This window comes from Notolepis coatsorum, assembly GCF_963971535.1.
Source record: "Notolepis coatsorum genome assembly, chromosome: 17".
In the NCBI taxonomy this organism is placed as follows: Eukaryota; Metazoa; Chordata; class Actinopteri; order Aulopiformes; family Paralepididae; genus Notolepis; species Notolepis coatsorum.
This window is the reverse complement of record NC_140181.1, coordinates 64,393,073-64,527,004: the sequence shown is the minus strand read 5'-3', so window position 1 is coordinate 64,527,004 and position 133,932 is coordinate 64,393,073. Positions and strand designations below refer to the sequence as shown.

Sequence of the window (133,932 nt, the reverse complement as noted above, 5' to 3'; positions counted from 1 at the left end):
TTCGGACATTTACAGGGGCCAGTTTCGAGTTGCAGTCTCCCTTAGGTGTTTTTTGAGAGTGTTTTTGAAAGTGGGTAGTGATTCACATTCCTTTACAGCTTTGGGTAGGGCGTTCCACATTGATGTGGCATAATTGCGAAACGTGTTTAGTCCCTTGTTTGAGCCGAATCTGGGTTTAACATGATTTGTGGAGCTCCCTCTGGTGTTGTGATCGTGGTATTCACTGACCTTTGGGAAGTATTTAGTCATGTACATGGGTACCTTGGTCGTGTAGTGTATCTTGTAGACCAGGCCCATTGCAAGTTGCTGTACTCTGTCGTCTACTCTAAGCCATCCTAGGTTGTCAAAGTGGGCAGGGGTGAGGTGGGTTCTAGGAGTAAGGTCAAGCAGTAGTCTGACCAGTTTGTTTTGAGATGTTTGTAATTTTGTTTTTAGCGCCTTTGAGGTGCTTTGGTACCATGAGGTGCAAGCATAGTCGTAGTACCCTTGAATGAGTGCTCCTGCTAGAGTCTTCAGGGTATTCTTGTTTACCAGTGAGGAGATCCGGTACAAGAAACGAGTTCGTTGGTTGACTTTTTTTATTACATTGGATGCCATTTTGTCACAGGAAAGATTTGCCTCTAGGATGGAACCCAGGTAGGTAATATCTTCTTTCCTTGTGACAATATTGTCACCCACTGTAACTGAGAAGCCGTCGGTCTTGCTGAGTTTGTTATTTGAACCGAAGAGAATGGACTCTGTTTTGCCCATGTGTAATGATAGTTTGTTATCAGCGAGCCATATGCAGATTTTGCTTAGTTCTGAGCTGAGGGTTTTTTCAACCTGTAATTTGTTCTTGTCAGAGACCAGCAGGGCTGAGTCGTCCGCAAACAGGAACAAGTTGCAGTCACAAGCTGACGACATGTCATTTGCATAAATTAGGAACAGTAGCGGACCTAGTATGCTTCCTTGTGGAACACCACAGTTTACTGTGAGGGGGGGGGATAGGGTACCGTTTACCTCCACCATCTGCTCTCTCCCCTCCAGGTAGGATTGCATCCAGCTCACTGATAGACTATCAAAACCAATTGCTTTTAGCTTGTCAATCAGAATGGTGTGATTGACAGTGTCGAAGGCCTTTTGTAGGTCCAGCATGACCATGCCGCAGTATTTGCCCGCGTCCACCTCTTGTTTGATGTGGTCGTTTAAATAGAGAAGGCATGTGTCAGTGGAGTGGGATGTTCTGAAGCCAGATTGGAATTCGTAGATTAGATTTTTTTCCGCAAGGTATTTTTCGACCTGTTCGTATACAATTTTTTCCATGACTTTCGAGATGGAGGTAAGGATAGAAACAGGGCGGTAGTTGCCTGGGTCTAATTTACTGCCTTTTTTGTGCAGAGGGGTCACTCTCGCAATTTTGAAGTCCTTGGGGGCAGTCTAATTGCAGAGAGAACATAATATTAACTAGAGTCCACTACCCGAGACACCTCCTTCATTTGTACCGCAATTTGGGACCCAAATTGGAGCTATGAGCTTAAAAGCTTTTCGTGCTTATTTGAGAAGGTCCAGCTGCAGAGCCGGAGAGACAGACAGCAGAGAGACAGACAGACAGACAGATAGACACTGTTCCACAGTGTGTGTGTGTGACCACTAGTCTCCTAGTAGAGACCCCCCCCCTCTGGACCACCTCCCAGTAGAGACCCCCCCCCCTCTGGACCACCTCCTAGTAGAGACAAGTTTTCTGAAATGTATGTTTATATATGCAAATGAGGCACTTCCCCATTAAATATGTGGACATTTATGGATGCAATAAGGCAAAATGAAGTAAAATGAACAACTAAATGTGTGTTATTGACGTTTTATTGTCACTAGTTTCATAGAAGACATGTTTAGGAAGCAAAATATAACAAAATCTCAAAATCAACAAAAGTGGGGGGGGGGGGGGGTGTTGGGTAGGAGTGGGGGGGGGGGGTTGGGTAGGAGGGGTGGGGGACACTGTATAACTGTACAAACAACACTGTACATTGGATTATGGGACTGTACATTGGACTGTACATTGGAGGTGGTTGGGTGGGTGGGGGGGGGGGGGTGGGTAGGAGGGGTGGGTGGGGGACACTGTACAACTGTACAAACAACACTGTACATTGGATTATTGACAAGACCATACTTGGTAAATTACTGTACATTGGCGGGGGTTGTGTTCGGACATTTACAGGGGCCAGTTTCGAGTTGCAGTCTCCCTTAGGTGTTTTTTGAGAGTGTTTTTGAAAGTGGGTAGTGATTCACATTCCTTTACAGCTTTGGGTAGGGCGTTCCACATTGATGTGGCATAATTGCGAAACGTGTTTAGTCCCTTGTTTGAGCCGAATCTGGGTTTAACATGATTTGTGGAGCTCCCTCTGGTGTTGTGATCGTGGTATTCACTGACCTTTGGGAAGTATTTAGTCATGTACATGGGTACCTTGGTCGTGTAGTGTATCTTGTAGACCAGGCCCATTGCAAGTTGCTGTACTCTGTCGTCTACTCTAAGCCATCCTAGGTTGTCAAAGTGGGCAGGGGTGAGGTGGGTTCTAGGAGTAAGGTCAAGCAGTAGTCTGACCAGTTTGTTTTGAGATGTTTGTAATTTTGTTTTTAGCGCCTTTGAGGTGCTTTGGTACCATGAGGTGCAAGCATAGTCGTAGTACCCTTGAATGAGTGCTCCTGCTAGAGTCTTCAGGGTATTCTTGTTTACCAGTGAGGAGATCCGGTACAAGAAACGAGTTCGTTGGTTGACTTTTTTTATTACATTGGATGCCATTTTGTCACAGGAAAGATTTGCCTCTAGGATGGAACCCAGGTAGGTAATATCTTCTTTCCTTGTGACAATATTGTCACCCACTGTAACTGAGAAGCCGTCGGTCTTGCTGAGTTTGTTATTTGAACCGAAGAGAATGGACTCTGTTTTGCCCATGTGTAATGATAGTTTGTTATCAGCGAGCCATATGCAGATTTTGCTTAGTTCTGAGCTGAGGGTTTTTTCAACCTGTAATTTGTTCTTGTCAGAGACCAGCAGGGCTGAGTCGTCCGCAAACAGGAACAAGTTGCAGTCACAAGCTGACGACATGTCATTTGCATAAATTAGGAACAGTAGCGGACCTAGTATGCTTCCTTGTGGAACACCACAGTTTACTGTGAGGGGGGGGGATAGGGTACCGTTTACCTCCACCATCTGCTCTCTCCCCTCCAGGTAGGATTGCATCCAGCTCACTGATAGACTATCAAAACCAATTGCTTTTAGCTTGTCAATCAGAATGGTGTGATTGACAGTGTCGAAGGCCTTTTGTAGGTCCAGCATGACCATGCCGCAGTATTTGCCCGCGTCCACCTCTTGTTTGATGTGGTCGTTTAAATAGAGAAGGCATGTGTCAGTGGAGTGGGATGTTCTGAAGCCAGATTGGAATTCGTAGATTAGATTTTTTTCCGCAAGGTATTTTTCGACCTGTTCGTATACAATTTTTTCCATGACTTTCGAGATGGAGGTAAGGATAGAAACAGGGCGGTAGTTGCCTGGGTCTAATTTACTGCCTTTTTTGTGCAGAGGGGTCACTCTCGCAATTTTGAAGTCCTTGGGGGCAGTCTAATTGCAGAGAGAACATAATATTAACTAGAGTCCACTACCCGAGACACCTCCTTCATTTGTACCGCAATTTGGGACCCAAATTGGAGCTATGAGCTTAAAAGCTTTTCGTGCTTATTTGAGAAGGTCCAGCTGCAGAGCCGGAGAGACAGACAGCAGAGAGACAGACAGACAGACAGATAGACACTGTTCCACAGTGTGTGTGTGTGACCACTAGTCTCCTAGTAGAGACCCCCCCCCTCTGGACCACCTCCCAGTAGAGACCCCCCCCCCTCTGGACCACCTCCTAGTAGAGACAAGTTTTCTGAAATGTATGTTTATATATGCAAATGAGGCACTTCCCCATTAAATATGTGGACATTTATGGATGCAATAAGGCAAAATGAAGTAAAATGAACAACTAAATGTGTGTTATTGACGTTTTATTGTCACTAGTTTCATAGAAGACATGTTTAGGAAGCAAAATATAACAAAATCTCAAAATCAACAAAAAAAGTATATTTGCCTATTCACCTGCAGTGTCTCGCCTTAATCCTCATCTTCGTCTTCTTCCTAGAGAAGTCTCTACTAGGAGGTGGTCCAGAGGGGGGGGGGGGGGGGGGGCTGAGTCTCTACTATTAGACTAGTAGTCACACACACGCACGCACGCATGCACGCACACACACACACACACACACACACACACACACACACACACACACACACACACACACACACACACACACACACACACACACACACACACACACACACACACACACACACACACTGTGGAACAGTGTCTGTCTGTCTGTCTGTCTCTCTGCTGTCTGTCTCTCTGCTGTCTCTCTCAAAATAGTATAAGTGCTATCTTGGCCCTGAGAGTTGCTCTAGACTCCGGCTCTGCAGCTGGACCCTTCTCCAATCAGCACGAAAAAAGCTATAAGCGTATAAAACGATTTAATATGCTAAACTTCGTTTTAAATTCCTTAATTCACTTTTGTTTATTTCATAAAGATTTTCCCGACATAATGCTACCTGCCCCGACCAGATCCGTGACTCTGTTGCGATACAGATGAATTATCTACTCAGAAAGCGTATAAAACGATTTAATATGCTAAACTTTGTTTTTAAATTCTTTAATTCACTTTTGTTTATTTCATAAGGATTTTCCCGACATAATGCTACCTGCCCCGACCAGATCCGTGACTCTGTTGCGATACAGATGAATTATCTACTCAGAATAGTATTATAAAGTGGCTATCTTTTATGCTGTAGATCACTGCTGGTATGTGCGTGCAGAACCTTTATTTCAGCGGGGACTGTAGTATTTATTTGACGTTACTGTACAATATATGTGTATTAAAATACGGAGCTGTCTTTTATTGTATTATAATAATTATTAATATTAAAAATAAATTAAGAAAGGCATTCTTATTCCAGCATGCATTAATGACACTACTCGGCTTAGTCCACTTTTCCACATTTCATGGGGGTGGTCCATTACCGTATATGGTTAATCAGGGCGGTTCTGGTATGCAAATACGTGAAAGTGTGCACGAGCCTCGGCGCAGGGCCAAGGTGATATTTATCATGACAGGTGTGCGTAGAACCTGCGTACGCACGTGTGGTAAATCCCGTTTATTTTGTGCGTGCACACATTCTAAATTCTGTGCTTACGTGTGGAAATAGAACATTTTCCACGTCACGTTGATGAATGAGGGCCCTGGACTTGTCAGAGGTCAGAATGAGATCAATGGTAGTTTGTGTTGAATCACACACTCTTGTGGGTTGGGTGATTAGCTGGCTGAAACTGCGCAGATCACAAAACCTACTGAAGGACTTGAAGACGGGTGCTTCTTTACGTTGCATATCCGTGTTCCAGTCCCCAACTACAGACAAAACACAAAACAACCAAATAGCTCCTACAGGTACGTTAAATCAAACGTAACGTTGTCCGCGGAGTAGGTAATTGACAGTTTCCGTTTGATGAATGGCAGTTGAAACTTTCCACAACATTCTAAAGCCAGCGCAGTGTTATATTCAGGTGATTTAACCGTGAGTGTATCATGAATATACTCACGGCTTAGAACGCTCTCGACCAATCACAAATGACAATGCGTGGTCGGACCTACCTGTTGTATAAATAAAGTTATTATTATTATAATTACATTTGTAATATTTGTAAATACAGGGGCAAAATGGAATTGTATATTGAGTTTTTTTTATGGCCTACCTTAAAGGAACACGCCAACATTATGGAAAATGTGCTTAATGTTTTCCCCAGTGTGGGAGCTATTCCGTATTTTCACATTTATTTAATATATTTATTTGTTATGTGGTTTTGTAGAGTTAATTTGTTTACAGCCATATTATTTAAGTTGTTATGAGTTGCAGCTAAATGCTTTTATTTTGAAGGGGTTTGGGCAATTGGGGAACACAGCTGGGTGTATTTCATCATTTAGGTGATTAGAGGACAACAGCAATCAGTGGGCACCAGGGAAGGTATATGGTTTTTTACCAGCGTCGGGGAGAGACAAGAACACATAATTTCAAACATCTTTTTGCTGTATATTCTTTAATCGCAATAAATGCCACAAAACCGTCAATGCCTGTTTGGACAATGGACTTCCTGATCTGCGTAAGATTCGCTGCCTGGTGCTTCAGTGGCTTTTTAGTTTTTATTGTTTGTTGTTGACAAATAGCCACTACACCCAGATTGAGACCAGAAAATAGATATCAGTTTCTTCTCTGTGCATTCAGTAGAAGGCTACTGGGCTGCACGCTAGCTTAGCACAATGAATGGAAGCGGACCAGACAGTACTGTTAGCCTAGCTTAAACTCCGGGAGAGGTGTTAGTTGGCCAGCGCTTGGCTAACCGGTACTGTCCACTTCCATTCGTTGTGCTAAGCTATAGGCTAACGTGCAGTCGGATAGTTTTCTGCTGAACATACAGAGAGGAAACTCGTATCTATCCTTTTCTCTCACTCTGAAGACGTTTTTATTTCCCATAATGTTGGCATGTTCCTTTAACAGCCTATCCTTCAAGAATCCAAAATTCTAAAAAAAACATTCCAAAAACGTTACACCTGAAAGGGCCGACAGGCCCGACAATAAATCAAATCTGAAGAATCAAAGCCAAAAACACTGAAATACTATTTTATAAAATACTTCATATTCTAGCAACCCACCTGAGCTTGATTTAGATTGTCACTTCATGTTGATAGCTGGGCACATTTGCCCAGTTATACAATAGCTTAAAAATAGTATTATGTGATTATTATTATTAGTAGTAGTATGTGATGTATTATTAATCCGCTGTGAGCGTTTGAACGTTATTTTCGTGATTATATCTCACGGGTCGAACAAACCTGAATGTTATTGCCATAAAATATAATATATATATTGTTTCTTTACCTTTCTGTGAACGTCTAGGGGGGAAAAACCAATACCAATAACATGCAAATGGACCTTGTAGAAGTGGAGCAATCTTCCATTTACTTGGGTATGTACCTTTAGGTGAATTTTCTGAAAATATGGCTAGGGCTTATGAGGGTAAGTATACAGTTATTAACTGGGCCCACCAACAGTGTGTTCTTCCTCTCTGTACATTATGAGGTGTTGTGGTGGAGTGGCCCCAAGCCACTAAGCATCCATTTTTAGAGCACACCACCCCAGGAACATTACAGTATATTAAATATAGCACTGGAGATAAGAATCAATGGAATAAGTGTCATGGGACAAACAAGCCAAGACAAACATAATATTGCTTCACGGCTCTGCGGTAATGTTTATTCCTTTCCTCAATACCCTAGTCCCCCCCCCTGATAATATTAGGCTATCTCCTTCCACACATAGGAGGGGCAACTCCCGAAATTCCATAGAGATCAACGCGCAAAACTACAGTCAATTGTCTTTGAGTTATCCTGTCATTTTGTAAACAAAGGCTTTTATGTAATCCACCCCTCAGGTGGATGATGGGTAATAAACGTCAGACTCTCGTGTCTCCTTATCCTTTCCTAGATAACGTGATAAAAAAAAACTACTTCACACGTCCTGAGGGCTGTTAGAACTCTTCCCTCTACAGTAAGGGCTTTGTTCAGAAAGAGGACCAAATAAATCATATTATCTAGAGTAGCTACACAACATACAGTTATTATAAAACTGTTCAAAGATCTTGGAGCTTTCTTTTTTGGTTTTCACTGCTAAATCAGCAACATAGAAAATAATGAACATTACTAAGCAATAAACCCTGATACCATCTGATCCCATGTCCAAAGGGCATTTAGAACTCAGCGGTGTGGAGCCACACTGGTGAACTCTCACTGACACAGGTGACAATACAACCAAACACAATAATGACAGAAGACAAGGAATGTAGAAAACCTGTGGAGAGGAGAGGGGTGAGTTAAAATGACAATATGATTACCAGTAGTATTTATCTTATACAGCATTTACCTAGAGTTTTGTCAATGTGTGAGCTAGCTTACAGTTAGTATAATGATGGATGATACTAGCAAACCATATTATACTAAAAGATTACACTGTATGTGTTTGATGTCTCCTGGCAGAGGCTAACTACTGTCCTGGCTTTGGCAATACTCGTATCTACATTTGGTTCATCCTTCCAGTATGGGTACAATGTGGCAGTGGTCAACTCTCCATCACCGGTAAACCAAACTTGATCTCAGAAGTGTTCAGTAAATATTGTCACAGTTATGCTATCCATCCAGTGCAGGCTATAGCACAATAGTAAAGGGTCATGTATCATGACTACACTGTCCACAGCACACACCATACTGGATGTTTATTCAGCTATATCATGTGGGCTCCGCATTTTGCTTCGCCTATTGGACTGCTCTGTGCGCCAATAGTGCGCCAGCTGAAAGAATTTTACAAATGCACCTATCACAGACCAGGGCTATACCCCCTCAGATAGTATATAAGCAGGGGCTGTAGTGTACATTCTCAATTCCGTTCATTTTAGCTAAGGAATATTCTTTGCATGCAAGGCGAGTATTACTGCTAAAAACCTGCCAATTAGCGGTCATTCTTGTGTCTCAGGTTCCTGGTCCATCGACTCTTACATCGCCAAGGCAGGGCCCTGTTTCTTGTACCTGGTTCAACTAAGTCGATCAAGATGTCATTATCCAGCTTCAGTTAACCCGATGTTTGAAGCCGGGATTTTCCTGTTCCTCGAAGGTGGATTCAGTCTCGTTAACTCAAGCCAGACTTGCGACCCAGGCTAAATGCGCGCGGCCGCTTCAGTTGAAAAGCCAGCACGTATCGATAGCAGAGAATCTGATTCTCTAGCGGCATTGATTGATTAATTGATTTAGAACTTTATTAACATATTGCAGTACGGCTCAATCGCCTCGCCGACAAGTTAAATGCGTTATCTATAGGCTAATTTCAAGTCCCTCATTACCTCAATCAATCAGATTATATTTCTTTAAACTTGCCTGCTGGATTGAATAATCAAATGAGATCTTGCTAGCGAAAATAATTAGTAAAACTGTCATACAGAATAACGATACGGCTCCCTTACCCATTGATTGATGTATGGTCGATCTTTTATTTATCTTCTCTGTGGTCTAACGGGTTGTTCTTCTGACTTTCACGCAGACGACTGCATGGGGTTCGAGACCCAGTCGTCTCCTTCTTTTTGCAATATAGGAATAATTCAATTTGGTGCACGTTGAGAGCTATATAAAGAATGACATCCTCAATGCATGTAGATTTATAATATTTTAACTTAAAACTATGCTACCTTTGCGTATAATCATTAATATTATATTCCAAAAATTTATATTGGAAAGATGGGGATTCGAACCCCAGTCGCCAGGTTGCCAGGATTGAGCACTACCGCTGAGCCACTGTGCCAGATGGGATAAATTCATTGTTTATACATTAATGAACGAGAGACCCGTGTTTAGAATATTCTTTGTTTTGAAGGAAGTTTTATCTCTTTATCCTCATTCATTAATGTGACGTCAACGGCTCATTCAATTTCTCAAATCCGTCAAACAGCGCATCTCATCAGACATCTTAATCCCAGTTACAATTAAAATAACCACATAATGTGTACATCGCACGAGCGAGCGCCACGGTATATATAACGTGCATTATTTAGGACAAAGTGAATTTAGTATCAGCATTTTGGGTATATTTTACATTTCAAAAGCCCCCTCTGGAAGAATGGAGCACAAAAACGTAATTCAGAATGGTATAATGCAGATCGTAGACTGTGGGAATAATTTCAGGAAACGGGCTGTCACTTCTTTGCGGGGGCGTGGCGATGGTTCAGGCTAACTTGAACTTAAACTCTGCTTTCGACCAGGCTCAAACTTTTGGATCTGTTGTCATGGTGATTTGGAAAATCCAGGTACGGGGAACCGGAAAGTCCGGCTAACTCAGTTATCCAGTTAAAGTTATCCGGCTAACTCAGTTATCCAGGTACGGGGAACGGGGCCCAGGTCAGGATCCTTTTGTCATCAAGGCTCCTGTCAGCACCTATCATACAATGTCTCAGACCACCCTCTCTGAGCCCCAGAAAGCCTGCCTCCTTCTCAGAAAATTTTCAGAATGCTCACAGTGAACATTCGTCTTACACAGTGAACACAGTGCTAGGCTAATGCTATCTTTCCACCCTCACAGGAAATTCCTTTGTGTCCCCTTCTAGGGGATGGTGTACAAATATCAGAGGATCCCATTCGGATACTCTCTGGCACCCCGCACTTTCTCGAAGTGTGTGGAGACAGCACTCAAACCTCTGCTCCGGTTTTATTCTACCTGGATGATATTCTGTTTTTTAGTCAGACAGAGGAGACAGCAAAGCATCATGCCATAATTCTGGTGCAGCATTTTTCCCTGTTGAGTTTTGCCATCAACTGGAAAAAGAGCACTCCTTTACCCTGCCAACAGATGGCATACTTGGGCATTGTACTGGCCTCTCTCTCTCCTCAACTTCAAGAGGACATTCTGTCATCCTACAGTCACCGCTCTGCCAGTGATGCACCTTCTCGGCAGGATGTCTCCAGCCTTCACTTCACTCCAAACTACAGAGGTGGTTTGCTCGGCTCAGAGTCGTGTGCCAGAAAGGGAGACTGATTACCATCCCCCCATCTGTCAAGTGTGACCTGGACCACTGGAGGAGCCGCCAAATCTTGCCATCCCATCCCATGTGAGAACCACCTCCATGATAGGCTGGGGGGGGGGGGGGGGGGGGGGGGGCGTGTCAGTCACAGCTCTCCACATCAATGTGCCGGAGCCCAGAGCAGTTCTACTAGTGCTCAAACACTTTCACAGCCTTATGAGGGGTCTTCATGTCTTGGTTAGGATAGCTGAACCTCAGTAGGTGAGTACGCTCCCCCCTGTGGGTATGGGCCTCAGTCCACCTACGCCAGGGGTGGGCAACTTTGTATATGGTGAGGGCCACAAAATGTCCACAATCAATCTGGGGGGCCGCATTGTTTATCGGCAGTCCCGCCAGTAGTACCCCATCACTCAAATAGCCCTAATAGTCACAAGGTATATTTAAGCATTACATCACGCGCAGGAGTGGTTTGTGACCAATAAACCATGCCTAGGGGTGGTCGTTAGACCCCCCTAGGCATGGTTTATTGGTCACAAATCACGACTGCAAGTGATGTAAAGCTTTTATACAACTGCTAGATTCATCCAACCTTATTTCTATACAATAAACACACATTAATCGAAGATTTATTGAAAAAACCATCCGCCAGAAAAAGTAGTTCCCACAACTACAAAAAAGACAAGTTGCCTCCATGTGGAAGCAGCTTGAAGTGCATCCAACCAAACTAACACATCCAACTGTGTATTATTGGAATGATTGAGAGAAGTTGCCTCATGTGGAAGCAGCTTGAAGTGCATCCAACCAACTAACACATCCAACTGTGTATTATTGGAATGATTGATTGAAAATTTTATTACCAGATGCAGAATGGGTACAATACAGTACGGCTCAATACACACAATTGTTAAGGGAATGCAGACCTACTTTCCATAGAACTTCATTCTTAGATGCTTCTATATAAAGTAGGTAAAACAAATTAAAAAGTCTTCTTTGCCCTATAGGAAAAAAACGTTTTCTTCGCCCTATTCTTTTATTTATTTTTTTAAACCTACTGTAGAGGGCCTAAACTTAACCAGTTGGAAACCAAACGTACAGTAATAAAATTAGCAATCAATCAATCAATCAACTCAATAGGCCATGCTCACTTAGAACAGCGCAGCACCCAGCTCTCTGACTATCCCCCGCGTTGCAGGCAGAGTGTGTGTGTGTGTGTGCGTGCGCGTGCGTGTGTGTGTGTGTGTGTATGTGTGTGGGGGGGGTGTGTGGCGGTGGGTGGAGACTAGAGCGAGCGCTGACAGTCGAAAGGAAAAAAAATTGAAAAAAAAATCGCAAATTAATCCATCAATCAATCCGCGATTTTTCTTTTGTTACAGAATGATTCAAGACCCATCAATTACATCATCCAACATTGTTTAAACGACTAAGACATTCGCTGTGACAGAATCGCTTGATATTTAGTCGTTTAGTCGCCATTAACATATCCATTTGTAAAGATTATTGGCCACCTTCTTGTGATCCGGCGGAGTGATGTGATGTGGGTCGGTTGTGGGCGGGTCCTGGGCCAGCAGCGTGGATTGTTGCCAATAAAGACGTGTAAAATGACTGTTTCAGCCAATCAGAATCGAGAAATTTGCATGCCGTTGTATAAAAACAATTATAATTTGTTGTAACTTTGTTTTTATTCCATTTCAAATGCATTTAGTAATGCAATTTCAACTTTATGAATTTATAAACAGCTGAATTTAAAAGTATTGCTGTGTAACCCCAAATATATACAAAAATGATCAATTATAATTAAGGCTTCTAATAAAATAAATGTATGAACTTAAAGCCCACTGCTCAACAAACACAAAGCAGCATTCCTGCTGCATTTCACTACAACAGTAAATCAAAAGTGCAATAATAAATGATTTTGTTAAATGTATAAACTTTTATCCTGCTACTAAACAAAACATTATAACACTGAAATGCATGTTATGGATATGAAGCACTCAGGAATGTTTTGTTTAGTAGCAGGATAAAAGTGTATACATTTAACAAAATCATTTATTATTGCACTTTTGATTTACTGTTGTAGTGAAATGCAGCAGGAATGCTGCTTTGTGTTTGTGTTATTAGTGTTATCTGAACACTACAAAAGTAAACAAGTAAAGTGCAAGTAAAGTAAAGTGCAATACTACATGCCTCCCATTGACCCTTTATCAAACTGGCATGACATTCACCCTCGCCCCACAGTGGGTCAATAATGGTTATAATAATAATAATAATAATAATAATAATAATAATAATAATAATGGTCCCCTCTCTACACCTCTCCATCATCTCCCCCCTCTCTACACCTCTTCATCATCTCTTCCCCCCTCTCTACACCTCTTCATCATCTCCTTCCCCCCCCCCCCTCTCTACACCTCTTCATCATCTCTTCCCCCCTCTCTACACCTCTTCATCATCTCCTTCCCCCCCCCCCTCTACATCTCTTCATCATCTCCTCCCCCCCTGTCTTTAATGAGACACTTGTGGTCTCTCTTGTTGGCGCACAATAGCAGGAATGTCAACTTCAATGTTTGTGCATGCAATCTGCATCAGATGAAATAATGTTTCATCCGACAGCCTGTTTCTCTCCTTTGACTTGATGTGCTTCATGTTTGAGAAATTGCTCTCACATATGTATGTGCTCCCAAACATACTGGCCATAGAGAGGGCAAAGTCCCTGAGGAGTGGGAAGCGGGGCTCAGGTAGCAGTTTCCAAAACGAAATTCCCCTCTCATTTCTCTTTGCTTGAAAAAAAGGATCTGACTGTAGCTCGCACAGTTCAAGCTGCAACGGTGGGGGCTGCTCTGACACCGTAGCGGTGAGGGGGGCGGCAAACAGCGCTATCCGTGACTGCATGCCGTTGAAATCTTCAAACCGATCATTGAATTGCATTTGCAGTGTTTCAATGTCGCTCCTGTACTTTCCGACGGCTCAGCCATCGGATTTCTGTGTGTAGCTGCAAGTCGCCATAATCAGTGTCCATCTCTTCCAAAAAGGAGACAAACTTTCTATGGTTTAGTGACCTGTTGCCTCCACGAATTAGATTGGTAACCTTGGTAACCAAATCCATAACATGGCTGTAGTCAAGCTTCTTGGCACAGAGAGCCTCCTATATCAGATAAAAAAAAAAGAAAAACGATTTAACGACTCTCGCATATAATTTTACTACACTTGACTCGCATTGGTCATTATTAGTGACCCACAATAGATGGAAATTATGTTAGCGAACTTACCTGATGTATAATGCAGTGCAGCATTGGACACTCAACGCCACTCTGCCTTAGAAGCCCGGCGAATCCTGTGCGTTTTCCTTTCATTGCCGGTGCTCCATCGGTAACAACAGCCGACAGTTTATCAAAACCCCCATATTGCTGCACGGCACTTTCAACGGCGTTTCATAATGTCCACACTAGGGCTGACCCCTATTAGTCAAATAGTCGACTAATCGATCGAAAAGAGCCATAGTCGACTGCCAACTCTTCTTAGTCGAATACAATAAAAAAAAATAAAAAATAAAAAAAATAAAAAAAAATAAAAAATAAAAATATTATATATATTTTTTTTTTTTATATTGGCCTGGGGCCGCATGGAACGTCGGTGAGGGCCGCATGCGGCCCGCGGGCCGCCAGTTGCCCCTCCCTGACCTACGCAGTCGCAGAGCTCTCCACATTGTGGGAGCAGACCTGATGTCCAGACCTGATGATACTCCCCTCGAGATGAGCGGTGCTTACATCTCCACATTGTCAGACAGATCTGGAACCGGTTCAGGGAAGCAGAAGTGGACCTTTTTGCTTCCAAAGAGAACACTTCCTGTCCCCTGTGGTTCAGGAAGAGAGACAACCTAACACTGGGAGTGACACTAGAGCACAGGTGACAGGACGCTCATCTTGATAGCACTAGATTGTTGATCAGCATGCTGGTTCCCCCCAACCTACAGCTGGCAGCTCCTCCATGGCCCATCCCATGTTCCCAGGAAGCCCTGTCCCAGGTGTACAGCCTAGAGCAGTGGTTTACTTTCCACCCGGTTGTCCTCGGACAGCGATTGATGGCTTTGTTTCTGAAAAGCTATCCTTTTAGTTTTTGGCAGGGGCACAGGTTTTGACTCTTCTATTCAGCCATTCTCTTCTGTCTTATCGACAGTTTTGATATATGGACCCCAGACCTTCTGCCGGGTCTTCAGGTTTTTTCTCTTAACTCCTTGCCCTTGCCTATCATTTTAAGTGTTTTCCCCAATTAATATAACTAGAGTTATACTTCATAACTATCGTTTTATCCTGCTGTGTACAGTTCATGCAGCAGTTCTATAACTCCACCTATCTGGAACGTTATGGCCAACCAATGGAGGAGAACTTCCTGACTCTGCTGTGGTCTCTGTCTGTGTCCATGTACCCTCTGGGAGGTTTCTTTGGTTCTCTGATGGTGGCCCCGCTCGTCAACAAACTGGGGAGGTAGCAATATCCTGCATCATGTCACATTTTGTACATACTAAGTGTTTTATTCTATTTTATTCTATTCTTATTCTTAGGCAATTTGATTTGTTTTGTTATTCTTATTCGTGACCTGTTCTGTCTAAATGTTTAATGTTGAGCGATTTGCAGTGTCAAATTTCCCTCGGGATAATAAAAGTATTTCTATTCTATTCTATTCTATCTATTCTACAGGACATCCATTCGTTACCATTCACCAGTGATGATATTCAGTTATAGACCTGTGAAATGGCATTTGCAAATACTTCTAAGCACTTGTTTTAACCTGTTTGGAGTACCAGACGAGTGGGGATTGCCACATAGAAAAACTGTATTGCACACAAGGATTCAGTGTCCTCTGATCACAGGAGGAGATATCCAAACTCATTAACTCTCAATAACTGTCACACTATAACTGTCAAACTGCAAAACTGTTTATAGCCTTGGGATATGTGTGAGATTACGTGCAGAATAAATCAGCGTTGTTTCTTGGTGAAGTGCCCCTTTAAGTACATTGCAATAAGTTGTGTATCTTTGTCACGTGGTAGGAAGGGCACCCTCCTCTTCAACAACATCTTCTCCATTGTTCCTGCTGTGATGATGGGAGTGAGTGAGATTGCCAAATCCTATGAGATCATCATTGTGGCCAGGATCATAGTGGGTGTCTGTGCAGGTCAGCAGAACTTTGTCAAAGCTGGGTTAAGGTTTAACAATAAAAGCAAAGAAGAGCAGGAACCAGAAACAATCAGCTAGAGTTTGTCTTTAACCCTTTCACTCCCACCCTACAGAAAGTGAACCTTTTGCTACCACACTACAGACGGTTAACCTTATGTAGTGTGGTAGTGAAAGCGTTAACGTAAGGTTATGTATATAACCAAGTTCTATGAATACTGGTGACGCTCAGCATCATCTGCACTAACCTCACTTTGTGCACAGCACTGAATAAAAATTCACAATGTACCTTTACATACCAGCATCCGTCTGGCCACACCCCTATCCGCTTACCTTCATAAGCAGGTGTGTGGTCACCTACTCGCCTCCTTCCCAAACTTTCACCACAAGGCGAGGTCAAGGGCCGCTGAGCGTCACCAGTATTCATAGAACTTGGTTATATACATAACCTTACGTTCTATATCATACTGGCTCCGCTCAGCGTCATCTGCACTACAGGAGCTGAGCGGGAGCCAGAAGCTCGACAAATGTACCCCACTGAGGCCCCCCACAACCATCAGACCGGAGAGGAGCTAATGGAGGATACCCTCCCTATTGGAGGACGGGAGGGAGACGGATCCGACTGTGCGAAGAGAAACTCGAGCAACTCAAAGCACAGGGTGAGCAGACCGTGGCTTGACCCCACAACTACGCACACGCACAACCCACATGCCACCAGGGAACGAACGGAAGGAACAACCCTCGTTACTGCCCCCAAAATCACGGGGGCAAGAGCAAACTCAACCCCGTGGCAAGGCCGTAGCAGCGGAGCGCGAAGGAAGACCCAGACCCACTGAAGGGACTGGATCCCCTGGAAAAAGGGGGCCCGGAGAGGTCAATGACGCCAAAGCATCAAGACCTCACCAGGCGGTCACTTAGTGACACCGCCCCCCACATCGCCAGCGTATTCGGACAGGGCCCCTCCAAGAGCGGGCCCTTCCCCCCACTAGTACGCCGCCTGGCACACTGACCCTGCAACACAGGCAGTCAGCATGGCCGTAACTTGAAGCACTCAAAAGGCTAAACTATAGCGGAAGCAGGCAGCGCACCGGGGAGACGACCCCAGAGGGGTCGATCCCTTAAACCAGGCAGCAGGCTTTAGACCCGAGCCTGGAGCACTGCGGACGAGACAGGCGCCAAAGGGGTCAACTGAAAACAGCACCCCGGCGGAAGGGGCGTATGCTGGCATTGTTGCGCACCATGACAAAGCCTCCACCAAAAAAAACCCACCCAGAGGGGTCGAGGCAGAGAAGGCTGACACGATTGGCAGACGTCATGAACGTGCAGGGGCACACTCAACCGGGTAACCCGGGAGTTGACTCTGCTCCAACACACCAGGGAATCAACCACCCTCTTGGTACCACATGCGGTGGTTGTTCCTATAACCCCTCAAGAAAAAACTCCAAAACACACCTGCGGGTATACACTGGCTATACCACAGTACAAGTGTTTCCGTTTTCAAAAAGGGTTATTCCAGGCCTACGGGTCAACGAAACATTACTTCGGACCGGGCCCGGCGGCTCGGGAAGCACACAGGGTCACCAGAGGAGGTCCAGAAGACCACCCCAACAGCCCCCTCTTCGCCATGCGTGAGAGAGGAGCGAAAAGAAAGGAGAACCAGCCCTTTCATGATAGTGCCAGGTACAACCTGTACCCAACAAAGGGTCTCCATAACGCCCAACCCTGTGACACCCGGGCCGACCCGGCATTTTTTCCCCCGAAAAAAGCACAAGTCCCTCAGGGTACCAGAACAGCAGATCTGCGTCCCCGGCGGACAACGGGTTAACTGACCTGGACCAGCGTGACCAGAACCAGTCCTGTGCCCTAACCACGCCGACATCCCCACTCCAGGAGAGGGGGTAGGTATGCGTGTCGATCTAAAACATGAAAAGAGGGCGCCACCCAGACGGTCCCATTCGTACTGCGCTCAGTGGCCCACCCCAAGGGCATGAGACCCCCTACCTATGTTCTGATCTATTCTGTTAACATCCCCCAGATATGAACGAGAATCCGTCGAGACCCAGTAACAGGCGCTCAGAAGAGGAAAATTTGTTTACATTCTTACATCCCGCCACCCTCACCACAGAGAGGAGACGGGAATCCTCAGAGAGACTTCCCACGTGAGCCACAGATTGAAAAGTCACGGTAACATTGAGTCATGTGACCAACAGACTCAAGTCACACGTATATCGAGCGTAGTAGAACAGTAAGTTCCTACGCTCTGCCCCGACAACTTGACAATGACAGACCCTACATACGGGTCTGAAAAAACTCACGGAAGCCGTCGTCCAATAGAAACGTGCCTAGTGACGTTTTCTATGATGGGGGGAAACCCATGACTCAACCGCCTGTGGTAGGTGCGGAGTCAGGGAAACCCTTCCCCCATGATACCTTAAGTAGCCAGTATGCTAATGAACAGCGCAAAGCTAATTCAATGCACGCTAGCCACAGACACGTCTGTGAACAGGGTTTATAACAAGGCCAAGTTATGTATGTGTGAACCCGACACCCGTGTTTATGTTGCAAGACACAGAAAATCTGATAGAGAGAGAGAGTGGCCTGAACCGCGGTACCTTTTCACACACGAGCATTACTGCAGACCAACACAATAGTGTTGCGGCTCAATATCACTGTTTAAGCAACAGAGCACACAACTAACCTCTACCTTTATGTGAAGATTCAGGTCGAGGCAGAAAAAACCTTTTTCAACCGAGTGTAAGCTGCAGGCCTTGCTTAAGCTCTAACATGAATGTAGCAACCAACAAGACTTAAAGTCTAGCCCTCCTATCAAACCCACACTAGCGAAAGGTTCACACGTCGTATCCCCATCATATGTTTAGGAGGGACTCTTTATTTCTTAGAAACAAAATCATATTTGGGCCGGAAAGGGAACAGGGGGGGACCACAGAGGGAAAAAGTCATTACTTTCAGCGACGCCTGCCACGAGCCGCTCGGGACTTGCCACCCCGGGGAGCCCCGGAGGGACGGTAAACGATAGGAGGCTGGTCACGACGATCCCTACCGTCACTTCCGGGCGTAGATGGGCAGGCTGCAGTGGCGGAGGCGCCCTCTCTCCTCCTGGCCTTCTTTGCCGAAGGTCCAGCAGTGGCGGTGGTAGCAGCGGCGGCTACGGCGGCGGAACCCCAACGACGAGCCTGCCGTCTGACTCCACCGGCGACATCGGGCGGGGGGAAATGAGGCTGGAGCACGGAACGCTCCTCCTGCATCTCCCTGCAGGTTGAGGTCATCAATTGCAGTGCCGACCCAAAAAGTCCAGCATCGGAGAGGGGTGCCGTCAGAAGTGGAGTCCTCTTCTTCTCCGGCACACGCGCCTGCTCCAGCCAAAGGTGGCGCTGGACTAGAGTGGCCAGGGCGCGTACTTTCCCAGCGGCTATGGCCTGCGGCTGGATCAGATGCAGGATGGCTCCTGCCGACTGGGCGAGCTGATCATGTTGCAAATCAGTCAGCTCCATACCACCCGTCAGGATCCCGGACATGAATCTCGCCAGCTGCGTGATGTTAGAAGTGGCAGCCAGAGATTGCGTCGCGGAGATAAATGACTGGTCACTCCAGAAAGCCAACCGCCTCGCCGATTTCCCTTGGGGAACCGGCTTCCGTAACGGCTCCCACACCACCTCAGGACAAAGGAGCGCTGCCATCGGCCTATCAAGCCGAGGCACGTCCTCCTTCATGCCTTCTACCAAACCCACCACCCTCGTGACTTGCACGTAGGCGGGAGTGAGGCCCATGATGTGGGAGACCACCTGTCCCTGACGGACGTAGGCCTCCATTGAGGGGAAAAATGGACAGACAACGTCAAATCCTCCGCCACCAGAGGAGCCGGCCGCCCAACAGCGGACGACTCTCCGGAGGCAAAGGAAGCAGAGCCGGAACCAGGCCATCGCACAGGAGACGGCGCTGGTGCACCAGCTCCTTGGAGAGGCAAACTATCTATTGGACGCCTACCGGGCGCGGCTGCCGACCACGAAAGAGGCCTCAACCCCGCTCCAAGACGCACGACAGAGGAGGCAATGGAGAACCGCTGGTGAAGGGTGACGTTGCTAGCGCGACCCTCCGGGGTAAACATTATGACTTAGCTTTTTTCTTTAAAAATTTATGAGAGAAAGAAAAAAGCAAGAAAAAATTTAAACACTTAACTCAACTTTCTTCAGCTAACAACCTCGTCAAGTTACAACAGGCACTTCCTTGTGGTGAAAGTGAAGAAGGAGGCGAGTAGGTGACCACCAGTGATGCCACAGATTACTTGTAAAAGTAATCTGATTACTGATTACTGATTACTCCTTTAAAAAGTAATCTAAGTTACTTTACTGATTACTTGATTATCAGAGTAACTTAGTTACTTTGAAAGTAACTAGGTTACGAAGTCGTCGTCGTCGTTCCCCCAACAGTTTTTTTTTAAACGCTTTATTGAAAGTGCATAAATTGTTTTTAACTTGTTTCTCTGCACATAACGTAAATTGTTAAACTAGTGCTTCAGCTTCTGTACCATCAAGTATGGTAAAGCAACAGTCTATGATGCTCACAGCATTAGAGCAGCCAGCCAGTGGTTTTACAAAACCAGTGTATCACATCTAACAAATGCAGGCTGAACTATTATTTCAATTATATCAACTGTAACTATTAAATTGTTTTTATAAATGTCTCTCTATAAACATACAATCAGTCTCTCTTTAACATGTAAATTAACTGTATATCTGGCAAATAAGAGCTTTTGCTCTGCCACCATCAACCCTCCTGTACCTAGTCGAAGCGTCGGCTAGTGTTGTGATTCCAGATGCTTTCAATGCAATTGGATGTGCTGTTTTTAGCGGTAGACAGTATTTTGTTTCCTCCGCCGTGAAGTAGTGACTGAGGCTACGTTTAGACAAGCGTTTTGGGGTGGAATTCTGAACAGAAACCGCAAAAGTCATCTTGCGGTTTCACTTTTAATTTTGCCAAGCGTTTTGGGGTGGAATTCTCCGACTACGGAGCCCTGCTGTCACACGATTGGCGCATATGTCACATGACGTGCTGTGAAGACCCGTCCTACTCTGCCTCTGATTCGCAGACTGTGGATGGGGAATGTGATTGGACCAAAGCAGAGTCACTCAGACAGAGGGACCAGTCACGCCGCGGGACACATTCTTGTATTTAACCCTTTCACTGCCACACCACGTCACTCCCAAAAGAAAAACAGCTCAAAATGTATTTTTGACTGTCGAAAACGAAATAAAATACTGCATTCCGCCTGCATTATGAATTTATGATGAGATAGTAACGAAATAGTAATGCACAGCCACTTGGACAAGTAACTGCAATCAGATTACTGGCTTTTAAAGATTAACGCGTTAGATTACTATTTTCGGGGGAAAGTAATCAGATTACAATAACGCGTTACTTAGTAACGCGTTACTGGCATCACTGGTGACCACACACCTGCTTATGAAGGTAAGCGGATAGGGGTGTGGCCAGACGGATGCTGGTATGTAAAGGTACATTGTGGATTTTTATTCAGTGCTGTGCACGAAGTGAGGTTAGTGCAGATGACGCTGAGCGGAGCCAGTATGATATAGAACCCTTTGTAGTGTGGTAGTGAAATGAGTTTGTTAAATACTTTTGTGGAACATCCCGTTTGGTAAGCTAACGTGGGTGGGGGGTCTCTGTCCCAAACCCATTTCCCTGTTATCCTATAAATGTGGGAATGACATTACACTGAGGTCTCCCAGGATTGTTCTATTGTCTATTAAAGAAGTCGACCCCTCGTTCCTATACTCCCTTATTCTCCTTAGGGACCTTAGGGTAACTGCTTACATCCCCTTTGAGTTCCAAAAACAACACATTTACATCCAGGCCGATTACTGAAAATAAACTGCAACCGCGGCCCGTACATCAACACCTTTCCAAGATCATCATGACCTTTCCACAATGAGTCCAAAAATAGCAAATGCTGGAGTTATAGAACAATTTATGAAACAATCAAAATAGTTATTAGACAATCACAATGCACACTGATATTTTGACGTCATGTGACATCACATAAAGACGGAAGTTCAAACAACTTGTTTAAAGGCACAGTTTCTGAATACGGGCTGGGTGCAAAATCTGACTGGGTTGTCTTATTTCACAGTTTAGTGGTAGAGTGTTAGTGTCAGAGACCCAAATGTACTGTATGTGCAAGCACAAAAGTGCCTTACAAGCATAGCTACTGGTATGTATGTGATTAATGAGTACAATTTGTATTGTAATTTGTACTATGTTAAGTGCAAGCTTGGGAAATGTCCTACTAATCCCATTATAAGAGGTTTGTAATACATTTGGGAAGACCTTGGACACAAACATTTTCAATACCAGAGTTCACAAAACCCTATGTCCACAACCTGTTAAACTATATAATGGCTCTGGTCGACTGGGTATACAAACACGAATACTAATAAAAACAAATGTTATAATTAGTATCTTTATCCATCTACAGGGTTGTCATCCAACGTGGTGCCTATGTATTTGGGCGAACTCTCTCCCAAGAACCTGCGGGGAGCCATCGGCATCGTACCCCAGCTCTTCATCACCATCGGCATCCTCAGCGCTCAGGTGTTGGGCATCAGAAACATACTGGGAAACAGCACAGGTAGTGACAGCTATCTCTGATCCTGGTTGGCTAACTGGCTTTTTTTTTTTTTTTTTTTTTATTATCTTTTCCCCCCTCCTTTTTCCTCCGATTTTCTCCCATCCCAATGTTAGTCGTTATGCCAATTCCCAATCCCCTTCCTGGTCGCTGCGCACTTACCCCCCCACAGTCGGTCTGGGAGAGTGGAGGCTATCACGTGCTTCCTCCGACACACGTCTAGCCAATCAACCGCTTCTTTTCACCTGGCAGCGCGGACTCTCACTGAGAGCGTGTAGCGTGTGGAAGGATCACACTACCGCCCTTAGATCCTATCCACACTTAGCAGGCGCCCCGACCGAACTGTAGGAGTTTACAATGACCCGGACCCACCCCGCCAGCTTCTCCCACCCTCTAATACTGCCAATTGTATTAGTGTGAACGGCCAGCCAAGCTAGTGACAACCCCGGAGCTGTGAGCTGGATTCGAACAGGCGAATCCAGCGTCTCCGGGGTTGGTGACAAACGCAATCTCCGCTACGCCACCTGACCGGGCTAACTGGCTTTTTAACATGTCTACCATTTTTGGTTAGAAGTCAGAGTCAGAAGCAGAAAGATCTCATTCATGGGTACCTATGTATGTATGATGAACGTACTGGTATTTGTCTTGGTGACAATGATGCAAAGGTATATCAATAACTTGTGATGTTCTACAATAAGACAGACACACACACAGGAGTGTACAGTGCACAATTGAGTGATTACAATTTCTCCTTGCGCTTCATATGCGGATTTAGTAATTACTACTACTACCACCACTACAACTGCTACAAATTCAGGTACAACTTCTACTACTACTACTACTACTACTACTACTACTACTACTACTACTACTACTACTACTACTACTACTGTTACTATGTCATCTACTACTACTACTACTACTACTACTATCATCTATGGCAAGCCGTTTTAACATTTATTCCCATTTTGCTTGCCATACTACTACTACTACTTCTAGTACTATTTCTAGTACTACTATTACTATGTCTACTACTACTACTACTACTACTACTACTACTACTACCACTACTACCACCACCACCGCCGCCGCCGCCGCTGCTGCTGCTACTACTACTACTACTACTCCTCCTCAATATTGTACAGATCAGCTGTTGGTATGTTTGTAGGACCACAGGTCACCAGAGGTCTGTGTTTTCTCCAGGCTGGCCTCTGATGCTGGGGCTGACAGGCATACCTGCCCTCATAGAGCTGCTGCTCCTACCCTTCTTCCCAGAGAGCCCCAGGTACATGCTCATCCAGAGAGGAGACGAGCAGACTGCTAAGAAAGGTGAGAAGAACATGAACCATGCCTTTTTTTCATTAATTTTATTTCATTAATTTTATTTTGTTTCGTACATGGGGGTACAGTTCATCTTTGCACAATATCACCAACATCTTTTTTTTTAACATGATACACCCATGGCCGAAAAGGAGCAGGTTGAAGAAAACGTATGTTTCCTGCCCCCTTCCAAACTTCATATTTATTTTAACATAATGGTCAGCTCAAGTGCACCTTACAGCTTCATACCATATAATAATAATATTATAATAATCATTACCATAATTATGATAACAATAATGATAATATGACCATGAATAATAAGAACAATAATAACGGTAATAATAATAACAATAATAATAATAATATTGCTAGATACCAAAAAAGAAAAAAGATAAAAACATGCGTCACGAGCCTCAGATGCATGGAAAAGAGAAGAAAAACAAAAAATAAATAAAATCAGATACAGATACATTTATACCTGCTGATATGTCCTCATGTTCTGTCTTTAACTCATTGGGGGCCAACAGCAGAGGGCGCTGATGGCCCTTCAGCACCAGTGCTTTATCCAATGTATGATAGGACTTAACTTGTGAGCAGGGGCGAACCTTCCTACAGGCGCAGTGGTGAATCTCGCCTAGGGCGCCAAATGTGCTAGGTCCGCCCCTGCTTGCGAGTGCTTAAAATATATGAAATATAATAGCAATAGATCTAAATAACACGTTGATCGTCAGTGAGTTGCTTCCAGTCAACATGCATGAAACAGATCATTTTTTCATACATACATTTCCGTTTTATACCATGATGAATATGAATATATTTCTAGAGCGTTCTGTCTAATCTCAATAAACTCCAGCAAATCGAGCTTCAATGTATTTCCTTTGAAATCGTGCCATTTGTCGCTTGATTTGGTCGGTGCGAACCTCACACACACGCGCGGTCCGATGGCGGTGAAAGAAACATCGGATTAACCCAAGATTCGTAACATAGAGTCCTTAGAGTCCTTACCTCACATCTAGTGCAAAAAGATTAATCCAATTCCTGATCGTCATTCCAAATATTGATCGCGTTTATTGATCCAATGTTATATGTCCAAAACACATAATCCACGCTGCTCCGAGTGTCCTCAGTCCATCTGTTATAACGATACTGCATGCCCGAGAAGTAAAACCTGGACCGGACTTCTTAGATCGATGCACAGCCCCAGCCAGAGGGATTCCAATGATGTGCAATACCAGCCGGGAGGCGTTAGACGGCGGTATTTGCCCTTTGCGAGCTCAGACCCATTCCAAATGATAACATTCAGGCTGGATGGATGAAAAATGAATGGATATAGTTAATAAAAGAAATAACGATTAAAACCCGGGATTTCTGGTTTGGCGCCCAGAGCATGGCGAGTTAACCCGACTTTTTTCGGGTCTGGCCCCAAATGTGTTAAAAGTATTTTTTTGTTGGAAAATATTTGTACAGTACTTCAACTCATTATAAAGAGAATTCCAGAGTTTGACTCCCACCACTGATATACACATCTGTTTTAGGGTGGAGAAATGGAGAAAGCAATAGAGAGAGGGAGAGAGGGGGTTGTTTAATATCCAGAAAATATTCATATTCCTCAGGCACGTACATAACACAGCATTTTGAAAATGCTGAATGAAAATGCTGAATAACAGATGATAGAGATAACACATATTGTATCATCAGACACATAATTACTCAGACCCTTTAAAAATTTTAACGCAAAAAGGCTCAATGGCTCAGATAATCACAAAAAATGATCCAAGACACAGATACATGATCTGACCAGACAACACTGCAGCGCTCTCACTCCCCCTCAGCACTGCAGCAACTCCGTGGCTGGGAGGACGTGGACGAGGAACTGTCCGAGATGCGTCTGGAGGACCAGTCGGAGCGGGCCGAGGGACGTCTGTCTGTCATAAGCCTGCTGTCCCAACGCTCCCTCCGCTGGCAGCTGGTCTCTATCGTTGTCATGAACATGGGTCAGCAGCTGTCAGGGGTCAACGCGGTGAGACATGCCATCGTCACTGTCCTTACTGTCCTTACCGTCCTTGTCCCTCCCTTACAAAAGATTATTATGGTAGTTTGATGGTGATTTCAGTATTACCATGGTACCGAGCATTGTCTATAAATGATTTATCATGGTACTTCCATGGTTATGTATCGCCAGGGGTGTAAAAAGTACCCAGAAATTATACGTGAAGATACCGTCTCAAAATCTGACTCAAGTAAAAGTAAAAGTATCTGGTTAAAAACACACTTGAGTAAAAGTCAAAAAGTCCTACTTTTAAATGTACTTAAGTACTAAAAAGTAAAAGTACATTTATTTTTGAAAGGGATAGACCAGGGGTCTCAAACTCATTCCATCGTGGGCCAAGTTTTCATTTTAACTATACATTGCACCAGGTGAGTTAGTTGAAGAGGTGAGCCAATTAGTGAAATCATCAGCTGGTGTTTAGGCAAGGCTGGAATGAAACCAAGCATACACTCTGCCCACAATGGAATGTGTTCTGCGATAGACAATGCTGAAATGAAAGAACAGAGGACACTTTTTTTGCATAAAAAATATTTAATGCACTTCTCCATTGAAGGTAAACTAACATGGACGGCATTCACATCACAGCATGAATAATATCACAATATTAAAAACAGAATGGTGTATCCTGAATAATATTACAATATTAACCACAGCATACTGGATTATCCTGAATAATATCACAATATTAAAGGCAGAATACTGGAGTACCCTGAATAATATCACAATATTAAAGACAGAATACTGGAGTACCCTGAATAATATCACAATATTAAAGACAGATTACTGGAGTACCCTGAATAATATCACAATATTAACCACAGCATAATGCGGATCTGACTGTCTATTCTTCTGATAGAAGGTGTTTAATCAAAGACCCCCGCTTTCTAGTGTTGCACAAGGACCAATCAGCATGGGTATGGGCGGGTTCATTTTCCATTGATGGGGATTTGATTGGCTGTTTACCTGTGGTCGCAGGATTAATAACGTTAACGTTAGTTCGGCCAGATAAACAATTAAAATATACTAATTAAAATGGTTGGACCTGTGAGATTTGTACTTTGTACTTTGTATGTCTGCATTTTAAATGTAAGGAGTAAAAAGTATGTTTTTTCTCTCTGAAATGTAATGGAGTAAAAGTACAAAGTATACAAACCTAATAATACTAGAGTAAAGTACAAATCCCCCAAAACAGTATTTAAGTATTGTAACGAAGTACAATTACTCAAGTACTTTACACCCCTGTGTATCTCCATGGTACCACTTTTGTACTTAAATAATACCATGGTACCATGATATACCCATGGTAATAGCATAGTATTTCCATACACTACCACCAAAAACATGATGGAAATACCATGATATCTTTTTGGAATTACCATGGTACTTATTTTGAATTATTATGGTACTTCTTTTGGAATTATTATGGTACTCTTTGGGAATGACTATACTTTTTCTGGAATTATTATGGTACTTTTGGGGAATTACTATAATTTTCTATAATAATATATAGTAATATCACCTTGTTCCCTAGAGCAGGGACTCTTTATTTTACAATACTGTTGACAAAGCACCAGAATACAAAACAGGAGTTGTTGTTTTCTTCATTCTATTAAGCCCATTCAGGGTCTTATTCATCTACCATAGTTCATAATGATAAGCATGGACTGCAGTGAGACCAGATGATCAGACCTGTGATAATTGCACTTTTTCTTTGTGAGGTAAGATAAGAAAGAGCTTTATTATGCCATGGGAGATATTGCCTTGTTGTCAGCAGCACTGGAAGAATGTACAAAAGCAAAGGAAGAATGTAAAAGATAAAATGGATAATAGACAATATACTTAACTTATTAAAATTAAGAGATAAAAGAAATAGAAAGTTTAGGCACAGGATTTCTATTTACACACTGACATATAGATATCTACAGATATGAAGAGTTATATACAGCGTCAACAGGTTTGAATTAAATGGTTACACAGAGAGATATATAGTGCATATAAGATAAGATATCCCTTTATTGATCCCCTTGGGGAATTTCGGTTGCCATAGCAGCATGGGGGATGGGGGAGGGGAGGTACAAGTATGGGCAGGGTAATAGAAGAAAGACATAAATATAGGCTAAAAAAAATCTGAATATATACTACAGTAGGAGTAAAAGTATACGCAACAACAACACTATACGCAAGGTGCAAATGGTCTACCTATCGGTCAAAATATACATTACAGTCTAGGTTTTGGTGGTTATAAGAGTCAGACACACTTAGTGGTTAAAGGTCGGAGTAAATATTTTCAAAGGTAAGTCTTCACCGCCTTTAATACACTCTGCATCCAGACTGTGATTTTTGTACTGTAGATGAGAACTATTTTATTGCACTGCACTATTGCACTATTTTACTGTCTATTTTATGCTAATATATGTACATTTTAATATAAATTCTCTGTCAAGTCTGTCAATAAGGATGCCAATTTTATGCTCATTTTATGACTATCTCTATTTTCTGTTTACATCACTGCTGTGAAGCACTTGTTGCAATTCTTGTATAAAAGGTGCTATACAAATAAAGTTTATTATTATTATTATTATTATTATTATTATTATTATTATTATTATTATTATTATTATTATTATTATTTTACCTAATTGTTCTTGAGTTCTGCAACCGTTAGTTCATACAGCCAGAATGTATTGTACAGATATATACTACATATGTACATGTTCCACATCCATCTTTCCCTCCCTCAGATCTACTACTATGCCGACAGCATCTATGCCTCAGCGGGAGTCAGGGAGAATGACATCCAGTACATCACCGTGGGAACGGGCACAGTGAACGTCCTCATGACCATAGCAGCGGTAGGTATTATATCCTGTTCTGTTTCAGCCATTCAGACAAATTAAGAAATAAACAGGTCAGAATCGGAAACACTGTTCAACCAGAGATACAAGAATTTGTCTCACTGACAGTTAGAGAGTGAAAGTACTGTCACATGATCTGCCCTACAAAGGCAAAAGGTTGTAACTTCCATTACTGCCACGTGTCTTTGTACAGCAGAGTACCCCTCTACATGTGTATTTATACTGCTATATCTGTACCCCTCTACATGTGTATTTATACTGCTATATCTGTACCCCTCTACATGTGTAGCCTATTTATACCACTATACCTGTACTGCCCTACAAAAGGCAAACTATTTTGTACTAGCTTTTTGCCTTTGTAGGGCAGCATAGTACAAGCTGTACCTCATGTACAGTGCATAGGGACAGCAAGACACTGTACTGGGTATACTATATATATTGAGGTTGGAAAGTGAAACACACTCATAGCCTGGTATATTAGCCTAGTTGTCAGAGAGGCTCCTGGAATTGCGGGTTCTGTCATAATAACCATGACTTCTCTATCCCAGGTGTTCATAGTGGAGGCGTCCGGGCGACGGCTGCTTCTCCTCATCGGCTTTGGGATCTGTTGTGCATTCTGTGTTCTGCTCACTGTAGCGCTAAGCTTTCAGGTAAAGTAGGAGAGAGAGAACCTACTGCCCACACCATCTACCCTCTAGTGGCTCATGTTGTGCCCCTATTCTCAGCTCCCTTCCTGGAACTCGTCCAGTACTACACCTGGATCTAATATAATAGGTAAAAGCAGTGGTTCTCAAACTACGGGTCGCGACCCAAAGTGGGGTCGTGGGTAGGTGACAGTGGGGTTGCGCATTGGCAAGTAAAATTTAAATAATAATAATCTAGATTTTGTTTTTTAATTTTATATTCTGGCAACATATTTTGTTAAATATGGCTAAATATGCCTCGTTTTATAAATGTGTATTGATAACATAGTGCTGTAATAAAATTGTATAATAAATATGCATGATCAAGTTCAACAACGTGTGCTTTTATTTTGATATTCCTTAATTCCATGTTGAAATTACGCGATACATTAAGTGTGGGGTCGCCAAAAGAATAACTAAATAAAATGGGGTTGTGGTATAAAAAAGTTTGAGAACCCCTGGATAGATGTCGGACCACATGCAATTTACCAATCCTATGACTTTAGATTCATGCTGGAGAATTGAGATATGGATCTGTGGTTTATGCACACTGGGCACAGTGACATAATTTAAAATGGACTGGATTAGGTCATGTGTCTGGGGTACTGTTTGAGATGAAGCTCATAAACACGGGTGGTTGATAATAACAGCAGCTGTTGGTCTGTGTTGACAGGAGAGTGTGACCTCGATGCCTTACATCAGCATAGCCTGTGTCATCATGTACGTCATCGGACATGCCATCGGACCTAGTAAGTCTTGACTAACCAAATGGCTGTTTACTGAGAGCTGATTATAAGCAAGTGCTCCATTAGCTGAAGTGTTGTTTGGATACCACGCTGACATTTAATAACTGTCAAAAAGTTGACTTCATCTGTTTGAGGCATCTTGAATGTCTCCGGTGTCCTTGTGTGCCTCTTTGAGAGCCTATGTGTGTGAAGCGTTTGGCTTGTGGTCCAACCACATCTTCATTCTTCCCAGGTCCTATTCCCTATGTGATGACCACTGAGATGTTCAGGCAGTCAGCCAGGCCTGCAGCCTTCATGGTGGCTGGGTCTGTCCACTGGCTGTCTAACTTCACTGTTGGCCTGGTGTTCCCCTTCCTTGAGGTCAGTAGCCTACCGGACCTCAAGACATTTGAAAAATGTTACTAACTTCATCCACAAGCATGATTTGCCTTCATTTCAATGTGTAAAGTTAAAAAGCCCAATCCCAAATCCAGGTGTGAACAAATGGGCGGCACCAACACCAAAAAGATAAATACAATTAAACATAAAAATAGGAGACATGTTTTCATTCTCTTATTGACTGACTGAGCTCTTGATACAATGACTTACACTCAGGGCCGGCCCTAGCATTTAAGCAGCTCTAGCTTACCAGAGAGAGACAAGAAGATAGATACCAGTCTCCTCTCTGTGCGTTGAGTAGAAAGCTATCTGGCTTAAAGCACGGTTTTTGTGGTCTTTCATTACAGGATCGTACATTGCCATCAGCTGCACCTGTTTAAGTTGCCATTGTCTGGTTTGTTGAGCATATCAGATGTTCCCCTATGTTATGATGGGGGTGCTGTGAGGGTGAGAACGCAATTTGCAGACAGGGAAGAGAGGAGGCAGAGACGGCGTCGGCAAGATACGTGGAAATATATACAGACTTTACTGGGACGACGAAAATATATACAAAACAACACTGAAGGACACAGGAAAACAAAGATGAATGAAAACGGAATACATAAACTACTTACAAACTACTTACAAGACTTAAGAACATGACACAAGGAACAGAGAGGCACGACGGGCAAGGGAACGCGGAGGAGTGAGGGTAGCAAGGAGGGTACAGGAGACAATGACGCCATGAGGAGGTGATGACAATTCCACACTTAAATACACAGACTAATTGGGCGGCTAGGTGGTGTAGTGGGCAAGGCGCTCGCCACCAATGCAGGAGACGCTGGGTTCGAGCCCAGCTCTCCGCATTGCTATCAGCTTGGCTGGTCGTTCATACTAACACAATTGACAACTGATATGTTAGTTGATTGTCTGAATGAATATCCATGTGAATAACCTTTCATAAATATGTACAAAAAAGCATGGCAGCCGCCCGTCCGTCCGTCCGTGTTCATTCGTGTGCTGTGTGCCCTGGGCGTAAGGCTTAAGTTTCTCTCAGCTAATGACTGAATGATGGTGACCAAACTGGTTAACACCTCACGCCATCTCTTCCTTTCTGTGTCGATCAGTCTCATCTCAATCCTATCGATAGTTTGACCCTTTTCTAAACGAGACTCTAACTTTTTCCATGATTTCATGTGTTTAGTATGTTCTGGATTCCTCTCGTGTGCTCTCAGTAATTGGTGGCAATTCTTCCAATAATTTAGCCCTGCATAGATTAAATTGTACCCTTTGTACCCCAGTCAAGCATGCATGGACACCCACTATGAGTGCATGCATGTGTGTGTGTGTGTGTGTGTGTGTGTGTGTGTGTGTGTGTGTGCATGTGCGTGTGTGCGCTTGAGTGTGTTGTACATATGTAACGGTTGTGACAACGTCACCTCAAACTTCGATGCCCAGAGTGGGAGTCGAACCCCGGTGTCCCACACTGCAGGCATCAACACAGACCGCTATACCAAGAGGTGAATCCACTACTTCGCAACGTGTCTATCTGTCTTTGAGGATGTGAGAGTGAGTTTAACCCATAGCACCGCTACTCACCCCAGCCCTTCTTGACTGCGCTTCACGATACCATCCGTTACACTCACCCTCTCAAACTCACTCCACTCCACCCAAGGCACTTCGATGCCCCGAGTGGGAGTCGAACCCCGGTCTCCCACGTCGCAGGCAACAACACAGACCGCTATACCAAGAGGTGAATTCACTTCTAAGTCCTGGGTCTATGTGTCTTTTGAGGATGTGAGAGTGAGTTTAACCCATAGCACCGCTACTCACCCCAGCCCTTCTTGACTGTGCTTCACGATACCATCCGTTACACTCACCCTCTCAAACTCACTCCACTCCACCCAAGGCATCCGGGTCACGGCACCATTGTAACGGTTGTGACAACGTCACCTCAAACTTCGATGCCCCGAGTGGGAGTCGAACCCCGGTCTCCCACACCGCAGGCAGCAACACAGACCGCTATACCAAGAGGTGAATCCACTACTTCGCAACGTGTCTATCTGTCTTTGAGGATGTGAGTGAGTTTAACCCATAGCACCGCTACTCACCCCAGCCCTTCTTGACTGCGCTTCACGATACCATCCGTTACACATACATTATTAGTAATATTATTAGTAATAAAAGTTGTTACGAAGGATCAGATTAAACCGAATATATATATTTATTTATGGATATATATTGAATAGTATTTGTATATCGTTTGATATCCCTTGTATATTCCTTGTACATATACACGGAATATCCCTTTAGTCTACTATAGCCCATAATAGTTCATTCTCTTATTGGACAAGGACCTGGCGCCAGGAGACAAGCCCCTTGGAGCCAAGTTCAATGGTACCGACGAGACATGTCTCTACTAGCCCCGGCTCTGCGCAGGAATACGGCTACCGAAAAGAGAGTGGCACTATTTGTTCACCGTGCATATAAATATGGCGCAAGTAAACGTAGAAGTCCTCTTATCCCTTAGTCCTTTACCCTTCTACCCAACTAAGTAACAGAACGTGAAGCCTCACCCCACAATACCGCGTGCGGTGTAGTATGGCCTGTTTGGCCTTAGAATAGCATTGAGACCTCGTGCGAATTAATAGCTGAATTGTCAGAGTTTGGCACCGTATTTCTATTAAGTAATAATAGTCTATTATGTATGGTGCATCGTGCGGTTAGAGTTCTAAAGTGAGCAGCATCCCTGTCGCTTCCTCGTGTTATCTATAGTCTTAACCAGGTTGGGCAGACCACACGTGGTGCTTTCATCCGAGGAGTTCTAGGCGAGGACCGAGTGGACCTGTACATTGGATTACCTACCCGACGACTGCTGAGCCCTATGCGGCATGGAATATATATTTGCTTTGGTACTTTGATTTGTGGAGCGGATAATCGCCAACACCGGTGAGTGTTGGATTTACCCCGAAAGGAGTCAAGGTGAGACGGCGCTCAGACCAGACTGAGGTCGCCTCGCTTCTTCTTCATTGTGGACCTACAGCTACAGCTACAGCTACAGCCTACAAGAGAGCCAAGGTGTATTCATCTGTGGATCAAGATTCTACTGCACTGTCTTCTGTACTTGAAGTCTCCCTAGACATCGTTGACCAGACGGGATACTGCCGACGGCTCTCCTACCCCCCCTACCGGCTTACAACCGGGAGGACCCCTACAGTATATCCAGCTATAATCATTAAGTGTGCCATCGTTATAATTCCCTAAGAGCCAGGTTGTATACTTGCTTCCTGCGTAACCAGAGATTGGACATTCAGTGTTGATTTGCCTACGAGTACTCATTTGCCTTACAAGTGCATTCAAATCATAAATGTAATAGTAACTATTATATGTACCTTTTGCTATATATTAAATATTTGATTATTACCTTTGTGTGGACCCGATTTCATTGTGGGAAAGTGTTCATCATATTTAGATATCGTGTACTGTATGGCCAGTAGTTAAAGTACATAAAGCGGTAGTGGTTTAATGATACCATACTTATCAATACAGTCAGGGAATTGTACCCCTCAGTTACAAAAGTGCTATTGTAATAATGTGCTATAATAAACTGGACTCACTTGATGCAGACTGTGCTGCAATACGTGAGGTCGATGTCTCTCCTGCAGACTGTGTAGCAGGTACACTTGGGGCAGGTGATGTAGATGACAAGTGTTCCCCTGCAGGCACAGTACTGAAACACCCTAGCTTCAGGTCCATAGCCTAAAGTCTTGTGTAGTACATGTCCACATTTCATAAGAATTCGTTCAGAAATGAGTGATTAGGAGCGGTTTTGGTAAAAAGTGAGAAAAGAAAAAAGAGCTCAGAAAACCATTTTCTCATTGACTCCAATGCATTCGACAGAGAATTCTCTTCCTGTTTTTGCTTGTGACTTTTCACCTAGATCCCTGATTCGCTCATTCCCACGTGGGGTACCATTGGAAAGCCACACTCATTCGTTACAACCCTGTCCAATCATTTTCGAGATCGCCAAATGATTGACGGAGGTAGAGGCTCTGGAGTCGGGAGTGGTATTTGAAAAAAAAAAAGTCTGCCGTCTACTTCGGCGCACACCTCACATATCGGCATGTAACTCGAGAACCGCTGAACGGATTTCGTCGCCTGAAACGGCAATCGATAGGGCTTTAATTCGATATATTGTATTAAAAGATATGCACACCGAGCTGCTAGAGGTCGCCAAAGTGGCGTGTTGCACCGGTGGGCAAACATTCTTTTTTTGAGGTGCCAAGCGCCCCTTGGCCATTTGACGGCGCCCTAGGCCCCCGCCTATTTTGCCTATGCCTGGGGCTGGCCCTGCTTACACTACAATAGCACTGGAATAAAACAGACCTAAATTCTGATATACAATGGGCTAAGATAGTTCCAAAAATCTTACTACAAATCTGCAAATCAAGCTCTTCAAGAATGTATGTGAATATATCCCACATCTATATGGTCAAATAATTGTGGATTGGGGCTTTAAACTGTTTCTGAGTAATCCTAACATGCTAGCTAGGCTAGCTTGCAGTCGGATCGCTTTCTACTGAACACACAGAGAGGAGGTATCTATCTTCTTGTCTGACTCTGGAGAAGAAGGTAAGTGCATTTCCAATAATGTTGCCGTGTTCCTGAAGCCAAATACTTTATGAGGTAAACACACAATACTTCATGTTTACTTCTTCTATTGAATCCTCTACAATCCACAAATGTCAAACATGCACAGTTAGAGAAACAGAAACCAAAACACGTCTCCAAGCAGCATACCAACCCCAATACAGTTTACCCTCATTGTTCTGAAGGTCCAGATTAACACTGAAAGTCTGCGTTTATTATTTTGTATAACTTATATAAAGCCCACCCGCACTACCCCATCTCAGACCAGGAGGCTCAGCGCAGCCCCGGTCTCAGTCCCGACACGCTGCGTTATGAACCCCCAACACGTCCCAGTGGGGAGTTCGAGCACCAGACGGCACTGAGGAATAGTGCCTGGGAACCCAGCCCCTGGTTCCCGCCCAGCACGAACCAACGACCCCACGTACGGGGAGAGACAATGTGCCTAGAGACAATTATGTCCGGAGTACAGGACGAGTCATACAAGTATGCCATTCTCCTTAAGCACCTCAAGGTAACTAGAGCGCACAACATAGCGCTGGCATACTCCAATTCACAAACTCCCTATTCCGATGCCCTGGTTGCCCTCGACGCACATTACGGACGTACATGGGACTATGTCATTCAGGAGATACGTGAGATCGAACGTCTCCCCCCAGCTAAAGACAACCGAGCCCTGGACGACCTATCCGTCAAAGTACAGTCCGTGGTACGGATGCTCGGGTCCCAATGAGAGAAGGGGATGTACGAGTTGTACGCCAACTCCAACGTGGAGCGCATATTGGAGAAGCTCCCCCCATTCCGCCAAGAACGTTTTCGGCGGCAAAGAAACTACCGTGACCCGAATGGCCCAGAACAGTCACTCCTGGACCTTGCTGACTTCCTAGCCAGGGAGGTTAGCAGCCTAAGAATTGACACCTTCGCATGGGGTGGCTCGAACATTAAAGAGGGACCGAGGAGGTTTAAAGACCAAAGCAGGCCCATCACCGTGATGCACCAGGCCGAGTCGGTGTCACGACAGAAGAGTCACAACCCCCCCGCCAAGGGGAAATGGAAGATCGCATGTCAATACTGCGACAACGAACACTGGCTGTCACAGTGCGACGCATTCAAGAAACTGACCACCGTCGAAGTAAGTCAGTGGATTAAAGCTAACCGCTGCTGCTTCCGCTGCGCGCGCGGCCACATGGCAGCAAAATGCCGCCTTAAGAAGAAGTGTGGCAAGTGTGACGGCGCTCACCTCAAAGCACTGCACGAGAGCAACAAGTGAACCCCGCCCCACAAAGCAGCTCGAGAGCAGAAGTACTCTACATCGACCCCGCGAAGAGTGGGAGCTCCAGAGTGCTCCTCAAGGTGGTACGAGTACTCCTCAGTCACGGGGACAAGGTACTCGACACCTACGCCGTCCTCGACGACGGGTCGGAGAAGACCCTCCTCCTCGCCTCCGCCGCGACCCAGTTGGACCTGCGGGGTCCAGAGGAGACCATGACCCTCCGTACCATTCGTCGAGACTTAAAGACAATCAAAGGTGAAAACGTCTCGTTCACCATTGCCGCGATCGACCAGCCCGAGAAGCGGTACAGCATCAGCAAGGCGTTCACAAGCTACGACATAGGTTTGTCACGCTATGATTACCCCATCCCACAGCTGAGGGAAAAGTACAACCACCTACGCCAACTGCCCATACCGCTCATCAGCGGCGCTACGCCGACCCTACTCATTGGCTCCGACCACGCGGACCCCATTGTCCCAACTGATGCGGTCCACATCGGACCCAGAGGATGCCCAGCCGCGGTTAAGACCCGACTGGGATGGACGCTCCAGGGCCCCCTCTCCGGGCCTTCCAGCTGACCAACGTCCACACGCTGCCTTTACACCAAGGTGAGCGACACAGACAATACCCTCCTACAGCACGTTGAGAGGCTATGGACACTAGACTCGCTGCCATTCAAGAACGAACGCAAGATGGTTCGATCCAAAGAGGACAAGTATGCCATAGCTCTACTCGAGCAGAAGACTACGAGGGTCGAGGTCGACGGAGTGCTAAGATACGCGACCCCACTCTTGAGGCGGGAAGGGATGCCCACTCTGCATGTGCCTAAGGGAGCGACGCACCACTACCTACAGAGCACTGAGCGGCGCCTCGCCAAGGATCCCCCCCAAGCAACGATATATCGCACTGAGATCGAGAAGCTGGTAACAGCCGGCCACGAAAATCGATGACCACGAGGCAGAAAGGACGACAGTCATGGTACGTGCCCCACCACAAGGTCACCCACAACGGAAAGAACCGCATCGTGTTCAATTGCAGTTATCAGATTGGACAGCAGAATCTGAATAACCTACTCCTGCCCGGCCCGACACTCGGACCCTCCCTCCTCGGCGTCGTGATGCGCTTTCGTCAGGACAAAGTGGCCATCAGCGGCAACATCAAGGGGATGTTCCTACAAGTCCGACTGATGGAGGAAGACAAGCCTCTACTGAGGTTTCTGTGGAGAGAGGCTCGACGACGAACAACCCTCGATATACCAATGGGAGTACTCCCATTCGGCACCACCTGCAGCCCGTGCTGCGCCACATTCGCGTTACAGAAGCACGTGGCCGAAGACCCCGGAGCCGACGATGATGTCCGACACAGCGTTGAAAGAAGTTTCTACGTGGACAACTGCCTACAGAGCGTATCCACGCCAGAAGAAGCAGAGAGCATCCTACTGAAGCTACGAGCTTCATTAGCCAAAGGTGCATTCGACCTCCGACAGTGGGCCAGTAGCGACCCTCAAGTTCTCCGGCGCCTCCCCCCAGAGACCAAGGCCGCGAGCAGCGAGACCTGGATGGCGCACACCCCAGGCGAAGCACAAGAGATAACCCTGGGCCTCGTCTGGCGCTTCAAGACGGATTCGCTTCACTACCAACACACACCTCTGAGGACGGATCAGGAGACGTCCACGACTAGACTGACCACTCGGCGGAGTGTGTACCGAACACTCGCCAGCCAGTACGACCCAATGGGATGTATCCTCCCCTACACCACCCGGGCGAAGATGCTGGTGAGAGAACTGTGGGACAAGGAGCAGGGCTGGGACGACCCCATACCCGAGCACCTGGCTACCACATGGAGAGAGTGGGAGGATGAACTTGTCTTACTCCGCGAGGTGGCCATCCCGCGGAGTTACTTCAGATAGACCTGCACGTCTTCAGCGACGCCTCTGAAGTGGCGTACGGATCAGTGGCCTACCTGAGAGCCCGAGAAGAGGGAGGTGAAGTTCACGTAGCCTTCGTCCTGGCCCGCTCGAGGATAGCTCCCCGCAAGCAGCAGTCGATCCCGCGACTAGAGCTCTGCGCAGCTCTGGTAGGCGCGCAACTCGCAAAAATGGTACAAAGTGAACTCACCATACCGGTGCGTGAGATCATCCTATGGTCAGACTCCATGACCGTGCTCACCTGGATCCAGTCCGCCTCCTGTCGGTACAAAGTTTTCGTCGGAGTCCGAGTAACCGAAATCCAAGACCTGGTAGGAGCGGCATGTTGGAGATATGTTGACACCAAGCAGAACCCGGCGGATGTCATCACACGGGGGATGTCCCTAGCCGACCTCACCCGTCCTAACCCATACAGTGATGGTCCAGAGTTCCTCAAGCTCCCGGAGGAGAAGTGGCCTATCTCCACACCACGGGAGGCGAACCAAGACGAGTCAGAAATAAAGAGGTCTATGTTCTGCGGGCTGAGCCAAGCCCCGGCTCCAACGGACCCGGACCTAGACGACTGTCCAACCCTGGAGAGTGCCCAGAAAAGGACATTCCTATGGCACCACCCGGAGCTCCCCCCCACCACAGACCTCGACGCATCTGCCTACGAGGAAGCGGAACTTCTTCTGCTGCAGAGAGCACAAAGAGACTCTTTCCCAGAAGAAATAGATTGTCTGAAAGAGAAAAAGCCAGTCCCCTCAGTCGACTCCTCACCTTAGCCCCAGAGATCGACGCCCAGGACCTCATCAGGGTGGGTGGTCGGTTGAGACGGGCCCCGGACTTGGCTGAGGATGTTAAGCATCCCATCGTCCTAAGCAGCCGACACAAGATAACCGATCTGATCATTCAGAAGTACGACAAGGTGGTGTGCCACGCGGGGGCCGAGCGAGTCTTTGCGGAGATCCGACGGCGCTTCTGGATACTCCAAGGGAGAGGAGCTGTACGTCGATTCCAACGGACTTGCCCGACCTGTCGCAAGTGGAGGGCACAGCCTAGTATTCCGAAGATGGCAGACCTGCCTCCCTGCCGCCTCCGACTCGGCGAGCGGGCCTTCCATTCCACAGGCGTGGACTGCTTCGGCCCATTCAACGTCAAGAAGGGAAGAGGAACAGAGAAGAGGTGGGGCATCGTGTACAAGTGCATGACCACCTGAGCTGTTCACATTGAGCTCCTCCAGTCGATGAGTACAGACTCGTTCCTCATGTCATTCCGGAGGTTCCAAGCGAGGAGAGGGACCCCATCAGTGCTATTGTCAGACCAAGGGACAAATTTCCGAGGAGGAGACACGGAACTGAGAGCGAGCTTCCTGACCATGGGTGAAGAACTCAAGATCCGCCTCGCTCCTGCTCAGGTCACCTTCCAGTTCAACCCCCCGAATGCCCCCCATTTCGGGGGAACGTGGGAGAGAGAGGTCCGATCCATAAAGACTGCTATGTACACCGTACTGGGAGCCCAGACCGTGGGCGATGAAGTCCTGGCTACGGTCCTCACAGAAATTGAGGGAGTTCTGAACTCCAAGCCCCTCGGCTACGTTTCAAGCGACGTAGCTGACATCGACCCCATCACCCCAAACTACCTCTTGATGGTGCGGCTGGACCCTGCCCTTCCTCAGACGGTGTACAGACAGGACGAGATGAACGGACGGAGGATGTGGAGACACAGCCAAGTACTGGCCGACCAGTTTTGGGCCTGCTTCCTCCTACACTACCTACCCTCCCTTCAAGCCCGTCAGAAGTGGGTTAAAGACAGGGACAACCTGACCGTGGGTACCGTCGTGATGATAATAGACCAGTCACTACCCCGAGCTACGTGGCCAGCCGGCCGTGTGAGCAGAGTGATTAATGGTTCAGATGGGAAGGTCAGAGCGGCAGAAGTCATCGTCCAAGGGCGGACTTATACCAGACCAGTAGCCAAGTTGATAGAGCTTCCTGCGTTCCCTGACCCCCCTGACGACGACGATAACCCACCGACTTTGTAGATCACTTCCAACCCCCCCCCCCCCAGCCCATTATGGAGAAGTTGACTTGACCCTTAATATTAATCTGTGCCCCACATTTATTTACTAATTAGGTTCGGACTAATTAGGGGGCGGCTGTTCTGAAGGTCCAGATTAACACTGAAAGTCTGCGTTTATTATTTTGTATAACTTATATATTGTTTATATATATAAGATGTATATCTTAACGTCATCTGTTTGCCTAAACAGTATTCTTCGTTCGCCTTATTGTGTCCCATTCTTGACGCTGTAGGCGCCAGGGCGCGCGCCCCCTAGACATGTTTCCTAGACATGTTCAGACATGCCCGGACAAGCCCAGAGCGAGCGCATTGATTCTGTACAGGTGAACAGGCTGGGTCCAACAAGGAACCAGATAGAGTATATTGGGTAGACGACGTGCGGCGGCAGCAGCAGCAGCATAACAGGAAAACTAGCAGAGCGAGAGTGAAAGACGTCTGGTGCAGTTGTACACAGACCGATAGCGGTGTATCATTATAGAGAGCTAATGGCTACTTAGATACAACTATAATATTGTCGAGCCATTATTGGCACAGTATAGTGACTTGTGTAAGCGAAGTAACGTGGAGAGACTTATAGTTAAACCCAACGCCGTTGGATATAACTACTCATTGGAGACCGCCTGCGGGTTAGCTTCACGTACAAACGAAGCTAGCTAGCTACCATCTATGCCAACGGGCTTTTGGATTAATAGCTATTAACCCTGCCATTGGGCGCTAGGAATACAAGGACCGGTTCCGTACGAGACCCCTTCTCCCAGCGACGACAGGATTATCCGACCAGTCTACAGTTTCTCTGGAGCAGGAGCTCTAGAGAGAAACCATCGTCTCCAGCCACCAGCTTGCTTTTCCCTGTATCGCCTCATTTCGTCTCACTCCCTTCAGAGCTCCACCGGTCGAGTATCCGTAGTCTAGGAACCATTCGTTACCGTTGACTTTGTTGCACTGACATTCTAGTATTAAAGGAGAACCGTAATAAATAATATGTATGTTTGCTATTAACATTAAACATGATGCTTGTTCAACTTGTATCCCTGTCCCCGCGCAGTCAATGGAGTGTCCGCCATTTTGTCTAACTGTACTGTCTGGCTATTAATATTCTTTAGTAGTGGTTTAATCTAACATATCTCAATACAGTCAGGGTTGTGTAGCCCCTTAGCTACTCATAGTCCTCCTGGCCTTGGCTGAAGCATAATGTCCCCAAACAGGTTTTTGGCTTCATACCTGGGACACTTGATATGAACATGTTTGAGAACATCTCCTTCCCCTCTTCCTTCCCTACAGAGAGGCCTAGGCCCCTACAGCTTCATCCTCTTCTCCCTCGTCTGTTTGGTCTCGCTGGTCTATATCTGGCTGGTGGTGCCTGAGACCAAGAACAGAACCTTCCTTGAGATCAGCCAAATGTTCGCCAAGAGGAACGGAGTGGAGATCAAGCTCAGGGATGGAGACCTGCCCCTGGAAGAGAGCAAGGAGAGTCGGGAGGAGGATGCAGCAAAGGGCACGACCTTCTGACGACAAATGGGAGCATCAAGGGGAGAGGAAGAGGTGTTGATGAAGAGGAGGGTGATGAATTGTAAATGTTTTAATTAGAACTGCTATTTATTGCATCAAATTCAATTCTTTTTTTTTTCTTTTTTTTTATATATAATGATATATGTCTGCTGTCGATCAAATACATGTGTCTGGACTCTGTGTGTATCCTGTCCAGGGCTAAAGCTGGTGATACCACTGACTTCCCAAATTGATTCGGTTCCGATTCGATTACAGCTTCAATTATTTTCGATGCACTATCGAATCAGTTAGGGATATTTCAGTTACGATACCAATTTTGCTTGGATATGTAAGAGATTCTTAGAGACATAATGCTGTAAATTGTACAAGGAACCCTCTAACCTGGTGCATTATTAAAAACATTAATGTTTACATTAAGAGTTGACCACAAAGCAGTTACATTGATGTACTTTTTTATTTAACATGACCAACACATTACAGCAGTCAACACAATATAGCATATATATATTTATAAAAAAGAAAATATGTAAGATTGATCTCGAATTATCAAATTATTCAATTGAAGTTCGATTCAAATCGGAAAATGTATTTATTTGAACCCAGCCATATACAGGGCAAAAGGTTGGATATTGAATATCATTGTACATTGAACATAAATTACACTAGAGACAGTTTATCCTTAAAACAAATACCGGTGGAATCCTTTTTATTCTATTCAACAACTATTCAATTAAATCAACAGTGTATTGTAGACCTTTATTCGTGATACAAAGATATGAATGCAAGAAAATGATATTGTTAAAACTGCTGTTGTGCATCAAATATTGATAGGTGTCTCACTATTTCCCCCCCTGAATCCTCCATTTTGTATGCTTTTTATTTTATTATACAGACATTTTCATTCACCACCAACGCTGATATTTTGGTTTACATTCCCTGTAATCGATGGCGTTCTCAAACGTCACCATCCAGACATGGTGCATTGATGCATCATACATTGATATTGTAAAGCTTACAGAAAAATACACCAGGTAGGGCGGCTGGATGGCGCAGCGGAGATTGCGCTCGTCACCAATGCAAGAGACTCCGGTCTCGAATCAGGGTGTCAGCATTGCCTCCGGCTTGGGCCGGCCGTCATACTGGCTCAATTGGCAGAGTCAGCGGGTGGAAGTCGATGGGTGGTAATCTGGACGTTGTGGACAGCGACTCCTACGGGTCGGTTGGGGGACGCCTGCACAGCAGAGACAGGAAATAGCGGGGGTAGTGTGAGCCCCCCCACACGTTACACCTCGCCAATGAGAGTCCGCGCTGGCAGGTGAAAAGATGTGACAGGCTGCCTCCTCGTGTACCGGAGGGGACACGTGATGCAAGGCTACTATCCTCCCTACAACCGACCAGTGGGGGGCATATGCAAGCAACATTCAAGACAGGGGAGGGGAGAATTGGAAACACGAAATTGGGATGGGAGAAAATTTGAAAATAAGGAGAAAAAGTGGATAAAAAAAAAGAAAAATACACCAGGTGCTGCCACGAGACATTTAGGGACATCTGTAGTCTGTGTGCAGCTGTACCCCTCCATACAGGCTGAGTGGGGTGACCCCCCAGCTGAATACGTTGCCGACCACAGTGCCGTTCTTCTCGCACGACATCTGCTCCCGGATCTCCGCTGTGCTCAGCACGTAGTCCCACACGTTGACGTCCGTCATCTTGCCCACGAAGGCGTCCGAGTCGGAGATGCCCAGGAACCCGTCCTGGTCCTTGCCCAGGATGAACACGCCCCCAGGGCTGACGGAGTAGCCGCCCCTCAGGTACTGCTCCTCCCCGACCATGCCGTTGATCCACAGCTCCGCCCCGCCGCTGTGCGAGGACCAGGTGACGCAGTAGTTGGCCCAGTCGCGCGACTGGAAGCTGTGAGGCAGATTGACGAACTCGTTGCCGATCCAGATGCCCACCTCGTAGCCCACGGTGATCATCAGCTCGTTGTCGTTCCCGGCGCTGGAGTAGGAGAGCACTGTGTGGATGCTGTCGGGGTTCAGCCGGATGTGCATGCAGGCGGTGAAAGAGTTCACGTCCATGGGGTGGGTCAGGTGGGCCAGGGCGTAGCTCACAGGATTCCTCTCTGGGAAGTGGAGCACCAGGGAGGACAGAGCGCGAGGTTCTGAGGAGGACAGGAGACCCAGGGTTAAGACTGTAAACATCCTCTGTAGATGTTTACAAATAAGTGTCTATCTAAAATGCAATCATAACAGTAACTAAACACCCACCATTTTTAAGCCTAGAATCTTGGATTCCACCTAAATGGAACAAGAGATAAACACAATAATCTCAGCCAACATTGCATTAATAATAATGAAAGTAAAGATAGTAATGATAGATCAGGTTCCACTCACTTGAATATATGTGTTTTCCAAGAGTCGATATCAGCCCCTCAATCTTCAGGAGCTTCGACTCAATTTCCTCTTGACGACAGAACGCTGATCGTGTGAAGAAAAAAGAATTCAATACATTTTCCCCTGTAAATATTACTCATAAATAACAGTGCACACTAGTCCACTGAAAAATATGACTAGTTTTTGTTATGATTATAACAGGATAAATGCGTAAAGTACGTAGGTATAACACCTTTAACCCCTCATAAAAAGATTAATACAGTCCATATTAATTAATGTAGCATTTCTTTTTCAAATGTAGTCAAGAGTAAAGACCCTAACCCTATCAAAACAGCAGTCAAAGTGTATATTTTCAGCAGTATGTTTGTTTACCAATGATTTTAACTAATTGCTATTAGCTAAATATGAGTTCATAAATATCTCGATCTCTGCATGTGTCCGGGTGGCAAAATTCAATAGGCTACTGTATCTACAAAAACCCCTGTAAATCATCTGCCCTTTATTAATTAGCTTAGGTTTTTTTTGTACACTTGATCTCAAGAAGGTGCTGAATGAGCTCAGTGGCTGAAATTACCATTTCCTAACACCACAAATAGGGAAGTATCTCAGTTCCAAAGAAAGTGCAGCACTTCCCCGGATGTGTAATCTTAGTGTTTGCAGAAAGCTACTTACAGCCTTTCCCGAGGCGGGGCAGGAAGGAGGACTCCACCACACGGTGGTTCAGCGGCTGGGCCATACGGTAGTCATTCCACAGGGTCTTGTTCTCATGGTCCATCAGAGTGCTCTCCAACTTCCTGATCTGAACACAACAGACAATTTCTAATTTCGGGGGCCTCTGACTGGAATTGTTGAATAACCCCTGGTCTATACCAGTGGTTCCCAAAGTGTCGCCAGATGATTTCCAAAAAATATATATATATATTTTTTTTTGCAGTCAGGCCACTGAACTTAGAAGCAGCCCAGGCCATTGTTTTATTATTTAAAGGGTACAAATAAAAAAATTCCTGCACCAGAATGAAGGAAATTAAGGCCCAGTCCACACGAGCGCTGGATTTAATATAACCATGATTGTATGTGCGCAGTTGCACTGTTCGGCCACACACAACCGGGGATTTGCTACACTGCAACCCCGGTCTTTGAAAACCGGAGTCCAGGGTGAAGTTTTGCGGTTTTGCGGTTGCGTGTGGGCATAGCAACCGAGGTTATTCCCAGTGTTTACAGCAGAGCTGTCGCAATTATTTCCCATGTTCACGGCAGACTGTCAAACAATAGCAAGTTAGCAACCGAGCGCGGGGTAGAGAGATTAGAGCAGAGCCAGCTACACCAGTGTTTACAGCAGAGCTGTCCCAAGTAGCGTTATATGAAAATGATTGTAACAAACTTTTGTTCGAAACGTATCGTCTGTGTTGAAGAGTGTTGTGATCGACTGATGTCTGTTGTCGCATTCCTGACTTGATGCTCAGAGTAAACATGTAGCTGCGGCTAAACTAAACTCATGTGTTGTCAAGTTATTGTTATAAGGAACCCAGTCCAGACTGCATCCCCTTAACAATTGTTTGTATTGAGCCATATTGTATTGTACCCATTCTGCAATGTGTTAAATAACGTTTGCATCCATTCATAGCGGTAACGTTACCACATTACGTTAGCATTTAAGCTATATACTATACATAGATATAGCCATTCACATTAGCATGTAGCTAACAACACCGGCGGTATTTTGTGAGACTAAACTATCCGCTCTTGGTGGTAAATTGTGTTGCTGTTGGTTTTGTTTCATCAACAAATGAGAGGCAGAACACACAGTGAATGTATCCGTTTGTTTATTGCACTTTTATTGCAGTTTCTTTCTTTGCTGAAAATATATGTTCCGTTGGCAAAATGATGGCGGCTATGGTGTTTCTAAACAGGAAGTTTAGTGAGCGTTCAACCTTTTCTGATTGGTTGAAATGGCCTTCATGTCTGAACAACATCGCCGCTTACTGTTTTGGCATTGTACTACATGTATCGGTTGCTGGTTTTTCCAGCCGCCGTGTGTACGCAATTATATGCGGTTGTTCACCTGTGTGGACAGAGGTTTATTTTTTTAAACACATTAAATCCAGCGCTCGTGTGGACAGGGCCTAAGTCTTTGTAACAAAAAATGTCCTGGTGGGGGACCCCCAGACCCCCCGCTTAAAAAGTGGCCTGACTGGGGCTATACTTCACACTATATTTCCTGGCCTGAATGATTTCCCCAGTCCGGCCCTGGTTAAAAGCCTCCATGCTTATTAGTGTGTGTGCGTTTGAACGTTTCCATGTTTCAACCATACATTTCCATTTATAAAAAAAGAAAATAATAATAATATTTCTTTTTAAAATAATTTATTTAAAAAATATAATAATTTCTCCTATAATAGTGGGGGTCGCGGCTCTCTGACACCGTTATTTCGGGGGTCGCGGCTTGAAAACTTTGGGAACCCCTGGTCTATACTATACTACCGTAAATCCTCAAAGAGCACCAGGCCTTTTTTAGAGAGAGGCTTATATAAGAGGCAGGCCTTAATTTCTAGAAATGACACACATGGACATAATCCCTTCATTTTCAGACTTTTATTGCATTATTATTATTATTATTATTATTATTATTATTATTATTATTATTATTATTATTATTATTATTATTATTATTATTATTATTATTATTATGTCTACATTTATTTAGACTAGCATTGGTATTTAAATATTGAGTGCAGTTGAGTAATTGTGGGATTAACGTAATTCACACACTGAAGTTGGAACTGTCTATACTAGGTTGTGGGGTCCGGGGACGGTTTAGCGTGTGGTACCTTCTCGACTTCCTCAGTTGAATAGAGTTGTTTACATGCAGTAGCTTTAGCTACTAACGTTATCATAGCATCATGGCCTGTAATGTGTCAACTGGACAACGCCAGCCTCGTCTGCCAACGCCATATAGTTAGCGAACGTTAACGTTTGCAAACGAAGTCAACGTCATCCAGCTGACACCACAGATCTATTTATTATGACAACGTTAGCTAGCGGCTAGCGCTAAAGCTAACCAGAGGGACATGTTAATGTACGGTAGTCAGTGTAGCGGGAGGCAGCACTTGATTTCCATTGGCAAGAGTTTATCTCATTCTATATCACGGCACGAAAAATTCAAAAAATACTTTTTTTGCGACCTTATCTTAGAGCCTGGCCTGTGTTTATCTAAATGCATCAACACCCCCCCCCCCCCCCCCCCCCCCCATTATAAGAGGCCCCTCCTTTATCGGAGGTCTCTCCTCTATTTGAGGATTTACAGTATATCATGAAATAGCTGTGTTCCATGTATAGGCAGATACCAGCACAGTGGGGTGGGTCAGCCTACCTGGTTCAGGGAGAGAGTGATGGGCGTATCGAACACAGTCCAGAGGATGCTCTCGTAGCAGGGCGGAGTGGTGAGGGAGCCCTGGTACCTGAAGAAGTGGTTGAGATTCTCTGGGAGCATGGCTCGCACATTGATGTCGGATATGTTCATGGACTGACCTGGAAAACATAAACAAATATATTCAGTCAATATTAAAAAGAAAATAATAATAAAAAAAAACATGTAGAGACTGAAAAAGCTAAGTGAGAACCCTTCTGACCTCACCTGCATATTTGATCTTCGCCAGGTTGGAGATGAAATCACTGTAGTAGGTGTTCTCAAAATGCCCATCCTGAAATCACAAATAGAAACACTTTAATTTGCCAAGTACAATGAATGTGAAGGAATGTGTCTCTGCGTGTGACAATGACATAAAGACATCAACAACAACAACAACTTACAAAGCTCCACGTTTACAACAGACCACATAAATGGTAAATGCTAAATGGTGCATTTATATAGTACGGAAGCTGAGAGCGGCCACGTCTTTATTTATTATTATATTGCCATTTTCTCGTGATAACGACTTATTATTTTGTTATCTCAATATAACAAAAATCTTTTTCTCGTGATAACGGATTAATTTATTTCAGTAAATTGTTCAGTACAGCAACAGACAGCCAGTGGCAGCTCTTGAAGGCCCGACAAATGTACCCGCTGAGGTCCCCTTACAACCATCAGAACACTGGGGAGGGTCCGGGCCCCCCCCACCCTTCCTAGTGAGGGGTGGGGGGGGGACAGGACCCCGACTGTGCAAAAAAGGGGACAGCACCCAAAAAACGCACAAGGTGAGTAGACCGCGGGACAGAAGGACCCGCGACTACCCCACCGTGCACCCCGCTCGCTACCAGGGAAATGTATGCAAAGCATAAGCTCGTGTTACCGCTCCCACACCTCGTGGGGTTGGGGTTGTCAAACCCCAACGCTGCCCGCGAGGCTTCTTGTACATGGTGATGTTGAATATCAACGACTCCCTGTTAGGATAGGGGTTTGGCGGGGCCCAATTGCAGAACACAGGAAGAGAGAGAATGGAGCGGTTTAGGTGGGTTTTAATTATGATTCCCCAAGCAGACAGTTTCACAAGTAGGAATGTGCGACAGGTACAAGAATGTTCACGGGATGAGGAATGGTGCGTTCCATGTGCCGCACGGGGCGTCCAGGTGAGCGGAGTACCGGGGCGGTGGTCCTGGGGCACAGAGAGAACAGGATTAGCAACAAGGCAATTCAACAAGGTTTTGAATAGCAAGGCTAGAGCTAGTCGTCGTACCTAGGAAGTAAGGTTAACACTCCGACGAGGGTAGAAAAGGATCTGCGGGCTAAAGTATCCTCACGCTGATGAGGGAATCCGTCACAGCCGTGTTGATTGAGGTGCTGGCAGCGTGGGAAACCGGGGAACGGATGCTGCCCATATAAGGGTGTGAGAGGATAGGGGGTGAGGGAGGCTTCCGCCGTGATGGTGATGGTGAGGAAGGAGGAGGGGTGAGGAAGGCTCTCGCCATGATTACAACACTCCCTAAAGACCATTGCTGCCGGGGCAGTGCAAAATACAAATAAAGACCGTTAACCTGTTTGGTGTTGGTGTCTTAATATCAATGCTGGAATATGAATGCCTTTTTTCGTTTCGTTCTTTTAAATTTCGATTGGCTACCTGGTATAATATGATTTGTAGAGGCATACAATCTATTTTGATGTCGGTATTAGGTAGCCTATATAAATTATATATAATAGCATAGCCTACATTATGCAACAGACATTATGGCACAGACACAGAGCCCTGCGAAGCCTGCATACAGTAAACTAACTTGATCGTTAATCTAACTGTTGTCCTTGTATCTTTACGCTTATGAAAACATTAACTAATATGTATAGGCTATAGGCCCTCATTTGGCCATAATAGTAGCCTATTATCAAATGGCTATCTGCTGTAGGCTATCTCCTCGCTGACGGACCAGTATACATATATCATATCATATTCCTATGTCTCCAAGGAATCGTGGGGCTCTGGGGAAGAAAGGTTGGGAACCCCTGCTATAGCCTATATCCTTTATAATGTTTTTTTTAATCTACTTTTTCTCCCCATTTTTCTATTTTTCTCCCATCCCAGCCAAGCCGGAAGAATAGTAAGTGAACATATTAAATGCTACTTTTCTTTTAACACATTAACCACTGATTTTCAACATGCATATCGTGAAGGACATTCAACAACGACTGCTTTAACCCAAATGATGGATGATTGGCTGAAAGAGATAAAAAGAAAATGGTTGGCGCTGTCTTGCTTGATTTTACTGCAGCATTCGACATCATAGATCATAAATTCTTACTTAAAAAACTTGAATGTTACGGTTTCTCCTCATCTGCATTATCTTGGATTCAAACTTATTTAGCAAACCGGAAACAAATAGTTTTTTTTAATGGGAGTTACTCTGAAGTTAAAACGGTAAGGTGTGGAGTACCCCAAGGAAGTTGCCTTGGGCCTTTGCTCTACACCATATTTACAAATGACATGCCTCTTGTCCTAAATAAGTCCTATATTTCTATGTATGCGGATTATTCAACGATTTACACATCAGCCTCAACAGCCAATGAATTAAATACAGTCCTAAAGGCAGAGTTGCAATCAGTAATGGAATGGATAAAGAATAACAAACTAGTTCTAAACATATCAAGACAAGACAAGTAGCATCATTTTCGGTTCAAACCATACTCTAAGAACCCAGTCTTGAAACTTTTGATAAGTGATGTGGTAATTAATCAAGTCCAGGAGACTAAACTCCTAGGGGTAACATTAGACAGTAAATTGTCATGGTCACACCATATAAACAATATTGTTATGGTTTGACACCGACCCCAAACGCTACGACACAAAGAGAGTTGTTTCAGAGTTGCCAAAAACAAGGGCTTGTTTTATTTCACTAAATAGCAGCATAAACTTGGTAGAGAACAAACAAAGACTGGGATACAAGCATAGATGAATGTTGCTGCTCTGCAGCTTCTCCCGGGATGGTTCGTCTGGGGAAGCAGACGGTGACGTCAGAGCCGCTCTGCAGATTCCTCTCGGCAGCTCTCCGAGGTGGTAAACGGGACCGAGAGGGAGAGAGGGAGCGGGTTAGCTCAGAGTACAGTTGGGAACAGAGCAGGTGACAGGAGAAGTGACTTGTCCCAAAACAGAGTAATCCAAGTGACTGAATCTTCGGTGTAAATACACACTGTGAGTAATGTCCCAACACAAATCCACGTGATAGAATCTTCGGTGCAAATAAACACTGTGAGCAAGTCCCAATAATAATCCAAGTGACAGTATCTTCGGTGTGAATACACACAGTGAGCGAAGTCCCAATAATAATCCAAGTGATAATATCTTCGGTGTGAATACACACAGTGAGCGATGTTCAAGCAAATATTATCCCAAATGAACAATCCAAAAAGCTGACACTGGGTGAGTGACAGTCTGACAAAAAACAGGATCTCTTCAGTGTCAAAAACACACGAAAAACGAATAGGGTCAAAGACAGTCTTGTAAAACTCACCCAGGCGCTGTGCGTAAAGAGAGCAGGATCAAACAGGGCGAGCGCGTCGCCACGGGGAACGGGTTGTCCAAGCGGAATACTTCTTGAATATCCTGGGAGGCAAAGCACAGGGAAAAACAGCAGGCAAGGAAGGAACGGCGAATGCTGATGAAATATCAAAACGATCCAACAAAACTTGAATGGGGAAACGGGGTATATATAATCAAAGGAATGCTTAATTGACAAGCTGTGACAGCTGCGGGATGAGATTGACAAGCGTGTGGTTGGGGAAGCACCAATCAAACGGCGTCTACGGGAAGAAGCGTGTGAATAGGGGAATGCAATTGATAAACAGAAAACTAAAGGAACAGAGCGAGTAGGCTTAAAGGAACAGAGCGAGTAGGTGAGCAACGGACAAAAACCTCACAGTACCCCCCCCTCCACGGGAGCCACCCGGCGACCAGGCCGACCCGGCTCGTCAGGATGGGCACGATGGAAGTCAGTGATCAAGCCGGGATCCACGATGAGCTGTCGGGAGACCCAGCTCCGCTCTTCAGGGCCGTAACCCTCCCAGTCCACCAGGTACTGGAACCCCCGACCCCGCCGTCGAACGCCCATCAACCGGCGGACCTGCCACTGGGGGTGACCATCCACCATCTCGGGAGGCGGAGGATCAGGAGCTGGAGGCATCAGGGGACTGAGGGAGACGGGCTTAACCCGGGAGACATGGAAAACGGGGTGAATGTGCATGGACGCAGGAAGTTTCAGACGCAGGGCCGCCGGGCTGAGTACCTTCAGGACCTCGAAAGGTCAGACGAAATGGGGGTTAAGCTTCTTGGCCGAGGACCGAAGCGGGAGGTCCTTCGCGGAGAGCCACACCCTCTGCCCAGGGTGGTAAGTCGGCGCAGGAACCCGGCGCCGGTCGGCCCCACGACAGGCGCGCTCAGATGTCCGGAGCAGCGCGGTCCTGGTGATCTCCCAGACCCGTCGGCAGCGGTCGAGGTGGACCTGCACGGAGGGAACTGCCACTTCCGTCTCCTGTGCGGGGAAAAGGGGGGGTTGGTAGCCCAGGGAAACTTCAAATGGTGAGAGGCCGGTGGCGGAACTGACCATGGAATTGATGGAGTACTCAACCCAGGGAAGGAAACGGCTCCAGGAAGCTGGTCTCGGAACGGGAAGTGGCTGTAAAAGCCCGGAGGGTGCCTGGTGCGAGGCCTTGCTGCGGGCACAGACCGCGCAGGCCAATACGAACTCCTTGACGTCGTTCCGCATGGTGGGCCACCAGAAACGACGAGCCAGGAAGGAGAACGTGCGATGGACGCCCGGGTGGCAGGCGAACCGGCTGGTATGGCCCCATAGCAGCACCCGGGACCGGACAGAGTCGGGGACGAAGAGTCGATGAATCGGAACGTTGCTTGGAGCACGCTGGAAGCGTAGGGCACGTCTAACCACCCCCTCGATGCCCAAGGTGATGGCTCCAACCACCCTGGCCTCCGGGAGGATGGGAGTCGGGTCCTCAGAGGGTGGAGCCCCCTTGGAGTGTAACCGGGACAGGGAGTCGGCCTTCGTGTTGCGGGAACCAGGACGGAAAGTCAGCGAGAAGTCGAACCGACTGAGGAAACTGGCCCATCTCGCCTGCCGACCGTTGAGGCGCTTGGAAGCGCGGATGAACGTCAGGTTCTTGTGGTCCGTCCAGATGGTAAAAGGCTCCTCGGCCCCCTCAAGCCAATGACGCCACTCCTCCAACGCAGCCACGACCGCCAGCAGCTCCCGATTGCCGGTGCTATATTATGTTATTATGTTATTTGATACTATCTTGTCTAGCACAGTCTCTGGAGCGTAACAGTAAGAAGCATTTTGTATGAAAGTATTCTGTACTTCTGTATGACAACTATTAAAGAACTTGAACTTGAACTTCCTCTCGGCAGGGAGGAACCGACGCGAGTAGAAGGCGCAAGGATGTACCTTCTGGTCCGTAGGCGAACGCTGGGATAAGACAGCCCCCAGTCCAGTATCCGAGGCGTCCACCTCTACAATGAACTGTCTCTTGGGGTCAGGGTGGAGCAAGATAGGGGCGGAAGTGAACCTCTTCTTGAGGGAGCGGAACGCAGCACATGCCGCTGGGGACCAGTCGAACGGCAGAGCGGGAGAGGTCAGTCTGGTAAGTGGCTCCGCCACCTGACTGTAGTTCCGGATGAACCTTCGGTAGAAGTTGGCGAACCCGAGGAAACTCTGTAACTCCTTCCGAGTGGTGGGTTCAGGCCAATCCTCCACAGCTTGGATCTTGCGAGGATCCGCTCGGGTCAAGCCCTTCTCAACGATGAAGCCCAGGTAGTCGACGGAGTCGGAGTGGAAACGGCACTTCTCCGCCTTAACGAAGAGCCGATTGTGGAGGAGGCGCTCCAGCACACGGCGGACATGCTGGATGTGCTCCTCGAGGGTCTTGGAGAAGATGAGGATGTCGTCCAGGTACACCACCACGAACACCTCCAGCATGTCACGAAGGACGTCGTTCATGAGTGCCTGGAATACCGCCGGGGCGTTGGTGAGGCCGAACGGCATCACCAGGTACTCGTAGTGGCCCCTGGGGGTCTTGAAGGCGGTCTTCCATTCATCGCCCTCACGGATACGGACAAGATGGTAGGCACTCCGGAGGTCCAGCTTGGTAAAGACGGTAGCCTGGGTGAGTGGCTCGAAGGTGGAGTTCATGAGAGGAAGAGGGTACTTGTTCTTGATGGTGATCTCGTTGAGCTGGCGATAGTCGATGCAGGGTCGAAGGTCCCCGTCCTTCTTCCCAACAAAGAAGAAACCGGCCGCCACCGGGGAGGAGGAAGGCCGAATGAGTCCTGCTTCCAAGGACTCAGAGATGTACTGATCCATCGCCTTCTTCTCCGGAACGGTCAGACTGTAAAGGCGGCTGCCGGGAAGGGGAGCCCCTTGGCGGAGGTCGATGGCGCAGTCGTAAGGGCGGTGGGGTGGAAGGGCCTGAGCCCTGGACTTACTAAAAACCTCCAAGAGGTCGTGGTACTCGGGAGGTATGGATGAAGAGTCCGGAGGCGACTCACCAGCGGGCCTCCGGGGCGGGGGACAGGACGCCGCCTGCAGACACAGGGCGTGACAGGAGGAGCTCCAGCCCTTGATGGTACCGGAGGACCAGGCGATGTGGGGCTCGTGCAGCGCGAGCCAGGGCCTACCCAGGACCACCGGGACAAGAGGGGATCGGGTGATAAGGAACTGGATTCTCTCAACGTGGTTCCCAGCGATGGTCAGCACGACTGGGCAGGTGCGTTGAGAGATGTCGGCCAGGCGGTGTTGGTCCAATGCAAAGATCTCCAAAGGCCTCACAAGGTCCTCAAGTGGAATGTTGGCTCGGGTAGCAAACTCGAAGTCGAGGAAATTCTCGTCTGCCCCAGAGTCGATGAGTGCCTCCACCGTGGCTCGTTGGTCCGCCCAGGCCAGGGTGACGCTCATCAGATGGCCAGGTGGTGCGCGGCTCTGGGAATGGGAAAAACGGCTCACCAGGATTTCCCGGGGTCTCGGCGAGCCTGGTCTTTTGGCCGGGTGGGGCAGTTGGCGATTCGGTGTCCCTCCCTTCCGCAGTAGAGGCAGAGACCGGACCTGAACCTCGCCTCACGTTCAGCCTGGCTCAGATGAGAGCGTCCCAGCTGCATGGGTTCCTCCTCGCGAACCGAACGGGAGGGTACGCTACCACCAGTCGTGTTGAGGGCAGGGCGACCAGCAGTAACATCATGAGTACGGGGGGTCCGGGGTCCCTCAGGAGGTAACAGTCGGGTCCTCTCACGCCTTCTCTCCTGGAGGCGTCCGTCGATGCGGATGGCGAGGCTAAACAGGTCCTCGAGGGAGTCAGGCTCCTCCCGGGTAGCGAGCTGGTCCCTGACTGCGTCACTGAGCCCCCTCAAGAAGGTTAGGCGAAGTGCAGGGTCGTTCCATCCACTCTCCACCGCCGCCAGTCGAAACTCCAGGACGTAGTCAGTTACCCCGCCGCTCCCCTGTCGGAAGGTACCCAACCGGGCTCCAGGGTCCAGACCACGGGCTGGATGGTGGAACACCCTGCGGAGCTCAGCCACGAAGTCTGGATAGGAGAAACAAAAATCTGCATCCATTGCCCAGGAGGAAGTGACCCACTGGGCAGCCCGGCCTGAAAGCAAGTTTGTCATATAGGCCACTTGGGCTCCTCTAGAAGTGAATCGACTGGGTTGATGACGGAAAACCAACTCACATTGCATGATGAATGTGGCACACTCCTCGGGATTGCCGTCGAACAGCCGTGGGACGGAGAGACGGGGTTCCCGAGGTGCGGGATCGGGAAGCGTGGGAACTGCTGGGGCTGCGGGGAATGCTCCTGAAGGAAGTGAGGGAATTAAAGCGTTAACGGTGTCGCTCAGCGTGTGAAGCTGACCGAGTATACTTGACTGTTGTCCAGCCAGAGCGGCCAGGGACCCTTGAATAGGCTGGACCTGTTCCCTGAGATCATGCACCGCAGCCGCAGCCCTCTCTAGTTGGTGACTGTGATCCTTGGTCAACTCGATCTGATTAGCTAGTGCTGTTCTGACTCTCTCTGTGTCGGCTGGGGTCGTCATCTTGGTTGGATCGTAATGTTATGGTTTGACACCGACCCCAAACGCTACGACACAAAGAGAGTTGTTTCAGAGTTGCCAAAAACAAGGGCTTGTTTTATTTCACTAAATAGCAGCATAAACTTGGTAGAGAACAAACAAAGACTGGGATACAAGCATAGATGAATGTTGCTGCTCTGCAGCTTCTCCCGGGATGGTTCGTCTGGGGAAGCAGACGGTGACGTCAGAGCCGCTCTGCAGATTCCTCTCGGCAGCTCTCCGAGGTGGTAAACGGGACCGAGAGGGAGAGAGGGAGCGGGTTAGCTCAGAGTACAGTTGGGAACAGAGCAGGTGACAGGAGAAGTGACTTGTCCCAAAACAGAGTAATCCAAGTGACTGAATCTTCGGTGTAAATACACACTGTGAGTAATGTCCCAACACAAATCCACGTGATAGAATCTTCGGTGCAAATAAACACTGTGAGCAAGTCCCAATAATAATCCAAGTGACAGTATCTTCGGTGTGAATACACACAGTGAGCGAAGTCCCAATAATAATCCAAGTGATAATATCTTCGGTGTGAATACACACAGTGAGCGATGTTCAAGCAAATATTATCCCAAATGAACAATCCAAAAAGCTGACACTGGGTGAGTGACAGTCTGACAAAAAACAGGATCTCTTCAGTGTCAAAAACACACGAAAAACGAATAGGGTCAAAGACAGTCTTGTAAAACTCACCCAGGCGCTGTGCGTAAAGAGAGCAGGATCAAACAGGGCGAGCGCGTCGCCACGGGGAACGGGTTGTCCAAGCGGAATACTTCTTGAATATCCTGGGAGGCAAAGCACAGGGAAAAACAGCAGGCAAGGAAGGAACGGCGAATGCTGATGAAATATCAAAACGATCCAACAAAACTTGAATGGGGAAACGGGGTATATATAATCAAAGGAATGCTTAATTGACAAGCTGTGACAGCTGCGGGATGAGATTGACAAGCGTGTGGTTGGGGAAGCACCAATCAAACGGCGTCTACGGGAAGAAGCGTGTGAATAGGGGAATGCAATTGATAAACAGAAAACTAAAGGAACAGAGCGAGTAGGCTTAAAGGAACAGAGCGAGTAGGTGAGCAACGGACAAAAACCTCACAAATATAGTAGTGAAAATGGGAAGAGGGATTCCTGTTGTTAAAAGATGTGCTCATTTGTTACCACTAAATTCTATCAAACAGGTCATTCAAGCTCTGGTTTTGTCAAATCTTGACTATTGTCCTGCAGTATGGTCGAATGTAACGACGAATAAACTGAAAAAATTGCAAATTCGCTGTGAGTACAGAACTAATGTTGCAGCGATGCACAGTTGTTTAACTTGGTTACTTGTCAAACATAAATTACTCTGCTCACTCCTTGTATTCACTAGGAATATTCTTGTTACAAAGATCCGCTCAATTTTATATAACAATTTATCTATAAGTCTTGACAGACACAACCATTCCACCAGACATGCTTCTGCACGAGGTTTTACACTTCCAAAAGTGAGGTTGAATGCAATGAAGCGAACTGTCATGTTCCGTGGTATGCAGGAATGGAACTCTCTTCCCAGACATGTTAAGCAGGAGAATAGTAAATGTCGTTTCAAAATCGTGGTAAAACAACATTTTCAACCAAAGAAATTGACATTCCCTAATAGATAGTGTGTACGTAAATGAAAATGTATGTGTCTGATAAAGAGATAGGTATATATATATAGATGAAAAGGCATGTTTCTGATAGGGATATATTATTAAAAGATTTTATAATTGGCTGATATGAACATAGATAATGTATGTAAAAGCTAAATAGTATATTATGCTGTATTGTATTATGAATTAATTATGAGTATGTAGCAGGGTGGATTATCCCTGCTTCGTGGGAACTGTGGTGCGCGGTCACTAGGTAGCGAGACACAGTAGCACTCTGGCCAGCTGCACCTCCGTCTTTGGGGTCCGGAGCGTCAACTGGAGACTGGCAGTGGGAATGTATGAGGCCCAGGATTTACAAACGTGGTCCGGTACTCTGGTCTTCCTCCCTCTCTCTGGGGCAGTCAGCAGTACTCCCCAACACACCCTCACCCTCCACAATTGTCTCCTTAGCCCTCCCACACCTAATGACTGGATGGTAAAGAAATAACTTGGTTCCCCCCGCAAGCAGTACCCTCCCTCAGTAACACCAGAAACCTTACAGTGGAAATGGAAGGTAGAATAGGAAGGGGTTAATGATAAATATATTACCCACATCAAAGGGTTAGGATTAGGGTTAGGTTCAATAAAAGACACGCACACAGTGCTCCCGTTCTGGATGGATGTTATTGTAACTCAGCCTAGTTACAACAATGCTACGTCTGGTGAAGGAGAATAAAAGGGATTCACTGAACGGGAAATATTATGAAATACACACCTTATCACGCTCAAAGAAAAGGAATGAAATAAAAGAGTGAGCCCACAAAATACCGGTAAAGTCCTATCTTAATGCCGGCATATATTGTTCGGGGTACCCCTATGGAATGGTAGTAGCAACGTTACTTTCGCCCGCAGGCTGCACCACACTGTGTATTGTATAAGGAATCGGGAGCATCAATGCTCATTTGTAATCATCCAAAATGGCCGCCTCGCCACTCCACTGTTGTCCGGGAGGCAAGATGGCGTCGAACGCTCTTGGCGAGGATGTTAGCAGGCGGAGCTAGGCAGAGAGGCAGCGCCGGCTGAGAGCATGTACTGAGTGATGACGACCCCTGCTGGATGGGCGGAACTCCCGTCGGCCGCAGGCAGCCTGGTGCAGGTCTGAGTAAAGTCCTCCAGAGCAGGCTGAATGCAGGCAGCCGGTTGCAGGTCTGGTCGAAGTCAGCCGGAGCAGAATGGTTGTTGGTCCACGCTTGTCCTGGTGCGCGCACTCTATACCGCACACTGTAACTACTATAACTCGGTAGTTAAAGACTTGGATAATTGTTTAACCGCACGTTACCTATACCGCACACTGTAACTACTATAACTCGATTGCTAGTGCCTGGCTCTGCACTTATTGTTCATATACTACCGCTGGTACTGCTAGGATATCGTGTCCACTAGCCAGTACTCGTTATCACCCGTTGTCCTCTCACAGGGCCCTCTGGCATAACGTCAGCAACAGGGCTATCCAGAGCCCCCGTTAGCTGCGACTACTCGTTGTCAAGTTCACTGCCGAAGAGAACGACTTCCGCTGGTCTCTTCCATATATCACTTTCCAACTCTCTCCGCCACTCTCTGCCTGCTACTGCCCCCTGCTGGTCCCGCCTGCCAGTCACAAGGGGAGACGCATTGTAGAATATGATTCAGTACTGTCATTTATAATCCATGTTCCAGTGCTCTTCGGATTGGGACGCTTGTGTCATTGTTCGTGTGAATATCAAGGACACTAGTTAGAATGTCTTTGTGTACAAGAGGGATATAAAACACAGTCAGCAGTTCTGAATATTATACCATATTTTCCAGACTGCTACAAGTAGGTATTATTGTATTGTATTATGAATTCATAAGGCGTATATATTGTTGTATTGTATTATGAATTTGATTAGGGTTTTTATTGTTGTTTTAATTGTCTGTATGACATGTGAATGTTGTGAGTGTATAAGTCTGTAACTGTATTTTACGTGTTATGGACCCCAGGAATAATAGGCCCAGCACTGCTGTGGCTAATGGGGATCCAAATAAACTTAAACTTAAACTTAAACTCTCGCAATTTTGAAGTCTTTGGGGACGTGTCCCTGTTTTATGGAGAGGTTTATTATGTGTGTGATGACTGGGGTGATGGAGGCTGCTGAGTTTGGAGGGGATATTGTCATGGCCAGTGGCCTTGTTAGGTTGGAGGGCACTCAGTTTTTTGAGTACCTCATCTGTTGTTACCAATTCAAGTTTGAAGTCGTCTTTGCGGACCCCTAGGTTTTTGTAGTATGCTAGGATGTGTTCTACCCCAAAATGCCCTGAGTGGGAGGGTAGTTTATTAACCAGTGTTGTGGCTATGTTAGTGAAGAATGTGTTTAAGTATTTGTCCACATCCAGCTTGTCTGTGATGAGTGTTTTCTGTCTTTGTGTTTATGTTTGTAAACCTGGTTTTTAGTTTTTTGCTGCAGCCTAGTTGGTTGTTGAGTCATTTCTAAAGTTCACGGGTTTGTTTTTGTTTTCCTCAGTTTTGTCATTGATGACATTTCTTTTTGCAGATTTGATCATGGTGTTTACATCGTTTCTTAGTCTGTTTCTTTGTATTTTGAGTTCTTCCACGTGGGCTTGGAGAACACTGTTTGAGCTTTTGGCAAGCTTTGTCTGACTTTTATGAAGTTCAGAGCATTTTTTGTCTCTGGTTTTCATAGCGGTCCGTATTTCAGAATGCATCAGTGAATTTGGTTTTGAATCCAAGCCATGTTTCTTCAACTTGTTTACCACTGAGCTCATCTGACCAGTCCAGGCTCTCCAGTTATCCCCCGGAAATGCACAGGGCCCTTCGGGTTAACAGAATATATTGTACGAGCAACGCTCGCCTGTGACCCGGTGGACACCAGGTTGAACCGATCCGGCACGACCAGGATGAGTCCCGTGTCCTTCAACGCTGCCGCCCCTCTTCAAAGGAGAGGGGGAAAGGTACACGTTTCGATCAAAACACCACAGGAGGCGCCACCGAGACGGTCTGTATACGTAAAATCACAGCTCACGGTGGCCCACCCATCGGGCGTGAAGCCCCCCTGTTGACGCTTGATCTGCCCCGCCATTTCACCTCATATGTTTTTCGCTTTACGTGAGCTTGGTTGGGGGGGGGGGGGGGGGATAAACCCTCCCCTTTGGGTATGTTATATCCTTGGTAAAATGCTGGCGACAGGTGATGAGGACGTGGCTTAAAAACGAGCGCTCTCATTCACTCACACATTAATTGGCGGAGCAATTAGGGGTTAAGTGGCTTGCTCAAGGACACTTCGACATGCTGGATCAGGAATCGAACCGGGAACCTTCCGACTACCAGACAACTGCTCTCCCTCCTGAGCCACTGTCTCTGAGCCATTGTCGCACCACATGACAACAATGACACCAGGACATCAACATACAGTGCTTAGGAACAGTATAGCAACCATTTTCTTTTGTTGTGAAATAATGAAGTAATGCGAGATTCATTGTGGCTTGCGAGGCTATTGGGACAGCACAACAAGCAGTAAGCAGTAAATATACTTCCCTCTTCATACTATGCTACTAGGACTATGTCAGTATTAACTAATTGGTCAAAAAAGCAGATTTGAAACATCAACTTCATATCAAATCAGAAGAACTAGTTGAACAAAAAGCTTTGGAGGAGAAAATCTCTATGGGTTTCAGATTCCATTCCTAAGTAGGTGAGAGACATTATCTGGGCCCAGTCAGGCAGCAGCACACCAGTAACTCTCTGTCCCGGACACATTAGCTGCTGTTATGGGATGGATGCCTGTGGCAGTGTTGCCACAGAAATTACCTCCCGCAGCGAAGCGCCGCCGAATGCCCAGGACCTTAGGGCATTCCACTGGAACTAAGCACTCACAAAACATGCCCACAGACAGCTGTGTCAGGTCAATGGAGCTTTTTACTGACTAGGGCGGCTGACACTAATTACAGTATCATTATACTAGAGAGGGTACTGGGTCATTTGGCAACTATAAGCTCACTTTTCCCCACAAAGCGTTAACTTTTGTGTCATCTGAAAGTTCATTATCAGACATTATCATACAGCCTTTGTAGCAATGCCAGGTGTCAGAAATAGCTGTAATCTTCCAAAAAGATATGCCGTGTTGAAAGATACAGCTGTGCTTGAAAGAAGTGGACAAGAATAGTCATATACGTTACCTCATAGAAGAAGGCAAGAACAGCCAGTCCATCGGGTTTGTCTCTGGCTTCAGTAATGCTCTTGTACTTGGCAGAATTGTAATGGACAACATGGAGCTGCGAGACAGGATGAAATAGGTATAAGCTGCCAAAAACTTGCACAGAGTACAGCAACTTGAATGGGCCTGGTCTACAAGATACACTATACGACTAAGGTACCCATGTACATGTCAAAATACTTCCCAAAGGTCAGTGAATACCACGACCACAACACCAGAGGAAGCTCAACAAATCATGTTAAACCCAGATTCGGCTCAAACAAGGGACTAAACACGTTTCGCAATTATGCCACATCAATGTGGAACGCCCTAAGCTGTAAAGGAATGTGAATCCCTACCCACATTCAAAACCGCTCTCAAAGAGCACCTATACGGGAGGCTGCAATTCGAAACTGGCCACCGTAAATGTCCAAACCCCCCACACCCACCCCCTCCTAATAGACAGTCTCCTCCCCACCGCATTTATATATTCTCTCCCCACTGTATGTATATTTCTCTCCCACCCACCCACCCCCTCCTAATGTACAGTCCCCTCCCCATCATATGTATATACTCTGTCAGGATCTATGTAACAGTACTGTATATTTAAATACCGTTTATGTCACAAATGTATCAGTACTAAATACCTATATGTTCCTATGCCATAAATGTCATGTATGTTGTGTATGTCATAAATGTCAATATGAATTGAAAATGGGGGACCCTGATGTAAACAAGACAAATTACTTTCTCTGGTCTGCATCCCCTTAACAATTGTGTGTATTGAGCCGTACTGTATTGTACCCATTCTGCAATCTGTTAAATAAAGTTTTCATTCATTCATTCATTCATTCATTCATTCATAGAACTGCTTTTGTTTCGCCAAACTGCAAAGGGGCAACGGGGGAATAGGAAATATAACATTATGAAGTGGATTAATAATTAACCTCTGCCATGTAGCGGATGCCATCTAGAGTGTGTTCTGCCCCGCTGGCCTCCAGGTCCCAGCCACCCCAGTGCAGGTGCATCTGTACAGCTGTGAAGTGTCCGGGAAGCCCCTTGGTGATAACCATGCTAGGAGGCAGGTCGATTTGGACTATGGAGACAGGAGGACACGATTGTGTTAGCTATTATTGCCAAATATCTATTTGAAAAATAGAGGAGATAAATATATTTAAAACATAATAATAAAATAAAATAAAGAAGAAGAAAGAAGAGCTATTTTCTAAAGTAGGTTCAATGTTAGTTTAATTTATACAACGTCAGACATTCTCATTCCAGTCTTCCCTCACCTGAGTGTCCGTTGTTTGACATTAGAAAATTCCCGCGCTGTGTCTCATATCCCATGAGCTCCAGTTGCAACATGCGGGGGTTGTGTCGGACGCTCCGGCGCTGGATGTCAATAGGGGACTGCTTCTTGCCGCCGCATGCTGGATACGCTTCCGGCCAATGCACCTGGTCCAGCAAACCCTCTTTACGCAGCGGTGAAAAGGCCCCAGAATTATGAACAAAAAGACAGTGAACAATGCAGGCGGCTCAAATTTCCCACATCAATGCCTTTCACCTGTGATTACGCTATTTCACTCTCATACGCAGAGAGTTTAACGACGCGAAAACGAGGGGAAATTAGCTGCAAAAGTTTAATTACTTTTTTTTTAAATAAAAAAGATCGCCGCTTATCGGCTTATGTAGCCTTGTTTATTCACTGTGTCCAAAGCTATGGTATCCTATCCGCAGTATCCCTCTACATCACTTGACTCACGTGTTCAAACAGGCTTACTTTTTGGTTGTTATTATTATTATTATTATTATTATTATTATTCTTGCCCCTCGGGTAGAGGCGTTTAGGGGGCTGTGATATACGTGCGTAGAGACACCTCTGCATATGACTCATATGAGTGTGCTATTTGGTATGCTTGCGAGGAGAGAAAAGTAAACTAGTTTGCGCATTCACACCTTGATGTCAACAAACACCGATCAGTTGCTATCCAAGCTATTTCACAACATATCACTCGAAAATCCCTAAAGGCAAACGACTCGCCGTGCTTTAGCCTATTATTATTATTATAATTAATTATGCATGTGCACAGAAAAATAAAACAATTGGTCCTTTTTCTTTTCCAAGTTTAAAAGTTTAAACCAAAGACCACAATATATTGAAACTTGAAAAGTAAAGTTTGAACAATTAAATATACTCCTATACCCTCTGTTGATTTAGAAGAAACGATTCGATAAAAAATATATATTTTACTGCTGCCTATTCATAACAAACCTCAAAATAATGAACAGTGAATATTAAAGCCTACCTTTGTATGTCCAATGTATTCCATCATGCCGTATTCCAGCCAGGACAACACTTGCCAAAACGAAATGCACCCAAACAGAGAACAGCTCCATTGTAATGGACCTCATTTTGCATGCGGATCACACTTTGTAGAGGCTTGCTCTCCAGTCTTCAACTTCAAGTGAAAGGAGGTGTTTTAAAGCTACGGAAAACGCCCTCTGGCTAAGCACTTCCCAACTGTCAAATGTCACAAAAGAGAAGCTTTGATATCGATTACCTGCGATTTAATCAATGTTTTACACACTACCTCAGTGTTTTGGATATAGAGGCTTTTCATTTCTTTTCTTTTTTCAAATTGACTGTACTTTATCAGCATGCAATGCAATTATCTCATAGTCCAGCTATGAGGGCAGGTGCCCAAGCTCTCAAGTGTCACTGCCATACGCTGTAAATAGCATGGCCTATTGCAGTTGTTAACGCTTTATGAAAGACTTCTTGGCTGTTTCACTTCAACTTGGGATATGATCTCATCTGTGGTTTACTTCATTTATTTTCTGAATTTAGTGAAACCTTTCTGTGAAAATCACTGTAGACAGACTATGTAAACTGTAAAGCACACATTAAGCTCAAAACGTTTTCATCCCGTCAGTCATCTTTCACTTATACTGTACCACCACAACCGAGTTGTGTCCTGCCCATCAAGTTGTCCTTAATACTTTTTCTAATATTCATAAGCCATGTATTCATATCCTTTAACTATTTCACACATTTTAAAAGGAAACAACGCTGACTCATGGGGGAAATCCCAACCATTTATCTCCCTCCACAGAACTCCCTGATATACGTGTATGATCGTGTCATCTGTCACTTCAGCTAATAGCGCGTATCATGCGTGCGCGTGTGTGAGTGTGTGCGTGCGTGTGCGTGTGTGTGTGTGTGTGTGTGTGAATGAGAACGTGTAAGGGCGTGGAACGTAGGTTAAACGGAAAATCCACCCAAAAACACAATTGACATTGCATTCCAGTGATATTTGACAGTCAATATGTATAAACAGAGACAACAACGATCTCACTAAGCTGGAGACCAGAGCATCTAGACTTGAATTTCTGATGTCATCGAGTGAGACATTTTGGAGTTGGTCCTTTGACAAGGAATGTAGTGACCATGCAACTTTGTGGGCTCAAATCCTTTTAGTTTGAGCTCTTACCTCTTACACCGTGATTTGAATCAGAAAATGTACCCATACCCAAGTAAAATGGCCATGGGTACTGTCATAGTGTCCTATGAGTCCTTCACTGTCTATGGAGCAGCTGCAGGGGTTGTTGCTTGATGACTAGAGAGGGTATTTTCTCTCTGGTGTGTAAGGAGAGACTTTCACTGGAATTGTGTCAATAGGCAACAGCTTGGACCCATATTTATTTCCTGTTATTGGCAATGTTATTATTGTTAACCTTTATTTAACCAGGTGAGTCCCATTGAGATTACAACATCTCTTGTTCGAGGGTGCCCTGGCCAGGATGGCAGCAATACAGTGTTGCAAACAACATAAAAGCAAACATTAAAAACACACATTTCATGCTGTAACAACTCACAGAATGATATGCCTAAAAAGACAGACACGAGGAAATGGAATCTAGCAAAGAAGGAACCAATTACAAATTCCAATTGAATCTGCCTCCAAACCCTTCACTACCTTTTTGAATGTCCTAATCGGAATAAGTTAATTTAGCTGCAAATCTGTCTGCAAGTGTCAGACAGAGGCTGCAGGGGCAGTGAACATAAATGCCTGTTCAGTTCAGTATGAACCAGTAAGACGGGAAGAGGGTGTCATTTGAGCGCAAACCATACATACGTTTTATATGAGATATAGCCACAAAGGTAAGAGGGAAGCAGACCATGACCTACAAATAAATATGTTTCAGTGAGTGTGTCTGCGTGAGGCCAATGAAGGCCACTGAACTCTGGCATATAGGGTGCGATGGTGAGTGAGAGCTTTGCAGCCTGTAACAAACCTCAGAGCACTGTGGTGCACAGTATCCAGCCAATGCAAGCATTGGGCAGAGGATTGCATGCAAAACAGATCACCATAGTCAAGCAAAAGCTGGAGTTTCAGTCTCTTTACTACATAAAAGTTAAACGATCATTCATTAAAATACCTATATACTTGTAACTTGTTCTGTGACACTAGTTCAATCTGACTGCCCTGCGAGGTTACAATGTTTCTGGCATTAGAAAACAACATCAGTTTAGTTTAATAGCAAATACTGACACAGAAAGTCAACTTGGGTCCATTTAGAATGTTTGTTGTCAAGTTGAAACCATATTCATGAATTTGAAACTGAGCTGTTTAATATGATAGAAATAACGTGAATTATATTTTAGGGTAGATTTTCCCTTTAAAAGCCATCACCTGTTGCAACACACCAGTCACAACACGTTCCATGCCAAACCATGCCAAGGAAAATGCTTGAACCATTGAGTGTGTGTGTGTGAGTGTGAGTGTGTGTGTGTGTGGTGTGTGTGTGTGTGTCTGTGTGTCTGTGTGTGTGTGTGTGTGTGTGTGTGTGTGTGTGTGTGTGTGTGTGTGTGTGTGTGTGTGTGTGTGTGTGTGTGTGTGTGTGTGTGTGTGTGACTTTCTCACAAGAACTGATTGAGTTGTCAGATGATCAAAGGGCCAAGCGTGATACTGTATAAGACATTCTGTTCTTATTCTCATTCTTCCTCTCGTCAGCTGGGTTACTATTTTCTCCATAGATGCCATGTCTTTGGACATCCTGAAAGTGGAAGAGAGAGTTTTGCAGAAAACTACTGTTCTGTCCAAAACTACTTTACCAGTCTTAGGGAAAATCACAATTACACCACAAGAGGGAGCACAAGTGATTTTGTTCCCGTTAGGTTCAAGATGGGGATTGATTGATTGATTGATTGAAAACTTTATTAACAGATTGCAGAATGGGTACAATACAGTACAGCTCAATACACACAATTGTTAAGGGGATGCAGACCAGAGAAAGACTTTTGTCTTGTTTACATCAGGGTCCCCCATTTTCAATTCATCTGGACATATATGACATACATGACATACAGATAGTCAGTACTGCTACATCTATACATTTATGACATACCAGATTTGCAAATACAGTACTGTTTGTGATACAGAAGGAGTCAGGAAAAGGGAGTATATACATTTGACGTAGAAACTGTACATTGGAGGAGGTTGGGTGGGGGGGGGGTTGGGTACACTGGGATATTGACAACCATACTGGGTAATCTACATTGGAGGTGGCATTAGGACTGTGGAATGGGTGACCAATGAGAATGAAGATGATTAGCTTTAAGTCCTCAGTAATAACATGGCTGAGCAACCGATTGTCCTCTTAAATTAAATTAAAATCATCTCACTAAGATGATGTTTTAGGTATTTATTATTGATACATTTAGGAACAGTGCAGCACCTTTGTGTAGTTATGGTGCACTTTCTTTACCGCCGGAGAGCAACAACAACGGCTTCCAATGCTACCACCGAGACTACTGCAAGGGGTCAGCACAGAGACACCACGAGACTACTACAGAGACATTGCAATACAGTGAGCAGTGAATGGATTTCACCATCTGGTTGATTGTACATCATAACCAGCTATGGTTTCAGTCGCTCAGTTGCATTTTCAAAACATGATTTGCAGATGTGTTTGACACTTTATATATATATTTTTCATTTTCTTTTTTTTATTTAACCAGTGTAATCACATTGATATTTCCATCTCTTTTTCAAGTGGGCCCTGGCCAATTAAGAAGGCATAATACAGAAACTGTTCACATATAGAACATTAAAACAAACACAAATAAAAACACACATGTCAATGAAAACAGACAATATTAAAAACATGATCACTCCATGGCAAGAAGGTGTCCATTATTTTCTTTAAATGATCAATTCCAATGAGGGACTATAGCTTCAAATCTAAAGTAATGATGTATGTGATGTATGTGTAGGAGCTGCTAACGCCCCATTTGACTGCCCGTCTGTGATACCCGTTCACCCCCACAATGGAAATAGCCTCAGGGCTTTATTGTGTTTTTCTATCCTTTAGATTTATTTTTATGTATTGAGGGCATCTCTGGGTCCACTTGTATTTTATAGATCAATAAAGAATTTAAATCAATCATCCTCCAATATCGGTACACAAGTCCAAATGAATACAACTGTAGTTCAGACTGTTTGTTTACAGTGTTTAGTTGCATGGGGGAGTGACAGCCTGGTAGATGCGTAATGTCTGAGATATTTGAAAATGGAGGAGCCCCTTCAGGCTGTCAGGTTGCATACGACAGCACAACTAAATGAATAGTTGTTATCTTCCAGACTAAATCACTGGGTGTATGTGTGCCCAGAGGTTTCAAGGGAGTTTAATCATGTAATTGTACAAGCCCAACAACCAAACTGGTGATTTTGTGTCTTTGTGGTAAGGTGAATAACATATGTAGCCTATATAAGGTGAATAAGCCTATATATAAGAGCACCTACGGGAGGCTGCAATTCGAAACTGGCCACCGTAAATGCCCAAAACCCCCACGATAGACAGTCTCCTCCCCACCGCATGTATATATTCCCTCCCCGCCGTATGTATATCTCTCTCCCACCCACCCACCCCCTCCTAATGTACAGTCCCCTCCCCATCATATGTATATACTCTGTCAGGATCTAGGGGTAACAGTACTGTATATTTGAATACCGTTTATGTCACAAATGTATCAGTACTAAATACCTATATGTCCCTATGCCATAAATGTCATGTATGTTGTGTATGTCATAAATGTCTATATGAATTGAAAATGGGGGACCCTGATGGAAACAAGACTAACGTCTTTCTCAGGTCTGCATCCCCTTAACAATTGTGTGTATTGAGCCGTACTGTATTGTACCCATTCTGCAATCTGTTAAATAAAGTTTTCATTCATTCATTCATTCATATGTGTGCCCTCCAGAATTATTGGCATTATTGATGAAGATGAGCCAAAGATATTGCAGCTAATTAATTCTGTGGTCAGAAAATTCAATTTGTTTAATTAGATGCATTTACATTTATTGTTGATTGATTGATTGATGTCTTTATTGATGCAATAAAACAATGATTGCGCAATACAATACAAAGAATATTGATCAAAAGGATAAAAACACAATAAAGCCCTAGAGCTTGTATCCATTGTGGTCCTTTAAAATAAGACAAAACCTCTCCATAAAACAGGGACACGTCCCCAAAGACTTCAAAATTGCGAGAGTGACCCCCCTGCACAGAAAAGGCAGCAAATTAGACCCAGGCAACTACCGCCCTGTTTCTATTCTTACCTCCATCTCTAAAGTCATGGAAAAAATAGTCTACGAACAGGTCGAAAAGTACCTTGCGGAAAAAAACGAATCTAAGAATTCCAATCTGGCTTCAGAACATCCCACTCCACTGACACATGCCTCTCCCTGAACGTCAGCAAAACAAAAGAGATGATTGTGGACTTCAGGATGTCGGGGGTCAGGGACTACAGCCCCCTCAGTATCGACGGGGCACCGGTTGAGAGAGTGAACAGTACCTCGGAGTCCACATATCCGAGGACTTGACATGGACCACACACATTGACAGTGTTGTGAAGAAGGCACGGCAACGTAGGGCTGGGCGATATGACGATATTATATAAATATCGGGTACAGTTCATTAACGATACACTTTTTTAACGTATTGTGGATATCGTGATGTTTTGCCCAAGAGGATTGTGTCGCGTCAATCTGGTCCACACCCGTTCAAACTTTTGAACAACGCCGCCCCCACACACACTACTGCATCAAAGTTACTAATTATTATTAACAAAGGCATTCGTTTTGTGGCATTAACGTTATATAGTTACACGTTCAATAACATTAGCGTATTTACCCAAACATAGCAATGTCCAATGACGACATAGATAGCAAGCGTTACTGTTCATATCTCAGCCCGTGCGGAGTTGTGCATGCCCATTCTGCGGTCTGTTAATAAAGTTTTCAATCAGACAGATGTATGGAAAGGCTTTTATTATAACATTCGTTGCAATAAAATCATTATGGCTTGTTTAGTCATGCTGCGGTGCGCTGGTAATCACTCGTCTGCCGCAGGGAGCTGTTGTTGTCGTTGAGCTGAGCTCAGCTCTCGTCAAAATCAATTGCGGAAGTAAAAAACGCATAGAGCTTGCCGATTGGTGCTAAGAACAGCAGGGCGGGTTCAATCGGTGTGACGTAATTGGCAGACTCTGCCGGCTGAATGATCGAATGAATGGAAACGTTATTAACGATTGCAGAATGGGTACAATACAGTACAGCTCAATACAACAACAGTGGACTGGGGGATGAAGACCAGAAAAAGACTTTCGGCTTTTTTACATAAGGGTCCTCCATTTTCAATTCATCAAAACATTTAGAGACATACAAATATACAGTAGTTTCATAAAAATGCTAAAATGCTATTTATTTATTGATTGATTGATTGATTTAAAACTTTATTAACATATTGCAGAATGGGTACAGTACAGCTCAATACATACAATTGTTAAGGGGATGCAGACCAGAGAAAGTCTTTCGTCTTGTTTACATCAGGGTCCCCCATTTTCAATTAATCATATTTCATATCTAAATCATATAATATCTCATTGCTAAATATATGCAATATATAATCTAATAATCCAATAATCTAAATCTAATATATAATATAAAAATGCTAAATGCATGGGTATTTTATTTAGTCTTTAATGTTAGCTTGCAAACTCAAATTGTCTTGGTAAGCCTCATAATGAATTGTTTGGGGAAAAAAAGAAAAACATCGTGATGTGTATCGTGTATCGCCGAAAGGTCAGAAAATATCGTGATATCATATTTAGGCCATATCGCCCAGCCCTACGGCAACGCCTCTACTTCCTCAGGCGCCTAAGGAAGTTCCAAGTCAGTCAGAAGATCCTTAAGAACTTCTACTCATGCACAATAGAGAGCATCCTGACTGGCAATATCACCTCCTGGTTTGGGAATAGCACCGCACAAGACCATAGCAGACTACAGAGAGTGGCCCGTTCAGCCGAACGCACAATTGGAGGGGGGCTTCCCACTCTCCAGAACATTTACAACAAGCATGGGTAAGGCTAAGAGAATTATCAAAGACTCCAGCCACCCAAACAACTGCCTCTTTGAACTGCTGCGGTCAGGCAAGCGATACCGGAGTCTCATGGCAAGCACAGAAAGACTCAGAAGAAGCTTCTATCCCCAGGCCATCAGGATGCTCAACGAACAATAACACTATGTAACAACCATCAAATGCACTCACAGCACACACATCCACACGCACACACTCACTTTAAACAAACAACTCACTGCAGCACCCACTTTACACACTTTAGAACACCTAAACACACTTTATATTTATTGGTAAAGAATTTGCACTACAGCCCATACCTCATTACACCTTACTGTAAATTGTACCTAAATTGTACCTCATCCCATTTCTGCTTTGCACTATATAGTATATTGTATATTAGTATATTGTATAGTATATTGTATGGTAACTCAGTTACTTCTACTCTGCATTGAACAGTGTACATATGTACATACTGAACACTTGTGTCTACGTACGTGACTTCTATTTTTTACTTGCTATACTTATTTTATTTTATACTTATCTATTTTTGTCTAGCACAGTCTCTGGAGGGTAACAGAAAGAAGCATTTTGTATAAAAGTATTTTGTACTTCTGTATGACAACTAATAAAGAAACTTGGATGCAATCCTACCTGGAGAGAGAACAGATGGTGGAGGTAAACGGTACACTTCCCCCCCCCCCCCCCCCCTCCCGGTGAGCTGTGGTGTTCCACAAGGAAGCATACTAGGACCGCTACTGTTCCTAATTTGCTGGTCTCTGACAGGGACAAGTTACAGGTTGAAAAAGCCCTCAGCTCTGAACTCGGCTGAATCTGCACCTGGCTCGCTGATAACAAACTATCATTACACCTGGGTAAAACAGAGTCCATTATCTTTGGATCAAATAACAAACTCAGCAAGGCCAACGGCTTCTCTGTTACAGTGGGTGACAATATTGTCACAAGGAAAGATGAAATTACATACCTGGGCCCTCATTTATCAAGTTTTCTTAGAAAGTATTCTATTTTCGTTCTTAAAGGGGAACTCCAACATTTTGGGAAATTAGCTTATTTAACATCTTCCCTGGAGTTAGACAAGAAGATACATACCTTTTTTGTCTCTGTGCGTGCATTTTAGCTTTGGGAATAGACGCTCCGTTAGCATAGCTTAGCTTCATCACTGGAAGTGAGGCAGGACAGTAGCCTTACAGTGCCTTACAGTGTATTGCAAGGTCTGACATTGACCAAACTTGATATGCATGACCTTGGTGGGCTCTAGGTCAACTCCTGAAAAGGGGGTCAATGTCAGACTTTGCAATCAAAAGTTAGGGGGCTAATAACCCTTGCCATAATTTCAGTGCGCCCCCTAACTTTTGATTCCAAGGTCTGACATTGACCCCCTTTTCAGGAGTTGACCTATAGCCCACCAAGGTCATGCATATCAAATTTGGTCAATGTCAGACCTTGCAATACACTGTAAGGCACTGTAAGGCTACTGTCCTGCCTCACTTCCAGTGATGAAGCTAAGCTATGCTAACGGAGCGTCTATTCCCAAAGCTAAAATGCACGCACAGAGACAAAAAAGGTATGTATCTTCTTGTCTAACTCCAGGGAAGATGTTAAATAAGCTAATTTCCCAAAATGTTGGAGTTCCCCTTTAAGCACAGAATTTAGAATGTGTGCACGCACAAAAGAAATAGGATTTATCACACGTGCGTACACAGGTCCTACGCACACCTGTCTTCATAAATATCACCTTGCTCCTAAGCTTGAGCTTGTGCATGGTTTTAAGTATTTGCATACCAGAACCGCCCCGATTATCCATATATGGTCATGAAACACCCCCATGGGATGTGAAATAATGGACTGACCCGAGGGAATTGCGTGTTATGGAGAAATACGAGACAGGCTGACAGACATGTACACGTACGGTGATGTCGGATATGATATCTCTTAAAGACCATATTAACTAATAAAGCCCATGCTGGAATATGACTGCCTTTTTCCGTTTTGTTCGATTAATACCCAGGGATTAAAGTTCTCCTCAATTGTATTCCAAATCGCGACGGATTTTCCGTACATTTTCTACCTGCTGCATATGATTTCTAGAGGCATACAATCTATTTTGATGTCAGTATTGGGTAGCCTATATAAACAATAATACGAGAGCATATACAAGAACAATGAATCTCACTGCCATGTATGATGTAGCCCAGGGGTGGGCAACTTTGTATATGGTGAGGGCCACAAAATGTCCACAATCAATCTGGGGGGCCGCATTGTTTATCGGCAGTCCCGCCAGTAGTACCCCATCACTCAAATAGCCCTAATAGTCACAAGGTATATAAACAATTATAATTTGTTGTAACTTTGTTTTTATTCCATTTCAAATGCATTTAGTAATGCAATTTCAACTTTATGAATTTATAAACAGCTGAATTTAAAAGTATTGCTGTGTAACCCCAAATATATACAAAAATGATCAATTATAATTAAGGCTTCTCTAATCAAATAAATGTATGAACTTAAAGCCCACTGCTCAACAAACACAAAGCAGCATTCCTGCTGCATTTCACTACAACAGTAAATCAAAAGTGCAATAATAAATGATTTTGTTAAATGTATAAACTTTTATCCTGCTACTAAACAAAACATTATAACACTGAAATGCATGTTATGGATATGAAGCACTCAGGAATGTTTTGTTTAGTAGCAGGATAAAAGTGTATACATTTAACAAAATCATTTATTATTGCACTTTTGATTTACTGTTGTAGTGAAATGCAGCAGGAATGCTGCTTTGTGTTTGTGTTATTAGTGTTATCTGAACACTACAAAAGTAAACAAGTAAAGTGCAAGTAAAGTAAAGTGCAATACTACATGCCTCCCATTGACCCTTTATCAAACTGGCATGACATTCACCCTCGCCCCACAGTGGGTCAATAATGGTTATAATAATAATAATAATAATAATAATAATAATAATAATAATAATAATAATAATAATAATAATAATAATAATAATAATAATAATAATAATAATAATAATAATAATAATAATAATAATAATAATAATGGTCCCCTCTCTACACCTCTCCATCATCTCCCCCCTCTCTACACCTCTTCATCATCTCTTCCCCCCTCTCTACACCTCTTCATCATCTCCTTCCCCCCCCCCCTCTCTACACCTCTTCATCATCTCTTCCCCCCTCTCTACACCTCTTCATCATCTCCTTCCCCCCCCCCCCTCTACACCTCTTCATCATCTCCTCCCCCCCTGTCTTTAATGAGACACTTGTGGTCTCTCTTGTTGGCGCACAATAGCAGGAATGTCAACTTCAATGTTTGTGCATGCAATCTGCATCAGATGAAATAATGTTTCATCCGACAGCCTGTTTCTCTCCTTTGACTTGATGTGCTTCATGTTTGAGAAATTGCTCTCACATATGTATGTGCTCCCAAACATACTGGCCATAGAGAGGGCAAAGTCCCTGAGGAGTGGGAAGCGGGGCTCAGGTAGCAGTTTCCAAAACGAAATTCCCCTCTCATTTCTCTTTGCTTGAAAAAAAGGATCTGACTGTAGCTCGCACAGTTCAAGCTGCAACGGTGGGGGCTGCTCTGACACCGTAGCGGTGAGGGGGGCGGCAAACAGCGCTATCCGTGACTGCATGCCGTTGAAATCTTCAAACCGATCATTGAATTGCATTTGCAGTGTTTCAATGTCGCTCCTGTACTTTCCGACGGCTCAGCCATCGGATTTCTGTGTGTAGCTGCAAGTCGCCATAATCAGTGTCCATCTCTTCCAAAAAGGAGACAAACTTTCTATGGTTTAGTGACCTGTTGCCTCCACGAATTAGATTGGTAACCTTGGTAACCAAATCCATAACATGGCTGTAGTCAAGCTTCTTGGCACAGAGAGCCTCCTATATCAGATAAAAAAAAAGAAAAACTATTTAACGACTCTCGCATATAATTTTACTACACTCGACTCGCATTGGTCATTATTAGTGACCCACAATAGATGGAAATTATGTTAGCGAACTTACCTGATGTATAATGCAGTGCAGCATTGGACACTCAACGCCACTCTGCCTTAGAAGCCCGGCGAATCCTGTGCGTTTTCCTTTCATTGCCGGTGCTCCATCGGTAACAACAGCCGACAGTTTATCAAAACCCCCATATTGCTGCACGGCACTTTCAACAGCGTTTCATAATGTCCACACTAGGGCTGACCCCTATTAGTCAAATAGTCGACTAATCGATCGAAAAGAGCCATAGTCGACTGCCAACTCTTCTTAGTCGAATACAATAAAAAAATAAAAAATAAAAAAAATAAAAAAAAATAAAAAATAAAAAAAATATAATTTTTTTTTTTTTTTATATTGGCCTGGGGCCGCATGGAACGTCGGTGAGGGCCGCATGCGGCCCGCGGGCCGCCAGTTGCCCCTCCCTGATGTAGCCTATACGCCATGTGTAGCCTGCCTATGTGATAAATACAAACATGAACTTGAATCCCATCATCATATTTACATAGTCTGTCCACTATGTTTATTACTTTGTTATTTCCCCCCCCTATCTATGTAAAGCGACCTTGCATGGGTCTCTTGAAAGACGCTATATAAAATGAAGCTCTATTATTATTATTGTTATTATTATTATTATTAAAATACTGTCTTTTGTTAGTCTCAGTGAAGTTTCAACGGAGCGAGGTAATCTATTCTAACCAACAAATTGAAGTAGAAAGCATTTCGTTGTGGCCAATCTTATTTGGAAACATGACACAAAATAATAGTATGTCGCTTTTTATTTGAAACAATATTTAATCGCGTTTGGTGGAGGTGGGCGTTCTGTAACCCCTTTTGTGACTGTGATGCACCGAGTCACTTGCTCCTCAATAGGAAGGAAACCAACCTAGATTTACCCTGAAGGACTGGTTCTAACCGAACCGTTCGTTATACAAGAATCACAGAGAAATGTCAAAGGTACTCACATTTGCACGAGGGTTTCGGACAGAGATACGGGATGGTTTGAAAGCTCGGCGTTGCTAATAAACATTTTAAATATTTTTTATAAACTGGTCAACACGGCATTATTTCCGGCGTTGGCTGCCTGGTGTGATCACAGCGCATGCGCATCATGCACACAATGCCGGAAATAATGCAGTGTTGACCAGTTTATAAAAAATATTTAAAATGTTTATTAGCAACGCCGAGCTTTCAAACCATCCCGTATCTCTGTCCGAAACCCTCCTGCAACTGTGAGTACCTTTGAAACGTCTCTGTGATTCTTGTATAACGAACGGTTCGGTCAGAACCAGTCATTCAGGGTAAATCTAGGTTGGTTTCCTATTGAGGAGCAAGTGACTGTGGATTCACTCTGTGCATCACAGTCACGAAAGGGGCTAGGTGGTTGATGGTGGTTGAGAAATGAGAGAGAGAACCCTTGTAAGTTCTCTCTATTTATACACTGTGGAGCGCAGTTCTGGAAGGTTCTAGCCTGTTCTAACCGGTTCTACTATATGACATCATACTGAAGCTTAACTTGAATTACACTATGACACGGCGGCAGTTACACTAGGTGTTCTGCGTCTGCCCCCCCTGCCAAACAAGCAAGCCAACCTCTTGTTCGCGCATGAGCCCATTATAATTACACTACTGTCGCTATTTCACAATGAACTATAATGAATTACGGTTCATACAGAACACGCGCCAGTGTCAGGAGTAATGCACGAAAGCTTATTTCCGCGTTGAAACTAATGCATGAACTGAGGAGCGCATATGCCGTAGTAACGATATTCTACCACTGGGCGTCAGCTAAGCATGCTCAGAGCTGTGCGTAGACATAAGCACAAAGTCAAGTTCACGTTCAAATTGATAAATCCCACACTTTGCTTAGAAATGGTCGTACGCACGGGTTAAGCACATATCTGTGCGTACGCCACGTTGATAAATGAGGGCCCTGGGTTCCATCCTATAGAGGCAAATCTTTCCTGTGACAAAATGGCATCCAATGTAATAAAAAAAAGTCAACCAACGAACAAGATTCTTGTACCGGATCTCCTCTCTGGTAAACAAGAATACCCTGAAGACTCTAACAGGAGCACTCATTCAAGGGTACTACGACTATGCTTGCACCTCATGGTACCAAAGCACCTGAAAGGCACTAAAAACAAGAATACAAACATCACAAAACAAACTGGTCAGACTACTGCTTGACCTTACTCCTAAAACCCACCTTACCCCTGCCCATTTTGACAACTATTGGATGGCTTAGAGTAGACGACAGAGTACACAGCAACTTGCAATGGTCTACAAGATACACTACACCACTAAGGTACCCATGTACATGTCGAAATACTTCCCAAAGGTCAGTGAATACCACAACCACAACACCAGAGGTGTTGTTTATTAATTATCACAATAAAATACACATACTTTATGGTGAAATGCTTGGTTCTGTATGAGCCCCTGAGAGTGTGCTTCATACAATAAAAAAAAGTAAGTAAGTAAGTAAAAAGTAAGTAAAAAAAAGTAAGTAAAGAGGAATATACAATATACAGTAAACAGTGAGGTACAATGCAGAAAATGAGGTACAAAACTTTGAGTTAAGGTGCAATTGCAAATGAGGTATGAATGTAGTGCAAATCTCTTTAATAATAGATACATATAATGTAGTGTTAAAGTGTCTAAAGTGAGTGTCAAGATGAGTGTTTGTTTAAAAGTGAATGTGTGCATGTGGATGTGTGTGCATTCATGACCTGGTTATAGGTAGAATCACTATTGTGTTACATCAATCAGTGATAGAGTGGCAAAATAGAAATGTATTTATATGAAAATGTTTGAGATTTTTACTTTAATGACTATGATTAAGATCACAAATATAGTCACAATGATATTTAAAGAAACAGACATGGTAATGCTCATAAATATTATTGTGAATAGTCAATCATACATAGAGCTATACAAGATTACATGGACATTGCAGTTTATTAATATGACAGATCAACTGAGATGGAAAGTATTTTTTGAGGTAGTTGTACTTGTAGTATTCAGATTCAGATTCAGATTCAGACAACTTTATTGGTCCCGCGTGGGGCAATTCATATGTGCAGCTTACAAGCAACAAAGACAAACAAACAACAAAACATCTCAACGACAGCACGGCAATAAAAAGAGAAACACTCCATGTGATACAATCCAGCAATAAAAGTAAAAGTAAAAACAGACAACCAAGTGCAAAAGGCTACTTAAAATGACTACTGTCTGTGTTTAAAAGTCTGATAGCCGAGGGGACAAAAGATTTGGCGTAGCGGTTGGTCCTACTTGGTGGGACGTCATAACGGCGGCCAGAAGGCAACAGTGAAAACCGCTGAGACAGAGCATGGAGGGGTTGATTTGTGATGCTCGTCCCCTTCTTGACCACCTGGTCCGTCCAGAGAGAACATAGGTCTCTCTGTTTTACTCCAATTATTTTGGAGCACACTTTCACAATATACTGTAGGCTGTTCCTATCTTTGATGGACAGGCCACTGAACCAGCAGATAAAAGAAAAAGTTAGGAGGCTTTCAATAAAAGAACTATAAAAAGTGCTCAGGATCTTTGCACTAACATTAAAAGAGTTCAGCTTTCTCAGTAGGTAGATCCTCTGCTGACCTTTTTTAACAATAGACTCTGTATTTAGGTTGAATTTCAGTTTACAATCAAACACAGTTCCCAGGTATTTGTACGATTCAACAGTCTGGACGTCCTCATCGTGAATTACACTAGCTACACTGGCTTGATGATCGGGGTTGTGTCTGAAGTCAATTATCATGTCCTACATCCATGTATGTAGTTGTAATATGCATATAATATGTAGTTTGCTACATACATGGAATATAGTTGTAATATTTATTTTCATATTAGGGGAAGTTTCTTTAGAGAGGGAACATTTCTACATTTATCTGAACCTGGCCGTTTCTGGTTACAAAAAAGTTTCCCCATACATTTAGAAGAGATGAGAATGATCACTTATCAAAGAATTCCCAAATGTGGAAATACTGACTGTACCCTAGGTGTCAGTCACCTGAGCAGGGAGTAGGGCTTAAGGATAACACTTAAAGGAACACGCCAACATTTTTGGAAATTAGCTTACCGTCTTCTCCAGAGAGAGACAATAAGAAAGATACCAGTTTCCTCTCTGTGCGTTCAGTAGAAAGCTATCTGGCTGCACGTTAGCATAGCTTAGCACAATGAATGGAAGCGGACAGTGCCGGTTGGCCTTCGGGAGAGGTGTTAGTTCGACAATAGGCTAACCGGCACTGTCCGCTTCCATTCATAGTGGTATCTATCTTCTTGTCTCTCTCTGGAGAAGACGGTAAGCTAATTTCCCAAAATGTTGGCATGTTCCTAAGGATAACACTTTTGGAATGGATTCAGCAAAGTATACGTCTGTTCCAATTACCTACCTGGGCTCCATCCTAGAGGCAAATCTTTCCTGTGACAAAATGGCATCCAATGTAATAAAAAAAGTCAACCAACGAACTCGATTCTTGTACCGGATCTCCTCACTGGTAAACAAGAATACCCTGAAGACTCTGGCAGGAGCACTCATTCAAGGGTACTACGACTATGCTTGCACCTCATGGTACCAAAGCACCTCAAAGGCGCTAAAAACTAAATTACAAACATCTCAAAACAAACTGGTCAGACTGCTTGACCTTACTCCTAGAACCCACCTCACCCCTGCCCACTTTGACAAACTAGGATGGCTTAGAGTAGACGACAGAGTACAGCAACTTGCAATGGGCCTGGTCTACAAGATACACTACACGACTAAGGTACCCATGTACATGTCAAAATACTTCCCAAAGGTCAGTGAATACCACGATCACAACACCAGAAGGAGCTCCACAAATCATGTTAAACCCAGATTCGGCTCAAACAAGGGACTAAACACGTTTCGCAATTATGCCACATCAATGTGGAACGCCCTACCCAAAGCTGTAAAGGAATGTGAATCACTACCCACTTTCAAAACCACTCTCAAGGAACACCTACGGGAGACTGAAATTCGAAACTGGCCCCTGTAAATGTCCTAACCCAACCCCCTCCAATGTACAGTAATTTACATAGTATGGTTTTGTCAATATTCCAATGTACAGTTTTGCTTGTTTGTACAGTATTCCCCCCCCCCCCAACCCCTTCTGCAATCTGTTAATAAAGTTTTCAATCAATCAATCAATCAATCAATCAATCAATCAATCAATCCAGGGACTTGTTGCTGTTTCACTTCATTGAGCACCAGGTGGCGCAATTGCATCTCTGAGTCCATCACTGGACTTGTCTCAAGGTCACTGCGCCAAGAGTTTATCACAGCTCAAGTCTCCACGGGCTCTTATCCGAGCATCTGCATGTAATACACACCCAGCACAGGAATACGTCAGGTAGATGTCTGGGGACACCCATCATTTCTCGTCACCCATAACCATTTAGTGAGTCATCATCACTCCGGTCTCTATTATTGAATACATGCATACTTGTTGGTCACATACAGCAGAATTAATGTAGAACCCCAGCTGCTGTGAATGAAAGTTCAACTTAAATATTTCAAGAGAATAGCCTAATGATAAACAACACATGTAAGAGGTCAATATAAAAACGCAAAGGAGCCATTTGTGTTAGGATGATGAATATATTCTAATGCTAGTGGGCTGATTGATTGATTGATTGAACATTTTATTAACAGATTGCAGAATGGGTACAATACAGTACAGCTCAATACACACAATTGTTAAGGGGATGCAGACCAGAGAAAGACTTTCGTCTTGTTTACATCAGGGTCCCCCATTTTCAATTCATCAGGACATATATGACATACATGACATACAGATATTCAGTACTGCTACATCTATACATTTATGACATACCAGATTTGCAAATACAGTACTGTTTGTGATACAGAAGGAGTCAAGAAAAGGGAGTATATACATTTGACGTAGAAACTGTACATTGGAGGAGGTTGGGTGGGGTTGTGTGGGGGGGTTGGGTACATTGGGATATTGTCAACCATATACTGGGTAATTTACATTGGAGGTGGTTGGGGGGGGGGGGGGAGAAACACTGTATAAACAAGCAAAACTGTACATTGAGGGGGGGGGGGAGACACTGTACAAACAAGCAAAATTGTACATTGGACTATTGACAAAACCATACCATACCGACTGTACATTGGAGGGGGTTGGGTTAGGACATTTACAGGGGCCAGTTTTGAATTGCAGTCTCCCGTAGGTGTCCCTTGAGAGTGGTTTTGAAAGTGGGTAGTGATCCACATTCCTTTACAGCTTTGGGTAGGGCGTTCCACATTGATGTGGCATAATTGCTAAACGTGTTTAGTCCCTTATTTGAGCCGAATCTGGGTTTAACATGATTTGTGGCGCTCCCTCTGGTGTTGTGATCGTGGTATTCACTGACCTTTGGGAAGTATTTTGACATGTACATGGGTACCTTGGTCGTGTAGTGTATCTTGTAGACCAGGCCCATTGCAAGTTGCTGTACTCTGTTGTCTACTCTAAGCCATCCTAGGTTGTCAAAGTGGGCAGGGGTGAGGTGGGTTCTAGGAGTAAGGTCAAGCAGTAGTCTGACCAGTTTGTTTTGAGATGTTTGTAATTTTGTTTTTAGCGCCTTTGAGGTGCTTTGGTACCATGAGGTGCAAGCATAGTCGTAGTACCCTTGAATGAGGCTGTTACATAACACACGAATACATAGTTGTTGGAGTGTCATAGCATAATACTATATTTTATAACATATGAATGGGAGCTTTCTTGTGATGAGAGTGACTCATCATCACTCTCCAGAGTGTCCTATCTGAGGAGGAGGGCGTGAATGGGAGAGGAGAGAAAATCTCACGGCCGAAAACGTCACATGTGACAGTGTGACTGTGAGCTCCTGCTTCTGGGATGTCTGTCTGTCTTTCTGCACGTACACATCGCTGCGTCACTTTCCGCATCATTGCGTCACGCTGGTCCATCACTCGTTTCGTGCTATGAATGAATATAATAATAATTAAGCATAAGCCTCGCTTTATGAATACGTATTATCATCACCACACGTGTTCTAGACATAGTATACCAAGTGATGCTGTCTGGTTGAAACGTTACCATCCGCAGGCAGCATAATAACCTCGTTCCCAGTTGTATCTCCTCCATCACTCTATTTTCTAGGCGCGTCGTGATGCTGGTGGCGAACGTGCCGTCTCCCTCGCACTGTGGTGCTTCGTCGTGAGTTCGTCCCAGCCAATCATATTGCGAGGAGGGCTCGTCCCGCCCCCTTCCTGGTTCCGTCCACTTATCAGCAGCGCGGACTCTGACGAGCGCCTTCTCTGCTGCCGCACCAGAGAGAGCACTACCCTGCACACAGTTAGGCCAGGAAGGTGAGTACATTTTCCCTATCTGTTACTACGTTATGTGATATCGTTGAATTAATGTAAGAACTACCACGACTTATAGTTGTATTTCTGAGACAATAAGACTTACTTTTCATACTATTTGCTTTTGCATTTGTGGAATTGTACATGGTGTTCTTCATCATCCCAGTCTTCCCAGACAATGACCCCAATTATGATCTGGCACTTGTTTTATTGTTTTATTGTGCTGTTTTCCAGGGTTATAGTTTTAAGAATTTCGCCTCCATGTCATGATGGTTGTGGTGGCTCGCAGTCTCAGGCGAGGCTACGTTCTATTTTTAACCCTGGCCGTCAGCTGGCGAGGTGTCACTCCATTTAGACCTGCAGTGTATGAGGAACGGGCGTCAAGTTGCAGCCCAACTAGAAAACACTCACTTCTAATACTCAAACACACTATTCGTTTGTAAAGATATGACAAATTCGTTTAATTTTGAATTCCAGGAAATGTCAATTGACTACCATTTAACACTTGATAGCTGATGCAGTGAACTACCATTTTCAGTTGCGGCAGATATGGGTGTGTGTCCAGAACATGCAGTGCTCTATACTGTTGCTACAATGTTTCATCCATCTGCTACATTGTTTCCCCTTGCTTAAATAAAACATTCAAAAGTTAGTTTTGTATTTTGGTCAGTTTAGTTCATATAATGGTGCCTTAAAATGTGCTATTTAACCACCCTCCCTTCTGTTTTCTTTTTTCAAATGTATTTAACATAAGATGGTCACATGATTATTAACACACATCAAGGTGCACCCACATACAACTGACTGATGAACCCATTGTAGCATAAAGGAACTTGACTACAAACATATCCAGTACCATTGTCTTATTAATCATTTAGTTGATTGATGTGTACCATTTTGGTGAAATTGATTATTTTACATTTAGATTATGCAGACATTGCAGTAGGACTATGGTGTTCTTCTATTGTAAAGTTAACGCCATCTCCTGTATTTTGACAGCTAAAGTGGAAGGTCTCTGTGTTCCTGAACTTAGTAGCCAGTGGCAAGTTTCCACATACACTTTTATGTGCACAGGTTTTTCCATTGGCATTAATGCAGTAGCACTCTTCAGCTCTGGCTCAGGTTCACTCATGCATTTATAAAAGTGGGATAGATGGGCAAGTTAAGGAAAATCAGATAAAGCGGACAGTTCAAAATCCATAACACATCCTGGGAGCCTGGTTTAGTGTGGCAGGCAGGGTCAGAGAGCATAAGGGCACAACACAGTCTGGCCTAAAACCACTCCTGACCTCTTCTCTTGCCTGGAATTCGTAGAGATAACAGAGGCTGTTAGCCTCTAGATTAGCCCAGCTAAGGTGATACTGAGACAAAGACACATTATGTACCTAGTCACTCCCTTAGGCTCAAGGTTATTTTGTCATCTGAATTAAAACATTAAAAAACGTAGTAGACTTATAAAGGTTGGCTCCCTACTTGACCCAGGGTCATTTTGTGCAGTCGCTATGCACCATTTGCCACGCCTTAATCTGACTAAAACAAATGCCACCCTACCAAGACTCTGACTCTTACTAATGCCATCCCTTTAGACTCTTACTGACTAAAACAAATGCCATCCTAAGACTCTTACTCTGACTAAAACAAATACCATCCTAAGACTCTTACTGACTAAAACCTATGCCACCCTACCAATACTCTTACTCTGACCAAAATCTATGCCATCCTGCCAAGACTCTATTCTGACTAAAACCTATGCAATCCTGCCAATATTATTCTGAGTAAAACCTATGCTATCCTGCCAAGACTCTATTCAGACTAAAACCTATGCCATCCTGCCAAAACTCTATTCAGACTAAAACCTATGCCATCCTGCCAAGACTCCTATTCTGACTAAAACCTATGCCATCCTGCCAAGATTCCTATTCTGACTAAAACCTATGCCATCCTGCCAAGACTCCTATTCTGACTAAAACCTATGCCATCCTGCCTAGACTCTTACTCTAAGTAATACCTATGTGTGTAATACTCTGACTAATATGTATGAAACCTACGTATGCCATCCCGTAACAAATATTATGTAAAAAGTGAGCCAACAATATATGGTTTAGTGCTCACACAGTCTCACCTCCATTTCCTAGTGGCAACATTAGGTACCATTTTATGTTGAGTTAGGCTTTCCTGATTTTGCCAAGTCACTGTTCTGACTCAAGGGACATTGCTTCATTGCTTCATTGAATTAAGATGCACGGTAGCCAGCAGCACATGTCTGGCCTTGTCTTTGGCACAGCAGCATCCTCCTCACGTCTCCTCCTCCCTGTCTGCTCCTCCTCTGCAGAACCAGAACCAGAACCATGTCTATCCTGAAGATTCACGCGCGTGAGATTTTCGACTCCCGTGGCAACCCCACTGTGGAGGTCGACCTGTACACCAAGAAAGGTACGTCTCGTCTGGAGCGGGGCCCGGGGCGATTGACCTGTCTCAAAATACCGCCCTCTTTTCTGGATCCTTCAATCACAACTGTTGCTTCCCTTGGACAAACTTTGTTTGTCAAATCAAAATCAAATCAAGGTACAAGTACACTGAGTTTGTCTGAGGGAAGCAACATTTGCGATAGGAGGATCAAGAAAAGAGGGCGGGGTTTGAGATGCGTCAATTGCAGAGGTTGATTGATTGATTGATTGAAAATTGTATTAACAGATTGCAGAATGGGTACAATACAGTACGGCTCAATACAAACAATTGTTAAGGGGATGCAGACCAGAGAAAGACTTTCGTCTTGTTTACATCAGGGTCCCCCAGCTGATATTGAACCAACTAGGAATGTCTGAAATAAGAACCAATCATCAACTATATGACTTTACTGTATACTGTAGGGTATTATAATATGACTTTAATGTATAATGTAGGAGTTTAGAATATGACTTTACTGTATACTGTATTTATACATTTTAATGCTTTATACTAATAACAAGTATCTTGTACAATGTCATCCTTAACTGAGGATGAGATTGTTATTGATGTTGATAATGATGTAATGGCTTGAATATTGTTGTAAGTGCCGGACCCCAGGAAGAATAGCTTTTGTCAAGTGCAAAAGCTAATGGGGATCCTAAATAAACATAAACTGTACTGGATTAGAATATGACTTTACTGTATACTGTAGGAGTTTAGAATATGACTTTACTGTATACTGTAGGAGTTTAGAATATGACTTTACTGTATACTGTAGGAGTTTAGAATATGACTTTACTGTATATTGTAGGAGTTTAGAATAATTATGACTTTACTCTATACTGTAGGGCAGTGGTTCCCAAAGTCGGGGTCGCGACCCAAAGGTGGGCCGCGAGCAGCCACGGGAGGGCCGCAAGATGATAAAAAAAAATCAAATCAAATCAAATTATTTTATTTTATTTTATTTATTTTATTTATTTTATTTATTTTATTTATTTTATTTATTTTATTTATTTTATTTATTTTATTTATTTTATTTATTTTATTTATTTTATTTATTTTATTTATTTTATTTATTTTATTTATTTTATTTATTTTATTTATTTTATTTATTTTATTTATTTTATTTATTTTATTTATTTTATTTTTATTTTATTTTTCAGGCCACTGAACTTAGAAGCAGGCCAGGACAGTGTTTCTAATTGTATTCTAAAATTCTATTCTATTGTATTCTAAAATGTGACTATATGGTTTTATATTAACTTAAATAATAAATAAACAAAAACGAAAAATCTACTTATTTCAACGAACATTTCAAACTAAATAACAGATTATGCACATAAAACGCTGAAAACAACCGAAGCAACAATAGTATTTTAATGAGGCTATTATTATTATCATTATTATTTTGCAACAAGTTAGCCCTCTCATAAATAGCACATATAAATGAATAACTAACTTGAACTAACTTAATAGTATTGAAGTGATATTTGGCTTAAAAAATCGGTCACATGGCAAAAAAAAAAAAAGCCTGACGATGTGCATTGCCCAATGCACATCGTCAGGCTTTTTTTTTATTCATTTATATGTGCTATTTATGAGAGGGCTAACTTGTTGCAAAATAATAATGATAATAATAATAGCCTCTGACTCTCTGACGCCTTATTTTCTGGGTCCCGGCCTGAAAAGTTTGGGAACCCCTGCTGTAGGGGATTAGAATAGAATAGAAGTACTTTATTGATCCCAAGGGGAACCCAGCACTACAGATCGCTCACAGTAAACATTTAGGTAGTCAAAAATCTAAAAACACAAATCACAAATAAGAATAATAAGGAATAAAAATACAGTCCGGGATATACATTCTAAAATATGTATATACATTCTCAAATATACAGATTAGAATATGACTTTACTGTATACTGTAGGGGTTTAGAAAATTAAGCTCATGGATTCACTCTTGTGTTGGTGTGTGGATTCGCTAGAATGTTCTTTGTGCAAAACTATAAGTAAGTAACCCAAGCTGAACCTTTCAACAAAGCACCCCCTTGAGCGAACAAATCAAACATAAATATGGTAAGTTCTTCTGTCACACTACGTAACCTTTCAGGAGATTAGATGGCATTGTCGTAAACAAGTCATCATTTCACACTACATTTAACATGGATTGAAATGCCGTTGCGCCACAACTGAGATTTCTGAACTCCTGTGTCTTGCCTAATCAGATAGAGCCCACAGTAGCGAGTGAAAGTCAGTTCAATTGTGGTTTCCCTGCAGCATGGCTGAGCCTGCCTGCCTGTCCCCTTCCCCTCCTCCGGTAGTCAAGCCGGGGACAGAGAGTGGGTACAGTACAGTATGTCAGCTGAGTCCAGGCAGGGATCAGATGGTGGATGTGTGAAAATAGCTCCTGTAACAGCACACTACTTCGACAGAGTTCTGTTAGTGTAATGGTCCCTACCAGGGAAGAAGCCTGTAGGTAGTATCGTGAGTAGGACTTCATGTATGATCAAATCAAATTTATTTGTAAGGCCCGACAACACACGTTAATGTCCCCATGGGCCGGACACGTCTTCTTTAAACAAGTCAAGAAGAAACATCACAATAAATCAAGAACAAAACAAAAACACCATGATGTCCAAAACATTTTATATAAATAAAATAAATTAATGCAACACTTCCAGACATACCCCACGCGAACGTAAGGAAAAACTCACTAAAACCTAGCAATAGAAAAAAATGGGGGGATCTCCCTTCTTAGATGTCGGTCATAGTAGTGTTGCTATAAAACAGGCGAAACAGTTGGTAAGCATGCACATAATGATGCTATGATACTGTGTACAAACTGGAGATTACCGTCCAAATTAGATCAATATAGACAAACACCTGTGCCCTGTGTTCTGATTGTGAATAAAGCCTAATTTTCTAGCTTTATTTATTTAATCAACTAATGGGTCCTCAGTCTAATGGACCCAACTGTGACCAAGGTTTCTGCTGGCCTCTGGGAAGCAAGCCTTTGTTCTTCTGCTCTGTGGGCTAAAACAAAGGAGCAACTCAACCCCAACTGAATGTCCTGAGAATTTTAATGAAGCACACTGAATGACTAATGACATGAAAGGGAAGAGGATAAAGCTGTGTTATATACAACATGGCCTTGAATCCTGCTTGGAAAGCTGTGTTATATACAACATGGCCTTGAATCCTGTTTGGAAAGCTGTGTTATATACAACATGGCCTTGAATCCTGTTTGGAAAGCTGTGTTATATACAACATGGCCTTGAATCCTGTTTGGAAAGCTGTGTTATATACAACATGGCCTTGAATCCTGCTTGGAAAGCTGTGTTATATACAACATGGCCTTGAATCCTTTTTGGAAAGCTGTGTTATATACAACATGGCATTGAATACTGCTTGGAAAGCTGTGATATACAACATGGCCTTGAATCCTGCTTGGAAAGGGAACAGTTTATTCTATAGCCTTCTCTTCACCAGACAGTTGCTCCAAATTAATATGAATGGCACCTTCATGCTTTCCCATTTTTAGGCAGGATCCCAACCTTTTTTTCAGTCAACCAAGAATGTATTGGCATCTTTCACTGTGCAGACAAAAGGGATTGTTAGGAGTGTACAGCCCCCAGAGCACATCAAGCAGATCTAATGTGTTTCATCATGTTACATAACTGGCTTGCATCTGAGTTGTACTCAAAGACCTCTGTTGCTTGTTGATGCTATGGTCTATTTTCAGATGCACTCGTAACCTGCTGAGCTGACTGTGACAGCTATGTTCTCTCTGAATGGTGAATTCATTGCCACTACAAATTGTAATGTGTTTTGAACTGTATTGATTTTAAAATGGACTTTATGTGCAAATATACTCCATACTAGTGGATCTTTTTGCTAATATTTCCATATCGGTTTTTATTTGGATACAAAGCAGTCTTGTATTCGCTTATACTACTAAGTGAGTTGTGATCTGAGTGACTGCCGGCAGGCTCTCACAGCTGCAGGTGGCTGATGCCTTGATGCAGATGATTTGGTTAAGCCTGAACTCATGGCCTAAATAACTGCCATGTCCCTGTGGCTTTAAGCCTTAAATCCCCATCAGAGATGGGAGTCTGATGATAATTTCCAGGCCAGCGAGCAAACTCAATAGATTTTGAGCATCCCCAATTCCTCCTCACATGGTTGAATCCAAAATGGCCGACCTCTGTGCGGTGTGGGCGTGTTGTGGCATCCCTCCAGAGATCTACTGCACATGCTCAGTTGGCACCTCGCCCCCCGCCCATTCCTTACAGCACAGCAGTCTGCAGCACAGTCTGTACCATTCTGTGTTCTTCCTTCGTCATTCTCTCTCTCTCTCTCTCTCTCTCTCTCTCTCTCTCTCTCTCTCTCTCTCTCTCTCTCTCTCTCTCTCTCTCTCTCTCTCTCTCTTTCTTCCACTACTGCTCAGCGGGAGAGAAAAAAGAAAAAGGCTGTGCGCGGGGATGCTGCTCACTGATGCCGCTCACTGATTGGATGACATCCTGCAGTGGCTTTTACAGTACATGCTGTCGCTGATTGAATACCAAAGCGACCGCTGCTACAGTATACATAATGCCACGGCGAACATATTCAGATTCTGTATTGTATAACTCCAAAATTTAATTTAGAAAAAGATTGGATTTGTCTTCATGACAAATGCTGAAAGGGTCTAAATGGTATTTCAGCATTCAGTGAACAGCAGTCACAACTGTACAGGTTTCAGGACGTGAGAGGTGACGAGACGTCCCCTGTGTTCCTCAGGTCTGTTCAGGGCTGCAGTCCCCAGCGGCGCCTCCACCGGCATCTATGAGGCTCTGGAGCTCCGTGATAATGACAAGACACGCTACATGGGCAAAGGTACCACTCTCTCACTGTTTTCACTCTCTATCTAGTCACCTGCATAAGATATCCTCTAAACATTTCACCGTGTGGAAAGAGATCATTAGTAGCTTTTACTTTTACTTTCAACATTGCCTTAATTTCATTGACTTCACATATTTTGTTGAGACTCTATCCTCATCTGTTCTTCCTTTCACATCTCTTCTTCTACTGTCAGGGGTGAAAAGAGCTGTTAAATATATAAATGAGTTCTTGGCACCAGCTTTGTGTAACCAGGTAAATGAAAGAGTGTGGAATAACCTGGAGTGAGGAGGAGTAACCTCTATAATGTACTGCTGTGATCGGCAGCATGACGTGTGGGTTTGCCTTTGGAAAACTAACCCCTAGCGGGCACTAACAGATGATCACAGATCCCTAGCAGGCACTAACAGATGATCACAGATCCGTAGCAGGCACTAACACGTGATCGCAGATCTGTGAAAACACAAACTAATGGGATGAAAATAGTTGATCTCCTTAAATAATCATGAACCCTCTAGATAATTACCCCATTATCTATTCTCTCAATATGGTGGCTTGTGTCTCCCAAGTAGCCGTTGGTGGGTTGCTCTGTGGTTGTCTGGCGTGCCTGCCCTGCATGTTTTTCTTCTCCCTGAGTCAGTGATGGTCTGCTTGTCCTTTGCAGGTGTCTCTAAAGCTGTTGAGCATATCAATAAAACTATTGCACCTGCACTGGTTAGACAGGTAGGACCACTTATTGTTCTACTAACGTGACTGTGTGGCATATATAGTGTTAAAAGTCATTGAGAAATGTGCACAAAATTGCAATGAGGAATGGTTTTAATGAAGTATAATAAATCGTTATGTGTGATTGATTTTCCCAGAATCCCCCAACCACCCCACCCCAGCCCCCCCCCCCCCCCCTCCAGCAGAATTCAATGCATTTTCTATCACAAAAAAGAACAATAGCACAGGTGTAACAGCAGTTATATGTAGTTGATCATGGTAATTGTAACTGTAATATTTAAGTCACAAGGGTAAGATGCTATGTGGAGTGAATGGGAAACTGTTATTTATTATCTGTTTGCCCGTATGGCATTTTGAGTTTCTGAAGATGCTATAAGGAATATGATGGACAAGGACATACTGTATGCCGTAGCAGACCTTCTTTTGTGGTAGGATTCTAACATGCTGTGATTAATTTAACATCCGTGGAGAGTGGGCTTTTAAACTAACCGGTTTGCATTAAACTGAGGTCGCTAGGTCAGTGCCTCATTTCACCCGTAATAATCATGGTTTGTGTCCCATCCAGAGCGTGAATGTCTTGGAACAGGAGAAGGTGGACAAGCTGATGTTGGACATGGACGGCACAGAGAACAAATGTAAGCTGCTGTTTTGATTATTATTCACATGTCAGCCTTTTAGCGCTTTTGGCCTGAAAGCTAAGCCAGATTTATACTCCCATATAGAGATTTCTATTAATAATGCAGAGTGCAACCTTGAAAGAACCAAACGACAATTATATTGTATTATATTGTATTATATATTTAATATATTGACTTGTTTCCATTTGCCCTCGTCCAGCTAAGTTTGGTGCTAACGCCATCCTGGGCGTCTCCCTGGCTGTGTGCAAGGCTGGTGCAGCAGAGAAGGGCGTGCCCCTCTACCGCCACATCGCTGATCTAGCTGGCAACCCCGAAGTCATCCTCCCCGTCCCTGTAAGCTCTCTCTGTTGATCTCAGGACTGCACTCATTAAAGATAGCATGGAATTCATCACAAGCTTTTGCAAAAAAAGTAGAAAATAATTTAAATACCCTCCATTCTACTTGTGCTTTTATTCTGTAATTTACTGCTGTAAAGCACTTAAACTGCAATTATTGTATGAAGGTGCTATACAAATAAAGTTTGTTATGATTATTAAGATAAGATAAGATATTCCTTTATTGATCCCATAGGGAAAATTCAGGATAATCTTTTATTTTATTATTATAATCTTTTTTATATTTGAATTATTATATTATTACTCTGAAGGTGGATCCTCTCTGCTTCCCTACAGGCTTTCAATGTCATCAACGGAGGTTCCCACGCCGGCAACAAGCTGGCCATGCAGGAGTTCATGATCCTGCCCGTCGGAGCCAGCAGCTTCAAGGAGGCGATGCGCATCGGCGCAGAGGTCTACCACAACCTGAAGAACGTCATCAAGGAGAAGTATGGCCAGGACGCCACCAACGTTGGAGACGAGGGCGGCTTCGCACCAAACATCCTGGAGAACAAGGAAGGTGAGAGGAACCGGGAACCAAGAAGCGGAAACGCTTTCCCCCCAAATGATACCATTCAAACGGATGCTTCTATATACATTGCGTGGGCAAACAAACAAGCTTCACTAACGAGCCCCCACCTCATCATTAGACCTCTGAGCCCTCTTTGGTCTTATTCAGGCCAGGAATGTCACTCCTGAGTCCTGACCCAGCAGATGGTTTCCAAATTTGGGCCTCCACTCAATAATGCATTGACCGGCAGTCTCCACAGCACTCTGACTCGCTCGTCAGGCCAAGGTGCTGACATGACAAATTCCCCAGTGGGGCACAGGTTTAAATGGTGATTAACTGGTGAAAACGAAGGAATTAATGTCATCTGCAGCGTCTCTGCTTCCATTGCTAACTACAATGTTGATTAAGTATTTTTCAGAAGTCGAAATAGACAAAACCAATCTCCTCCTATTTATTGAACCATGCCTGGCCAGTGTGCAAAGAGAATGTCCAAAAATTGATCACTGCAGTCTGCAATACAAGACAAGACAAGACAAGAAAAGTGTTGATATTTACATCTTCAGCAGAGCCTAATCTTTAACATCTTTAACTCAAAATACTAAAGGCTTTTGGGATCATTACTGTTATGAAGCTTTTCTTGAATGTGGATGATAATAATAATATGAAAAAGGAATACTTAATCACAAGAATATCTAATAACCAGGAGGCATTGACTGTTGACAGATATTTATTAGTACTTAGGCCTACTACAATTAGAATAAGCGAGAGGTAAGAGCAGTGGTGCAGTCGTAATATGGGCAATGCCCAAACGCCACGTGCGCTCCCGTGCACGCGCACGCGCATACATGTTTCCTCGGTTTGGCACAGAACAGATGATTATTATGCATAAATGTTTTAAATGTAATTGTAGTTACAATTTCTTTAATTGAATTAACTTAAACTAGAAAAGTAAATACAAACTAAATTAACAATGTAACTTAGAGTTAGTTAAGTTTACAGAAGGACAGTTTCCTTCAGCGACTCCTCGCCGGAGCTGGGCGGCTGCTCCGAGGACTCATTGACGCTGGTGGAGAGGCGGTAGTGGAGGAGAGGAGTCTGTTGTTATGCTATCGGTATCCTATTATTATGCAAAGTCTAGGTGATAAGTGCCGGCCGGCGCGATGAGTTCAGTGACAATTGTAAACGCATTTTTGTGTGCACGCGCGCGCACTTCTGCCTCAGTGACCCAAGCCTAAACGGCGTTTAACCGCGTTTGACCACCACTGCATGCCTGGGTAAGAGTAGAAAAGAGTAAGAGAAGAGAGGAGAAGTGAGCTAATGTTAATTTGTTAGGTCTTCTACGGGGCAAGACAAACAAAGTATCAGTTTCATCTCCACATGTGGTACAACTTCTTACATCTTTTCTTCTCCCAAAATCTTCCATCTTTTGATTTACATGAGCTACATCTTACATTGCTACAACAGTTGCATAGACTTGTATGTGACCTCTAAGACCTTTAACCTAGTGTATACCTTAGTCTGACATTAATATTCACAGGAAGGGGTAGAGGAGGACAGGAGACAGAGATGAACATAGCAGATGTGTTAGATCTTTGTTTACTCCATTACCCACACCCAGTTTTCCTAGATTTAGGCCTTACATCCTTTATGGTGCAGTGGAGTGACATGAAAACACTAGCTAGTAGCTAATAATTCAAAATGCATGATTCCAGGTTAAAGGCACACTAAGTAGTTTCAGCCACTAGATGTCACTAGAGCACCACTAAAACAATGTGGTGTTGTATAAGAAACCTCTACCATCGGACGTAATTCTGATCAAACAGTCAAACTAGGCATTGCAGATCAAATATGACTCAAGATCCAGCAATATCATATCAAACCTACCACAATTTTTTTTTATCAGAAACATATTTTAGGTTAAACTTTAGGTAGAAAACGAGAAATTTGACAAGCGAATGAGACGCCATTTTCTTTTTGAAAACGGGAGCAGAGAACCACAGACTGCCAGTGCCCACTAGCAGTGCCTTTATCCAATCAGGTGTGTTCCACTTGTGGAAATGGCAAGTAAGGAGGGGATACATGACCACAACATGCGCACAACAGCTGCCCAAAGGTTAACGCCGAGATACGTCATGAGCACAGCAAAATAGAAAGAAAGAAAAAAGATCCAGGCAGAGCGAGGATTCTCTGCAGATAAACACACCTCCAGACACTTGTAGTGGATCTTAAGTGATGATTGAGAGGGATTATGTTTGTATGAGTCTATACATTGTTTTCTAGGGTAATTCTACTCATTATAGACTCAAAAGGAACTTGGGGGACCCTGATGTAAACAAGACAAAAGTCTTTCTCTGGTCTGCATCCCCTTAACAATTGTGTGTATTGAGCCGTACTGTATTGTACCCATTCTGCAATATGTTAATAAAGTTTTCAATCAATCAATCAATTCTATCCCCAGGCCATCACCCATCAGGCTGCTCAATGTGGTCTCAATGTTGCATTAATTAATCCATTCTACATTCATTGCACACTAGGGCTGACCTTCGGGAAAAAATTTTTAATTCGAAGCTTCGGGCCGAGATTCGATTTTAATTCGAAGCTTCGAAATTACATTATTTTAAAAAATTATAATAAAAAAATAATAATAATTTGTTTTTAATGTTGTGGGACTTGTACAGCACTTTGTTCAACTTTGTCATTGCTGTAAAGTTTAAACCTTTTTCAATCTTAGACAAACAAAACACTTTGCTTTCATGAAATATTGTAAGCTGTCATTTGAGGCTTTATAAAAGCAGCACAATGAACACAAATCTGTCAGTGCCGAGTCCGACCTCATCTTAAATAACAAACAGCATTGCTTGTTGTAGTTAACAAAGAGAGGCAGAGTTGTTTATGAAAATATATATATATATCATATTTTATTTTATTTTTTATAATCGGATTTAATTTTCATATTCGAATCCCATGCCCATCGAACGAAGCTTTGAAGTATTTAAGACAGCCCTATTGCACACAACATCCACATGCACACACTCACTTGAAACATTCCCGTTAAACATTCACTTTAAACACTTTAAACACTTTTTAAACATTACACCATATTTAAGTGTTTGGTCTTTTACTCTTTTACTCCTTTACTGTATGAAGCACAATCTCAAGAGGGTCATACAGAACCAAGCATTTCACTATAATGTACCTGTACCTTATATGTGACAAATAAAACAGAATTTGAAACGTTAACTATACCTTTAAGATAAATATGACTTAAGATGTATGAATACATCTCTAAAAGGCCAGTAATAGTATAATAGTGATAGTTAACAATTAGGTAATAATAATAATAATAGTATAACTTATTTGGAAATATCATGTATTATACACGTATTGTTAAGTCATGTAAAGTCAAGTGTTTTTATCCTTTATTAAAAAAAGAAAGAAAAAAGATTTATTACAGTAGCTCTTTGCTAAAAATCCCCTTGGTCCAGGTGTCATAGCAGCATGGATCAGGGGGTAGGGGAGGTACAGGCTAAAATATTATAGTATAATAATAATATTAATAATAGAATAAAACATAATAATAATAATAATAATAATAATAATAATAATAATAATAATAATAATAATAATAATAATAATAATAATAATAATAATAATAGAATGGCAATAAATTGGCCATTTTAGTTTTCGTTTTTTGCATACCTTTTTTGCAAACCAAAATACTATACTTTATACTTATAGCACATCTCTTCTGAAAGATGACATTCTGGAGTCTCTGATACAATAAAGATAATTCACTTTTAGTGCTAATGAAATAGAGTAACATTGGTCTGAACTTGAGTTGTAGAAAAACTTGTTACTCACGTTTTTCTATAGTAGTTAGTAGTCCAGAAGTCGTATTTCCCCAGAAATTCTCATGGCTGAAACGACACCCTGGGTCCATAGCCTGAATGTCCAAATCTCATAAAAATCCGTTCAGAAATGAATGATTAGGAGCGACTTTGGTAAACTGTGTAGCGTTCATGGTTTCTATTTCCCCATAGACTTCAATTAATTCTGCGGTTTTTCTCTTCGTGTTTTCGCTTGTGACTTTTCACCTAGATCCCTGATTCGTACATCCCCAGGTGGGGTATCATTGGAAAGCCAATGAAAAAAGAAAAAATATTTATTACAGTAGCTCTTTGCTAAAAATCCCCTTGGGGAAATCCAGGTGTCATAGCAGCATGGAGGAGGGGGTAGGGGAGGTACAGGCAGGCAAAAATATTATATTATAATAATAATAATAATAATAATAATAATAATAATAATAATAATAATAATAATAATAATAATAATAATAATAATAATAATAATAATAATAATAATAATAATAATATTTTATTTTTTTAATATGTTTTTGTAGATTTTTATTGGTTTGTACTACCGGGCAGTCCGGTAGAGAGAGAGGGAGAGGAGGAAATTGGAGACAGAGCAGGGGAAGACATTCAGCAAAGGACGCCGGGTCCGGGAGTCAAACCCGGGTCGGCCGTTTCGCGACGCAGCGATTTACATGGTGTGCTACTAGAGCGCCCCAATAATAATATTAATAATATAATCAAACATAATAATAATAATAGAATGGCAATACACTGTAGACAATGTATACTCTACCATGTATACATGGTATAAATAGTAGTAGTGTAACGGAGGTACCGCAGTCTATCCACAGTCACGAGGTACAGTAAGTGAAGTGGCTGTGGACGTTAAGCGGTACTGCAAATAAACTCACTCCCCAGAGGCATCCAGACCCAGTAGCAAGAAGTGAATTCACCTCTTGGTATAGTGGTCTGTGATGCGACACGGGAGACCGGGGTTCAACTCCCACTCAGGGCGATCCCTTAACAGGGGTCGAATCGAAATAAACACAACGCAGTAAGATCACACCGGCTACACGTGGTGCCGTGACCCGGATGCCCTGGGTGGAGTGAGTTTAGGGGGGTGAGTGTAACGGAGGTACCGCAGTCTATCCACAGTCACGAGGTACAGTAAGTGAAGTGGCTGTGGACGTTAAGCGGTACTGCAAGTAAACTCACTCCCCAGAGGCATCCAGACCCAGTAGCAAGAAGTGAATTCACCTCTTGGTATAGTGGTCTGTGATGCCGCCCGCGACGCGGGAGACCGGGGTTCAACTCCCACTCAGGGCGATCCCTTAACAGGGGTTGAATCGAAATAAACACAACGCAGTAAGATCACACCGGCTACAGTAGCACACTGTGCCAGAGTCCGTGCAGTGTTTATTAGTTAAGCGAAAAGTAGTTAAGAGAACCACAAATCAGGCAATGGGTCCCTAGTTGCTGTAAAATGTCTTCCTTAACTGTTGTCTGTATTTCCTCAGCTCTGGAGCTGCTAAAGAACGCCATCGGCAAGGCCGGCTACACCGACAAGATCGTCATCGGCATGGATGTGGCTGCCTCTGAGTTCTACAAGGGTGGCAAATACGACCTGGACTTCAAGTCCCCCGACGACCCCAGCCGCTACATCTCTCCAGACAAGCTGGCTGACCTGTACAGGAGCTTTGTCAAGGACTACCCAGGTCTGTTTCCAAACACACACTCATCCCTGGTACAGGCCAGACACTCCCTTTCTCTTATCAAAGCTTATATGATACTCTTTGGATCCTATTGGTATAGATGAGTATGTGCACTGCCGGACACATTAACTCAAAAGTGTTTTATAGTCCTTGGATCATACCTGTATGTGATCATATTATGGGGTTGAAAAGTTATTAAAAACCTCTTAACAGGCGCCCCCAAAATTGGCCATTTTAGTTTTAGTTTTTGAGGACTGCATACTTTTTTTGCAAACCAAAATACTATACTTTATACTTATAGCACATGCATGAGCCTGATCTCTTTTGAAAGATGACATTCTGAAGTTTTTAAAATTAAGAATTTTAAATACAAAGAGATAGAGTTAGTAGTTAGTAGTCCAGAAGTAGTATTTCCCCAGAAATGCTCATGGCTGAAACGACACCCTGGGTCCATAGCCTGAAGTCTTATGTAGTACATGTCAAAAGGCTAAAGGCTAAAATATTATAGTATAATAATAATATTAATAATAGAATAAAACATAATAATAATAATAATAATAATAATAATAATAATAATAATAATAATAATAATAATAATAATAATAATAATAATAATAATAATAATAATAATAATAATAATAGAATGGCAATAAATTGGCCATTTTAGTTTTCGTTTTTTGCATACCTTTTTTGCAAACCAAAATACTATACTTTATACTTATAGCACATCTCTTCTGAAAGATGACATTCTGGAGTCTCTGATACAATAAAGATAATTCACTTTTAGTGCTAATGAAATAGAGTAACATTGGTCTGAACTTGAGTTGTAGAAAAACTTGTTACTCACGTTTTTCTATAGTAGTTAGTAGTCCAGAAGTCGTATTTCCCCAGAAATTCTCATGGCTGAAACGACACCCTGGGTCCATAGCCTGAATGTCCAAATCTCATAAAAATCCGTTCAGAAATGAATGATTAGGAGCGACTTTGGTAAACTGTGTAGCGTTCATGGTTTCTATTTCCCCATAGACTTCAATTAATTCTGCGGTTTTTCTCTTCGTGTTTTCGCTTGTGACTTTTCACCTAGATCCCTGATTCGTACATCCCCAGGTGGGGTATCATTGGAAAGCCAATGAAAAAAGAAAAAATATTTATTACAGTAGCTCTTTGCTAAAAATCCCCTTGGGGAAATCCTTTAGCAGCTCTTATGTAGTACATGTCAAAATCTCATAAAAATCTGCTTGGAAATGAGTGATTAGGAGCGACTTTGGTAAACTGTGTAGCGTTCCTGGTTTCTATTTCCTCATAGACTTCAATTCATTCTGCGGTTTTTCTCTTCCTGTTTTCGCTTGTGACCTTTCACCTAGATCCCTCATTCGTACATCCCCACGTGGGGTATCATCACATTCATTGGCTACGACCCTGTCCAATAATTTTCGAGATTGCTAAATGATTGACGGAACTAGAGCCCCAAGAGTCGAGAGTGGTATTTGCGCAATACTGTGTACTTTGCGCAAGCCTCAAATATCGCCATGTAACTCGAGAACCGCTTAACAGATTTTGTCACCTGAAAGGGCTTTAATTCAACAAATGGGGCTTTAATTTGATATATATATATATATTGTATTAACAAATATGCACACCTGAGCCATTAGAGGTCGCCAAAGTGCCGGTGGGCAAATCGTCCTCAAGAGGGACCATATGTGGGCACCCGCTTGTTAAAGGGGAACTATCTTACTATTTCTTTCACTATTTGGGCAATTTTACACAATTCCTGTGAGTCTATGGAACACATCTGTAAGGTTCTTTAAAAAAATATTAATTGTTTTGTATTTCTAATCAAGTACTGTAGAGCAGCAGTTCTGACCTTCAAGATTTCAAGCTGTTTTTGGCTGGGCTCCGCCCATACTCGCAATGCGCTTTGAGTGACAGTCACCCACTGCACTGCATACCTTTTGAGGGAGAGAGAGAGAGATAGAGAGGACTAATTAATTTCGCCACAGGGGGACATAATCCCACCGGACAATGCATTGGTAACTTGTTTAAAATGACAATATATACCCAGTGAATATTATTGCACGGATCGGAATACGCGTGGGAGCGTGCGCTATGATATTTTGCAACAGGTTGACGTGAGTGCTGATACAGAGAGAGCGAGAGAGAGAACAAGCGAGCAAGAGAGGGAGAGAGAGAGAGAGGGAGAGACAGATAGAAAGAGGGAGAGAGAGAGAGAGAGGAGAGATCGCTCCGAGAGCGCGTGTGTGCGCGTGTGTGAGCGGCTCGACTCGCGACTGTGTAAATGCAGAGACAGGGAAACCGCTTCCACATTATTTCCACTCTCTGCTCATAAACGTATCACAGTTGATTGTGGGCTTGGGCGGTATGACGGTATTACGGAAAATCAATACCGTCAAAACCGTCAAAATCACAGATGCGCTTCAGTTTCTATTACAGTGAAACAGAGTTTTGAGTGTAGTGCACACACGCGCCAGCAGAGGGCGAGACCAGTCCTCACTAGTGGAGCGAGTGGGTCACAACGGTGTTCACGTTTTACGGTAATGTTGCGACAGTGCTGTGAAAATACCTTAAAGCGTTGTGACGAGAGTTGGTGTGTGTTGTTGTGGTGCACTGGTGGAGCAAGCAAATAATCAGTCTCTTATTATATGTGAACTAAAGAGTACAAGGTTTACACAACAGCCCCCACCCGCTTTTTTATTGTATTTGTACCGTCCTGTACTATCCGCTGGCAGCTGTTTATCTCTCTCTGTGAGCTTGATTAACTAGCGTTAGCTCACGTTAACTAGCGTTAGCTCTGCGGCTAATCTTAGATTACCCTGAACTAAATCAATGACTAGGTTATAAAGCATTTGAGTAGTTTTCACTGCACATAGAAGTAGCCAAACAGCGGGAGCATTTCGGGAGCATATGACCAAAACCCAGGCAAACCCCCCCCCCCCCCACGATGAAAATGAAAGTCATACGTCATATACCGTATACCGGGGTATTATGTCATCAAGGTATGACGGTGTGAAAAAAATTATACCGCCCAAGCCTAGCGGGCGGTGGCAGATCAGTGCCTATTCACGTCAGCGAGCGAGTCAAATCAGAATGGCTTGGTTCAGTGGGGGAGGACCTTGTCTCATCTGAACTGGAGGAATGCGCCACAAATAGAATTTGCGACATATACAGTGTTGGTACAACCCCACATTGCTAGAAAACAATGCTAAACACTGGAAAAGGCAATTTATAAGATAGTTCCCCTTTAAGAGGTTGCAATAGCAGTTGTAGCAGCATGTTTGCCATTACATGTTTATCGAACAAAATTAGAAATGGTTATTTAATCATTTACCATTCAAGATTCTACAGAACATGAGAAATATATATTTTCACATTATTGAACACATCCATCATAGAGACATAATAATAAATTACCTTTAGCATGTGTATAACGGTGTAACACTCCTCTCTCCACAGTGGTGTCCATTGAGGACCCCTTCGACCAGGACGACTGGGAGGCGTGGTCCAAATTCACCGCTAGCACCAGCATCCAGGTGGTGGGCGATGACCTGACAGTCACCAACCCCAAGCGTATTGCCAAGGGTGTGGCCGAAAAGTCCTGCAATTGCCTGCTGCTCAAAGTGAACCAGATCGGCACTGTCACAGAGTCCCTGCAGGCGTGAGTGTCCGCAGGGCTGCCACTTTGGCTTAAAGAAAATTGTTGAAAGTCAATGCGATGCAATGTCCGGTCAATGCAGTAATGGGTTGGTTTGTGTCTTCTAGCTGCAAGATGGCCCAGAGCAACGGCTGGGGTGTGATGGTCAGCCATCGCTCTGGAGAGACAGAGGACACCTTCATCGCTGACCTGGTTGTTGGACTTTGCACTGGACAGGTGAAACTTCCTACATGACTATGGAGAGATCATTGTCTAGGGATGTGGCCCAGATCTGGGGAAGTTGATATGTAGTTTACGAGATAGGCATAGGTTTGGTTCTATATATTTTAATAAATGCAGAATCTGGAATCATTTTAGATGACTAATTTGTTTTTTTTATTATTTGTTTCTCCTCCCAGATCAAGACAGGTGCACCTTGCCGATCCGAGCGCTTGGCCAAGTACAACCAGCTGCTCAGGTGGGTCCCATCAATACACTTAACCATCATTAAAGCCAGCTAATAATGTAACTTCAGCAGTGTATTCAAATCTTGACACCTTTCACTCGTTCCATTTCCAAAAGCAAAATGTCACAGTCCTGAGTCGTGCCGCTGTGACAGTTCAGACTAGAGATCAAACTAACGAAGCGTCATGACTCTCCCTCCTCCAGGATCGAGGAGGAGCTCGGGGACAAAGCCCGCTTCGCCGGCCAGAACTTCAGGCACCCCATCTGAGCGGGTCCTACTCCTTGGGCCTCAGTGTTTTTCATCACGCATAAACAACCCCGACACATGTACGCCACGCTAGGTTGACCCGCCCTTTTCAAAGGGAAGATGGAAAGCCATTGAAATCCAAGGTCCCAAGTCTGTGATCTGTGGCACGGAAACCTATCTCCTAGAGCACCACGGTGCGGCAGCCCATCCTCCAACTATGCTTTGGCTCCTGAATAGTATTGGTCCTTGTGTTTGTGTCCGTGTAACCGTGTGAGAGATCTTTGTTTCGCTTCTCGTGAGTTGTAGTGATTCTCGGTCTTCTGTTATGAGTATTTTAGCAAAGAGCTACTGTAAGTTTAGTACGACGCTGCCTTGGGCAGTGGCAAGAGTACTGTATGTGCAATATGTTGCATCTGATGAGTTCTAGTGTTGCTGTAAGCGTTGGCACAAATATGTAATAAACAATATCCTTTCAAAAGGAAAACATGTGATTCTCTTAATGTTTCTTTTATGATGCACTGCAGCCACTATACTATTGGTTGGTCATGGCTAGAAGGTATCAGCATTTTCTTTCTGTAGATTTCTCACTTTATTCTTATTCAGCTGTTGAGAGATTGTGTATACGACAATGGGATTAGCAATGAGTAGGAATTGTGTAGAAACAGAAACACATCTTGTTTAAATTCTCCTAGCAATTCAAAGTCCTGCTATTGGGTCATTAACATGATTAGAATACACAGCTGAAGGAACATGGGTGGGGGGGGGGGCTGTCAAGGTAAAGGAATGCTTTTAAATCTCAAATGTAATACCACTATTAATACCCGTACACTGACTACAGACAAGTGAAGATCAGGTTTTTATCACAGATGATTTATAGTTCATTAATATCACGTGAATGAATGATAAAATAACCAAGCAGCAGAACGGGCCTCGGGAACAGCTCCTGTGTGAATGATGTATGATGTAACAGGAGAGCCACTGGGAGGCAGTAATATGAGCCCAGTGCGGAGGGACGCCATTTCTGGCCCCCTGGGTAAAAGGATCCAATGTTGCCTTGATGGGCATGCAAGCTCTTTCTGTACTCTGGCTTGCCAAGATGAATGTAGGTCTTTTAGTCTGCCATGCCAAGATGGATGTAGGTATTTTCAGCTGTGGCACAGCCAGCCTAACAGACTTGCCAGCTGGTTCCGTGCCACATCAATTAATTCCTGTAGAGCTGTTGTGTGGATCTGCCTCCATTGTTATGCTGTCCTCAAGGGGTTGTATTACAAATCACTGGTATAATACCTGGCTAGTCCATGATGCTATCTATTACAGAATGTACAAATAATTGTAATAATAAAGTGGCCACCATGCTGGTAGGTTTTATTAAGCTGCTTTAATTTACTCTTCATTTCACAACCAAAGGCCATGTTCCAACAGTAAGATATTTAGTGGAATTTTAAGACATTAATAGTGTAAAAATGGGTAAAAAAAAAAGAAGTTATTTGATTATAATAGTGGTATTTTCCATGGATACAAATCTAAATCTTGTTTGAGTTTTGGATGCTTAATTTATTTCATTTGAGACATGTGCCATCTAGTGGTTATTACTATGCAGTACAGTTTTTTCAGATTTTCAGATTCAGATTCCTTTATTGTCACTTATTTCAGTACTTTCACAAGAAGAGTGAAAATCTATTTATTGTGGTCCCTCGACTATAGCAGCTTCCAATAATAAAAATACAATAATTTTAGCATATAATAAAATAAGATGACTAAAATAAAGATGACTATACAGTTCTAGTTTCCCAATATGTTTATTGTGTGTGTGTGTGTGTGTGTGTGTGTGTGTGTGTGTGTGTGTGTGTGTGTGTGTGTGTGTGTGTGTGTGCACCATAAAAAAAAATAAACCATACCATAAAAGGAGCCAATCAAGTGCAAATTAATTCAACCACTGCATACATAAGTAGGACAGAGGCTAGAAGAATCACTGGTGTATTCAAACTGGAAACATGAGGTTGCTACTGGACGCCATGATTAAAAGATTTTAATAATAATAATAAAAAATAAAGACAGAAAGAAAGAATACATAATAAAGTATACATAATACACTGGTGAAAAAGCTATACGATGGTGTGGTGCACTGTGGCTGAGCCTGTCCCATAATGTCCACAAATCCTCAGAAAATCCATTCCTTCAATTCTATTCTACCAGGTAGTATTTCTACCAATAGTGGTAGAAATACTCAAAGGCTTTACTTAAGTAAAAGTGAAAACGTTGATGGAATAGTACACTGGTAAAAGTAAAAGTCCTCCATTCAATGTTATATTCAAGTAAAAGTATTAAAGTAGCCTACTTCATATTAAAAATACTGAAGTATCAAAAGTAATTGTACAATATATGTCCACATTACAGATACATGTACTAGAATTACCTCTATATATCATATTACATCATCAAACCATTTGCACTGTTTACACTTGCTCATCATGATTATATCTGTATATGTGTTCCCCTTATTTTTTTATTCCCCTCATTATATAGTTTCCCTATATGTGTGTAATCTATCTATCTATCTATCTATCTATCTATCTATCTATCTATCTATCTATCTATCTATCTATCTATCTATCTATCTATCTATCTATCTATCTATCTATCTATCTATCTATCTATCTATCTATCTATCTATCTATCTATCTATCTATCTATCTATCTATCTATCTATCTATCTATCTATCTATCTATCTATCTATCTATCTATCTATCTATCCATCTATCTATCTATCCATCTATCTATCTATAATCTAGTTGAGTTTTACTAGGATATTTCCTCTGGAATATGGTAGAGTCCCCGAAAATAGAAATAATCAAGAAAGTACAAATACCTCAAAAGTGTACTTGAAAATGATAGCATGATTGAAAAAAAATAATAGATATACGGATAGCAATTTTTCCATCTACATCATTTCCTTGAGCTGCAATTACAGTAACACAACACAAGGATCTAGTGTCCTCTGGTGATATTCAAACCCATTACTGTAACTCTCAATAACTGTCAAACGTAAATGAATGAGTGCAAAACAGTTTAGTCTTGGCCCATCTTGTAAAGGGGTATCTTAAAGGGGCACTTCACTGAAAAAACAACGCCGATTTATTTTGCACATAATCTCACACATATCATATCCCAAAACCCTTGGGATATGTGTGAGATAAGATTATGTGTAAATCAGCGTTGTTTTTTCATTGAAGTGCCCCTTTAAGGCGAGACACCCCAGGTGAATAGGCAAATATATACCTTTTTTGTTGATTTTGATATTTTGTTATATTTTGCTTCCTAAACATGTCTTCTATGAAACTAGTGACAATAAAACGTCAATAACACACATTTAGTTGTTTATTTTACTTAATTTTGCCTTATTGTATCCATAAATGTGCACATATTTAACGGGAAGTGCCTCATTTGCATATATAAACATAAAATTCAGAAAACTTGCAATATATTTTGTCTTAGTTTATATGTACATAACAAACTGGGAAAGTTTCATAGTGATATCTATTCAAATATTTTTTGCCTATTAGGTTAGGGGGTACTACACTGTACTACACTGTTTGTAGCCTGTGTGTAGTTCTGTTCAGTTCAATAACATCATTATTATTATTATTATTATTATTATTATTATTATTATTATTATTATTATTATTATTATTATTATTATTATTATTATTATTATTATTATTATTATTATTATTATTATTATTATTATTATTATTATTATTATTATTATTATTATTATTATTATTATTATTATTATTATTATTATTATTCAGTTATCAGGCATGTGTTTAGGTTGTCTATTACTAATGGTTTGATTAGGTATTGTGTTTGTAAATATCTGTTTAAAAAAAAGTATGGCATTTTACAATACAGAAGGCGTTTTCCCAAAAATGAGTTTTAAGAGTTTTTCCTCATACTCTGAGCCAGAAATCTCCACTCACATACACCAAACCTTCCAGTTCTATTCATATGTTCTGAAGGTATTTACAGAAGGGTTTGTTGATATCGCATTCATACCCTGATTTATATCACATTTTATTTCTAAAAACATGGTGAAATATGGAATTTTACCATAAAATGGACTGAATGGAGTATTTTCTGATTTATGGAGTGATAAAAAGAGATATCCAAAATCCCCTCTGTAATAACCTTTGGCCTTAATATGTCAACAAAATGAAACTATAATTTTGAAAATGGCTTTATCCAATGTTCAGATTTCTGTCCTGGAATTATATGCAAATTAGTGCATATTTAAGTAGATCATGCCTCATTTGCATATTTAAACATACAATTTCAGAAAACTTGTAATACAAAAAAGTCTTGTCTTAATATAAGTAATCAACTGGGGAAGTTTCATTGTGATATCTATTAGTTAAATGTTTTACCCTATTCACCTGTAGTATCTCGCCTTAAGATGCTCAGGCTTTTGGCCAGTAGGTGGCGGTGTTTCATCAGTAGAACTTCCAAAATCCCTAATTGTTTTCACCCCAAGATGAAGAAGGATGCTGTCATGCAGAGTGCCTCACACACACACTGTCACTAGTCTGAGCATCCCGACAACGATTACTCACTCTTTATTCTCAACTCCATCATTTATGACAACAATATCAAACGTGGTCTGTTTCGTTATAGCTAACGTTACACAAGAAATACACACATGTGGCTTGTAGCTGCTCACCGACCCCCCCGTAACGTTACTAGTGGTGGTACTAGGCTAGCTAACGTTAGCTAATTGCCTCTGCTGCTATTGTTTGTTGTTGCAGTCTCTCATCAAACAAATCACAGATGTTGTAGAACAAGCCTTTCGAGGTAAGTGTTGTGAGCTGTAGCCAACAGCTTTCTCTGCCTTTTGATGTTCATCAATACATGTGAAAGACATGACACATATTATGGAATAGTTTGTTAGTTGCTCGCGTTACCTGTCAGCTAGCTAACGTTAGCTGGCTAATTTGTCCAGCAGCAGCAATAAGGAGAGCTAACGTTAGCTGCTAGCTCGGTGGAGCTGCTGTTGCTGGTTAGCGAACCAGTTGACGTTAGTAACTAGCACTGATTGGGCTAACAACGTTAGCTTAGCTAGCCAGAGGCAGTCTAATGGCTGGGACGACACAGCTATTTGAAACTGGTTTTGCACAAAGCACATACAGTTGCAATGGGAATATTTAATGTTCCGTTGAAGTGTTCCTTATTTCAGCGAGCCAGTGACATTGGAACAGTTTATACGTCGCATCTGTACCGCAACATATCATGGACAATACACTCTTTCCATAATATAGTCTGAACCCATCGAGCTATTGGCTAACGCTAGCTACTGTGCTAACTTGCTGTCTTTGTTTGGGTATTTCCATTGAATAACTCAGTTGTTTCTCCTCACAAATAGTGCTTATTTCTCAGTTTGGCCGGACCTAATGTGACGTTAGCGAAAGTGAAATGTATGTGTACTGCTCAAAACAAGAGTCCCGACGTTCATAACTTCTACTGCACAAACTTGCTAAAAGTAACAGTTTACCAACAAGACTTGGCTTTACACTTGACCTATGGTACAACATAAGCTATTATTATGTTTGTTGTCATGTGGCATGCTAGATGTCGTCTGCTAACAATGCTGAAATTGTGCTTTTGTGGGAAGCAGGAATTCTTCTGAAAACACTTGAACGAAAGCTAGTCATTTTCTTTCCCTTTCTTTGTTATAGTCAATGAGAGTTCCTTGATTACACTGTAGCCTAATGCATTCCAGGGCATGGTGGTTGGATACTTTATGGTGCTTGTGTTGTGCTGTTGCTAAGAAGGGAGCCTTGCTAAAAGTTGTCAATCTTACGCAACCTTTATCTCATGCCTGTCTACAATAACTGTTATTTACATGCAATGAGTTGGTGTGCATCACATCGGCTGTCAAGTTCCTGACTACACTCCGTATTCCTTAAGAGAATAGGCTATGTTGACACAATTGTACACTGATTCCATAGTGAGAGAATCAATGTTACCACTTGTAAGACTGAATGGGAAAAAGGGGGGGGGGGGGGGCTAGGGTACAGATGGACCATATAAAGGTGAAGTTGTATTTTTCTTCATATACAACAGGTCATCCTCATTTGCTTATCAGTGTGTTGGGGAATAGCACAGTATCGGGCAGGGGATAGGCTAATCTTTATTCTGTAATGTAAGGGTAAGATCAGTTGTAAAGCTATTTAATTCACTGTAAAGGCCCAGCTCTATTTTAGATGAGTTCCACTCAGTGGGTGACGTTAATGGTCAGTCTCTCTCTGACTACAACCTGTAGGCTTGATCCAGGACTAGGTATGTAAATAGTAAATGGACTGCATTTATATAACAGCTTTTATCCAAAGCGCTTTACAACTTATGCCTCACTCACCCATTCACTCATACATTTACACATTGACGACTGAGGCAACCATGCAAGGTGCCAACCTGCTCATCGGGAACAGTTGGGGGTAGGCAACCATGCAAGGTGCCAACCTGCTCATCGGGAACAGTTGGGGGTTAAGTGTCTTGCTCAAGGAGGAGCTGGAATCGAACCGGGCACCTTACCAGATGAGCCACTGTGACTGTACCCCGGTTACTACTACTTTACGACGTTACACCAGTACAGCCAAACCCCTCGCATATCACATGACTGAGACTGACAGGGAAATTCACTGAAAAACAAAGCTGATCTATCCCAAAACTATTATTAAGATGACATAAAAAAAATAAAGATTTAGTCGCAGGGAGAGTTATTGAGTTACAAATGGTCGTTCAAGTGATGTTTTTAGACACTTGATCCTTTGTGTAAATCATCATAACAAAAATAAAAGGATCTATGCCAGATGGAAAAGAATGAACACATTGCCCAAAATAGAAGGGAGGGTGGGATATAGCTGGGGAGAATTGAAAAGGCCCATAATGGCCTTGTTTGTTTCCAAATAGCCTAATCAATTATTCAAAGTGAGAGCTTCATCATTTATTAAAAAAAATTAGACATTGATTTGTCTTTTCACTGGACTGTTAAAATATGTTTAAATGGAAATTAATACAATTATGTTTCACAATTCTAAATGCAGACTAGTTTGCCTAAAGACTGTACAAATGTAGGGCTAATATAGCCTCAGAGGCCATGGTTACACTGGGGGTTTTGTTTTTGTTGCTGAATGATTACGTTTGCTGTCCTAGTTAAATAGAAATGCCGTTTTGGCAGGATAACGCGTTGCCCTACTGGCAACGCTGAAATTGTGTTTCCGTTTTGGATACTCGCCAAAACTCGCAGACGACGTGTCATGTAATCTGCGCGAGCCGGATACGGAGCCGTTGTTGCTCAACGCCCATGTGCAGTAGAGACCAAGGCCAAATCCTCCGCCTCCCAGACCCATGTCATGTCAACAAACCAGCAGCCACGCAAGAGTCGATTGCTCAGAGCTCCTCTTTCAATCTTAACACTTTGAGTGCCATGCCGGGTTTTCCTTTTTACCCCCTTGATGCCACGGTCCACTTCAATGTTAACGTTAATATCGCCTAATCTATGTTTTAAATTATGTGTCTAATCTGCCCGTCGCTTATCAAAGAACACTTTTCCAGTCAGTGCTGTCAAGGCAGATTGGTCTTTTATCGCTTCATTTCCGTTTCAGAGCATTTTGAAAAGCACCCGTTTTGAAATAAAAAACAGTTCATTCTAGACCATTCTGTGATAATCGTCTTTTACTGGAATATTCCAGAACGTTGATATTCGTCGGCCTATTTATGAATCGTTTTCAAATAAACGCTAGATGATCAATATACGTGCACGCAAGCACATTCGCGCCGCGCACGGATAATCGCCGTGTTCATTTCCTCTTGGACTTTTCCAGTGAAACCGAAAGAGCCCATTTCACAAAACAGCCTATATCTTCATCAAAATTAGTCTGATTATCCTAACACTGATAACATAGATTCCTTACCTGACATCAGATGGTATCCAACTGGTATATTCCAATTCCTGATCACCATTCGAAAAAATCGATAAGTGTATGGATCCAACGTGATACAGTAGTACACATGATTCCGCGGGGCTGAGAGGCTCCAGAATGAACTGTGGTAACCCCGGCTGGATCAGTGGACTGGAAAATGTGGAGTACCGGATTTTTTTCCCCATCCATTTTCATTGAGTCCATTCCAAAATCCCTTATGTCATCTGGGAGACGATAGGGGGCGCTTTTTTCCACATATGATCGCCGGCGGTGCTCGGGTATACTCGGGTAGGCTCGCGTGATGCAATATGATTTCAGATCGCTAAAAAAAAAAAAATCAGAGAAATATCGTGAGTGGCTTTCAACATAACTATCGGAAACCCGAGATATCTCGTGTGTGGCAGTGAAAGTGTTAACAAGCATTAAACAAAATGCCCCAGTCATCTATTCACTTTTGTTTAATACATCAGGCGTTGTCTAATGTTATCTAGCTACTGATAGCTCCTGATATCAATGTCTGATATCATCAGTTTGGCTGGCTCGTCGCTCGTGAGCTAACGTTAGCTACCTAGCTATCAAGTTATTGTTATAAGGAGCCCAGTCCAAGCTACAACTTTTGTTTAATACATGAGGCGTTGTCTAATGTTATCTAGCTAGTAGCTACTGATAGCTCCTGATATCATCAGTTTGGTGCTGGCTGGCTAACGTGAGCTAACGTTAGCTACCAGAGCTGTCCCGAGTAGCTGCGGCTACCATGTGTTGTCAAGTTATTGTTATAAGGAGCCCAGTCCAAGCTACAACAGTCTGCATTCCCTTAACAATTGTTTGTATTGAGCCGTATTGTATTGTACCCATTCTGCAATCTGTTAAATAAAGTTTACATCCATTCATTCTGCCAGCATTAACGTTACCAAGCTGCTAGGCACAATGCTATACTGTTATAATGGCATATCGCGTTAGCATGTAAGCTAACAAAATCGGCGATGATGAGACTAAACTCCGCTCTTGGTCGTCAATTGTGTTGATGTTAGTTTTGTTTCATCAACAAATGAGAGGCAGAACACACAGTGAATGTATCCGTTTTGTTTATTGCACTTTCTTTGCTGAAAAATAAATGCTACTGCTAAATGGCTAACGCGAGGCATTTAACACTTTGATCGCCATGGTTAAATTCATAATTTACCATCCCTAGCCAGCTCTATTTGTCTATGGAGAAGTTCCCCTTCTTTGCAGGGCTATAACTTTTTAAATTCTATTGCTAAATTGACATTATTATGGCCCATTCAATGTCCTATATCCATTGTTCAGGGTGTAGCAACGATATACTTTTTCATTCACATATTCATACTAAAATATGGTCTAAAGTATAAGTATGTTTTTATCGTTTTCTGCAGCTTTCTCCAGAACGTGATTTATAGCTCCAAATGCATTATATTGATGATGAAATACAGTTTGATAGCAATCGGCGCGAGATAACAAATTTCAACTGGACGTGGTTCTAGAAGTTACTACGTATCATCTGATGTTGACCGGATGGGCGAGGGGGCGTTTATAATTCCGTGGGCAACGTTATCTAGTGTGGGTGTGGGCATCTAGTGTGGGTCATATGATCATCAGATCAGTTAGTATAGAAGACGTTCGAAAATAACGTTGAAACTCACCGTATCTTCCTCGCGCCGTTGGACGATCAGCGTGGAGTAGACAGTTTTCGATTATGGGATGTTGATCCTGATGAACCATTTCCAGGTTGTATAATACTATATACGTCCAAATAACGTTGTTTATTGATTATCCAGTGTGTTGAGATAGAGTCCTGTTAATGATCGCGAGTGCCCGGACGATTTATGGATGAGCACTTCCTGTTTGACGAGTCGGTATCGCTGTTGCATCACGCTCACCGCAGAGTTAGGCTGAATACCGCGTCACCGCTGTTTTTTATCATAATAATAAAGTTGGCTTGCGGCTTGCGGCTCTGCAGATATACCCTACTCGGTTCCAAGCGACCCTATTGGTCCAGCCTGGCTCTGCGGCTCTGCAGATACCCCCTACTCGACGCGTCACACTTTGTAGCCTCTGAACGAAAACAGAACGCCGCGCCGCCATCTTTACTGCCTCGCTAAGGATGCATTTCATTCAGGATTTGTTTGCGACAGAACCAAGTGCAATAAACAAAAAAGAATGGATTCACTGTGTATTCTGCCTTATTTATTGATGAAACAAAACCGACATCAACCCAATTTACCACCGAGCGGAGAGTTTAGTGTCACAACAAGATCGCTGATGTGTTAAGTTTGTTGTTATTAGCCTAATACTACAGTCAGCCGATATACACGAGAGGTAACAACGTTAAACCCGGGTTTGCTTGGTAGAATACACAATGAGAGGTAACGTTAGCTTTGGCAGAATAGACGCAACGAGAGTCTGGTTAATGTTGTTATTGATTGATTGATTGAAACTGTGTTAAACTCTGGCTTGCTGCAAGCCCTCGGACATCTATGCCCACGGAGCTTTCAGTGTACACAAGCGAGCGGCGGCGGCCCCGCCTGCATCCCTATTCCCCAAACGGAGTAGTACCTGGCTGCAGTGGAAAAGGAACGAAGTACCAGGTGCCTAAAGCGGGTCGAGTCGAGTAGGTAATATGCAGTGGAAAAGCGCCATTAGACTAGAGGCAGGCTATAAGAGTAGACTACTAAAAAAAAAAAAAAATGCATTCAAACTTTTTTTTTTTTTGTGCGCACTGTGCGGTAATTACCGCGGCGGTAGGAAAAATTTCGCAAATTCGTGCGGTAAGGAAAATATCAATACCGCGGCAGCTCTAGTCATCGGCGATTAAAGTGTTAAAGATGGTGGTTTGTTGTTTTTTTGCAGGAAGTGTATTGGCACATTCAATTTTTCTGATTGGTTGAAAATTGCCTTCATGTTCGCCACCTACTGCCACCTACTGCTTTGGCATTGTACTACATCACTGTGTGCTCAGGAGGCAAAACAAATGTCTAACTTACCTGCCATTACGTTACGTTCTCAAAAGCTAAACTGAAATTAACCCTGTGTGTAACCGCAGCCTCAGTCTAAACAGATAATCAACACTGCTCGTGCCTAATAATACCTTAAAGGGGAACTATCTTATAAATGGCCTTTTTGAGTGTTTAGCATTGTTTCCTAGCTATGTGAACTTATATTAATATGATCTATGTCTCAAAATTCTCATATTGGCGCATTCTTCCAATTCTCCTCTCACAATATTCACCCTCACTGAACTGAGTCATTTGAAAATGTGCCTATATGTGATGTCATAAAGACACCGCTGCATGTTAATGTTCAGGCGAACCAGAACGCGCAGTGGTTTAGGAGCCCAGGCTCAAAACAGCTCGAGATCTTGAGGTAGAAAAATGCTGTTTTTGAGGACTTGATTAGAAATACAAAACAATGAATAAAAAAAATATATATATTACAGAGGTGTTCCATAGACTCACAGGAATTGTGTAAAAGTGCCCAAATAGTGAAAGAAATAGTAAAATAGTTCCCCTTTAAATCGTAAGTTAGCTTGCTGATCGAAGTTGAGAGAAGACTCAATAGGCTAATCAATTATTCGGTCATTGCAACTACTAAATATCAACCACAAAACTCTGTAGTTGGTGTTAATTCCTGAAAATTAGTCACATGATTTCAGCTATATAGCCTACTTTACTTAGAATCTTAAATAGGTTAAAGTTTTACATCAAAACATTAACCAAACATCTTATGATCCAAAGAACGTTTACTTCCTGGGGCGAAACATTGTTCAGAGAGGTCTGCCGTCATCTGTGAAAAACCTCTATTTGTGCTTTGAATTTGTCCACTTCTAAGAGAAAGCATTTTTGTACACGATAGACCAAAGGGCTTTTTTTATTTGGTTATAGGCTGGATGTCACACAGCATCCTATATTGTATTTGGTTAATCTTGACAAGGCTAAATTAAAGACTCAAGTAGCCCTTTGATAACAGCATATTACCACTACAGATCTATATATATATACACGAACAGTTGGTAGATCTCCTTACTGTTAACAACTTACTGATTGTGATTCTTCTTTATTCCTTCCAGTTAGGCATTATTTAACTGTCTGGTGGTTACAGGAGTCTTATGTACTTTGATTACTAAGCAAGGCACTAACAGAGTAGAGATGGACCTTGACCTAATGTGGGTTTTTGGTAATGCTTTCTGAAAAGGCAAATTCTTTAGATTCAGCCAAGAGGATAATTTAGATTTACTTAAAGTCCCAATCTGGAATTCTTCTGGCCATAAACTTGGGGTAAATTCACATTCGGGATGACCTTCTTACCCCGTTCCATCAATCAATAAGTAAATCAATCTGTTTTAGTCCAGTGTTTACAAACATTACCAATACAAGCTAACCTCTTAACTCACTGGAGGCCAAACCCGAGATAGTCCGGGTTAACTCGCCATGCTCTGGGCGCCAATCCCGAGAAATCTCAGGTTTTAATCGATATTTCTTTTATTAGCGGTATCCATTCATTTTTCATCCATTCAGCCTGACGTTATCATTGGGAATGGGTCTGAGCTCGCAAAGGGCAAATACCGCCGCCTATCGTCTCTCCGATGGTATTGCACATCATTGGATTGGCTGGGACTGTGCATCAAAAAAATAAGTCCGGTCCAGGTTTTACTTCTCGCGCATGCAGTATCGTTATAACAGATGGTCTGAGGACACTCAGAGTAGCGTGGATTATGTGTTTTGGATATATAACGTTGGATAAATAAACGCGATCAATATTTGGAATGGCGATCAGGAATTGGATTAATCTTTTTGCATGACATCAGATGTGCGGTAACGACTTTATATTACGAATCTTGGGCTAATCAGATGTTCCTTTCACCGCCATCGGAGCGTGTGTGTGTGAGGTTCGCGCAGACCAAAGACCCCGCTTCTCTTCGTGCATGAGGACACTAAGGCTGTCCCCGAACCCTGTTTTTAGGGTTCGAACGTTCGCCAGGGTTTATCGAACGAACGTTCGAACGTTCGTTTAAAAAAAAGATTTTACTAAATTCTTTTTTAATAATACATTTTTTTTTGTATTGTATTATTATAGATGCTACGGAGGGTGGCATTGCATAGTCTATTGGTGAAAAACATGTTGTTTACAGTGGTGGCTGTTCATGTAAACATGTAATTAAACAAAGCACTCAGAAGAAAATAAACAAGCTACTGCATCAAAGTTACTACTTATGATAAACAACACCGAACGTTCGAACCCATTAATTAAAGTCCGAATGTCAGCGTAACGAACGAACGTTCGAACGTTCGGGCTCAGCCTTAGAGGACACATATACTATCGATAATCTAGCGTTTATTTGAAAACGATTCATAAATCAAGCGACAAATGGCATGATTTGTAAGGAAATACATTTAAGCTCGATTTGCTGGAGTTTATTGAGATGAGACGGAACGCCCTAGAAATATATTGATATTCATCACGGTATAAAATGGAAATGTATGTATGAAAAAATTATCTGTTTCGAAACTTTCGTGCATGTTGACTGGAAGCAACTCATTGACGATCACTGTTATTTAGATCTATTGCTATTATATTTGATATGTTTTAAGCACTCGCAAATAAGTCATATCCTCCATTGGATAAAGCATTGGCACCGAAGGGCCATCAGCAGAGGGCGCTGTTGGCCCTCAATGAGTTAAAGCCACACGTAATACATTTAAATAGGTATATTTACTTAGCCTTTGTTGTAGCATCAGTCCTTGTATAAGGAGCCCAGTCAATCAGGTTGAGAATAAAAACATGTCTCATTCCTATACTATAATTTTTGGTGGTGGGGCTACTAATTTGTTGATGTTTAGATTACAAATTGGGCCTTTATGGATTTGTTATATAACACAACTGAATTGACCTATCTCAAGCACAACCCTTCTTTTCTTGATCCTCCAATCACAACTATTGCTTGTTGGGAAGGAACACTTCTGATTGGAGGATCAAGAAAAGAGGGTAACATTTGAGTTAGGTCAAGTAGGCCTACATCACCACTAGGGCAGGAATCAAATGCCCTCAGTGGCTGATTAATTCATACATTAAATGACTCATTATTGTACCTACCAGTAGGGCTGCAAAGTATCCCCCCAATATGATGGTATACTGTCATGGATCCATGCGAAGGTATGGATTTTTACTATGCCGTCCACAATATACATATCATAAATATATATATATATACATATACTGTATATTTTTTACATTGATAGACATTTTTCCCCTTGCAGCAGCATTAACACTTTCAGCGCCAGCCGCTTTATCCATCCTTGTAGTCAATGGGCCACGCTTTAAAAGATAGGGATTTTCACTGTGCGTCATGATGTTTGGAGGGCTATATCTATATTCTATATTATAGCTATGGAGACAATACTATACTCATTTGACAGTCACTATCTCTCGTCCAACATGTAAAAAAAATAGTTAATTTCTTCATGTATATATGTTCGCGTGTTATCCTGTGGTGAATATTGTATAGTTTCAGAGTGATCCTGGCTAATTCCTGGAAGCTGCGTTATAGAGCGATATGTGAATTTTGTGTGAAAAAGGCGTTTGCGTTCTCGCCTGGACACGCTACTGTTTCCAAATCAAAGGTATATAATGGTATTATGTTTCATCATGAATGCATCAAAGGGGGGCGGGGGGGTTGTTTTTTGATGCTCTGATCATCAGCAACGGCATTCGTTTTGAATACTACATACTAGTGTAGAGCCATATGGAATCCGCGATCACGGAATCGCGGACGGAATCGCGGAATTGAGCAATAAAAATGGAATCAACTAAAAAAATAAAAAATAAAAATGTAAGTTTTTCTTTTTTTTTTTTACTTTTTTTTTATGTTGTGGGACTTGTACAGCACTTAGTTCAACTTTGTCAGTGCTGTAAAGTTTAAACCTTTTTTAATCTTACACAAACAAAACACTTTGCTTTCATGAAATATTGTAAGCCGTCATTTGAGGCTTTATAAAAGCAGCACAATGAACACAAATCTGTCAGTGCCGAGTCCGACCTCATCTTAAATAACAAACAGCATTGCTTGTTGTAGTTAACAAAGAGAGGCAGAGTTGATTTAGCAAAAATAAATATAATTTTTTATTTTAATAATCGAATTTTATTTTCATATTCGAATCCCATGCCCATATCCCATGCCCATCGAACGAAGCTTCGAAGTATTTAAGACAGCCCTATTAAATGGACTGTTATATCTTATTAAATTGTGGACATTTATTCATTCCCACTATTAGACACTATTTCTGATGGTAAAATGAGCGTACAAAGCAAAATACAGAATTCTGAAATATTAAAAACGGAAAAAACGGAATTGGAAAAAAAATTGAAATTTGGAAAAAAAACTGATTTCATATGGCTCTATACTAGTGTTGTCACAATACTGGAATTTCGACTTCGATACGATACCTTGAAAAGTATCGATACTTCGATACCATTTCGATACCAAAAAATAAATAAATATATATATATATATATATATTTTTTTTAAAACAAATTTAGCTTTTGTTGCTGGTTGTTCTCCTCAGCTTCTCTCTGGTACTATAAGAGAAGATAAGTACAACACTTTTAAAACCCTTTGTTTATCTTTAGATCACACATTTAAAAATAACTGTTCATCTCACTTCAATCATTTTTAATTGCAGATGCAGAACATGGTATTTTCTCAAGCAGACAGATGTAAACACTGTAATCTGTGTTGCATGTACCTGACAAACTGAACTGTTTGTATTACAGTTAGTAACAGTTTCGATTTTATTGAGAGAGAGAGAGAGAGAGAGAGAGAGAGAGAGAGAGAGAGAGAGAGAGAGAGAGAGAGAGAGAGAGAGAGAGAGAGAGAGAGAGAGAGAGAGAGAGAGAGAGAGAGAGAGAGAGAGAGAGAGAGAGAGAGAGAGAGAGAGAGAGAGAGAGAGAGAGAGAGAGAGAGAAGAGAGAGAGAGAGAGAGAGAGAGAGAGAGAGAGAGAGAGAGAGAGAGAGAGAGAGAGAGAGAGAGAGAGAGAGAGAGAGAGAGAGAGAGAGAGAGAGAGAGAGAGAGAGAGAGAGAGAGAGAGAGAGAGAGAGAGAGAGAGAGAGAGCGAGAGTGAGAGAGAGCGAGAGAGACCTGTAAAAATTAATACACTGCACTTCAAACCACATTGAACAGCGATCTACAGGTAGGCAGATCTGTTCGCAGCACAGGAGCGAAGGAGATGAGTCACACTGGTGTTTTCTTTTTAATGACTAATGTGTACGTGAGTGACTACAGCTGCCTGTGAGTGATGTCTGGCGAGGGGGAAGGCGAAGGCCTATGTGGCGTCAGGACTTCCATCCCCATGCGAATGGAATGGCTGCCTATTCATTGTGCTCTGGCACCTCTTTGCTGGCAGATTTGTCAATACTCTGGGTTGGGGAATTCAACGTTTTCACGCTGCGCTCCAGTGGCAGCGGCTTGGTTTTTACCTAGATCCCTCCACTGCTCCTTACCTTCAGCACATTATTATCATGAAAGATAGTTCCCCATTACATAGCCCAGCGTAGGCTCAGCAGCACTGCATGCTGCATGGTGAATCATTGTGTTGCAGTAAGAGAGGGTAATAGCCTGGTCCTTTGTGCGCATAGTTTATATTTTGAAAGAGGCATTTTTCTCTTAGCAAGGCTATTGTGTTATAGTTCAAGGTGATTGGCCTGAGTTATTGTTTTTGGTCAGGGATCACGTTTGGATCTCCTCTGCAATATGAAATGTGCTTCAGTGGTAGACGAGGTTGGAGGGGTCTAGGCTAGCCGTGAATATACATGAAAGCATCTTTTATAGAACTAGTCTAGAGATCAGGCAATTTATCAATGTAATTTGCTATTAAAAAAAAAACTGTACTCTATACCGATTAGAGCCGTCCTACACTGACACTACTGGATAAAGAGGGACAGTGTTGGTTGGACTGTTGTAGCGTTCCCCCCCCCGTCTAGTGTTTGATATCCATTTCATTGGAGGATATCTGGTGGTTACATAGAAAATTAATGCTTGGAACAAAGGAGCAATGTTCGCTCAAAGACCTCTTGATGGGCCATTCAAGTGCCGTATATTCATTAAAAATAACAATCTGTCAGCGCTTACTGACAGCGTGCACAACAAGCCAAGCTCTCCTCATTGTTCTCCAAAGATGTTTTTCAGTTGCCTCTGCCAGTAGCTGGGTAATTGGCTGCAGCAGTGCCTTGCATGTGTTGTTTTAAGATATTGGACTGACACACACAGGGCACTCTGGCAGAAACAAGGCAAGCTCACTGATTCCTTTCCCCCCCCCCCCTCCTCCTGGCGTATCCCAGCGAGTCGGAGTGTGGATGCTGGATGCGTTTTGTGTTCCCTGACAGCTTCCTTCACCTCTCATAACAGGAGATCCAAGCCTGCTGCAGCATTGTATCTCCTCTTTGTTTGATACCACAGGCCTAGCGCCGATGCTCTGCAATCGCGGCTGGGATAGATGCTATCGGCAAACGCTATCTGTGTTGTTAACAATTCCAAGCTGTCTTGCCACATGCTGCTGGTGGTATTTGATGTATACTAGATGTGATCAAATCACTCTTCTCTCTGTGAGCTCAGCCAGGGTAAAGTCTTGCTGCTTGAGCCGTTTCCTCAAATCCTCTTGTCTGTGTCTCTGTTGGCTTGGCTTGGCACGGGTTCCTGTCCCAACTAATCAGACGTAATTTTCCTGCCACTGCTGGGCTGTCGGCACGTATTTAGAGTAAGGGAAAAATAAGTCTCCATGTTTACCACGTGTTTACTCTGCATGTGGCTTTAAGGCTAAGTGAGTCTGGTAAGTGTTGCAACTTACTTAATTTCGGGGTCATCTGTGATTGATGGCGACCATGGGACTGTAGAATGGAGTGTGTGGAAACTGGAAGCGGAGGCTCTATGCTAACAAAACGGTACAAAAGGTAGGACAGTGAATGAATTGTGCAGCCGTCGTCGTCGCTGCATGGCTGTGTGCTTTCACAAGTCTTTCATTACGTTTGCTGATGTGCACTAATGATCAGTTATTAGTAAAACACACACAGTAGCGTAAATATGGGCTCTTTCATTTGTTTCAACAGTTCTAGTTCCAAGTCTTATTACACAGCTGAAGGAATAGAATCAGGAAGTGTTAAAAAAAAATCATTGATCTGCTTTGTCCTTTTTAGTAAAGGTAGAAAATGAAATGGTGTAGGATCATCCTGGCTGGCCCCCCTGGGAGAACAGAACAGAGCAGGGGGAAAGAGGAGAGGAGAGGAGTGCAATGCCGCTGTGTGTGTCAGTGCTGATTAGGTAAGAGATTGCCTCATGTAATGACACGGCATGGTGCTAGTAGTGCAGGAACACACAATGCATACCAGTGTTTTACTGCTCGCCCCCTGCAGCTGTCGGCCCGCCTGCCTGCCCGGAGATGTTTATGTAGACATGGAATATTACGCCATCTTGAGATGATGCCCTTTGCAGGGCCAGACGTATTTCCTCCTCACAGAAGCCAATAGCCTTTTAAAGAAGCAGGCTTCTCCTCTTCCCCCGTCCAGCAGATGAGAGGCTGAAGTGAATAAAGGAGGGAAGCACAATAGGATTTGTCCTGTTTTTTTTGCTATTGGCAGCAGAATTTCTCTGTGGAAAATGCTCAGTGTTAAATAGACTACATAATATGTCGAGCCCTTTGCTCTCTATGACGAGCCTTTTCAGAAGTGTTGGGGGAAATGTCTTTTCTTCTTGCTGCGAGCAAGAGGCGTAGAATGCTGCGAGACGGGTGAAGCTTCCATCGTACACAATAATGTCGATTTCGCTTTTTCGCCTATTAGCAATACAAATAACTCGTCTTTAGCTTAAGCGACATATTAATTCCATATGACACAAAATGATAGGAAGATGTAAGACTGGCCTGACTCTTTCCTGACACGGTAATTACAGGTAAATACTAATCAATGGATAATCAGTAATAATTATCAGGGAGCCACATTGAGCAGTTGAATGATGCTGTTGACGTAATTGATTCCGTTCATAGAGAGTGGGATCAATAGTAGGAGTCTTCTGACCACATCACTCTGTCACAGCTCAAACTGTGTGGGGTTATAGCCTCAGTGTTAACCCCTAGGTTGACTGCTAGGGTGGGTTATTATATTAGCCTATATAGCAATAACGTTAACTGTGAGCAGCATTGTTTTGATTGGTTGACGGTTTTAGCGACCAGTCAGCCTCTCCCCCTCCACCTCCCTCTCCTGTCTGTCATCTGAGCTGCATTCTCTTGATAGTGGCTCAGGAGATAGAACGGTCGTCTGGTAATCGGATGGTTCCTGGTTTGATTCCCGGGAAGTGTGTGGAAGTGTCCTTGAGCAAGACACTTAACCCCCAAATTGCAAAATTGTAAAGCACTTTGGATAAAAGTGCTATATAAATGCACCATTTACCATTTGAGTTGTTAACCACCTTAGCTTGTTCGCTAACTATACCTAACAAAGCAAACTAAGATTTAGCTACAAAGTGGTGACACTCACTTTCAGCACGTCATGTTAGCTGGGATGTCTGCTGGGATGTAGGGCTGACCTTCGAATTTTCTTTTGGCAATCGAAGCTTCGGGGCCGAGCTTCGATTTTAATTCGAAGCTTCGAATTAAAAAGAATTAATTTTTATTTTTTTTATAATTTTTATTTTTTATTTTCTTTTATCTTATGTTGTGGGACTTGTACAGCACTTTGGTAAACTTTGTTGTTTTTAAATGTGCTCTATAAATAAAGTGGATTGGATTAATGAATTAAGTAGCCCCTTTCGTGACTGACGCAGCCAACACGGCTGTGTGATTTAATTCAAGGTGGATCGCTGTTGTCGTTTGAACAACTTAAGATTTCATGGGAACTACCAATCCCCCAAATCAAGAATGTTTAAGATGAATGAAGTAAGATTTTGATTATTTGAAATATGGCCTGTGTAGACTAAACTATGCACATAATTATGTCAGTCTACAACAGTGGTCACCAACCTTTTTAAGCCCAAGATCACTTTTTTTTTTTTGGTGAAGGCAAGATCTACCTATTGAAGCGTTGAGATAAAAAGACAGCCAAGATTGTACTTTAAACTAAATGACTTTTATTTGCCTGTATTCTAATTACATGCAATGCTTTGGTCCAACATTAAAACGTCAAAGTAGAACTATTATGTACTTTCTCAGTCAGTGCTAAGTGCAGTCAGTGCTAAGTGCAGCATCACTTTTCACATCAAAACAAAAGTAGAACTGTAATGTGGACTTTCTCAGTCAGTGCTAAGTGCAGCATCACTTTTCACATCAAAACAAAAGTAGAACTGTAATGTGGACTCAGGGTAAGATCTAAATTTTTTTTTTTTTTATTAATTAATTTTTAATTTTCATGGAAAGATCTACAGGGACAGTCTCAAAGATCGACCAGTCGATCAAGATCGACGGGTTGGTGACCACTGGTCTACAAGGTCCAGCAATGTAGACCTTGTAGACTCCACTACAGACCAATTATCAGTGAATGCATTTTTAAGAAGGGCTACTTCCACAAAAAAACTAAGAACTCACCAAAACATCTCAGTAGCACCTTATCTAAATGTTCTATTTCATATATGGAGATTCATATTTATTTATGTATTGCATGCATTTCTAAATTTTATTTCCTATTTTGTTTATTCATCCCAGTATCTTTCTTTCTTATGTGTGGAATTCTACAAGGCATTTACATTCACATTTACATTTAGTCATTTAGCTGACGCTTTTATCCAAAGCGACTTACAAGTTCTGTACGACAGGTCATCAGGAAGGATACAACTCTATCAGCTGAGTAACAATATTCATCAAAGTGTTGCGTGTTACAGTGTAGATTAGGACAAGTGCATGACAGTAAGGTTAGTTAGGGTTCTATTTTTTTTTATTTTTTTTTTAATTTTTTTAATTTCAGATAATTGTTGAAGAAGTGCGTCTTTAGTCGACAGCGAAAGATTGGACGGGATTCGGCTGTCCTAACTGGGGTGGGTAGTTCATTCCACCATTGTGGGGCAAGGACTGAGAATAGGCGTGTACTCCCGTGTAGGTGGTGTATATGTGTTTGAGGACACACACACACACACACACACACACACACACACACACACACACACACACACACACACACACACACACACACACACACACACACACACACACACACACACACACACACACACACACACACACACACACACACACACACACACACACACACACACACACACACACACACACACACACACACACACACACACACACACACACACACACACACACACACACACACACACACACACACACACACACACACACACACACACACACACACACACACACACACACACACACACACACACACACACACACACACACACACACACACACACACACACACACACACACACACACACACACACACACACACACACACACACACACACACACACACACACACACACACACACACACACACACACACACACACACACACACACACACACACACACACACACACACACACACACACACACACACACACACACACACACACACACACACACACACACACACACACACACACACACACACACACACACACACACACACACACACACACCGAAGTAAAAAGAAATTTGAGAAAAAAATTAATTAATTTTTTTTTTTTTAACTTCGATTTTTTTTTAATGTTCGAAGCTTGTGCCATCGAACGAAGCTTCGAAGTATTTAAGACAGCCCTACTGGGATGCACTCGCAATATTACTTGCCCTGTGTGTATTTCTCCATCTCAGTATCATTTTCAGAAAGAATGTTCAAATGTTCTTCTCCAAACACTTACAGTAATGTAACGAGTTGTTGTCGCCAACTCGAGTAACGTTATCTTCACCCTCTGCTGTGTGTGGAGAGGCTAAGTCTGGCCCTCGGTGAAACACAGAGAGCAGAGGAGAGAAACTAGTGTGCCCGTAAAAATTACAGCAAAACGCAGCTGAAATGAAACGAGTACACATAAATTGGGTAAACAACAACTAACATAACATATTTTCTATGGGGGGGGGGGGGGGTTGTGGGGGAAACACTGAGCCTGCTGCCGCTTCCCTCACCTGTAGGGTTTAAAAAGCCCATATTTTGACCATTTCCCACTTTAATATTTTCATTTTTGTTGTCGGCCAGGTCTATTTACAAAACATTTGGGTGTTTTTAGGGTCAAGAAGCACCTAGTTATATCTGTACAGGCGGTGTTGGCTCCTGTCTCACCTCACCTCTTCTCACCTAAAGAACATCTATTTCTCACCTAAAATGTTGTCAGAAACATATTTTAGTAAACGGTTTTCGGTGGCAAAAGAGAGAAAATTGTTTGAGTTGCTATCTTGCCAAACTGAGACACACAAGTCAGGAGTCAGACCAGAGTACATAGTTTTTTTTTTAATCGTAAGTATAAACAATAATAAACATATAGAACAATAGACATATATACCAAGAGTAAATGATTGTGTTACATAGTGAGGTAGACGAGGAAGAAACGGCTGCACTAAAAACGAGGCATTCTAGCAGGAAAGGCTTGACTAGAAACGAGGCATTTCAAGCACTTCAGCAACAGTATTTTCTGTCTGAGAAATAATTCCCTTTAGTGTGGACTTTGGTTTTTGTAACTCTGCAGATGTTCTACATGCACCTCCCAGCTATGTAACGCACTAAAGATGAGGGGAAAACCCAGAAAGCACTATGTCCTCTTTAAAATCAAGAACATGCTCTTAGTTGATTCATGTCGACCAAGACATTTTTTTTTATTAGTGAAAAAAAAAAAATTATTTATTTATATCCTTTTACCCCCCTTCATTCTGAACAAGGTAGCCTACTGAAATACATCTCTGGCAAGCACTGTTTTTAGTCCCTGGGAATGACTGCATGTAGAGCTAAACAATTGGGGAAAATATCAAATAGTAGGCAATATGATTCATAATAGGCAATATGATTCATAATATTAGAGGGAATGATGATCATTATCATTTTCATTAAAAACATTAAAATGATCACGGTGTGATTTCTGTATCAAACACAGATGTTTTTTTTTTAGTCTGCAGAAGACATCTCTGTGGCACCACGATGCTTCATTCAGAATGGTAATTCACATTTCACCTCACAAATATTGTGCCTCCTGCGATTTGGTTATTATTACACTAGGGCTAGGCTATATCGTGATTTCCCTAATTGCACGTGGGACACAATTTACAGATTAAACAACAAATCGATCTGTGGACAAAACCCTGCAACTATTAGTGGACTATGAGAATTGGTCAAGTAGAGCCTTACATGGACGAGACTCACCGCACGTCCATCCTCCAGTGTGCCGGCTGTGATCATAAAGCAGTCAGGGGCGTAGTGAGGTGATTAATGTCTGTATAGTGTGACTGTACAGTGTACACGTGCACCGCCCCATGTGTGTGTTTGCTTTGTGTGCTACGGAGCCGCAGAGGCCGGGTGCGGTGACTGATGTTTTAATGGAGAGAGAACGCGAGGCAGCGGTCACAAGGAAATGACCCCCGGTGGCATCGTGACACTCATCTCGGCCCCCCGCTCTCCCCTCCCCTGTGCGCACTAGCGGGCCTCCGCTACACCGTGTCCTTGCTCGCCCTTGTGGGTTAGTCACACCTATCGAGCCCCGGCGGTGGAGCCTGGAGTTGAGAGACTGGGACTAACTGCTGGGATTGACTAGGTTTAAGGATGGACATCTTGTCTCTGCACCTCTGCTCCCGCAGCCAGCGTTGAGAAAATGAGGTCTGTGGATTGGGTTTAGATTTGCCACAGTAGCACTTCCACTCTGATACACTCTAGCTACCACCAGGGAGACGCTGTCAGAGAGAGAGAGAGAGAGAGAGAGAGAGAGAGAGAGAGAGAGAGAACAGTGAAGCACAGCGGTGCTATCTAATGGATCAATTTGTAATAAATCTGTTGCCTCAAGCTGTTGTTGTTCGCTTCTACTCAGTAAAAGGTGTCTGCGTTTCTCAGGCAACAAAATGCTTGTCAGGCAGGGCAGACAGAGCTATCAGTGAATGAGATGAGAATCTTCCTTAAAGCTCAGTTTACATAGGTCCAACATATTGCTGCATTTCCCCCCCAAATATAGCCAAGCTTATATCCGAGTATTCCATTGGTCAAATAGGAAGGGGTTCTAACCAATCAATAGGGCAGAGCACTGAAATGAGGAAGTAACGCTCCCCTCACATTAAATTTCCCCATCATCTGATATCTGCCATTAATCACGATGAAGGAGCTATCGATTAGGCCAGGCCCGGTAAATTTATTTGCGCGCGATCCATTTCACAATGTAAGGCTCTATTGAAGCAGTGCTGGCCTTTTGAAAAAGAAAAAAAAAAGGTTTCCGACAGAACGACAGAATTGAAATGGTCCTATAATGACAACAGTTTGATCTTTAAGGTAACAAAGGAATGGGCCTGTATAGGGACCACTTGGGACCTCTGCCCCCCCCACCCCCCCCCCACCCCTCCTTCCCTTGCAGCCATATGGACCGTACTAATTGTGTTTTACGCCAACCCTTTTCCTCCGTCCACTGGGGACTTGTGTGGAAGTGCTGTAGCTATAATGTCAGCGGCACCAGGCTGCCTTGTGAAAGAAAAATTAGCGAGCGAGATGAGAGGACAGGGAGGCAATACGCTGCAAGTCAACACAATTATTGATTTGATTCAAATGAAAGCAGTGGTTTTCTGCTCTGAATCTGCTACTCGTTGGCCTTTTATTCACATCTCTTATGATTATGTTGCAATCCTGGCTATTCTCTCAGACAGCCGCTCATTTGCGCTGCATTCTGCTGTGTGATGAATTTAGATTTTAGGCCTGATGTCACAGGGTTCCTCCGGGCACCGCTGTCTTGCCCGCCAAGTGTAAGCATTGGGGGGTAACGTTACTGAAGCAGAGCGCCTTCAGAATCAGAAAGGCCTTCATTGGAATTTGATTTGGTAGTTTTTGGTGCGACTTTAACGGACAGACAATTACGGTAGAATAAAATAAAAAGGTAAAATGGAATATAAACTAAATTAAAATAGAAGCATCATATAATTATAAAATAAAATGGGCCAGGGGTGGGGCTGTACAATTGTGCACTCTCTCTTCAGCTGGAATTTTCGCTAGCGACAATCTATTGGTCACAACGTGAAGCACTATAGGTGACGGCAGGTGTGAGATTGAAAATTAGGTTTTCTTTACCTCATTTGATATAGTGTTGTCTGACTTGAGGATGAACGTACTAGCTAGCTTATGTTACCGTGCATGGAATGGATGCTTAACAACCATCACAACTGAGTTTGCTAACCTAGCTAACGTTAGTCTGCTGTTTTATTTAGCAGCCTAACTAACCGGTGCTTCACTTCGACTCATCCTCGTTGGTAAGTGCCTTACTTGCACGGGACAGTATAGAAACTAAATGCGGGAGATTAGCTGTTGTTTATAAGAAATCAGGTGGTCTTTTTTTAGTCCTCGAACGAAGGACGAAAAAGCCTACCACAAGCCTGACTAACACTAACCCTACCACAAGCCTGGCTAACACTAACCCTACCACAAGCCTAGCTAACACTAACCCTACCACAAGCCTAGCTAACGCTAACCCTACCACAAGCCTAGCTAACACTAACCCTACCACAACAGGGCTGTACACTGCGATGATATCGTCGCGAATTGCCCCTTTAATTGGCCGTTGCGATTGGTAAATATTATCTGGGGGCGGGCTTGCGAGTACTGCTTTCAAGCCTTGCATTCGCATTTCACTCCTAAATTATCCAAGGCGTGTGATGACGCGATGACGTCACTCACGCGAGCTGAGCAGTGAGCACTCAGCAGGTATGATCAGCGGGAACAATCGACTGAGCACTCACTCTGATAGACTGGCTGACTGTCTGATTTAGCTATGAAGAAAAGTAAAGTTAGTATTGTTTCATATTTCCGACGCGTTCGACCTCCTATAGTGAGCCGAACTGAACTGAACTCAGACACACGGAGAGAGCTGCGGCGTCTGCTGCTCCTCCTCCCTCCCGCACCCGTGGCTGTTGTAAACACTAGTCTCTAGTGGGACACTGGGACCTCGGTGAGCCTGCCAGCCGGCTAGCTACTGATAGCTATCAACAAATGCTCCAGTAAGTCTAGTAGTGCATGATAGCTCGCGTTAGCTTACTGTTCAAAACGAAACGTCCCATTAAACTAAATAGTTCAGATAGCTCCTGATATCAATGTCTTATAACACTGAGTCGATGCGTATTCGAGCTGAGGGCACGCTGAATATAGTCAATAGGGTCCAGCTGCAGCGCCGGAGAATCCTGGCCGTAGCTGGAGGCTACAGTATAGGGTCCAGCTGCAGCTCCGGGGAATCCTGGCCGGAGCTGGAGGCTACTCGAGTACACACAGACAGTGGAGCTGGTTGCATATAGCGAGCATTTAGACTTGTTGCGTGGTGGCGATGTCTCGCAGATAATACAACTACAAGTATGATTATATAATATATATATTTTATTAAAAAAAAATTATATAAAATAAAAAAAATTTAAATCAAAAACAAGCGATATAAATAATGGTAAAATTGTTATTTAAAAATTTGCCCCTAAAAAATATTTTTTGCCCCTAAATTTCTCATTTAGGGGCAAGTGTGCCCCTAGTGAAAAAGCTTAGCGTACAGCCCTGCACAAGCCTAGCTAACACTAACCCTACCACAAGCCTGGCTAACACTAACCCTACCACAAGCCTAGCTAACACTAACCCTACCACAAGCCTGGCTAACACTAACCCTATCACAAGCCTGGCTAACACTAACCCTATCACAAGCCTGGCTAACTGAAGGGTTCATCTTTATTATCCAGTGCTGCAGCTGGTGTCTCTTTCTGTCTCGCTCGCTCACATTTTTACAATTCACATTAGCCTTTCGACAGCTACTAGTCACGCAATCTCTCAAATTAAAATTCTAAATTCAAAGGGGCTTTATTGAGTTCAAGTTCAAGTTCTTTAATAGTTGTCATACAGAAGTACAGAATACTTTCATACAAAATGCTTCTTACTGTTACGCTCCAGAGACTGTGCTAGACAAGATAGTATCAAATAACATAATAACATAATATAGCATGAATTTAGAAGAAGAAAATGAGGTTACAGTGTTCGGTATAGACATATGTACAATGTTCTGAGTTACCATATAATATACAATACACAATACTATGCAGTGTACTAATGTACAGTACTATCTAGTGCAAAGCAGAAATGGGATGAGGTACAATTTTAGGTACAATTTACAGTAAGGTGTACGAGTTGTAGTGCAATCCTTCATCCATAAATATAAAGTGTGGGGAGTGGGTGCTACAGTGTGTTTGTTTAAAGTGGGTGTGTGCTATAAAGTGTGTGGAGTGGGTGCTACAGTGTGTTTGTTTAAAGTGGGTGTGTGCGTGTGGATGTGTGTGCTATGTGCGTTTGGTGGTTGTTGTTGTGTAGTGTTCATTCATTGTTCGTTTAGCAGCCTGATGGCCTGGGGATAGAAGCTACTTCTGAGTCTTTCTGTGCTCGCCTTGAGACTCCTGTATCGCTTGCCTGACCGCAGCAGTTCGAAGAGGCAGTTGTTCGGGTGACTGGAGTCTTTAATGATTCTCTTAGCCTTGCCCTTGCAACGCTTGTAGTAAATGTTCTGGAGGGTGGGGAGCCCCCCTCCAATTGTGCGTTCGGCTGAACGTGTCACTCTTTGTAGTCTGCTTTGGTCTTTTGCAGTGCTATTCCCAAACCAGGAGGTGATGTTGCCGGTCAAGATGCTCTCTATTGTACATGAGTAGAAGTTCTTAAGGATCTTCTGGCTGACTTGGAACTTCCTTAGGCGCCTGAGGAAGTAGAGGCGTTGTCGTGCCTTCTTCACCACACTGTTAATGTGTGTGGTCCATGTCAAGTCCTCGGATATGTAGGCTCCGAGGTACTTGAAGCTGTTGACTCTCTCAACCGGTGCCCCGTCGATGCTGAGGGGGCTGTAGTCCTTGACCCCCGACCTCCTGAAGTCCACAATCATCTCCTTTGTTTTGCTGACGTTCAGGGAGAGGCTGTTTTCCTGGCACCATCCCGCCAGGACCTTGACCTCTTCCAGGTAGGCCCTCTCGTCGTTGGCAGAGATCAGGCCCACCACCACTGTGTCGTCAGCAAATTTGACGATTGTATTGCTACTCCGCTGAGCCACACAGTCGTGTGTGTACAGGGAGTAGAGGAGGGGACTCAGAACACAGCCCTGGGGGGCCCCTATGTTGAGGGTGATGGATGAGGAGGTGCAGTTGCCTGCTCTCACCACCTGGGGTCTGCCAGTCAGGAAGTCCAAGACCCACTGGCAGAGGTCATAGTAGCCCAAGCCCAGGTCCCTGAGCTTGGCTATGAGTATGGAGGGGACTATGGTATTGAATGCCGAGCTGTAGTCGATGAATAGCATTCTCACATAGTTCCCCTGCCTCTTGTCCAGGTGTGATGCTGCTGTGTGCAGCACATGGGATATGGCGTCCTCCGTGGACCTGTTGGGGCGGTATGCAAATTGCAGGGGGTCCATGTTGATGGGGAGGGAGGAGCAGATGTAGCCCTTTACTAGCTTCTCAAAGCACTTCATGGCTATGGAGGTGAGAGCTACAGGGCGGTAGTCGTTGAGGCAAGCAGGCTTGGATTTTTTGGGTACAGGGATAATAGTGGACTTCTTCAGGCAGGTGGGGATGACAGCCTGTTCTAAGGACAGGTTAAATATGTCAGTGAATACTGGGGCCAGTTGGTCGGCACAGACTTTTAGGACGCGGCCGGGGATGCCGTCCGGACCTGCTGCCTTCCTGATATTCACTTTTTTAAAGGTCCGCCTCACCTCATGCTCTGTTACCCTGAACACTGCGCCTCCATCAGCAGCCGACCCCCCCCCCCCCCATTGCCGAGGCTTGTGAGCTGGTGTTGTTATTACCAGCATCAAACCTCGCATAGAAGGTATTGAGGTCGTTTGCTAAGGAGATGTCACTGTTCAGTTTGAGGGAGGCGCCTTTGTAGTCTGTCATCGTTTTGAGCCCCTGCCACATAGCTCTAGAGTCAGCTTGTTCAAACTGGAGTTCAATTTTATCCCTGTAGCGCCGTTTGGCCTCTGACACTGTCCTCCTTACGTTGTGTCGCGCCACCTTGTGGTCATTCATGTTGCCTGCCACTAGGCCGTCATTGTATGCTTTGGTGCGCTCTCTCAGAGCTTCACGGACGGATTTGTCTACCCAGGGTTTTTGATTTGGGTAAACTTTCATTTTGGTAGTGGGGATTGTTTCTTTCACCCTAGTACAGACATAGTCCAGCACTGTCTCCGTGTAGGCATTAATGTTATCTGTGTCGCGGAACACAATCCAGTCTGTGTGGTGAAACACTGACCGGATCGTCTCTTCTGACGTCAGATCCCATTTCTGCACCTCTCGCGAGACCACGGGAGTACTTTTAATTCTCTGTCTATTATACTTTGGTGAAAGGAAAATGGATGCGTGATCTGACTTGCCAAAGCCACTATCAGAATGAGCCTTGTAGCCACCTTTAAATTGCGTGTAACAGTGATCTAGGATGTTACCGCCTCTGGTGTTGCAAGTCACATGCTGATAGAAGTCGGGCAATACCTTTCTCAGATTGGCGCTATTGAAATCTCCCAGTACTAAAATGGCGGCGTTAACGTTAGCCACTTGTATTCTATTTACCTCGTCGTGTAGTCTGGAGAGCGCAACCTTGTTGCTGGCTTGCGGTGGAATATACACTCCGACCAGGACGATCGCCGTTAACTCCCTCGGGAGGAAGAAAGGACGACACTTGATGGTTATATATTCCAGTTCTGGGGAGCAGTGGTTGGATAATTCCTTCACGTTCGTTGGATCACTCCAATTTTTGTTGTTATTGATATGAGAAACATACATTTACATTGCCAAAGCCAGCATTAAAACAATCAAAACTTATCAAACTTAAGGACGTATCAAAACTAAAACTGTACAATTAAAATATAGGCCTACTAGAAATATGTGAACAGAGCTGTGTCACATACTGTCTCTCTCTCCCTCTCCCTCTCCCTCTCCCTCTCACACACACACACACACACACACACCTCTTATGGTTGTGATTGTTAGGTTGAATAAAGCCTATACTTTTGTACACTATAGGCTACAGTATTCTCCATCCCAGTACTCACAGTATTCCCCCCCATCCCCTGAAGGGTCAAGGTCAAACAGGTTAAAGTATCACATAACATCCACTGGTCATTTCAAGACTCAATGTAAGGCCCTATGGAATCTGTTATTGACCTTTTTTCAATGCTCAATTCTATGATTTCATCATCACGTAAACCATCAGCCTGCCGCTGGTCCACACCGGACCTCCAGTTAAAAGACACCGGGCCAAACACTTTCTGTGGGAAACCATTTTGTGAAAATGTTATTTTGCCTAATAGATTGGAGGTTGTTGTTACTGTAATATGGCATATTCCTAAAGGTGTTAAAGCCTTTTAATTCTGTTTTTTTAAGGCACATATTGTTCTTTTTAATTTGCACTAATACCATTAGCCTACCTTAATTGCTCAACAATGCCTCTTTCATCAGTCCTGATTTGTGACACAACACCCATGGAATTTAAATGTTGAATGTAAATGTGACATTCCCTGTGTTTGCTTTGCCCTTCGGGGTGGAGAGCCATCGTAAAATGGTTTGACGTGCTAAGTGTGACCGAGCCAAAGCGTCTGTGTGTCTGTGTTTTTAAAGTATCTTTAATATGCAATCATGAAAAAGGGCACTTCTATGGAAACAAGATCGTTGTGAATGAGGGGAGGGGCGGAGGGGGCATGATGAGGAGAGAGGGGGGGGGGGGGGGGTGAATGCATTTCATTGTGTTCTCGCTAACAGTTTTCTTGTAATTATCAAAATTGATGTTTGCCGCGGAACTGTAAATCTGCAGGATCTCCCGTTAATAAAGCGTCGGAGGCAGTCGAGCCGTTAGGCTGTGAAATAAAAGGCAATCAAGCCTCTACATCCTGCCCCTCGCCCCAAAACGAAGCAGCAGAAATCCTAATTAACCGAGAGAGGATGAGCAGCCCTGACTACAGTGCTCGGCTAGGCAGTGCAGGGCTCGCTGCTACTCTATAATGAAGATGCCACGTTAGCCGCCTGCGACGCCTCTCTCTCTCTCTCTCCACTCCTCACTCTGTCTCTTCCCCGGCTCTGGCTCGCCCGAGGTCTTCTTACCCCCTCCTCTTCCTCCTCCTCTTTCCTTCTCGTGTGTGAAGTTGGTGGATGAGACGTTCCAGTGATGGAGTGAGAGAAGCTTTGTTGCCTGGAGCTGTCTGGGACTCCTGCACGGTAAACCGGTGAGCTAGAAGATGGCCTTGTGTGATGGTTATCACTGCTTATGTAGAGAGAGAGAGAGTGAGCGAGAGAGAGAGAGAGAGAGAGGGAAAGGGGGAGAGAGAGAGAAGGGGGGGGGAGGGAGGGAGGGAGAGAGAGGGGGGAGGGAGAGAGAGGGGGGGAGGGAGAGAGAGGGGGGGGAGGGAGAGAGAGAGAGGGGGAGGGAGGGAGAGAGAGGTAGAGGCAGGGGAGGGAGAGAAATGGGAGAGAGAGAGAATTGATCTCCCATTGATGTGATAGATCCTCTTTCGGATGACACCGTAGTATTCTTTTCTGTGTCATCTTCAAGTGTTTCTTTTGAAATTAGCGTTGCTGCAAATTCCTCCTGTTGTCAGCCGCCCCTTGCTCAAACGGCATTGTTTGATCATTTGTGGAGTTGAAAGTCAGGTTAAAGTGCGCTCTTTTGTACGCTTTGCATTTATTTGCTTGTGTAATGGAGGAGGAACGCAGAATCTTTTTAATGAAAGATTCGTTGAACTG

General features: G+C 43.4%; 4 protein-coding genes across 10 annotated transcripts in view; 3 read left to right on the top strand and 1 right to left on the bottom strand.

The window, feature by feature from the left end:
* Positions 1–14,990: 14,990 nt before the first annotated feature.
* On the top strand, positions 14,991–41,933 carry slc2a5 (solute carrier family 2 member 5; the record flags this gene model as incomplete). Its single annotated transcript, XM_084333287.1, has 10 exons — positions 14,991–15,151; positions 15,718–15,842; positions 22,353–22,505; positions 23,706–23,831; positions 25,658–25,845; positions 28,617–28,727; positions 29,279–29,380; positions 30,087–30,162; positions 30,392–30,519; positions 41,706–41,933. Exons 1-10 carry the CDS (start codon positions 14,994–14,996, stop codon positions 41,931–41,933), a joined length of 1,395 nt encoding a protein of 464 aa, XP_084189413.1. The 5' UTR covers positions 14,991–14,993.
* Positions 41,934–42,368: 435 nt separating this feature from the next.
* Positions 42,369–64,149, bottom strand: ca6 (carbonic anhydrase VI). Of its 3 annotated transcripts, XM_084332996.1 has the most exons (10): positions 64,009–64,149; positions 62,995–63,174; positions 62,650–62,798; positions 61,686–61,781; positions 47,958–48,024; positions 47,694–47,851; positions 44,996–45,122; positions 44,324–44,407; positions 44,198–44,227; positions 42,369–44,091 (listed from the first exon to the last, which is right to left on the bottom strand). In XM_084332996.1, the coding sequence occupies exons 1-10, from the start codon at positions 64,112–64,114 to the stop codon at positions 43,472–43,474; spliced, it is 1,617 nt and encodes a 538-aa protein (XP_084189122.1). In that variant the 5' UTR covers positions 64,115–64,149; the 3' UTR covers positions 42,369–43,471. The 3 variants fall into 3 exon arrangements, with proteins under 3 accessions (XP_084189122.1, XP_084189123.1, XP_084189124.1); XM_084332997.1 differs by lacking the exon at positions 44,198–44,227; XM_084332998.1 differs by lacking the exons at positions 61,686–61,781; positions 62,650–62,798; positions 62,995–63,174 and having other exon boundaries at positions 64,009–64,130.
* An 18,345-nt stretch (positions 64,150–82,494) lies between these two features.
* Positions 82,495–102,522, top strand: eno1a (enolase 1a, (alpha)). Of its 2 annotated transcripts, none has more exons than XM_084332837.1 (12): positions 82,495–82,534; positions 84,864–84,964; positions 89,756–89,851; positions 90,519–90,577; positions 91,146–91,215; positions 91,418–91,551; positions 91,891–92,113; positions 97,476–97,673; positions 101,142–101,343; positions 101,448–101,556; positions 101,739–101,797; positions 101,989–102,522. In XM_084332837.1, the coding sequence occupies exons 2-12, from the start codon at positions 84,880–84,882 to the stop codon at positions 102,050–102,052; spliced, it is 1,299 nt and encodes a 432-aa protein (XP_084188963.1). In that variant the 5' UTR covers positions 82,495–82,534; positions 84,864–84,879; the 3' UTR covers positions 102,053–102,522. The 2 variants fall into 2 exon arrangements, with proteins under 2 accessions (XP_084188963.1, XP_084188964.1); XM_084332838.1 differs by lacking the exon at positions 90,519–90,577 and adding an exon at positions 90,051–90,109.
* Positions 102,523–106,815: 4,293 nt separating this feature from the next.
* rerea (arginine-glutamic acid dipeptide (RE) repeats a) overlaps positions 106,816–133,932 on the top strand; it is a 249,906-nt gene continuing 222,789 nt past the window's right edge. For all 4 annotated transcript variants that reach the window (XM_084333675.1, XM_084333674.1, XM_084333673.1 and 1 more), the window contains exon 1: positions 106,816–106,880. The gene's annotated coding sequence lies outside the window, so the exon portion shown is untranslated. The remainder of the gene's footprint in view (positions 106,881–133,932) is intronic.

Bases quoted from the DNA above. Each gene is read 5' to 3' on its own strand.
- ca6 (XM_084332996.1), bottom strand. From the start codon at position 64,114: ATGAGGTCCATTACAATGGAGCTGTTCTCTGTTTGGGTGCATTTCGTT. The intron at 63,175-64,008 runs GTAGGCTTTAAT...CGCTGCGTAAAG, and splicing joins AATACATTGGACATACAAAG to AGGGTTTGCTGGACCAGGTG. The intron at 44,408-44,995 runs GTAAGTAGCTTT...TCACACGATCAG, and splicing joins GCCCCGCCTCGGGAAAGGCT to CGTTCTGTCGTCAAGAGGAA.
- eno1a (XM_084332837.1), top strand. From the start codon at position 84,880: ATGTCTATCCTGAAGATTCACGCGCGTGAGATTTTCGACTCCCGTGGC. The intron at 91,552-91,890 runs GTAAGCTCTCTC...GCTTCCCTACAG, and splicing joins AAGTCATCCTCCCCGTCCCT to GCTTTCAATGTCATCAACGG. The intron at 97,674-101,141 runs GTCTGTTTCCAA...CTCTCTCCACAG, and splicing joins CTTTGTCAAGGACTACCCAG to TGGTGTCCATTGAGGACCCC.